Genomic DNA, 144,179 nt, shown 5'->3' with positions numbered 1-144,179 from the left:
GTGGCTCTAAGCATTTAGCTAACGTTAGCTAGCGATTTTTTTTGCGTAGTTGTTGCATAGTTGTTGCAGGTCATGTAGCTAGCTAAGCACTTATTAAAATATTTCTGTAAATGAATTAGTTTAATTAAGTTTAAAATGGATACTGTTTGAGTACAAATGGGCAGCGGCTGTAGTTAGCTGGACGAATGCTCAGTCTGGCTAACTCCCAGAGCGTGCAGTGTAGCACGCAGTTAACGTTACTAGCCTGACAGCCAAGGTTAGCGGGCTACTACTAGCAGGCGAGTAGCCTATTATATGATTACATTCATTTTATTTAGTATATGCCATTAAGCGTGTCCCCGCGCTTAAGCATATCAGCTCCTTCACGCATACGCTTCCGGTCTCACCATCCCACTTCTGACACCAATGTGGTGAATTCGGGGGGGCAACCACAGGAACTGCCGCGGCCGGGACGCGAACGCATATCGCCCGCACCGCGGGAGACATCGCTAACCGCTCGACTAAAGGGCCAGACCCTTCAGCCAGCGGCCAACGTGTCTACTTATCCATGCACGTTACAATACATTTCCAACCTAGTTAGGAGAATTCTTTCCAGCACTTTAGACAGAACACTGGCAAGGGCAATAGGTCTATAATTGTCCATGCTATTTAGTTTGCCAGCCTTGTCTTTAAGGACAGGGACTAACAGTACAGACATCATAGAATCAGGAAGAACCCCGTGAACCATAAGACCAGTGAAACACATGGCAAGCATTGGGCAGAGCCTAAGATTGGCATACTTTAGGTGTTCTGCAGTAATGCAGTCCATACCACAAGTCTTATTATTTTAGCGAATACGGGGGGGGGGGGGGGCAACCACAGGAACTGCCGCGGCCGGGACGCGAACCCGTATCGCCCGCACCGCAGGAGACATCGCTAACCGCTCGACTAAAGGGTCAGACTCATTAGCCAAGGGCTACCGAGCCTATTCATCCATGATCGTTACATTGCGCCCTTCTCTTCGGGATTCGCGTCCCCGCGAATTGCCACAGCCAAGACGCGAACGTGGGGCTCCCGCACCGCAAGCGACAACGTTAACCAGTCGACTAAAGGGTCCGACCCGTTAGCCAAGGGCTACCGAGCCTATTCATCCATAATCGTTACATTATTATATGGCATCATAATGGCATCTGATACATCAGCTGACCTGACTACTGTGTTACAGAGAGATAGGCATTACCCACTACAACTGCATTACTTTTAACACAGTTAAATAAATTGCAATAATGCTCTCGCCATACCTCAGCTATTTTGTCTGAGCCACAAACACCCTCAATATCAGACGGTAGAGGGGTTTTATGATTATTCATGACTTTGACCTCTTTCCAGAAGTCATTATGATTGTTACTTTGCAACTTCCTGGCAAGCGAGTCAGCTCTCATTGTGTTCTCATTTTGCTTAATAAAACGAAGAGCATATTTAAATCTTGTATTTGTAAGTTGTTTTTTTTATGCTCAAACAACGCCTCCTGTCTAGGCCTTCCCGACTCAGACCAGAGTGCAAAGGCTTCTGTAGCTGCAGCATGTTGTTCAGCCACAAACTCATTCCACCCAGGTTTGATATTATGCACCTTATTCCTGTGTTTACGGAAGGGCTCACTGGAGGCATTAAGAGCCGTCACAATATTATCGTACATGACATATGATGATGTAGGTCTTCGCAATTCATACTTAAGCACATTAAAGCATCCCTAGGCAGTGCAATATTATTAAGCAATCTGTCAGTTAGGGTAGAATATCTATCAATATCCTCCTCAGTCAGATTTGTGCAATCTAGCGTCCCTGTATTGGCAGCATTACCAGTAACAACCAGCAGGGGTATATTCTCAACATTTCGTAGCATAGCAACAGGTATGGGATCAGAGGTGGCCAACCCATAGCATATCTCTGTATTACCCAGAGAGGTATGGGCATCTGCTGTACACATACAATGGTCAAGCCAAGAAGTAGTATGCCACGCTTCACTTACTTAAGTAAAAATCTTCTCAGGCAAGAATACTTTGCTAGACAGTATTAAATTGCTATCTTTACAAAACTGCAGCAGATGTTTTGCAAATACAGAAGTGTTATCTGGGGGTCCGCGGTGGTGTAGCGGTCTAAGCATCGGCTTTGGGTCGACGCAGTTGCCCACTGGGGACCGGGGTTCGCGCCCGGGTCTCGTCAGATCCGACTATGGCCGGACTCGATGAAGCAGCAATAAGCAATAATTGGGAGGGGGGTGGAGTCGGCTTGTGTTCGTCACATGAATGCGTCTGTGTGTCGGAAAAAGGAGTGGTTCGGCTTGGATTCGCCTTGTCACGAAAGTGGGGAGGCGTCTCCTTCGAGACTGCCGGCCGGAGAGATGCAGTTGGCGAACGCATGCAGTACGAGGGTGGGTGTTTGAACTAAAATAGGGCTCGATTGGCCACTAAATTAGGAGGAAAACGGGAAAAGTCAGAAATAAATTACAGAAAAAAATATAATTGTTATCTGACAAGTCAGCATTAAAATCTCCAATTGCATAGACACAAGTTGAGTCACTGTCCTCAATAAAAGAATGAGCAAATTCATCCTCAGTCTCATATGATTTATATATATATATATATATATATAGTGCATCCGGAAAGTATTCACTTTCCCCAAATTTTCTTATGTTACAGCCTTATTCCAAAATGGATTAAATTCCTTTTTTTCTCATCAATCTACACACAATACCCCATAATGACAAAGTGAAAAAGATTTTGTAGAAATTTTTGCAAATTTATTAAAAATAAAAAACTGAAATATTGCATGTACATAAGTATTCACACCCTTTGCTATGACACTCAAAATTGAGCTCAGGTTCATCCTGTTTCTACTGATCATCCTTGAGATGTTTCTACATCTTGATTGGAGTCCACCCATAGTAAATTCAATTGATCGGACATGATTTGGAAAGGCACACACCTGTCTATATAAGGTCCCACTGTTGACAGTGCATGTCAGAGCAGAAACCAAGCCATGAAGTCAAAGGAATTGTCTGTGGACCTCCGAGACAGGATTGTATTGAGGCACAGATCTGGGGAAGGGTACAAAAAAGTTCTACAGCTTTGAAGGTCCCGAAGAGCACAGTGGTCTCCATCATTCGTAAATGGAAGAAGTTTGGATCCACCAGGACTCTTCCTAGAGCTGGCCGCCCAGCCAAACTGAGCAATCGGGGGAGAAGGGCCTTGGTCAGGGAGGTGACCAAGAACCCGATGGTCACTCTGAAAGAGCTCCAGCGTTCCTCTGTGGAGATGGGAGAACCTTCCAGAAGGACAACCATCTCTGCAGCACTCCACCAATCAGTCCTTTATGGTAGAGTGGCCAGATGGAAGCCTCTGCTCAATAAAGGAACATGACAGCCCGCTTGGAGTTTGCCAGAAATCACCTAAAGGACTCTCAGACCATGAGAAACAAGATTCTTTGATCTGGTGAAACCAAGATTGAACTCTTTGGCCTGAATGCCAAACATCACGTCTGGAGGAAACCAGGCACCGCTCATCACCTTGCTAATACCATCCCTACAGTGAAGCATGGTGGTGGCAGCATCATGCTGTGGGGATGTTTTTCAGCGGCAGGAACTGGGAGACTATTCAGGATCGAGGGAAAGATGAATGGAGCAAAGTACAGAGAGATCCTTGACGAAAACCTGCTCCAGAGCGCTCAGGACCTCAGACTGGGGCGAAGGTTTACCTTTCAACACGACAACGACCCTAAGCACACAGCCAAGACAACGAAGGAGTGGCTTCGGGACAAGTCTGTGAATGTCCTTGAATGGCCCAGCCAGAACCCAGACTTGAACCCCATTGAACATCTCTGGAAAGACCTGAAAATAGCTGTGCAGTGACACTCCCCATCTAACCTTACAGAGCTCGAGAGGATCTGCAGAGAAGAATGGGAGAAATGCCCCAAATATAGGTGTGCAAGCTTGTAGCTTCATACCCAAGAAGACTTGAGGCTGTAATCGCTGCCAAGGGTGCCTCAACCAAGTTCTGAGTAAAGGGTGTGAATACTTATGTACATGCAATATTTCATTTTTTTTGTAATAAATTTGCAAAAATTTCTACAAAACCTTTTTCGCTTTGTCATTATGGGATATTGTATGTAGATTGATGAGAGAAAAAAGGAATTTAATCCCTTTTGGAATAAGGCTGTAACATAACAAAATGTGGGGAAAGTGAAGGGGTGTGAATACTTTCCGGATGCACTGTATATCTACTCATATATTTTCGTAATGTGTGTGTGTGTGGTGTTAGTGTGTGTGTGTGTTAGTTAGTGTAGATAGCGGGACCGAAAACTAAAGCGTTTATGATCCTAATTCTTTTTGGAGGTGATAGGTATTGTCTCAGAGGGTAAGGGAAAAATCCCAGAAAATTAAAATTATGCATAATTATGCATAAATATGCAAAATATGCATTTTTCTAAAAATGGCTAAAAACCACTTTTCTCGGCATTTCAGATGATTCTGAGCATTTGGGGGGAGGGAGTTGGAGCGGGGGGGGTTTAGGGGCAGGGGGAAGGCGGTTAGCTGGCAGGATGAAGAAAGAGGAGGGAGATTTAGACGGGTGCATAACCAAACCGCTACATTGTAGCGGGGTTCTTCTAGTATACATATATATATATATATATATATATATATATATATATATATTTAAAATTATAAACTTTTTATCATTCTAATTAAACTCGAACCCAATGGCCCAATCAACATTTAAACGTACCACCTTGACCAGTGGATCGTGTTTGCAGTTCCAGAGTATAACCACACCACCAGGTATCCTACCTCGTGCTATTTTCGTGCTGAGATCAGTGGTGGATTCACCAGCACCGTGGAAATCCTCGTGTATAGTGTTCAGTCTGTCTAAGTCCTGTTTGGTAAGCCAAGTCTCTTGTGTGCACAGAATGTCACACTCGTCCAGCAGTGTGTAAACCACCAAATGTCTTGATTTATCCGCAGCACTTTGTCCTACACGCAGGGCGCGTGCGTTATATGATACAACCCGCATTTTGAGTTTAGGTGCCGTGTGCGGCTGCTGCCCTATCCGGTACAGTAGCACCAAAGCTAGACCCTGTAACCACAGCCTTGCGTGGCTCATAGCATCGCCACACAACAGAGCCTTCGGGCCAGATTTCCGGGTTGTGCATCTCCGCGACTTCATTGCATTCAGCACGCACTTTAAATGAGCTGAATCTGTCGCGCTCAGTGTCGGTGCGTTCACAAATCACATCACGGCCAAGCTTTTCTTTAAGATACGTAGACAGCGTCATTGCATCAAACTCTGGTGCGAATTTGGTAGCAAAAACTTTTACCAGCTTCGTACGCTCCACCTTAATATTGCCATGCGCCCCAGTGCCAACAATAGGCTTAGGCATAATCCTCCGTTTAGGTTTGTCAGGACACCATTTTGACAAGCCGGGCTGGCCCTCGGTATTCCTCCTCATACGTCGGCGCAAGCCCGGCTCTGCAACCTGACTCCATTTCGACGAGTCTTCGGCCACCATTGTAGTGTAGGCCCTCCAGGCAGGCTCACTGCACTCCCCACGCCAGCACCGACTCCACTGCCCGGGGTCAGGACCCGGGCCAACACTGGAATCAACAGCAGCAGAGGAACCAGAGTCACCTGCAGCCGTAGCCACCGTCTCGCCATTATCCACAGCCGATGCACGCGGTGCGCTCCCGTCGGCGTCTCCAGCGTCCCTCGGCAACACCAGGCCATGCCCTCCGCCACGGCTCGGCCCCAGGTGACGCTCCAGCACTGCAACTCTGCCATCAATGGTCGCAGTAACCGCACGCAGGTCTTCTCCAATATCAGCCTGAAGTTTCATTGCGTGCCGAAGCGCAAAAACCTCACTGTGGAGACGCTCAATCTTGGAGAACAGGTTGGAGGCGTTCAGGTTGTTAAATGACACCGATGGCAGCTCATCCAGATAGTGGGAGACGAAGAGGGGAACTTTCTCTCCACACTCGTTTAAAACTTTAAGGCAACTTTTAACGTTATTAGCGTCTGTCTGTGGGCCTTTGTGCGCCACAAACTTTTGTTTGGTGTCAGGGCAGAGTTCAATTAGCACTTTTTTGGAAGACTCTATCCACTCCGAGTCGAAGGTGTTTGAGGCCAAAAGTACTAGCTGGTCCTGACTCATTCCTCTAATTTTGACAGCTAGGAAGTTGAGAAACTCATCTTCAACTATCATTTCGCCATTGACCGTCTCATAAAATATGTGTCTTGTTTTTCCTGGAACATACACTGACTATACCACTTGTCTGCCTACATTTTGCAGACTTCCATCAGAAATAACAACAGTGTGAGCCAAACTGGAGTGTGAGTACATTGGTTTTATATAGGTGAAGTGATAGATTGTAATAGGAACTGAGGACATTTGAATGGAGTACACTCTTCTCTTTCAACTGATTATAATATATTAGCAAGCATAATATGCAAACCATTGAAAATAGTTTGATACAAATGATAGATATTTTAAAAAAAATGGACAGCAATTGACCTCATCACTGCATTTAGCATGAATGACAGACAGCAAACAACCTGATTTCAGAGCAGAATAAGAGTATGATAATGCACAAATAACTAAGCTGTAACAGGACATCAGGCTACCCAATGTCAGTCTATCGGTTTGCATTAGGCTGGACTTGGAGTGCTGATGCATTACATTCTAACACAAGCAACTTGGTTAATTGATCAAAGTCCAGTAGCAACAGACAAAACGATGCAGTTCCTCCGTGGGAACTCATATATCCTCCAATGTATGTCACATACAAATAAATATTCATATTACATATTCATAATGTAATACTTTGTGGTTTCGCTATAGTCCATCTTACAGTGGTCTTATAGGAAATTGACAGGAGATGATATCATGTCTGACTACCCTTTATTGCAGCGTCCATCTTGTGTGTTCCGGTCATGCAACAAGCATCTTCATATAACCCTGATGTATGCAAATGAGGCATCATGCCAGCCAATTATATCCTAGGCTATGTCTAGCTACAGGATATTACATCCCCCTTCTTTTGTAATGAAAGAACATTCATTAGAAAATAACTGGTTATTAATTCTGTGACAACATTTTATCATTTAAAGTACATGACAATGACTAATGCAAATCTAATCATAATAATACTTTTATAAGTTTCACTTGAACAATATGCTAAACAGTGCATTGCCCCTTTTCTCCTTGCAGAACAGTTAAGTAACAGGTAAGTAATAGGTATGTTGAACAAACACATTTGCAATTCAGTTAACATTGTAACAGAATTGTTTTTCTTTTATAGGGCAGCGATCCGCCTACAACCTTTACAATTACAAGTCCAGCACTTTCCTCAGCTTGACTCTGCGCCCTGACCTGGTAGTGACACAAGGTGTTTGCCCGTCAATGGCAGAGTCCTCAGTGCCAGTGGTGTCTGCAGGTAAGTTCTGCAGCGTTTGAATGTCCAGCCGGTCACACACTTCAGCTATGTGTTGTGGTTCGCATTCTTTAGTCTGCAGGAGGCAACGGCGGTTGTGGCAGTAAGTTTGGCCCTCAGCAGTGCGGATGTGGTAAGACATGTCCGTATCTGTAGGTTGAAGGATGGTTACAGGTTTCCACTGTCCATTTTCCAGTTGGTAGCGTACAGTGTCTCCAGCCTGCAATACTGACAGCGGCCTGGCATTTCGGTTGTAGTACCGGCGTTGCTGGAGTTGCCGCTGTTCTCGCCTCTCTCTCACCGACTTTTGGCAGACGACCTGGGGTTGCAGGTCTGTCGCTGTGGTGGGGAGAATGGGTCTCTAAGCAGCTGTGCTGGTGACTTGAAGCTGGAGTGTTCTGGTACTCCAGCAGACTGAGGTAGGGATCCGTCTTTTCAGCCTGTGCCTTGTCCAGCATCGCTTTGGCGGTCTGGACTTTTTTTTTCTGCAAGCCCGTTGCTTTGTGGGTAGTGCGGGCTTGTTGTTGTAAGTTTAAAGTCCCATGCACTCGCAAAATTCTTGAATTCCTGTGAGCTATATTGCGGGCCGTTATCCGAGATTACCTTTTCAGGAACGCCATTCCAGCTTTCGGATCACCACTGATGAGGTGGTAGAATACAGCCTCTCAAGCTCTAAGTACCTGCTGTAGTAATCAACACCTACTACATAGTTCTCTCCCTTCCAGGAAAAGAGACCAGTGGCAATGACTTGCTACAGCCTCTCTGGAATTTCGTGTGACATTGTTGGCTCTTTTGGGTTTGATTTTTGATGTTCAAGGCAAATGGCACACTTCTCCACCATAGCCTCAATTTCTTTTCCCATTCCTGGCCAGAACAGGATGTCTCTGGCTCTCTGCTTACTTTTCTCCATGCCCAGGTGTGGAGTGTGTATGCATGTAAGTATGTTTGCTCTGACAGAGTGTGGGACGATGATTTTCTCACCTTTGAATAGGATTCCATCCATTTCAGATTCTTCGTCCCTGTGGGTCCAGTATTCAGCTACGGTGGGCGGGCATCTTTTTCTCACCTCAGGCCATCCTGACAGTATCGTCTGCTTCAACACGGTGAGCTGAGCATCCTGTTCAGTCACTGCTCTGATGTCAGCAAGCTTTCTGTCTCTCACTGGCAGGTTGCTGATGACTCTGTGAACCTGAGTATCCATGCCCTCGCACAGAGTGTGGTCACTGTAGGCTATTGACTTCCTGGAGAGTACGTATGTGACAGGAATATCTTTACCTGGACGATGGATGATGGTGATGTCATATTTCTGCAGCTGTAGGATCATTTGTTGCAATCGTGGAGGAGCTACTGCAAGGGGCTTTCTCAGTATCGACTCCAACGGCTTGTGATCTGATTCTATGATGACCTTGCGCCCGTAGACGTATTGGTGAAAACGTTTACACCCAAACAGAACAGCAAATAGTTCTTTCTCTGTTTGAGCATAGTTTTCTTCTGTGGCTGTGAGTGATTTGGAAGCGTACGCGATGGGCTTATCTTCCTGTAGGAGCACTGCCCCTAAGTCACTCTTGGACGCGTCGACTTGGAGCATCAGTTCCTTGTTGGGGTCATAGTAGGTGAGCACGGGTCCTGGCTCCCGTGTGATGAGGTCCTTCATCTGTTGGAAAGAGGAGTGGTGCGTTTCATCCCATACAAACTCACAGCTTTGCTTCAGGAGCTGGAGGAGGGGTGCACTTACTTTGGACAGCCTGGTGGCGAATCGAGCCAGGTAGTTCACCATCCCCAGAATGGTCTCCAGCTCAGACTTGTTCCATGGTGGCTCCATCTCCTTCACGGCTTTTACCTTTTCAGGGTCTGGTTTAATTCCGTCATGTGTGAGCCTGTGTCCAAAGTAACTGACCTCTGTGACGCAGATCTTGCTCTTTTCCGGGTTGAGACGCACTCCCCTCTCTCTGGTCCTCTCCAGCATGGCTCGCAGGTTTGCATCATGCTCCTCCTTGGTCTGGCCATAGACCAGGATGTCATCGACGATTGCAGCGACGCCACTCAGCCCTTCATAGGTTTCGTCTATTTTTCTCTGGAACTCATCCTGTGCCGAAATGATGCCAAAAGGCAGGCGGAGGAACCTGTATCGGCCAACCACAGTATTGAATGTTGTTAACATGGAGGATACATGTGTTATCTTAATTGCCCAGTAGCTTGACCTTGCATCAATGACGGTGAAGAACTGCGCTCCTGCCAGTTTTGGAGTGATGGCATCCAGCGTGGGAAGTGGGTAGTGTGGTCTTTTGATGGCTTTATTCGAATCGCGGGGATCTACGCATATCCTCAGTTTGCCTGTGCGGGGCTTCTCTACCACCACCAACGCATTCACCCCGTCTGTAGGCTCGGTCACCTTGGAGATGAACGATGATTCCGGCCTTTTCCATGTCATCCAGCTCGTCCCTCAGACGGCTGCGGAGAGTGAATGGGATTCTCCGTGGTGGGCATATGACTGGTGTGGCTGTGGGGTCCAGTTGTGTGCTGTATTCACCTGGAAACTGTCCGATCCCCTGAAAAACATCTGCAAATTCCTCCATTACATCACAGCTTTCAGCTTGTGCAGCATTAACAGACAGGACCAGCTTGATTAGATCCACGTCAAGACAGGCTTTCAGTCCTAAGACAGGTGGAGCTTGGGTGCTGACTATATAAAATTCAAGTGTCATGGCAGTGCCCTTGTACTTACACAGCTCAGATTACAGGTCCCTTTAACATTAAGCGGTTCACCACCATAGCCTGTGAGACAGCGGGCTGTGGGCTTTAGTAACACACTTCCAAACAGTTTGTGAAAACGGTTAGCTGGAATAATGTTGACCTGAGCACCTGTATCTAACTTGAATTTAACTCTGTGCTTTTCTTGACCGATTTCAACCTCAGCAATGGTCTGCTCCCTGTCTGTGCCTTTCTGCTCTTTTGTATCTGTGTCAATGTACCGTTCATCCAGTTCCTCTATATCCCTGCCCTCTAGTGTATGCACTGGCCTGGGCCTGTGTAGCTGCTGGGACCTACAGACCTTGGCGAAGTGATTTAATTTTTTGCATTGCCGTCCTTTTGCTGGGCATTCCTGTTGTTCACTGTGCTCCCTTGCACAATTCCCACACGTTCTGTAACGTTTGGCACTGTCTCCGCTGCTTTGAAGTGTGCTTTTTTTTGTCCAACACTTTCGCTAAGTCTAGTGTAGCTCCATGGCTAAGCAGTTTCTCTCGGACTTTAGGCGAGTTTGCTGCGAAAACAATACGGTCCCTAACAATTTCGTCTGCGTTAGCAGAGCCGCAGTCTTTGACTAGCAGTTTCAAGTCTGTTACGAATTGTTCAAACGATTCGTTAGCACCTTGCATTCTCTCTTAAAATGTATATCTAAGATATCAAAGATTGGGTTAGCTTTCAGGATAACATACTCCTCGAATTTATCATAGTACTGTGGTGGACACGTATTGGGGACAGAATTCAACCCAGGAACTAAGGGTTAAGTCATGGTTGCCCTGGCAGGTTAACGCAGGGTTAAGTTATGGTTGTCCAGCCAGTTTTCTGGTTATTCTTGCCACCTCCGCTCAGTCGAGCTGTGGGTTTTGTTTGTCTCGCTGATTTACCGTGGATTAAAGAAAGTTGCCTACACGGCTAAAGTGTGAACCTACGGTCTTCTCCGTTCCTTCGGCTCTACACTGGTGACCCCGACGTCGGTTTTCGGATAAGTTTTCTGAAACCACACACATTATGGCTACGAACGCCGTTGCAATTAAACTGCCGGAGTTTTGGGAGACTTCCGCGGCTACATGGTTCGCGCAGGCTGAGGCACAGTTCGCGCTCAGAGACATAACAGCAGACCAGACCAGGTACTACGACGTAGTGGCAGCGCTGGGGTGCGCTACGGCTTCCAGGATAAGCGGTTTCATAACCAACCCACCGGCCGATGGTAAATACGCCGCACTTAAACATCTCCTCCTTGAAACTTTTGAACTGTCAGCAACGGAGAGAGCACGTCGCCTCTTCGCAATTCAGGGCTTGGGAGATGGCAAACCATCGGAGCTAATGAGCAGGATGTTAAACCTACTGGGTCAAGAAAAGCCATGTTTCCTGTTTATGGAGCTGTTTCTGCGCAACATGCCGCCCCACGTCCAGACTGCGCTCGCTAACTCCACCATCACTGATCCCCGTGAGCTGGCAAAGGAGGCTGACCGATTCTTCGTCGCCACACAACGTTCCTCCCATGCCGGGGTGCTGGCTCCTACCTTCACTGGCCCCCCGCCGACATCGCGGGCGTGGCCCGACGGTGGCGCCACAGCATCAGACCGCTACAAGCCCTCTGGACTCTGTATGTACCACGCTCGATTTGGTGCGAAAGCTAAACGGTGCCGTTCCCCCTGCAACTACAGGCCGACGGGAAACGAGAGGGCCAACACTCAGTAGTGGCCATGAGTGTTGGCGATACGAGCAGGCTACTCTTCATCCTCGACACCATCTCCGGTCGGCGATTTCTTTGTGACACGGGCGCACAGAGAAGCGTGCTCCCTGCTACTGACGTCGACATCATGGGCGGGGAGCGGGGCCCCCAGTTGGCGACGGCTGACGGCAGCCCTATCCACACCTACGGCGTGCGGTCTGTAGAACTGTGTTTTGGTGGACAACGTTTCACGTGGGAGTTCGTCATGGCCAATGTAACGCTTCCCCTCCTCGGAGCTGATTTTTTGTGCGCTTACGGTTTGCTAGTGGACATTCAGAACAGCCGTCTGGTCGATGCCTTAACCTTCTCCTCCTTCGCATGTACGCGGAGGGAAGCGGCCTATGCAGGTCTAGCCAACTCTCTCTCAGAGGCAGACAAGTTCACCCGCCTCCTCGCTGAGTTCCCTGACCTCACCCAGCCTACCTTCTCTGCACCCACCGCTAAGCATGGGGTGGAGCATCACATTGCTACGAAGGGGCCCCCGGTCTACGCCAGAGCCAGGCGTCTCGACCCCGCCAAACTCGCCATTGCCAAGTCTGAGTTCGAGCACCTGGAACGCATGGGGATCATTCGCCGCTCTGACAGCCCGTGGGCGTCCCCACTCCACATCGTCGCTAAGCCTGATGGAGGTTGGCGCCCATGCGGGGACTACCGCCGACTAAATGACGCCACCACGCCTGACCGCTATCCTGTCCCGCATATCCAGGACTTTTCTGCAAACCTGTCTGGCAAATGCGTCTTCTCAAAAGTCGACCTGGTCCGTGGTTATCATCAAGTTCCCGTGCACCCCTCAGACATCCACAAGACAGCGGTGACAACCCCATTCAGCCTATTTGAATTCCTACGAATGCCATTTGGACTCAAAAACGCGGCCCAGTCCTTTCAGCGGCTGATGGATTCAGTGCTCCGTGGCCTTCCTTTCATCTTCGTCTATTTGGACGACATACTCATCGCCAGCGCCTCCGAGGAAGAACACCTGTCCCATCTTCATGCCCTCTTCACACGCCTCAGCCAGCATGGGCTGATCGTCAACCCGGCGAAGTGCCGGTTCGGGCTCACAGCCATTGATTTCCTCGGGCACCGCATCACTGGGGACGGGGCAGTCCCCCTGCCCTCAAAGGTGGAAGCGGTGGCGGCCTTTCCGCGCCCCCAAACAGCTCGTGCGCTCAGGGAGTTCATCGGGATGGTGACATTCTACCACCGCTTCATTCCTCGAGCCGCCTTTATCATCCGGCCACTGTACGAGGCGCTGAAAGGCATGTCCCCCAACCAGGCGGTCGACTGGACAGCAGAGCGGGACCGTGCGTTCACCGAGACTAAAGCTGCGCTCTCCCAGGCTACCCTGCTAGCGCATCCTTTACCTACAGCGCCTATTTCCATAACCACGGATGCATCGGACTATGCTGTTGGTGCGGTTCACGAACAGTGGGTGGGGGGGGCTTGGCAGCCTTTGGCCTTTTTCAGTCGCCAGCTTACACCCCGAGAGCGCAAGTATAGTACTTTTGACAGGGAACTCCTCGGTCTCTGGCTCGCCGTCCGGCATTTCCGTTTCCTGCTAGAGGGCCGCGAGTTTACTGCGTACGTGGACCACAAGCCCCTCACGTTTGCCATGTCCAAGACGGCCGAGCCATGGTCCGCTCGCCAGCAGCGACAACTCTCCTACATTTCGGAATTCACTACCGACATCCAGCACGTCGCTGGTAAGTCTAACCAGGTAGCTGACTGCCTGTCTAGGGCAGTGATTGGAGCGGTCCACCTAGGCCTGGACTATGCACAGATGGCTGCTGACCAGGCCACGGACCCGAGCATCCTCCGTCTCCGGGCCTCCGACACAGGGCTCCGCCTGCAGGACGTTCCTTTCAGCGACACAGGTGTCACCCTCCTGTGTGACGTCTCCACAGGACAGCCCAGGCCCATCGTCCCGCACAGCTGGAGACGCCCCGTATTTGAAGCTGTGCACGGCCTCTCTCATCCAGGCGGTAAGCCATCCGTGCGCCTGACCTCTGCTAAGTTTGTGTGGGAGGGACTTAAGAGAGACGTGAAAGCGTGGGCCGACTCGTGTGTTGCCTGTCAGCGGGCTAAGATACACCGCCACATTAAGGCACCCCTGGAACGCTTCGCAGTGCCGGAGAGACGATTTGACCATGTCCACGTCGACCTGGTTGGTCCCCTACCCCCCTCCCATGGGTTCACCTACCTCTTCACTGTGGTGGACAGGACTACGCGCTGGCCTGAAGCTGTTCCCCTGGCATCCACGACGTCTGCTGATGTGGCCCGGGCTTTTATTGGGTCGTGGGTCTCACGTTTCGGTACGCCTTCCGACCTTTCATCTGACCGTGGGCCACAGTTTACTTCAGAGCTATGGAATGCTGTGGGTGAGGCTCTGGGCGTCAAGCTTCATCGCACTACCGCCTACCACCCTCAGGCGAACGGCCTATGTGAGCGCTTCCACCGGTCCATGAAGGCTGCGCTTCGGGCTACTCTCAAGGACTGCAACTGGGTTGACAAGCTCCCATGGGTCATGCTGGGCCTGCGGACCGCCCCGAAGGAAGACCTACAAGCCTCCTCTGCGGAGCTGGTGTACGGCACGCCGCTGCGAGTCCCAGGCGATTTCATGCCCAATGCAACGCGTCCCTGGTCAGCTGTGGACCAACGAGCCTCCTTGCTGGATGGGGTCAGAGCTTTCACACCCGTCCCTACCGCCCAACACGGCGCTCCGGTGTCCCAGGTGCCCCCAGGTCTGCAGTCAGCGGACTACGTGTTCATCCGTCACGACGCACACCGCCCCCCTCTGCAACCCCCTTATGACGGCCCCTTCCGCGTCCTGGAACGGGGAACTAAGCACCTGGTGGTGGATTTTGGGGGCACGGCCGAGCATGTTTCAGTGGACCGAGTTAAACCCGCACACCTGGACTTGACGCAGCCGTTGGAGTTAGCCCAACCTCCTCGTCGCGGTCGTCCCCCGGCTCCGCCTCCTCCCCCCGTGGAGGCCCGAGCTGCCTCTTCTGCTCCTCAGGCCGACCTCCACAGCCCCGCGTCAATGCCTCCCACAGACACTCCGGCCCCTGTTATCCGGAGCCGCCGCGGACGGCCTGTCGTCCACCCGCGCCTGCCTGACTTCGATTACTAGGGCGAATTCTGGGGGGGCTCATGTGGTGGACACGTATTGGGGACAGAATTCAACCCAGGAACTAAGGGTTAAGTCATGGTTGCCCTGGCAGGTTAACGCAGGGTTAAGTTATGGTTGTCCAGCCAGTTTTCTGGTTATTCTTGCCACCTCCGCTCAGTCGAGCTGTGGGTTTTGTTTGTCTCGCTGATTTACCGTGGATTAAAGAAAGTTGCCTACACGGCTAAAGTGTGAACCTACGGTCTTCTCCGTTCCTTCGGCTCTACAGTACGTTTGCGGTACCTTTGCCTGGTTCGCCGTCAGTGTCCACGTATTGAAAATATCCCGCCCTTTGTCTCCGACCCACAGAAGGAGGTAGTTGCACTTATCCTCCTCGCTCTTTGCCTTCAACGGTCCAGTGAACATTAGCTGCACATGTTGCTTGAACCTTCTCCACGTCTCCGGATGGTCGAGTCCCAATCCAATCTCGGTATTGGAACACCCGAGGAATCCATTTCGAATGGTAGACGATGGGTCCGCTATTTTGACACCATGTAATACTTTGTGGTTTCGCTATAGTCACTCTTACAGTGGTCTTACGGGAAACTGACAGGAGACAATATCACCTCTGACTACTCTTTATTGCAGCGTCCATCTTGTGTGTTCCAGTCATTCAGCAAGCATCCTCATATAACCCTGATGTATGCAAATGAGGCGTCGTGTGAGCCAATTATATCCTAGGCTATGTCTAGCTACAGGATATTACACATAATAAATATTCATATGTCTGCATTGCATGCACATTGGTCCAGCCATACCTCTTAAGGACTACTCCAATTTTTTTTTAACCTCTGCCCCATTCTTCTTTACTACTACGGCTGCTACCGTTAGGGGTCGCCACAGCGGATCTATACCCCATTCCTCTGTTGTTAGGAATCAGGGTGAGCAATGGGTAGCAGAATCTTCCAACGAATATTGAATGAGCTTGTGTCAGCCAAATGCTGCTTGTAATCCTTTGGGGCAATTGTGCTCCTGGAAATAAAGTCCACAAAAAGAGCTCTGTTTTGTTTTGGGTTTTTTTAGTTTTTTTTTTTTTTAGCAGCAACAAGCTCAGATGCTGTGAGGGGAATCTAAAGAGCCCTAGCCACAAAATCAATCATGGAATTATACAGACATCAATCCATTTCTAACCTGGAGCAGAAATCTCACTCTGTAATTCTGTGATGAGTGACTTGTTGCAGGAAGACAACAGTGGATGCATGAGAGAGTTGAAAAGAAGTGTTAAAAAAGAAAATGCAAAAAAAGTCTAACACTGTGCCGAATGTATTGGGATTATCTTGTCATAATGGAAGTTTTTTTTTTTTTTACAGATACTTCTCTCAATATTCAGAGGCTGTTAGGGCCAAGGAAGAGCTCTTTCAGTTATATGGTGAGCACTATTAGCCCAAAGGATTACATTACATCTTATACTCTATCAAAGCTCCATCAATACTGAATGAAAGTTTGCTCAGTATTTGCTCACTTATATATTCTGCTACCCATTGATCTGTTTGACTTCTGATGATAAGAAAATAGTGCTCAGATTGAAAAACACCAGAATTTGCATTTAAAGATGAATGTGTCCTTGCAGAATGTGTGCTCTACCTGCAAAGAGAAGGTAAAAAGGGAACACAAGTTACCAGAACAGAACAAAAAAGGCTTAGCTTATTATGAGCCACTTGTTTTAATGTCTTGTCTATGCTAATCTTGACCATTCTGGGCCTAAGTGAGAAAATGATGGTTGAGATCTGAAATGTGTAGACTAGCAAAGGCAGAAACATTTACTTTATGTAACCAAACTATTTTCACCATCCCCTACTGTGAGAGTTGTTTGAGGAATTTCCAGATTTTAAAGAAAAGAAGAAAATTATTCTCCTGTATCACGAGTCCTACCCTTCATACCTCCTCCATGTGTTTCATCTTCTTACTTTAACCCCATAAAGGAAGATGCCCCAACGCCTCAACGTGACCCTTTTTCTAAGAGATACTGAAACTGAGATTCGTTAGAGGATAAACATGAATTCAAGATATCTATATTGGTCCTCGTCTCAACTGTCAAATGTCTTCTTTAGCCTGTATCATCCAGACACCACCCTGTTATGTTGTACTCTATACCTGTAGTTTGTGCCAGCGCCTGTGTAATATGGGTTGATGGAGCAATACTGCTCTCTAGTGCACAACATGAAGAACTTCAGGAAAATTATTTCAAGTTCTGTCTTTCCGAAAATCGATAACTCACTATTATGATCCTGGGCTTACTCGTTACGAGAGGAAGAAGCTGTTGTATTTCGTGCCTTTGTAACCAATACTATTTAACTATTGTCTCATCACTAAATTCAAACGACGGACAACACTGAGCTCTTATTTGAGAAGTAATTGTTATCGAGACAATTCCACTACGACAGCCCCTCTGGTTTAAGTTTAAAGGTCTGGATTTAAATGTCGACACTTTGCAAACTGAGTTGAATATGTTATTTTGCCCCTCTTTCAGTTTTTTTATCTTTAATTATATTGAGTTCATAAGATTGGTTGATAGCTTTTAGCAATCGTGTGCTTTAACATGTTGATGTGAGTAGGAAGTGTTTTAAGTGATTAGTGCAGCGGTGACACTGTGTGAAGTGCAGCACTGAGGGCCAGTAGAGACAGTGTGGACATGTGTGATGATGTGCAACACGTATGAGCTCCGGCCGCTGCGAGCTGCTCTGAGAAACAGCCGTCAACTCCTTCCACGTCACAGGTGACCCTCCCGAGACACCACCCGATTGAATTTTACTGCTGTTATTACGAAATCGACATGTTACAAGTTTGTTCCCCCATGCAAATCTTTTAACAACCCTTTGTTGGCGGTAGGCCGTTTTGTGATTGTATGAGTCACATGGGGGACATTCTAAAACGCTTAACGTGAAAAATAGCTTAGCGTGGCTCAATGTACCAAAACATCGATCAAAGATCACCAAATTATTCTCACACATCTCTTGTTATGAGCTGTCTCCTAGCTTAAAAAGAAAATCTAACTGAACTGCATAAAGATTTACCATGCCCCCTAATGTTCTTCTAAAGTAATGATGTATGTTCTTCTAATAAAGGAGGAAGTGAGATGTGTGAAAGAAACGTGGTGATCATTGATCACCAAATTGATTGACTGTCCCCCATCTCAGCCTGCTTCAGCCCCCCCCCCACACCCCCCCACACACACACATATATATATATATATATGTAGTGTAACGTGCATGGATAAGTAGACACGTTGGCCCTTGGCTAACGGGTCGGACCCTTTAGTCGACTGGTTAACGTTGTAGCGATGTCACCCGCGACGCGGGAGATACGGGTTCGCGCCGCGGCAATTCCTGTGGTTGCCCCCTCCGAATTCGCTACATTGGTGTCAGAAGTGGGATGGTGAGACCGTAAGGCCTCGGGAAAGAACATAACATATTAACTGCCTCTATATTTTGACCGGCCAGCCAAAATGGTGTATAGTTGCAGCACCTATGCATCTGAAGGAAGACGTGGAGAAATAAGCTCATCCAATGAGGCCTCGCGATGCTTTGGAGGGAATGGGCTAAAGTCCTCAAATTAGTCACTGACGTAGTGAGTGTCACCTTACAGTGAACAGAGAATTTATCAATTGAAGTTCAAAGACACATTTATTGAACAGAGTAAAATGTAACCCCCTTTTACAAAAAAAAAACTCCAAAAAGCAAACAAAAACAAAAATAAACACTCAACAATCTTAGAAAATCAATGACCAAAGGATTAAAACAAACAGTTCATATGTAAGTTGAATGTGCCCTTAAAACAACACAAAACTTGCAAAAAATAAAAATAAAAATAATAATGCTTCGGGATGCAACCTGATTTGATGTGTGCCGACATCAAAACTACCAACATCATCACCAAAATCCACTTGCTCTGTCAGGTGAGCATAACTGCGTTGCAGCCATAACGTCACAGCATTTTCATCTGCTGACTACAGTCGGCTGCTGCACTGCAGAGAGGACAACCTGTCCACATACTGCCAGCCATCACCAAATCACCCATGCCTAGCCACCGAGGTGGCAAACGGCTGAATTGTCCGTGACAAAAAAAAATAAAAAATCAGGACGCACATGAAATGAAACGAAATATCGTTTCCCCCAGCCCACAACAGTGCAACACAAAGACAAAAACACATCCAAACTACAAAAGCACAATTCCATATATACAGTGCATCCGGAAAGTATTCACACCCCCTTCACTTTCCCCACATTTTGTTATGTTACAGCCTTATTCCAAAATGGATTAAATTCCTTTTTTTCATCAATCTACACACAATACTCCATAATGACAAAGTGAAAAACGTTTTGTAGAATTTATTTTTAAAATTTATTAAAAATAAAAAACTGAAATATTGCATGTACATAAGTATTCACGCCCTTTGCTATGACACTCAAAATTGAGCTCAGGTTCATCCTGTTTCCACTGATCATCCTTGACATGTTTCTACATCTTGATTGGAGTCCACCTGTAGTAAATTCAATTGATTGGACATGATTTGGAAAGGCACACACCTGTCTATATAAGGTCCCACTGTTGACAGTGCATGTCAGAGCAGAAACCAAGCCATGAAGTCAAAGGAATTGTCTGTGGACCTCCGAGACAGGGTTGTATCGAGGCACAACTCTGGGGAAGGGTACAACAAAATGTCTACAGCTTTGAAGGTCCCGAACAGCACAGTGGCCTCCATCATTCGTAAATGGAAGACGTTTGGATCCACCAGGACTCTTCCTAGAGCTGGCCGCCCAGCCAAACTGAGCAATCGGGGGAGAAGGGCCTTGGTCAGGGAGGTGACCAAGAACCCGATGGTCACTCTGAAAGAGCTCCAGCGTTCCTCTGTGGAGATGGGAGAACCTTCCAGAAGGACAACCATCTCTGCAGCACTCCACCAATCAGGCCTTTATGGTAGAGTGGCCAGACGGAAGCCTCTGCTCAGTAAAAGGCACATGAAAACCCGCTTGGAGTTTGCCAGAAAGCACCTAAAGGACTCTCAGACCATGAGAAACGAGATTCTCTGGTCTGATGAAACCAAGATTGAACTCTTTGGCCTGAATGCCAAACGTCACGTCTGGAGGAAACCAGGCACCTCTCATCACCTTGCTAATACCATCCCTACAGTGAAGCATGGTGGTGGCAGCATCATGCTGTGGGGATGTTTTTCAGCGGCAGGATTAGTCAGGATCGAGGGAACGATGAATGGAGCAAAGTACAGAGAGATCCTTGATGAAAACTTGTTCCAGAGTGCTCAGGACCTCAGACTGGGGTGAAGGTTTACCTTTCAACACTACAACGGCCCGTAAGCACACAGCCAAGACAACGAAGGAGTGGCTTCAGGACAAGTCTGTGAATGTCCTTGAGTGGCCCGGCCAGAGCCCAGACTTGAACCCCATTGAACATCTCTGGAAAGACCTGAAAATAGCTGTGCAGCGACACTCTCCACCGAACCTTGCAGAGCTCGAGAGGATCTGCAGAGAAGAATGGGAGAAATACCCCAAATATAGGTGTTCCAAGCTTGTAGCTTCATACCCAAGAAGACTTGAGGCTGTAATCGCTGCCAAGGGTGCCTCAACCAAGTACTGAGTAAAGGGTGTGAATACGTATGTACATGCAATATTTCAGTTTTTTATTTTTAATACATTTGCAAAACTTTCTACAAAACCTTTTTCGCTTTGTCATTATGGGGTATTGTGTGTAGATTGATGAGAAAAAAAGGAATTTAATCCCTTTTGGAATAAGGCTGTAACATAAAAAATGTGGGGAAAGTGAAGGGGGTGTGAATAGTGTAACGTGCACAGATAAGAAGACATGCTGGCCGCTGGCTCGCGGGCCTGACCCTTTAGTCTAGCGGTTAGCGATGCCTCCTGCGGTGCGGACGATACGGGTTCGCTTCCCGGCCGCGGCAGTTCCTGTGGTTGCGTGTCCCCCTGAATTCGCTACATTGGTGTCAAAAGTGGGATGGAGCGACCGTAAGGCCATCGGAAGCGTATGCGCCCTGAGGTGTGAAGGAGCTGATATGCTTAACCGCGGGGACGCGCTTCCCGAAGGAGGGGGATAGTGTAACGTGCATGGATTATTAGACACGCTGGCCGCTAGTTCGTAGGTCTGACCCTTTAGTCGAGCGGTTAGCGTTGTTCACATTTCACCAGCTTTTTTATATATATAAAGATATATATATATATGCTGAGTGCCAGACGCACGAAACAGGCCTGTACTATTAAAACGTTTTTTTCCTGTATCCGTGTTATATATATATATGCTACCTTGCCATCTTGCCGAAATGTCGGTGATGAGCGCCTGCCGGTGGCTGCAGATCACTTGAACATGGATGGAAGGGTAGACATGTTCCTCTGTCAGGGTGCCATCGATCATCCCAATGGGATTTCAGCTTTTGAGTTTTTTAATAATAATAATAAATTTGCCAAAATTTCTATAAATATGTTTTCACTTTGTAATTATGCGTTTTTGAGTGTAGATTAGTGGGCAAAAATGGCAGTTTTATCCATTTGAAGTTAAATTAACAAATGCGCAAAAGTGAAGGGGTCTGAATACTTTCTGAAGCCACTGTATATGTATTTATAAGGCTTATAGGCTAACCCTAACCCTATAAGGTCCACTTTATGATATAGGCAGGGAAGTCCTCCCTCCAAACATGTTTTAATTTGCAACACGTCCTCCATGTCTCCATTGCTAAGGCCAAATCAACGCTATATTCCATCATATATGCCTTTGCCCCTTGTTAATTTAAATGTAATTGTTCCAAATTTATCCAAATGTGTCGGCCCTGTGACGGCCTGGAAGCCTGTCCAGGTCGTCTCCCCGCCTGCCGCCCAATTACTGCTGGGATAGGTTCCAACATCCCGTGACCCTGATTGGGATAAGCGGCTTGCATAATGGATGGATGGGTGGATGTTCCAAATTTATCTACAGGAAACGGCTAACGGGACATTATTGTTATTATTATTATTATGTCAACATTATCCTCGAGACAGCAGCGGTTCAGAGGTGACTGTTAAAGTAATGAATAACAGAAGCAGCACTGATAGCTTCTTAAACACAGAACTTGCCTCCTCACAACATCTTCTATTGGTTTAGAAAGGTCAAGGGTTATTAAAAGACGTATGATCCAGTCAAACATCAAGTGATTTGCATGCATCTTATACCCCGGATGATCATTTCAATCCATAACAATAACAGTTTACCATGCTCCCTAATTATTATCATTATTATTATTACTGCTATAACAGCCTACTATTACTACGACCAGTACATTTCATTATGTGTTAAATTAATTTTATTTCATAACTAAATATTGCAATTAAAAGGGTTACACTTGAATCCTGACAACATAATGTAAAAGGATGTGTTAAGGTGATATAATGTGAAAAGAAGATCAACTATAACTGTGTGTATGTAGTCTATGGCAGCCTGGTCATGTATACTGAAAGCTTCAGATACGTTAGGAAGAACATCATTTTATTACATCCTTTTTTGAATTTATTTTATTAGTCATTTTGAGGGCTCAGCTGTATTTCTTGGCCATCTATTAATGTATTGCTTAAACACATACTAACTTGATTTAAGCCAAAAAGACTCAATATTTCCATTTTCATAATGTCTTAATTTTAATAATTCACATTATACAGGCAGTGACATTGCTTGAGATTTTGACCCATCTATTGTTTTTTTAACAAAGTTTATTTATATATATATATATATATATATATATATATATATATATATATATATATATATATATATACGTGTGTGTGTGTGTGTGTGTTACTGCACAAGAACATGTATTAATGTATTATGTTAGTTAGGATGAAGGCCGCAGGTGTCTCATCGGTATCTCTCAGACAGAGCCAGGGCTGTGGCAGCCAGGAACTTGTCCAAAGCCAGTTGAACCTCTGGGGTGAAGTCTTTGGGCAGTAGGATGGCCAGAACCACCATGAGGTTGTGGAAGAGGATCTGTGGGAGAAGAATAAATGCATTATCATTCATTACTCATTGCGAAACGTGCATACAGGTCAGAGTCATTACATGACCTGAGCTCCTTAGCCACTTATTAGCTACTACAGCCATAGTAGCTAATGAATGCAGCATGTCTGTTTTTCTGTTGCGTGTTGTGAGGTCATTTCTTTCCCTGAATGATACGTTGTTTCCCCCTCTTCTTTTCATCTTCTTCGTAAGAACAAACTCAACCTGCCCTATCCTGTCCACAGAGCTATCCTCAATTGAAGCAGACCCAGGAAATTGCAAATAGGCCTAACCTGTTGGCTATAGCAAGATGTTCCTGACAAATGTCGTCAGTGACTATACACAGCATTTGTTTTCATGGATCTTTTCTGCGAAATCAAACATCTCAAATGCTGTATCTGTCTCAGAGCCAAGTGTAGGAGATAGTTAATGGATCAGTATGCAATTACTGCAACTTTGACATTCATGTCATACAATATGTTGTCTTTTACTTTGGAATAGATTAATATTGATTCTTTCTACAGTGTCTGCTGTACAAAGTAAAAAATCAAATGCCACTTGGCCACATTTGCACAACAAAGTGCTTGGCCTTCTTACATGAATCGCAAATCACAGCCGATAGGCAGTTTACTTTGGCTGTATTGCAGTGCTATCTAATTATAATGACAAGATGTTCCCCGGGAAATGATTTGCCCTTATAGTTTACCCCTATTTAGCCCCTGCCCCTCTAAAGTCTCTGTGCACAGCATTAGTTGAACTGTTTATGCAATGAGCTATAATGCCAAAGATTCCACTTCAAATACACAATCTGGCCTACATGCATAGGCTACTTACCTTGAAGTTGGAAGGATCCACTTGCAGTTTGAAGGCATGCAGCTCACTGAGGCTCAGCAGACCTCCGGTAAGGTCGTCCATCTTGGACACGGCGTCGCTAATCCCCATTATGATGACCTTACCATGTGCCTTCAAGGGGGCTGAGTTGGCGCTCAGGTCCTTCCAGTGGGTGAAGTAAGTTTTGGTTTGAGGGTACACCCTCAGCATCCTGGAATGAATTTGTCATGAGGAGGGAAAAAAAATGTGTTTCAATTTCAATTGAAACATTATTATTGTCACAACACGCAGGTCATTCAGAAGTTGCCCCTGCACGTACAAAAATTTTACCTGTAAAGAGCGTTTGGTCCGACATCCTCAACCCTTTTGGATACCTTAACCCAGAAGGCCTTGACTGTGGCCTTGTCCTTGTCAGTGAGACTCATGTCAGCTGACTCAGCAGAGAAATGCTGGTCTCCAGCAGTGGGGGGCATTTATGCATGAGACATAGTGTAGACACACCCAAGTCTTTACGCAGTTTGGATGGACTCCAACTGTAACAGCATGGCCTTCCTGTTTGGTGCCGTTTTTTTTTAACAGTCTAATTCTTGGATTCAAAACCACTTATGCTGGTTTCAATTTCAACTCCTGTGTAGAATTTAAAGAGGCTCGACTCTGGAAAGTTCTCAAAATAAATGAATGAATGAAAATCAAAAACTGTGTAGACCTACACTGTATAAAATATAAGCCCCTTAATAGGCCTTTATTCATTAAAAACTTTCAGTTGCCAGCTCTGCAAATGTCATACAGTTAATAAACAGCATATTAAAGTGTTATTGTAAATGTTTGCAATGTTGCAAACTCCAGTCTAAAATCTTCAAGTCAAGCAGGGTACATTATTACTCTGAAATAAAAAGCTTATTATGATGACGTTAATAGCCTACATTGCCATGATGGAATTGTATCTAAAAAAGGGGGCCCTCGATAAAATAATTAATTTGAAACTAATCTGAACTTTATTAAAGTCATTACTGTTGCTTAAATCAATCAAAAACAAATTAAAGTGTTGGGATAAGAGAGTTTCGTATTGTGATTATTTTAAGTTGTGTTACGTGAATTTGTCAAGTCATGCAATGTAAAATGTGGATCAACAGTAAAAGAAGGTGTTTGACAACGTTATGTTGAAGTGTTGCCATCAAAAACTACGAAGGCTTTAAAACGGCAATAAGCATAACAGACAGAAGCAGAAGACAAGATAAGTTATAAGGGATTTAAATCTTGGCCCTGCAATTAATTAATATGAAAAGATTTGGCAATCAGTTGACAGGGCCAGGGTCGACTGAGGTCATCACTGTCTGGCATCTGTTGCTGAGAGTTGAACTGGCAAAAGACGGAATTAATGTGACTGTGGAGGGGCGGACCTACTCAGATGGTGAAGATAGTGTTTTTCTTGGTGTACTGGAACTGATAGTATGGTTTACGTCAATGTGCCAGTCCTAAGTTCCCTTAAGGTCAAGCTATACACGCGTCTTCTCACTGTCCCATTTAAGCGCAAACTCCATAGTCATCTATTTATTATTCCTCACACAAATGTGATCAATGTTAATAAAGAACTTTTTATCTTTGACATAGCTTATATTAATCGTAAAAACACATCTCTCTTGATTTGATACCGTACCCAGGGATTTTGGGCCCATTAGCAGATATGTTGTAATGATTTTTAAAGGCCCCTGTTAGTTAGGGACCCTCGGAATCATCCTACCTCCCTGCCGCCCTTGATACTGTCATTTATTTAATATATATCAGATGACGCTGATTAATGTATATAAAAGGGGTCTTTTTCTTTGGGCTTGGCTTGTGCGTACCAGTCAGTTGTGGTGATCCTTGATAAGGACAGATGGCTGTGGTAGATTGCCAACGCAGTTTTGGCACTGAGTGCACAAGTGGTCATCCTTCTAGAATCTGATTCGCTGGAATTGTTGCCAACTGGGCGGAGGATTAAAAATATCTATATATATATACACGCCTATGTATTTGGTGGTATGTGTCCCTTATCACTTGGATTCAGTCCGAAAACATCATGGTCGAGTGGACAGCTGCCGAGCGTAATGCCATCAAAGAGATCTGGGGGAAAATTAAGATTGATGAAATTGGACCGCTCGCCCTTGCAAGGTAAAATGAATACCAATGATGAATTAACTTGTAGACTGCAATTTTCACTGTGTTGTCATAGTAATTACTGGAAAAGAACTTGTACGGCCTTTAGAATAAATCTGTCCTTTCAATTGTAGATGCCTCATTGTGTATCCATGGACTCAGCGATACTTCAAGTCATTCGGAGACTTTAGCACCACCAAGGCTATTATGAGTAATCCCAATGTGTCCAAGCACGGCGTGACTGTGATGAAGGGCCTGGAGAGAGCTGTGCAAAACTTGGACGACATCAAGAAAATCTACGCTCCCCTCAGCTTAATTCATTCTGAGAAGCTCCATGTGGATCCCGACAACTTCAGGGTAAACCCACACCGTGATCAGACAAAATACTGCAATTCAAGATAAGAAAACTATTCTCACACTGGAATTAGATCACCTTCATTTATTCAGTAACCAGAGTTCTTATCTTTACTTCCCTCTTGTAGCCAGCACCTGTCTGTAGACATCGCTATTTTTGTGTGCAAATATAACTCTAACCATTAATACACTAAAAATGGTTTCGCATGGAGGAGCACAAGAAGATATGTGGCACTTGAAAAGCTGATAGGTTCATAGGTATAGCTTCATTATTTTGATTTGATCACATTTCACCAATATCAATCTTCAACTGCAGTTTGCTGCTGTTGATTCTGCTGCGGGCAGTGGTTCTCAATCTGGTCCTCAGTTTTGCTGACAGTAATTACATTTACCTGCTGTTCCGGGTCTAAAACCTCCGACTGGAGGCTGGGATAATAACTGGAACGACATGTGAATGTAATGAACAGCATCATAGAGGACCGGACTGAGAACCACTGCTGTTAAGGCAACAATGTGTGAGGAACGGGCACATCACTAATGATAGTGGCCTGCTAGGACACGGTGGATGAGGCTCAATTCTTTCTCCTTTTGCAGTTGTTTGGCGATTGTCTGACCATTGTTGTGGCCTCAAAGCTGGGAAGTGCCTTCACCACGAACATCCAGTCTGCCTGGCAGAAGTTTATCTCCGTGGTGGTTTCAGCCCTTGGAAAACAGTATCATTGAAAAGCTTTCATTGCTTTTGTCGAAACACAGCTGTGTGTACATTTAAGAAATGACAGCTAGATGGCTCCCATGTGATCAATAAACTCACTGAAGCCAACATGCTTTCGTTCTCTTCTATTTTCTGCCTCCGTTTTAAATCGATCTTGAGATTCCTATTTGAAAAGTGCCAAAATTAGAAAAGTGTAACATGTGCCATGTGTTGAAGCTGATGTACCCATAGGTGTTTGCATACTTGGATGTATAAGGCAGGGGCGAGTTTATGAAACCAAATTGCTCATTAATAGCCAAAAAGAAATCTTAAGTAAAATGAACAAAACAGAAAAGTCTCATATTGTTCTGTTCCGGATTTTCTTTGTCATGCATTTGTGGATATTTCAGGGCCGCTGCAACAGGGGGGGGGGTAAGGGCACACATTATAGAGGCAACTTAAAAAGATGACTGTGAGGCAAATGCAATAGATATTAAAAAGTTCAGAAAGCAACATTTCTAGCCAGCTTTCTTTACAAGATTTTTCAGTTCTAAACCTCACATTGAGATTTGAACCAAATTTTAAAAAAAAAAAATCTTGCTTTTAACTTTAATCTTTCACTTTTCTTCATTGATAAAACTTTAGATTTTGAGTTGACCTTCCCCTCCCTTTTTTTCCCCCAGTTGTATCCGGCTAATTATCCCACTCCTCTGAGTCAAGTCAAGTCAAGTCAATTTTATTTGTATAGCCCAATATCACAATTTACAAATTTGCCTTGGGCCGTCCCGTTCACTGCTCCACCCACTCAGGGAGGGGTGCAGACTACCACATGCCTCCTCCGGTACATGTGGAGTTGCCAGCCACTCCTTTTCACCTGACAGTGAGGAGTATCACCAGGGAGGCGCTAGTGCAACGACCAGGACACATACCCACATCCGGCTTCCCACCCGCAGACATGGCCAATTGTGTCTGTAGGGACGCCATACCAAGCCGGAGGTAATACAGGGATTCGAACCAGTGAGCCCCATGTTGATAGGCAACGGAATAGACCACTATGCTACCCAGACACCCTCTGAGTTTATTATTTCTATTCTATTTACAAAATTCTTGAATTAAATACAAATATAGTTAAGCCAATAAACTTAACTTAAACCACTTTACAGCTCATTTGAAATGTTAAAGTATAGTCTATTCAAAGCACTAACAAACCAAAAGGGAGAGTAGCACGCTTTCTAAATCTTGACCAAAGCAACTGCAAAATGTACATAATTTATGCAACAACATAGAATACATGCTTTTATGCCATAGTGATAGGGACACATAGCATTTTTAAGAGATTAAAAGGGTGAATGACAGAGGTCATGAAAAAGTATTTTCCCCCTACCTGATCTCCATTTTTACATATTTGTCACACTTAATTGTTTTAGATCATCATACAAAACCTGAACAAACACATAATTCAGTCTTTAAATTGTAATTTTTTAAGGCAAAAAGGTACCCAACACCAACTGACCCTGTGTGAAAAAGTAATTGCCTTCTTAGTTAATCAACCAATTAGCAAAATTTAATGGATCATTGGATTAAATTGGAGGCGGCACGGTGGCACAGTGGTTAGCGTGGTCGCCTCACAGCAAGAAGGTCCTGGGTTCGAGCCCTGGGGTAGTCCAACCTTGGGGGTCGTCCCGGGTCGTTCTCTGTGTGGAGTTTGCATGTTCTCCCCGTATCTGCGTGGGTTTCCTCCGGGTGCTCCGGTTTCCTCCCACAGTCCAAAGACATGTAGGTCAGGTGAATCGGCCGTACTAAATTGTCCCTAGTGTGTGTGTGTGTGTGTGTGTGTGTGTGTGTGTGTGTGTGTGTGTGTGTGTGTGTGTGTGTGTGTGTGTGTGTGTGTGTGTGTGTGAGTGAGATGGGCTGGCGGCCTGTCCAGGGTGTCTCCCCGCCTGCCGCCCAATGACTGCTGGGATAGGCTCCAGTATCCCCGCAACCCTGAGAGCAGGATAAGCGGTTTGGATAATGGATGGATGGATGGATTCAATTGGAGCAGACACACCCAGGCTTGTTTATTGCCAGCCCTGTTGAATCTAAACGTGACTTACATAGAACCTTAACATCAATGTGTAGTAAGCTACAAGTTCTCAACTAATAGCACACTATGTTGCCATCAAAACAAATTCCAGCAGAGATGCAGGGGAAAATAAGTTGTAGAGATATAATAGCCTGGAAAGGGTTACAACGCCATTTCTAAGGCTCTGGGACTCCAGTGAACCACATTGAGAGCCATTGTCTCCAAATAGAGGAAACTTGGTAGTGTGATAGTGTGGGGATGTTTTGCTGCCTTAGGCCCAGGGAGACTTGCCATTATTGAAGGAACCGTGAATTCTGCTCTCTACCAGAACATTCTGAATGAGAATGTTCAGTTATCAGTCTGTGATCTGAAGCTGAAGCATAATTGAGTTATGCAGCAGGACAATGATCCACAACACAAGTCCATCTCACAGAGGCGCAATAGAAACAAAATGAAGGTTTTGGAGTAGTCAAAGTCCTGACTTGAACCCCATTGAGATGCTGTGGACCTTAAATGAAGAGTTCACGCTTGAAAACCCTCCAATGTTGCTGAATTACAGTAATTCTTGGAAGAAGTGTGGGCTTAAATTCCTCCACAGCAATGTGAAATACTGATCTCCAATTATAGGAAGCGTTTGGTTGCAGTTGTTGCTGCTTAAGGTGGCACAGCCAGTTATTAAGTTCTGGGGGGCAATTACTTTTCCATATGGGTGTTTGATAACTTTTTTTTCCTTCATTAAATGAAATAATCATTTTAAAACTGTATTGCTTCCTTGCTATATCAAAGTAACATCTCTGTATGATGTGAAAAGTAAGTACATCAGCCAAGAGCCTGTAAGTTTTGTGGGGGTTTTTTCGGGAGTCTCCACTTAAGAGCTCCTTATGGGTAAAAAAAACCCATCAAATTCAAAAGCTCATGCATGCAGTTTTGTTGTCGTCGTTCTCCAATTTCATGGGAATAATAAAGCCACAAATTTTCTATAGCTATATCTCATCCGTTTGCTCTGTTTCAAATACAGTGACTGATTGCTATTTACATATGTAATATAGGCAAGGCTCAGCGTTTTCGGTTTTTACCGATTTTCACCGAAAAATACCCAGATTTTTCAAAAGGAGCAGATCGGTTTAAACTGATTTTCACCTGGATTTTATGTTTCCACGGATCCAAAAGTGGTTCCTGGTCGTGTGAGGTTACGTAACAGTGTCCTCTTGTGGCGAAATTCGGTACGCTGGATGGCTTTGAAAAATAAAAACCGAAAAAGCTGAGCCTTGAATATAGGCTGTGTTCATTTCTGAGATGGCATGGTTTAAAACCATGCATACGGACGTCCTGGATCTGGAAACATTTGTAACGGCTCATCCAACTTCAAACGACCGTCCACTTTCCCCTCTCCTTCCGTCTGACCATGAAACCCGTTTTGTCTCGTTTTATTCAAACGCCCAATTTTGCAAACAAGGCTTTGTGATTGTTAACACTTCATGCCAGTTTGTCTTTGGTCACGCCACACAGAATAACAGCAAGTCATTTTGTGTATAAGTTAACCCTCTACCAGTTAAAAGACCACATAGAGCCAGACCACCCCCGCATGTCAACGCTTACCTTCAGCTCTGTGTTCTTCACCACACTGAGAAGTTCCAATTTTGCACAGGCCCACCACAAGAACAAACTCCATCCATTTTTTTCAGGGGGGGGGGGGCAACAACTATGTATTTGGTCCTTTGTTGTAGCGAAAAATTTAAACTTTTGATGACCACATTAGGAACAACATTAGTAAAGTGACTGAAGTTCAACTGTAAGTCAGAAGACGTATAGATCATGAGGGCAACAGCTTGCTGAAGAACTGCTTCGTCATTTTACTCCCACTACCATGACTGGTAAACAAGCAATCTTGACACTACGCCTTACCAAAGTCTGGAAACGCCCAGGAAAATACCAATTAAAAAAAAAATCAATCCCTCAATCACACAACAACTTTGGGCCTTTTGACCTTAAAAGAATGTATAAACAAATTAATATGTCAGTTCGTAGCACATACAAACTATAGATAGGACAGCCCCTTAACTTTAACATAATAATGAATTTGGAGGGCATGAGGCATTTGATGTCTCAAATAAACTTAATAAGTTACATAAGAGTGCTCTGATTCTCTTTCCCCACCAATAATAAGTTTCTACTTATAGAGCACCTTTCCAGAGCTAAAGGTTGTCTAACAATGTTAAATATTAACACCAATTGCTTTATTAATGAAAAGGCTATACTATTTGATTAGTAAAACATATTGAAGTTAAAATAATGAACTAATAATAATAACAATAATAGCTTAACATATCTTGTAAGTAATGATGATGTTATAGAATCAACATCTGTTAATGTGTGAAAAATGTAAAAAATCTTCAGGAAAAAAGAGAAACCAAAATGTAGGCAACATTTTAAATTATTTTGTGTGGCCTAAATATCCAAAAGCATCCAGTACTTTACCTGTGCCCCCGTACAATCGGGTTAGTGGTTGTGTCAGGAAGGGCATCTGACGTAAAATTTTGCAAAATTAGTCTGCAGATTGACAAGACCATACCGGATCGGTCAAGGCCCGCATTAACAATGGCCAGCACTGGTGCTGTGACCTCACAGGGTTCTGATGGAAACTATAAAATCTGTTGTGGCAACCCCTGAAAAACAGGGAAAAATGTGAAAGAAGAAGAAGACTTTTTTTTTTTTTACTAAAGTCTTCAAATATCATCAAAGATCTTCAAATATCTTCAAACATCAGCAAAGGCAGTATATTCTACAACAACAAAGTAGGCTAAGAACAGTACATCAAACATATCAAAGACAATGAAAACAAAACAAGGAAACAGAAATAGTAAATTAAAAAGAGATAAATTACATAAAAAAATAAAATAAAATAGGACAATACAATATTCCAGGGGTTAAATTGCATTAAATTGTTCAAATAATTTTTGGATGTTTCTGCTTGTCATACATTTTAGAGATTGGGGAAAAGTTGCTAATTCATTTTTAAAGGCTGCTAAACAGGGTTGTGTTTTGCAATATTTGCATTTGTGTGTAAAATATTTTGCCAAAATAATTACATTATTCAATAAGAATTCTATATTTCCATCCTCTATAAACATTCCAACTGTGACACTTTTTAGTAGAGCACCAATGCTAGATTTTGACCATATATATTATATCAACAATTATAAGTAATATTACAGTGGAAAAATAAATGATCCGTTGTTTCTATTTCTGTCTTGCAAAATTGACAAGAATTACAGTCTACATTAAAATTTAATCTTATGAATTCACTGGAGGGGTAAATTTCATTAATTATCTTGACGTGAACCTCTTTGGCTTTTGGGGGGGATAGGGAATGAAATGTATCTTTTTCTAATTTCATGGGCATTCAAATTTGAGTACATGTCTAAAATATAATTCCTTCTTAAAGGGTTAGGATAACATATCTTCAACAGCGAGTTTTTGATGAAGTAATTCTTGCAGGTTCTATCAACAAATTTTAAGTTGTCAGTCATTAAGGGGTGAAGTGTGGGGCTGACAGAAGAGTAAATAAGACATTGTGAGACCATCATCTTAAGTTGTCTTCTTTTTTTTCCCCTTCTTTTTCTTTCTATGGCTGTTATGGTTGGGTTGATTTACTAATTGATTTGCTTGCTTCATAAATGTGTTCTTGTTTTTTTTTTTTTTTTTGATACTACAAAAATGTTTAATAAAAATATTAAATCTTGAGTTGCATAGGGATCACACCTATTACCATGCCATACACCTTTTCAGAGGAGGATAAGAGGATAAGCTATATTTCAAACACAACTCATTATAATTCAATAAATTGCCTCTGTCATCCATGATGTGTGTAATGGCCCAAATACCCTTCTTCCACCACTCTTCCAAAAACAAAGATTTTCTCTTGAACTGGATACATCTATTATTCAAAATTGGAACCTCATGGGGGGTAAAGTTGTGTTTAAACAACCGTTTCCAATATTGTAAAACTTGTTTATGAAAGGCAGATAAACATAACAGTAATTTGGACAGAACAAAATCACAGTTCAAAAGAAAAGCCATCCCTCCCATTTTTTTAAAGATTGCATTAGGAATGGCATGTCAAATCACAATCCCATCTATGACAAAGGCTTTTAGCCACTTCAGTTTAATTATACCATTCATAATGTCAAAATCAATGGCATTCAAACCCCCATTTTCATAACTTTTCAAGAGGTAACTTTTTCTGATATAGTGACACTTGCTTTTCCAAATAACATTGAAATTAGTTTGGTTTATGGATTTAATCATGATGAAATAGCCAATGAGTAAGCAGGATAAATAAATCTGGAAAGACTTTCCATCTTGGTGAGTAGAGTCCTCCCAAACAGTAATGTCCCTCTGTAACCAGCTGTTTAATATAGCGTTACATTTTGTACTATTATTCTTAATATTTGTCTCTTCTCTTGATTCATGGTTTTTATTTAAGTTAATGCCAAAATATTTAACCTCATTTTTAACAGGGACACCAAATAAAGCCCTGCTCATGTATAGCCAGAAGTTCACATTTGCTTATATTCAGAGTTAAACCTGATGCTTTAGTGAAGAGCTCAACTGATTTAAGGGCCAAGGGGATCTGGGAGGCATTTTCTTAAGAAAAGCATGGAGTCAACCGCAAGTTGACTTATCAATAATTTGTTGCCCAAGGCCTCTAGGCCATCAATGTTCTAATTTTTAATTAAAATTGAAAGTAATTCTGCTACAACAATGAATAATAAAGGGACGCTGCCGCAGCCTTGCCTAATGCCCCTCTTAATACCAAATCTCGAGCAGGTACCACCAGGTAAGGTCACACAACTGTTTATAGCCTTGTATAACATGATTATGACACAAACAAACTTTTCTCCAAAACCAAAATGATGTATGGCTTGTAAGATGAAAGGGTGCTCAACAGAATCAAATGCTTTGTGAAAGTCTAGAAACACTAAGAACCCATCATTTTCAACTAAACCACTGTAATCTAGTAGATCCAGAACCAGATGTATATTACTGTGAATAGATCTTCCCTTGATAAAACCAGACTGTGCTTCACTGATTATTTTTGTTCTACCTTCTTTCAGTCTGGCAGCTAACACTCCTGACAAATCTTGTAATCTGTATTTAGCAAAGTGATAGGCCTTAAATCCTCAAGTATTCTTTTATCTTTCCCCGGTTTAGGGATCAATATTGTAGCGATTTCAGGGGCAACCACAGGAACTGCCTCAGCCGGGACGCGAACCCGTATCTCCTGCACCACGGGAGACATCACTGACCGCTCGACTAAAGGGTCCGACCCGTTAGCCAAGGGACAACGTGTCTACTTATCCATGCACGTTACACAGTCTGGGGCCTTACCTGTCAGGAAATCAAATAGTCAAATACAGATAATTGCCCAGACCAAGACCTCTGAGTTTTAACACTAGTTTGGATGGTACAATGGTATTAAAAGCATAGCTGTAATCAATTAACAACATTCTGACATAGGTAATTTTCTTTTCAAGGAGTACTAAAGCAGTATGCAGAGCAAGTGAGATAGTGTCATCTACAGAACTGGTGGAACAGTAGGTCAACTGTAATGGGTCAAGGATAGTAGGAATGTTACATTTTTATATAACATAACCAATCTTTCCAGGCACTTCATAATAACAGAGGTCAAAGCAACAGGTCTTTAATCATTAAGGCAAGCGACGTGTTTTCTTAGGTACAGGCATAATGGTGGTTTTCTTAAAACAGTGGAACCACACACTGACAAGGACAGGTTAAAAATGTCAGTAAAAACCTGAGCTAGCTGAGTGTAACATACCATGAGGATATGGGAAGGGATGTCGTCTGGGCCAGCAGCTTTTTGAGCCTTAACCTTTTAAAAGTTTTACTCACATCAGCCTCAGTCACCTGTAGATCAACTTCATCAGGTGCGCACTGTGCTGCTGTCACTGGGTCCAAGTTGTGAGCTTCAAAGTGGGCATAAAAGTTGTTAAACTCATCCAGGAGAGTGGCAGGTGTGTTGATAGATTTATAGCCCGTAATCACCTGCAGCCCCCTCCACATGTGCCGCGAGTCACGGCCACTGTAGTAATTTTCCAGTTTGTCCCTATATAAAGCCAATATAGGGATTGGCTCTCCTTAAGTCATACCTGTTTTTCTTTTGTTTTTGTTTTTTTGTAGCATTCCTTGTCCCTCGATTTAAAAGCAGTGGTATGCTCCCTAAACCTCAAGGCTTCTGGTTGGGGAGGAGTGACTAGTCTGTGCTGGGAATCCACACAGAATCTAAGCTAGCCAGTGACCGATTCAGCATACTCCAACTCGAGGCTGAGTCCTTAAAGATCGATGAGTTTGTTGATTCAGAACATCCCTAAAGTTTGGATTCGTGTTCTGTAGTCCAGCACTGCACTGTCCTCACAGTGAGCTGTGTGCACTTCACTTCCTGCTTGTAAGCAGGAAGCAAGATTTCCCAAAGTGAGATTGTGGGATAGACCTGTAAGGTGCCTTAACCATGGAGTAACAGCGGTTGAGAGTCTTAATGCCTTTGCTTGGGCAGGTGACACGTTGGTAAAATTTTGGTAGCACAGATTTCAGGTTACAGTGGTGAAAGTATTTTAGTTGATGTATGCAACATTCATAATCAATATTTGGATACTTGAAATCTGCATTAACTGAATAGTTAGTATCAAAATAAATTAGATGGAAGAGTTCCATGTATTATTTGAATAAACAACTAGTTGCTCATTACCAGTATGGTATTGTTTAAATTGTACAGCTTTTAGCATCATTGTTGAGGAATTCCAACAATTCTGGACCTGAATGTATAATCATGTTAAAGGTACACTGAGTAACTTTTTATGGCCCTTCAAACACAAAACAAACTCTTTTTTACCTCTTAAAGCATCTTTTCGCTCTGACAGAGCTCTTGATACAAAGTAATATCAGTTTGTAAGAGCTAACATGAGTTTTAGATGCACTTTAAAGCTATAAAATGTTTGTTTATGTAAGGGATTGAGAAATTGCCTTAGTTAAAAGTTTAGAATTACCCCCCCCCTATTTTTTAGATTAAATACAACGTGGGTTTACACCACCAAGACCACCAAGTCAGTAGGTGGCGCTGCAGCACTTCTGGGGATCAGTACGAAAGAGAGCAAAGCTTCCTTAAGCCAGACCGGCAATAAACTGCCGCAAACTTGAGTGACAACGTATTTTCATCGTGCCTCTCTTTTTGATTCACAGGTACTGCAAAAAGATATTATAAACTCCCCAATTTAGTCTTAGACAAAAGATATAGTCAAGACAGTATTCCGTAGTGTTTTAGTGCAAACGTGATGAGAATGTTATCTTTTGGGTTGAAACTTGTCTCGACTTGCTGAGGATAACAAACACCATGCTAGCTAGTAGTCTAGGTTAGCCCAATAAAGTGGTATCCTGTCATAGTAGCTTGTAAACATTTCATAGTAATGTTTTGGTGATAAATGGAGATATGGGTTTACGTTGTAATAAAACTGTTGATGTTACTATTTTATGAGGAGCTGTTCTGTGGTATCTTGTTCAGATAGTTGTTCAGTTGTCGCCATTTCATGCCTGTTGCTGGTTCTGCGTTTTAGGAAGTGTGCGCATGCGTGAGACCACACATAGCGTATTAAAGCCTGTTTATGGGATAAAAGAGTTGTGCAGGTGGATATAGATAAATGGTTCAGATGCGTTAATAGGCTGATTATTTCTGTTGTTGTGAAATTGCTATTTTGACAGTAGCCTATGTTGATGTTTGAGTGATGAGAAAACCGAATTGATTTTACAAATTGTTACACTTTTTATTTTGTATTTATTTTACTGTTGATGAATATGGTACAACTTTTCAGAATCAATAAATGTCAATACTCTAACTTTCCGAGGCTATGTGTAATAAAATTCAGTCGTCGGTTCAAGAGCACGATTTCCAGGATGTTCGCAAAAAGAAAAGAAAAAAACGACTGCGTGTAGCAGTCTCTACCCTAGCGAGTTGCATAGTGCGCCCCTTAAGGGGCGGCATGTTACTACACCTCCACATCCATGACTATTAGTAGCCCTATATGTCATATGGGTTACACCTGTATCAACACTCGTTTGTTATTCATAAACCTAGCGTATTTGATTCTACCGAGCTCTTCCTCGATCGCTCTGATAGGTTTAATCGGGTGATAGTCACCAGTGGCAGCTGGTGCTAACACTTTTTTTTGGAGAGGGGGGCAGTTTAGCTTGGCGCAGCACACCTGACAGCTGCTTTAATGTCCACACAGTCACAGAGTTATTAAGAAGGACATAGGCTACATCGCGGGGAGGTGTGTCAAGGGGGTGCTGCTGGGAGAGCTGATGCTGGTTCAGCTGGGAGGACTTGATCCGCTTGGTCCGGTTGCCACAGGGACCACGGCCCCTGCCTGGAGCTGCGCTCAAGGAGGAAGCACGGAGGGTGGTCTGACAGGACACGTAATCAGGGTAGGCTAGGCTAATTGCTAGCCCATGCAGGCCGGTAGTTTCGACAGTCATCCTGGCTGGCGTTTGTTCCCTTGCACAGTAATTTTTTTTATATATATGTTAGTTTGAATATGTGTGTTCTTGTAGTTCGTGAATGTGTTTTTGTCTGTATGTTGCATTGCTGTGGGCTGGGGAAACGGCATTTCGTTTTGTGGCGTTCCCAACACAGAATATTAACCAGTGTGGTGTTGTTGGTTTTGAATGTGCATAGATCAATGTGATTGGTGCTGAATGAGGTGGAGGTCATCTATTGGTTGTTCCTGAATAGTATATAAGGCAGAATCGCCACCAGCGCTTTCTCTTGGTACTCCGCTCTACTCTGGATAGCCAGGTTGTTACAGTGTAATAATAAATATACTACGTTACTGTCATAAGTCTGCCGTGTGCTCTTTCCAGTTATCTGCTTAAACAGCATAGAACATTATTAGTGTTTCATACACGACAGTTTGGCGACGAGGATGGGATGTTTAAGTTGGAAGTCACAGAGTTAGCATGTCAAGCAGCTCCAGCGAGGCAGAAGTCAACGACGAACAACCAGAGAGACGTTCGATGAGTGAAAGGACCGTCGAACAGAAAATGGCATTCGGTAAGCCAGAAGATTTCCACTTCGAGGAAAGTGAGGAAAGTTTTGATAGTTATCGCCAGCGGTTAGAGCAGTACTTCGCAGCAAATGGATTGGACACTCGAGATGAGAAAACCAAAGCGGTGTTTCTTACAGTGGTAGGAAAAAGGGCGCATAGCTTGCTGATGGATTTGTGCGCACCAGATAAGCCATCGGGTAAAACATATGAAGTACTGGTGGGAATGTTAGAAAAGCACTACATCCCGAAAACCAACTTTATTGCCGAGAGATGCAAGCTTCACGGAAGAAACCAAAAGGAAAACGAAACAATAAGGGAGTACATTGCAAGTTTGAGAAAGTTAGCAGCCACATGCAAATTTTGAACATTTTTAGATATAGCACTGCGTGATAGGTTTGTCTGTGGAGTTAAGAGCAGTGAGCTACTCAATGCGGCTCACACAAAAGACTTAACATTACAGCTCGCAGTTGAAATGGCGCTTTCTTTTGAGGTAACAAAATGCAACAGTTTGCACAGAAAGGCTATAAAGCTAATGTGGTAGAAAAGAAGGCTAACCTAAAGCATAGAGAGGCTACGGTAAAGTCTAGAGCTAATGGAAAGCCCTGCTATCGCTGCAATGGAAAAGGCCACAGACCGGATGAATGCAGGTTCAAGCACGCAGAGTGTCACCAGTGCAAGAAAAAGGGACACATCGCAAAAGCATGCCGTTCACCTAAAGAAGGAAGCTATGGCAAGGCATCGAAAGGGACCATGCATTTGGAATGTTGCCACGCTCTCAAGCACGGGACATGTACAAATTCCAGCGCTATCAAGCAGCAGGGAAAACTTGTTTGCAACGCTCACCAGTACGTGGACCAGAGCAACGCTCACCGTCTTCGGGCAGATGGAGATCTTATCCAGCCTCAGCTCTGCAGTGCCAGAGACGACTGCTGTGTGCTGACAAGGTGCATGGTGGATGCTGTACAGAACATTGACACTGGTCAGACATTGGACAGTGGAGGGGCCGACTTTTTTGCAATGGACACGGGTAAAGGTGACATTGTGAAACCCTACTATGTGTATGTCAATGTAAATGGGACAAGGGTGAAAATGGATGTAGACACTGGCGCAGCTGTGTCAGTGATATCTAAAACTCTACTTAAACGCAGGTTTAAAGATGTGAAACTTAGTCCTGCAAATTGTGTGCTGAAAACCTACAGTGAGGAATCATTGCCATTGATAGGAAAATTCACAGCAAAGGTGAAATGCAAGGAACGCTCAGAAAAGCTAGAACTACTAGTCGTGAAAGGAAGAGGTCCTGCATTAATGGGCAAAGAATGGATAAGTCAATTAAAGCTAGACTGGTCAAGAGTCAACAGAGTGGCTCCTGATACAGTGGATGATGTGTGTGCCAGACATGCATCAGTGTTCAAACCTGAGCTAGGCAAGTTAAAAGGTATTGAAGCCAGTCTACATGTAGTTCCAGATGCTGTGCCCAAGTTCTGTAAGCCTAGAAACGTGCCTTATGCATTAATAGAAGCCGTAGAGAGAGAACTGGCTAAATTTGAAGCTGAAGGTGTCGTCTCACCCATTAATTACAGTGAGTGGGCAGCTCCAATAGTTTGTGTGCCTAAAAAGGATGATAGTGTGAGAATATGTGGAGACTACAAGGTCACCATCAATCCATGGTTGAATGTGGAACAGTATCCACTACCCAAAACCCAAGATTTATTTGCTAAACTAGCAGGAGGTCAGCAGTTTACCAAATTAGACTTGTCGCAGGCTTATCAGCAAGTTCTGTTAGAGGACAATTCAAGACATTACCTAACTATCAACACACACAGAGGGTTGTATCACTACAATAGGTTGCCCTACGGTGTTGCTAGCGCCCCTGCTATTTTTCAAAAGATTATGGATCAGGTTCTTCAGGGCATGGAAGGGGTCATCTGTTATTTAGATGACATCTTAATTACTGGAAAAGATACAGAAAGGCACCTGACTAACTTGGAAGAGGTGTTTAGCAGACTTGAAGCTTACAATCTCAGGGTTAAAAGAGAGAAGTGTGCATTCATGCAGAACAGCGTTTCATACTTAGGGCACGTCATTGATGCCATGGGCATACATCCAATGAAGGAAAAGACAGATGCTATTCAGAGGGCTCCAGTTCCGAAAAATGTAACTGAACTCAGGTCATTCTTAGCTCTATTAAAACTACTATGGGAAGTTTATCCCTAATTTATCTACTCTGATTCAGCCAATGACAGCATTGCTGCATAAAGATGCAACCTGGGAATGGTCAGAGAAATGTCAAAGTGCGTTTGATAGTGCAAAGAAGTCTCTTCAGTCAGATAAATCGTTAGTACATTTTGATGCAGAGTTACATATAATACTAGCATGTGATGCTTCTCCTTATGGAGTTGGTGCTGTAATCAGCCACAAAATGAAAAATGGAAGTGAGAGACCTATCACATTTGCATCCAGAATGTTAACTAAAACAGAACAGAATTACTCTCAACTGGAAAAAGAGGCACTGGGTCTTGTTTTTGAAGTTATGAAATTCCATGAGTATCTTTATGGAAGGAAATTCTTGTTATTGACAGACCACAAGCCACTGTTGAAAATTCTGGGGCCTAAAACAGGTGTGCCAACACTGGCCACCGCTAGATTACAAAGATGGGCTCTAATTTTGGCAGCGTATATATACGAAATCCAGTACAAGAAGTCAGAGCAATGCTGATGCTTTATCAAGATTACCTGTGAAGCCTGATGTAGATGTGGTGTCAAACCCAGTTTACAGAGTGTCTTACCTGGAAGACTTACCTCTTACTGCTAGAGAAATAGCCAAAGAAACAGACAGAGATCCTGTGTTGAGTGGTTAAACAGTTCGTGTTAACTGGATGGCCTAAACATGTACAGGATGAGTCACTGAAGCCTTATTTTCAGAGAAAATTAGAGCTTGGCATTGAGGATGATTGTTTATTATGGGGTTACCGTGTGGTAGTGCCTGATAAACTAAGAGACAGGCTATTGTCTGAATTACATGAGCACCACTGGGGAATAGTTAAAATGAAGTCCCTCGCCAGAAGTTTACTCTGGTGGCCTACATTAGATGACAGTATTGAACGTGAAGTGAATCAGTGTACTATTTGTTAGCAGCAGTGTAGTATGCCTGCTACCGCACCGATACATACATGGAAATGGTCTTCGAGTCCATGGGAAAGAGTACATCTTGATTTTGCTGAGGACCACAAGCAGATGTTTTTAGTAGTGATGGATGCCTATGCTAGATGGCCAGAGATAGTTTCCATGACCACTACTGCTTCATCTAAGACAATTGAAGCAATGAGAAATTTATTTGCAGCTTATGGGTTGCCTAAAGAGGTTGTAACTGATAACGGACCTCAGTTCGTATCGCAGGAGTTTGAGTCATTTTTGACTAAAAATGGAATAAAACACATCAAGTCACCTGCATACCGCCCTGCAAGTAATGGTTTAGCTGAAAGATTGGTCTAAAATCTTAAGAAATCCCTTGCAAAGAATAGAGCCATTGGTGGTATGACGCTTGAGCACTGTGTAGCAAATTTTCTGATTGGGTACAGAAACACACCCCATAATAAGACAGGAAAGACCCCAGCTGAGCTATTTCTGAGAAGACAGGTGCGAACCAGGTTGTGTCTTATCAAACCAGAGTTCTCTCAGAGAATGCAGACCGAGTCTGAACCAAATCTTCCCCGTGTTAGGTCTTTTAAGGTTGGTCAACACGTGTTGGGAAAAAATTACAGGGGAGGGGAGAAATGGTTGAATGGAGTTATAAGTGAAGTGTTGGGTCCTGTCACATACAGTGTTGAAGTAAATGGAAATTGTGTGAAAAGACATGTGAACCAGATGTTGGGTGTCAAGGGAAATCCAAATCAGACTCAAATGGACTCTTGTGATAGCGCTTCTTGGGAGATTGATGATTTCAATGCAGACACTGATGTGTCAGAACATCCTGAACCACAGGTTGTGGAAGAACGACCTGTAGAACCACCACCGCCAGTTGTGGAAAGGAACACTCCTCCTGTAAGAGACAGACGTCCTCCTGATAGACTGAACTTGTGACTGACATGCAGATTGGTTATTGAAAAAAAAATGTAATGTAATGTATGGTTACTGTTGAAGAAATACTGTACATGGCTATGAGCTTAAGAGCAAAAAGAATACGTTAGAATCCTAGAAAAAATGAAGTTTGAATTTACAGGGGAGGAGCTGTGGTGTTCCCAACACAGAGTATTAACCAGTGTGGTTTTGTTGGTTTTGAATGTGCACAGATCAATGTGATTGGTGCTGAATGAGGTGGAGGTCATCTATTGGTTGTTCCTGAATAGTATATAAGGCAGAATCGCCACCAGGGCGTTCTCTTGGTACTCCGCTCTACTCTGGATAGCTAGGTTGTTACAGTGTAATAATAAATATACTACGTTACTGTCATAAGTCTGCCGTGTGCACTTTCCAGTTATCTGCTTAAACAGCTTAGAACATTATTAGTGTTTCATACACGACACGTTTCACTTCATGTGTGCAAGTGCGAGGTGAAATGACAAATAAAGTGTTCCTGATTCCTGATCTCCACAAGAAAAGCCTTATGGGGGGGGGGGGGTATGGGAGAAACCTCACGAAGCACAACAGAGGAGAGATCCCTCTTCCAAGAGAGAGAGCAATGTAATTGTTGTCAAATGCACAAAATACAAAAAAATAACAGTATTATAACAACACGTTGCTATCTTTTTTCATTGCAATGAACATTCAGATGTACAAACAATTCAGACAAGTGCTCAGAGTAAGTTCATTACCTGCAATTTCAAGCGTACATATTTAACAGCCTTAACGCATTAGCATGTACCATAAAAAGTGAAACATAAAAAAACGAATACTATAAATGAAGATATAAATAAATAAACGAATAAAATAAATATAGAAAGTTACTTGTCTTTTAATATCACAGTTTTATTACTTTTTTGAGCGTTTATAAATTCCTTAAATTCACAAAAAAATACTAAATTGGAGGGCAACCTTTGAATGCGTACTGCATGCCAATATACGCACGTGGTAAGTCCCACTGAAAGGGTGATAGTTTCATCCTTTCACTTATGTGTGGTGCAGATTTGCCTCAAATGTGAATATATCAGTCAGACAGCTGTATGGCTAACTCGTGGTGAGTTAAGCTATCATTTGCTTATCAAACTCAAAACTGCACTAAACTCACATTTGCTCCGCTGTTTTGCAAGATTGAGTTTATGTCATTACATACATTCAGCACAGGGTGTCTAAGTACACAGAGGGCAATAATGATTCTCTTCTTCTTTCAGCTTGTTCCCTGTTTCCCAGGAGTCGTCACAGCGGATTTTATAGTTTCCATCGGTACGCTGTGAGGGCACAGCATCGATAGCAGTCGTTAACCCGGGCCTTGACCGATCCGGTATGGTCTTGTCAATCTGCATAATGATTTGGCAAGATTTTATGCCGGATGCCTTCCCTGACACAGCCACTTACGCTATGGACACGTCATGATTAAGGTCATATATCTGCATCGTAAAAGCAAATCAGAATAAGTTAACCAAAAGCAACATAACACAATATTGTTTTGTTGAACTAATGATTGAAACTGCTATTCACGTTTAGAGTCAAGCACACGTGATGGAGATTTGCCACAAATCATTAGTGGGTAGGCTCTTTCGAAATCATCAGAGGATTGTGGCTGTCTATTGCCACATGGTGCACACTGATCAAGGCTTCAGCTGAAACTTTTGTGATGTGTTTATCACTGCTGTACTGATGTAAAAAAAATTAGAAAGGAGATTAAACTTAAAAGTGTTGGAATTTTCTCCTTTCCAATTGGTGTGTGGATTAAAATATTTGGGCTTCATTATACTCAGGTATTCCTGAATAATATCACAGATTTATCGCAGGATAAGCGGTTCGGATAATGGATGGATGGATGACAGATTTTACATTGTAATGGACCATGTCATACAAAAAGCCATTTAACTTCTTTTTATCAAGTGCACTCTGCAAAGATTTTAATATTATTTTTTTGGACATCTTCAATAGAAAGGACAATAGATTTTTAAAAACTGACTTTTAAGAGTATTACTTAAAACGGTTGAGCATGTTATTATGTAAGAACTATAATCTCCACAGTATCTCCTCAGTCCAAAATGCCTGGCACAATGTAATTTCCTACCATGGTGAACTGAAGGCTACCCTGTGAGATCTTGCTTGATGTTGGGTATCTTATGGCTGCTCCAGTCTTCTGACAAAATGGGTCTTTATACCACTCACCCAGATCTGAGCTTTGTTGACCTTGGCGAGAGTCCTTGCACTGCACCACTGTTGTGGTTCAACAATGCAGGAAAATATTATCGTCCTGTTTCTGTGGTGAGAATGCAATCAGACAAGGTCATTCTTTATTCTTCTCGTGTGTTCCATGGTGTTCAGTTTTCCACGGGTCATTTCCTGCAGCACTGCCTTTCAAAGTGAAAGACAAACATAAACTGAAATGATAAATTTGCTATTCGGTTAGAATGTTAACATTATAATGTCATAAACATTAGTAGTAAGCTGATATGCTCTAGTTGTCATCCATATCTCAATGTAATTATGATACTGTTTGCATCTAACAAGGCATACAACAATAATTAATCTTACTATATCTAGCAAATCCACTAATGATAGTGGCTCTAATGCAACTTAGTCTCTGTAATTATCTAAGGATAAAAAAAAAGTTGCATTAATGTTTAAAAAAAATAGCCACTGAGGATGTACAAGCCAGTGCATTCTTAGTGCGAGATAAATGGGGAGGGTTGTGTCAGGAAGGGCATCCGGCGTAAAACCTTTGCCAAATCAAATATGCAGATCATAAATCAGATTTCCATACCAGATCAGTCGAGGCTCGGGTCACCGACAATCGCCACTGGTACTATTGGCCAGCACGGTGCTGGTGGAAACAATGCTACTATGTCCAGAGGCAGTGGGAGAGGAAGAAGGGTATGAGTGTGGAGGTGAGAGTCGGAACTTTGAATGTTGGCACTATGACTGGTAAAGGAAGAGAGCTGGCTGACATGATGAAGAGAAGGTAGGCAGATATACTGTGTGTGCAAGAGACCAGGTGGAAGGGGAGTAAGGCCAAGAGCATTGGAATTGGGTTCCAACTCTTTTACCATGGTGCGAATGGGGGGAGAAATGGGGTAGGGGTAATTCTGAAGGAAGACTATGTCAAGAGTGTGTTGGAGGTGAAGAGAGTGTCGGACAGAGTGATGAGTATGAAGGTGGAAATCAAAGGTGTGTTGATGAATGTGATCAGCGTATATGCCCCGCAAGCTGGGTGTGAGATGGAAGAGAAACAAGAATTCTGGAGTGATTTGGATAAAGTGGTGGAGAATGTACCCAAGTAGGAGAGAGTGGTGATTGGAGCAGACTTCAATGGGCATGTTGGGGGAGGGAACAGAGGTGATGAGGAGGTGATGGGCAGGTATGGTGTAAAGGAGAGGAATGTGGAATGACAGATGGTGGTAGATTTTGTGAAAAGGATGGAAATGGCTATGGTGAATACATATTTCAAGAAGAGGGAAGAACACAGGGCGACGTATAAGAGTGGAGGAAAGTGCATACAAGTGGACTATATCTTGTGTAAAAGGCACAATCTGAAAGGGATTGGAGACTGCGAGGTGGTGACAGGGGAAAACATAGACAGGCAGCATCTGATGGTGGTCTGTAGGGTGACTTTAGAGACCAAGAAGAGGAAGAGAGTGAAGGCAAAGCCAAATATCAAATGGTGGAAGTTGTAGAAAGAAGACTGTTGTGTGGAGTTCAGGGAGGAGTTAAGACAGGCACATCTTGGATTATGTGCCTGTCTTAGTCTGGTCTCTGCCAACGCCTCATTGTATGGGCTGGGGACCATTCTCTTTTAGAGGCAAGCAGACCAAGAATGGAAACTGGTGGTGTATGCTTCACAAGCCCTCAGCAGCACTGAGCAGAGGTACTCACAAATAGAGAAGGAGGCACTGGCCTCCACATGGGCCTGTGAAAGATTTGCAGAGTTCCTCACTGGAAAAACAAAACAAAAAAAACTCCCACACCGAGACAGACCACAAGCCTCTAGTCCCTCTTCTGGGCTTGAGGAGCTTAGATGAACTCCCACCGCACATACCGCATCTCAGGATGTGCCTGATGAGATTTTCTTATACCATATCACGTGGCTGGAAAAAATACTGAGATGGCGGATGTGCTGTCCAGAGCTCCCATACGCAACACAGCGAAGGGGTTGCAGGAATAAGAAATTAACTTATACATTGTCTCTGTTATGGCAAACATGCCAGCTATCGAATAGTGACCCAGAGAGAACACCAAGACAATGACACCACACTCTGCCAGCGGAAGAAATACAGCATGGAAGACTGGCCAGATAAGTTCGCCATCGAACAAATGTTTCAGCCCTACCTTCCATTCTCAGGAGAGTTTACTCTGCAAAATGGTCTACTGCTAAAGGGAAAAAGAATAGTAATGCCATCATCACTCTGAGCAAACATGTTGAACAAGTTGCACGATGGACATCTCAGAATAACAAAATGCAGGAAGAGGGTTAAGCAGTCGGTTTGTGAACTGTGACACATGCGCCCGTAAGAGGACAAACCTCAAAGAAGCAATGCTGCCTACAGAGTTCCCAATGACACCGTGATCCACTGTGGGAGCAGTTCTGTTTCAAAGACACAACAAACACCACTTAGTCATTGTCGAATATTTTTATAGATACTTTGAATTTGCCAAACTGACATCAACAACATTCAAAGCAGAGATCAAGCACTTAAAGTCAATATTTGCTCGTCACAGAATCCCAGAAGTAGTGCGTTGAGATAACAACCCACAATTTGCATCAGAGAGCTTCCGCAAGTTCGCACAGGACTGGTGCTTTAGCCATGTAATGTCCAGTCCTCATTTTCCGCAAAGCAATGCGCAGGTGGAAAAAGCAGTGAGAACAATCAAAACTCTGCTTAAAAAGTCAAGTGACCCCTATGTCGCTCTCATGGCCTACCACACTACTCTGCTGCCAAATGGATATTGCCCCACTGAGCTCCTCATGGGAAGAAAATTTAGAACACCCACTGCTGTCATTCCATCCCAGCTCAACCCAGGATGTGCAGAAATGAAGAAGTTAAGAAAGACAGAACATGCAAACAGACAAAAACAGAAACTGAACTACAATAAAAGACACAGAGCACATGACATGTCACACCTACAACCTGGTGAACATGCGTGGATCAGAGACACAACAGAGCGAGGCGCAGTGGTGTCTACAACAGGCACACCCAGGTCTTACTGCATGGAGAAACCCGAAGGCACCCTGCAGAGAAACAGATTTCATCACTCTCCAACTCTATAGTGGCTCCTGAGACTCCAACCAACCTACCTGAGACATCAACAGAGGTGGGCATCACTCCAGAGGCAGTGAGGACACCTGTCACATCAGAGGCCCAGGGACAATGTCAGCAGCAGTCGGGTCCAGGGTTGAGAGCAGATACTCATTCAGAGTGAGGAGGCCTCCAGTGTAGGAAAGCCCTTATTAAGAAGAGTTTAGTTTGGCTCCCGCTAGTATTACTAGTATTGTGCACTCACTTCAGTTTCTGGCCCTTTAAGAGATGCAGAGACTTTCCAGTTCTAACCAGGGGATTTCCAACTGGTTCTAACCAGCTTTCTCAGTCCATCTGTCTGCTACTGAGCGACAGTTTGCCTCTCTTCCATTTCGAGGAAATTGTGTGTCAATGACAGATACAACCAGATTTTTCGAATAAATATCCTCAAACTGAAGCTCCGCTTCCGTGATTCTCTAACTGGAGTCACACCGCCATAGTGGTTCTCATACAAGACCTTTGGAAAGAGGAGGTTGGTTGGGACGGCCGATCCAACCTCAAAGTCTGCTCAACAAATGGTGAACCTGGGAGCAAGAAATTCCTCACCTCATCCACCTGGAGTTCCCCCGAGCCTACGCTCCACCACATGTGGACACCACTACAGCAACAAGAAACCGCCACATCTTCTGCAATGCGTCTGAGCATGCATACGGCTCTGTTGCCTACATGCGGACCATGGATGACCAACAGCAAGTCCACATTTCCTTCGCACTCGCTAGGTCTCAGGTGGCTCCCAGGAAGCAGCTGTCAATGCTCCGACTTGAGTTGAGGGCTGCCTTCACAGGTGCTCAGCTCGTAGACGTACTCCAAGCTGAGCTCATCGTGCCCATCCAGCGGGTTGTCTTATAATCAGACTCCACCACAGTTGTCCACTGGATCAAGTCAGAGTCTTGTAGATGCAAAATCTTTGTGTATACACAAGTCACGGAAATCCAGAACCTGATTGAGCAAGACAGCTGGAGATATGTGAGCTCTGCCACAAACCCAACAGACGACATCACTCGAGGTCTATCCCTGGAGGAATTAGCCCAACCACATCAATGGCACCAAGGTCCAGAGTCCCTGTACTTACCTGAAGATCAGTGGCCTACTATGCCCTCTACTCATCCTGAGTTTGACGACAGCGAACTGAAGAAGTCCGCCATAATCTGTAATGTAACCATCTCTCCCAGTCCTCAGCTCCTCTCTTCATGGAAAGAGCTTGTCCAAGCAACAGTCGGGTTCATCCACGGGGCGGCTGACGCCCAGACCACAGATCAGCCTTGTGAAGCAGCCGACTATCTCAACGCTGAGAAGGTCCTCCTTGAACGAGCCCAGCTGGACTCAGTGGCGCCCCCAAGGAGTGGTCAGGGGTGGCCACGGCCACCCTGATACTATCCCTGCCCCCCCCCCAGCCACAAGTCACATATGCAGAATATGCCTCTGATTATGCATAATATGCTTCTATCTGATATTTTCATTTTTGGATATATTCAATATAACAATGAATCTTCTAACACATTACAATATATACAGATACATAACACATTAAAACAAAACTGTTGTGGAACTCAAAATGTTAACTGGTATTAGTCTATGCACATCAGATATTTAGTAACATTAACTGTAAAAAAAAATAAGAAACCAAAGTATTTCAGTATATGTGATTCATTAACTCTCAATTTGACAGTTTTCAACTAGCCTATACAGCATACTACAACAGCATAATAGAATTCCTGAAATTCAGTCATGTCTTTTGGTTTTGGTGTGCCAACCCAAGATTTTCTGTGGCCTCATTTGGCCACCCCTATGAAAGGCTTTCAAGTCCTACCAGTCGTTTCCCTTGGACAGTCGCTTGGGCTCTCTATCTCCGGAGTATGACAAGGCTACAGGTCTCCTCAGAGTAGGCGATAGGCTGCGCAGAGCCGAGAACTTGGAGATGGACGCCATTCACCCAATTGTCTTGGATCTGGGTGGTGTGTGATACACAATTGAGGGTAGGTTCACCAGGGGCTGCTGCTCCTTTAAGGCAGACATTCAGAGTGCTGACGTAGGCACTGCTTAGAGTTTCCAGGGTGAGCCATGTTTGCAGCAGCCTAGCGGTTAGCTGGTTGCCACGGGAGATTGTGCTGTATCGGTGTTGTTTTGTGTGGCGAGTAAACGGAATTGACTCGACTCGATCTCTCCGTCTCCTCATTCCTGCACTCCCACAATTTCATTATTATTTATTCCACTCATGGTAATGTACAGCTCCAGGCAGAAACAAGCAATTCATAATCAAACACAAATCAATTCACACATTCCATGATTGAAAAGGAGCAGGGAGAAGAAAAATCTTATTTTACCTGCCCCTTACTCAAACATAAATGAACAACAGAATAGATGGTGTTGACGTATATGAAATAAGTGTGCTCTCAATTCTAGAAGTAGATATATTTTTGTATTAACACATAGGCAAACTTGAGTACATACGGGTACAGTATGATGGACAATGACAACAGATGAAATGCGCTGAGATTGACGTGGTCTGTGCGTATATAACAGTGCATCTGTCAATAAAGTTTCTCTTTCTACGTTGATTCCGGTAAGAGAAGAACTGACGCCGCACTGTGTATTTATTCCTCCGTAAAGTTAGCATTTATTTCGGTCTAGCACTGGGTATGCACGCCAGAATCGCGAAACAATTCAACTCTGACAACAAGTTATGGGCCCAGAGTTACCCAGAGATAGTTATCAAGCGATTTGCCACAGAGAGAAATATCGCAACGTACCGCGTGTGTCGGTTAGCATGCTAGCACCATGAGTAGAAGGGTCTCCGAGTCAAATAGGAGGGGCGAAAGACCCAGCATGGAAAGATCGAGTAGCCGTTGGTCTCGACTAGTTTTTGACGGAGATGATAAGAACTATGAACTGTGGGAGACGAAATTTTTAGGCCATCTTCGGTTACAAGGGCTAAAGGACACTATTTTAAACGAGCCTACCGACGATGATGGACGGGCAGTAGATGGAGCGAAAAATGCCGAGGTATATGCGGAGCTAATCCAGTTTCTGGATGATGAAAGTTTGTCGCTGGTAATGCGGGAAGCAGCGGACGATGGGTGGAAAGCGTTAAAATTTCTGAGAGTGTGGCGGACACTAGGGGCTATGCCTCTCACCCAGCAGGGCTGTGAGCTGGGGGCGTGGTTTACGTTCCCGGGCTCGCTGGTGCAGGGTAGTTCCTGCTGTAGTTTGGTTTTTGGAGTTGAGGAATAAACATCAAACTCGCCTTCGTCTCCTGTGTTTTTCCTCATCCTGCCACAAGAGACTATTATGCAGATAAAGGGAAGCCGCAAGTAATTAGCCTGTATACAGAACTGACTTCACTTCAAAGATCGAGCAGTGGGAGTGTCACTGAATACGTTATGCGCAGAGACAGCCATCAACGCATTGAGAAACGCTGGTGAGACTTTGAGTGATGGGCTGTTAGTAGCAATGATTTTGAAGGGACTACCAGAATCATTCAAACCGTTCGCTATTCTTGTCACGCAAAGTGATGTGACAATGCCTTTTGCCGAACTCAAAACGAAACTGCGGAGCTACGAGGACACTGAGAAAATGCGCGCAACAGCATCCGACGACAACGTCACGAAGGCGCGAGTGCAGCCGAGTGCGAGACCCGCTCTGGCGAGTGCTGGTGATCGGGGAGCCAAGAGTGCGGACATAGTGTGCTTCGGATGTGGCCTGAAAGGTCACAAAGCCAGAGCATGTCAACGCAAGCAGTGGTGTAGTCGGTGCAAAAGCACCACACATCGGGACGCAACCTGCAGACGGGGACAGCGGCGGGACGACGCGCGACAAGTGGCCGAGGAGGCGAGCAACAGGGTGTATGCATTCCTGACGAGCGACGGGGACGCGGAGATCCAGCCAGGGCGTGGTGTCAAGATGAGAGGTTTGATGGTGGACACGGGAGCAACTTCACATATCATCACGGATATAGCAAAGTTCAAGAAATTCGACGACAGGTTCCAGGCTTTGGCTGATGGCACAAAGAGCAACGGAATCGCGGTGTGCTTGATCGACAGCAGAGGGCGACGCCACAACACGACATTGAGACAGGCGTCGTACATCGCCTCATACCCGCAGGACTGCTGCCAGCGGAGCGACCGTAATCTTCAGGAAAGGAAATGACGTTCTACGGGACAGAGACGGTTCACAATTCCACATTCATGAGCATAACAGACTATACTACTTGCTCACAGTAAATGATGAATGTGATGACCAATGTAAAACATGTTTTGATTTACAGACATGGCATGAGATTCTAGGACACTGTAATTTCGATGTTTGTGAATGTAATTACGATGATATTCAGAAATTACAAAATGTTGTTGATGGTATGACAATCAAGGGCAAAGTAGATAAACCTACCCTACATTGCGAAGTGTGCACTCCGGGAAAATATATCCAAACTAGGAATAGGGAGCCTGATGTGAGAGCCAAAGCAGCTCTCAAGTTGGTACACACAGATCTAGCAGGACCAATAGACCCAGAGTCCAGAGATGGGTATAGGTTTGCATTATCATTCACTGATGATTATTCCAGTGCAGTGTTTGTGTACTTTCTAAAAAATAAGAGTGACACAGTGCAAGCATTAGAGAAGTTTCTTGCTGACACAGTGCCATACGGGAAAATTAAATGTATCAGATCTGACAATGGTACAGAATTCATGGGAAAGAATTACCAGGCACTACTCAGCAGAAATGCAGTTAGGCATGAGGCCTCAGCACCATACTCACCACACCAGAATGGTACAGCTGAGTGAAACTGGCGAACCCCGTTTGACATGGCAAGGTGTATGCTAATAGAGAGCGAGTTGTCAAAAGTGTTATGGACCTATGCAGTGCAGACAGCAGCTGTAGTGAGGAACAGATGCATTTGCAATCACACAAAACAGACGCCTTACTTAATGACAGGAAAATGGCCTAACATTTCTAGGATGCAAAATTTGGGTCAGTGTGTTATGCTTGTAAGCATGACACGAGAAAAGTAGACTCGTGGTGTGAGAAAGGAATCTTTGTCGGGTACGACAAGAATGGCCCAGCCTACATGGTCTATTATCCTGACAATGGGAATGTGCAGAAGCACAGACTGGTTAAGTTTGTGACAAAAACGATTGCAGAGCAGCAGACACAAACTGACATGACGCCTGATGACGATGACTTCAAGGTGCAGAATAGGGCTAGCAAGACCAGGCAAAATACTGATGAGAGTCCAGGATGTACTCAGAGTCAGGTCCCAGTAACTAGGCCTGAGGTGAACAGCCAACACAGATGGGCGAGCCCAGCCATGAGCCTACACGATACCCTTCTAGAGTAAGGAAGAAACTAGGTTATTTAAGTGAATATGTATCTGATGAGGAGAGTTATGATCAGGTACTGACGAACATACGTAGATTACTGTTACAGACTGATGTGTAATGTACCCCTAACATCCAGGGAAGCAGTAACCTCAACTAACTCAAAGGAAATAATTAATGCAATAGATGACGAAATGCAATCGCTCAGAGAAAATGACACATTTACCCTGACCAACTTACCTGAGGGTAAAAATGCAGTGGGGGGTACATGGGTATATGCGATTAAGAACGACGTTGACGGATCTGACAAATACCAGAAAAGTTACCACAAAAGTTGTCTAAATTTAATCAACAGGCCCTTATGGCAGCAAAATTGTGTTTCAACCACAACGTCTCTCCTCACGAAACTATTATCTGGAACAATGAATACATTGTGGGAGTGCACACAAAACGACACCGATACAGCACAATCTCTCGTGGCAGCCAGCTAACCGCTAGGCTGCTGCAAACATGGCTCACCCCGGAAACCCTAAGCATTGCCTACGTCAGCACTCTGAATGTCCACCTTAAAGGAGCAGCAGCCCCTGGTGAATCTACCCTCATTTGTGTATCACCACACAGCCCCCCCAGAATTCACCATCACGAAAAAATGCAACATAACAGTACTCAGCGAAACACAAACAGCCAACAGGCAAACAGTCCTCAGTGAAACAGTCAACGTCTCGGGGGGTGGACCAAAACGGCTGCGCTGAATGGGTATGGGGGCGGGGGCAGGGGCAGGGGACAGAGCCGAAGCCCTGGGAGGGGCTGAGGCTGGGCCAGGGGCCTGAGAAGGGGGGCATCCACGCCGTGAGGGCAGGGCCAGTTCGACCGGCCCACCCAGGTCCAAATGGGCAGGCTTGAGACGGTCCACTGAGACCCGCTCCGGCTTGCCCCCCATGTCCACCACAAAGTTCTTAGGCCCTGCTTCCAGGACGCGGAAGGGCCCGTCATAGGGGGGCTGCAGGGGGGTAAGGTGGCTATCGTGGCGAATGAAGACGTACCTGGCTGACAGTAGATCCTTGGGGACGTAGGACCGAGGGAGGCAGTGGTGAGATGTAGGGATCGGAGCGAAAGCGTTGGCACTGTCCCGGGCCACAGCCCGATGAGAAGCTGCTGGCCAGGGGGCCACAGCGTCTGGGAGAAACTCACCCGGGACACGCAGCAGCTGGCTGTAAATCAGCTCGGCAGATGAAGACTGGAGGTCTTCTTTAGGGGCAGAGCGAAGGCCGAGCATGACCCACGGGAGGCGATCAACCCAGTTGCTGTCTGTGAGGCTGGCATGAAGAGCGGCCTTCATAGACCGATGAAACCGCTCACAAAGTCCGTTGCCCTGTGGGTTGTATGCTGTGGTGTGGTGGAGCTTCACCCCCAGCCCCCCCGCGACTGCAGTCCAGAGCTCTGACATGAACTGTGGGCCCCTGTCAGAGGTGAGGTCAGCCGGCATGCCAAAACGGGCCACCCAGGACCCGATGAATGCCCGGGCGACCTCAGTAGACGTGGTTGACGACAGGGGAACAGCTTCTGGCTATCTGGTGGTCCTGTCCACCATGGTGAGAAGGTGAGTGAACCTGTGGGAGGGGTCACCAATGTGGGAGTGCAGGAATGAGGAGACGGAGAGATCGAGTCGAGTCAATTCCGTTTACTCGCCACACAAAACGACACCAATACAGCACAATCTGTCATGGCAACCAGCTAACCGCTAGGCTGCTGCAAACATGGCCCACCTTGGAAACCCTAAGCAGTGCCTACGTCAGCACTCTGAATATCTGCCTTAAAGGAGCAGCAGCCCCTGGTGAATCTACCCTCATTTGTGTATCACCACAACATAATCAGAAAGAATAATCGCTATATCTGCAACATTGGGTTGATAGGTGTGGTATATGGGTTTGAACATATACACGGAGTAACACGGTGGTGAGCCTATACTATAGGAAGTACGACGAGAGGCCAGTAGGCGTGCTCTCAGGCGGATGTACGTAAGCAGAACTGAAGTCGGTTAGGATACGCGTGCACGGTTGTTGTTGTTTGTTCCTGAATAAAGTTCATAAAAAGGACTACCCGCCAGTCTCCTCATCAGTATAAACCACAATATGGTGTCAGAAGTGGCGGCGTTTGATGTTTATTGGACCTGTGTGTCTGAACAGTTGACTGGAAGAACCAGTCAACTGTTCAGACACACAGGTCCAACACACCAGAAGTGGCAGGCTGGTAAAGCAGCCTACCAAATTCAATGATTTTCAAATGGGCTAACAGTAAAAGTTATGCTCCTATGGAGGGTCATGTGCTAGAAACCTCTGACCCTGGTGACAGTGTACAAAGACCAGGTACAAAGAGTGTACAGAGTTCTTAAGGAAAAAAAGAAAATGTAATGCATGTCTAGCATGAACAATGAATGTATGAAGAATGTAACACTGTACTGATGTCAAGAGTAGATATAGCAAACATTCAAAGCCAGGCCTTCAAACAGTTCATAGTGGTCTTGTGGACAGTGTTATATCTCCATTTTGAAGTTTAAGAAAAGACGAACAAAGGCATTTGTTTCTTAATGCAGTAAGCTCAAACTGATAGATAGTGGGACAAACAAGTCTATGATGTGATTGTTTTGTTTTTGTTCTGTGGAGAAAGGGGGATGTAGTATATGGGTTTGAACATATACACGGAGTAATACGGTGGTGAGCCTATATCATAGGTAATACGACGAGAGGCCAGTAGGCGTGCTCTCAGGTAGATGTACGTAAGCAGAACGGAAGTCGGTTAGGATACACATGCGCTGTTGTTGTTCTTTGTTCCTGAATAAAGTTCATAAAAAGGACTACGCGCCAGTCTCCTCATCAGTATAAACCACAATAATAGGAATATAATTTTTCTTGCAGACTTACAAAATGACGACGCTCAACTCTCAGATATAAGGAATTTCTCAGATCTAAATCCTTCCCTGTCACTTATGTCAAATGGTCATAAATGCTATTCCTAGTGGAATCCTTCAGCTGATGAAATGCCATGCTGCGAGGCAAGAGCCACGGGGATTGGAACCTACTTTCTTTGTTGGTGGAGTAGATATCAAAAGCCACAAATGTACTAATAAACATATTAGGAACCATTTCTGCAGCAAAAAGAAAATTACTCCACGAGGGAAATTTGTGTGGAACTCCCATTTTTCTAATATTCATAGGGAAATGGTATGGCTTCTCCCATATAAATTTGTTATCCCCAACCAATTGAAAGAAGTGCATTACAAAATTGCACACAATACTCATCCCACTGTAGTGGTTATGGGGCTACATAATTGCCCTTATTGAGCTAATAGGAACGTTAGTTTACTGCTGCTGTTTCCTCGGTTCGGGTTTACAGTGACACACTTCCGCTGCGCGGGTTGTTTGGTTGTTGTTGTAATGGTGGAAGGAATAAATGGTACACGTTGTGTAGCCGAAAGAGAAAGTTGTAACGACTCCTGCTTGAGCTCCTCTACACTGGTCACCTCGACGTTTGTCTCTTGGTAGTTATCAGAGACGATCTTTCGAACGAACATGGTTGACGAAATCAACGCGGTTTCTCTCAAATTGCCAGAGTTCTGGGAGTCATCGGCAACGACATGGTTCGCCCAGGCGGAAGCGCAGTTTGCTATCCGCAAAATAACAGATGATGCTACCAAATACTACTACGTGGTATCGGCGCTCGGATGTTCGACTGCAACTAGAGTGGTGAGTCTCCTTACAAATCCTCCGGCGGCAGACAAATACAAGGGGCTCAAAGATCACCTCTTGAAGATTTTTGAACTTTCCGACGCCGAGAGGGCCCACCGTCTCTTTCCTCTGCAAGGCTTGGGTGACAGCAAGCCATCCGAGCTCATGGACACAATGCTGAATATGCTGGGACCGGCGCACACACCTGATTTCCTCTTTGTACAACTGTTTCTGCGACAACTGCCTGCTCAGGTGCGGACCGCTTTGGCTAACACCAACATTACCGATTGCTGCAAGCTAGCTGAAGAAGCTGACAAGTTCTTCCTGACCAGCCAACAGCAGCACTGCGCGCCCGCGCTCACCCCTGCCCACCCCCAAACGCCACCACCTGGTGACTCCATGGTGGTCGCCGCGGCAACCCCCGGTCGGCGACAGGAGCCCGGGCTGTGCTTTTACCATGCAAAGTTCGGGGCCAAGGCGAAAAAGTGTATCTCCCCGTGCAATTTCAGCTCGTCGGGAAACGCCAAGGCCGGCGCTCACTAGTGGCCATGGGCGTCGGCGTGGAGGACAACAGGCTACTTTTCCTGCGAGACTCCATATCGGGGCGGCGTTTCCTATGCGACACTGGGGCGCATAGGAGTGTCGTACCTGCATCGAGTGTGGACGCCCTGTCGGGCGCTCACGGCCCTCCCATGGAAGCTGCTAACGGCAGCTCTATCCGTACGGCACGAGGCACATTGACATGTGTTTTAATGGACAGCGGTTCAGCTGGGATTTTGTCACCGCCGACGTGGCATTTCCCCTCCTCGGTGCAGATTTCCTTTGTGCTCATGGGCTGCTGGTGGACGTCAGGAATCGACGCCTGATTGACGCCGTCACCTTCGCTTCACACGCGTGTGCACTCAGCGATACAGGCTCCGCCAGGCTGTCCAGCATGCTGTCCAATGAGGACGTGTTTCTCCATCTTCTCTCCGAGTTCTCTGACCTCACTCAGCCCACATTCTCGTCATCTACGACCAAACATGGGGTTGAGCACCACATCGTCACCACTGGCCCGCCGGTGGATGCCCGAGCTCGGCGCCTCGACCCGACCAAGCTCTCTGTCGCCAAGGCGGAGTTTGAGAACATGGAGCGCCTCGGCATCATCCGTCGCTCCAGCAGCCCGTGGGCTTCACCCCTCCACATAGTGCCTAAGCCTGGCGGTGGGTGGCGTCCATGTGGTGACTACCATCGGCTCAATGACGCAACAACACCGGACCGCTACCCGGTCCCTCACATCCAAGATTTCTCCGCCCACCTGGCTGGGAAAGTGATCTTTTCCAAGGTGGACCTCGTCCGTGGATACCACCAGGTGCCCGTCCATCCCGCTGATGTCCCCAAAACGGCTGTGACAACTCCGTTCGGACTGTTCGAGTTCCTGCGCATGCCGTTTGGGCTTAAGAACGCCGCGCAGTCCTTCCAACGCCTCATGGACTCAGTGTTGCGGGACCTGCCTTTCCTCTTTGTGTACATGGATGACATCCTGGTCGCTAGCACCTCCGTGTCCGAGCACTTGTCCCACCTCAGAGCCCTTTTCGAGAGACTCAGTCTGCACGGGTTGATAGTTAACCCGGCCAAATGCCAGTTTGGTCTGAGCACCATCGACTTCCTGGGCCACCGGGTCACCAAGGACGGGGCGGCCCCCCTTCCATCTAAGGTGGAGGCCGTTGCAGACTTTCCACGCCCACACATGGCCCAGTCCCTCCGGGAGTTCATTGGCATGGCGTCCTTCTACCACCGGTTTATCCCCCGGGCTGCCGATCTCCTCCGCCCCCTATATGAGGCTCTGAAGGGCACAGACCCCAAACACGCTGTGGACTGGTCTGCAGAGAGGGACACGGCTTTTAAGGATGTGAAGGCTGCCCTGGCTGACGCGGCGATGCTGGCATACCCTGTGTCTGGAGCGCCCATTGCCATCACGACGGATGCTTCGGACTACGCTGTCGGCGCGGTTTACGAGCAGTGGGTGAGCGGCGCGTGGCAGCCGCTTGCCTTCTTCAGCCGGCAGTTGAACCTGAGAGAGCGCAAATACAGCACCTTTGATCGTGAGCTGCTTGGCCTTTTCCTCGCTGTTAGGCACTTTCGTTTCCTACTGGAGGGCCGTCAGTTCACGGCTTTCGTCGATCACAAACCGCTGGTGTTCGCGATGGCCAAGGTGGCAGAGCCGTGGTCAGCCCGCCAGCAGCGACAGTTGGCCTACATCTCAGAGTTTACCACCAACGTGAGGCATGTCGCTGGAAGTCCAACCCGGTCGCTGACTGTCTCTCCCGGGCCATCGCTGGTGCCGCCCATTTGGGACTCGACTACAGCCACATGGCGGCTGACCAGGCCGCTGACCCAGGAGTGCAGGCATGCAGGACCGCCGTCACAGGGTTGCAGTTGGAGGATGTGGTTTTCGATGACGCCGGCGCCACGCTCCTGTGCGACGTCTCTACGGGTCAGCCCCGACCAGTCGTTCCGACTGCTTGGAGGCGACGGGTCTTCAACGCAGTCCATGGGCTGTCTCACCCTGGCAGAAAGCCTTCACAGAGGTTGGTGGCGGCAAAGTTTGTCTGGCATGGACTCAAAAAGGATGTGAGGGACTGGGCTGACACCTGTGTGGAGTGCCAACGCTCCAAAGTGCTCCGGCACGTCAAAGCGCCCCTGATACCTTTCACGGTACCTGAGAGGAGGTTCGACCACGTGAATGTGGACCTGGTAGGCCCCCTACCCCCCTCCCGTGGTTTCACATACCTGCTCACCATGGTCAACAGGACCACGCGATGGCCAGAGGCCGTCCCGCTTTCGTCCACGACAGCGCCTGAGGTTGCCCGAGCGTTCATCGGAACCTGGGTCGCCCGCTTTGGCACCCCATCTGACCTCTCCTCGGACAGAGGGCTGCAATTCACGTCAGCGCTCTGGGAGGAGATCGCCGCGGGTTTAGGGGTGAGGCTCTATCGCACCACAGCATATCACCCTCAGGCGAATGGATTGGTCGAGAGGTTCCATCGCTCGATGAAGGCCGCATTGCGGGCTACCCTCAAGGACGACCGCTGGGTCGACAAACTGCCTTGGGTCATGCTTGGGCTCAGGACGGCTCCCAAGGAGGACCTCCAGTCCTCATCCGCCGAACTGGTCTACGGACAGCCACTTCGGGTCCCGGGGGATTTCCTTCCCACCGCCACAGCTCCCTGGTCCGCCAGATGCCAACGGACTGCGCTGCAGGAGGAAGCCAGCGCTTTTGCACCGGTCCCCACTTCTCAGCATGGCGGCTCTCAGTCCTATGTCCCCACGGAGCTGCGGTCGGCGGAGTATGTTTTCATCCGTCACGACGCGCACCGCGGTCCCCTGCAGCCACCCTACGACGGCCCATCTCGGGTACGGGACACTGGAGATAAGCACTTTGTGGTGGAGGTTGGCAGCAGGCTGGAGCGGGTTTCTGTGGACCGCCTCAAGCCTGCTCACCTGGACTTAGACCGCCCTGTTGGTCTTGCCCTGCCCCCACGGCGGGGGCGCCCCCGGCTCTGTCCCCCTCCCCCGGCGAGCCGCCCCCTGCTTCCCCAGCCCCTCCCTTTCCCCCGATCCGGCTGTGAGGACTCTGCTGCTTTGCCTGCGGTTACCCAGCCCCCAGCTCCTGTTCAGCGGAGCCGTTGGGGCAGAGAGATCCGCCCCCCTCGCCACACTGACTTCGTATTAAGGCGAATTCTGGAGGGACGTGTGTAGCGGTTATGGGGCTACATTATTCCCCTTATTGAGCTAGTAGGAACGTTAGTTTACAGCTGCTTTTTCCTCGATTCGGGTTTACAGTGACACACTTCCGCTGCGCTGGTCGTTTGGTTGTTGTTGTAATGGTGGAAGGAATAAATAGTGCACGTTGTGTAGCCGAAAGAGAAAGTTGTCACGACTCCTGCTTGAGCTCCTCTACACCACCAACAAAACAATCTCAAGATTTGTGGATATCGATATCAGTTGTGTATTCTGTAAAAATGAAGAAGAAACTATTAAACATCTATTTTATGAATGTCAGTACACGCAGGATTCTGGGGGGGAAATGATGATTGTGTTGTTGCTCAAACCAGTTATTCAATTAAGCTGGAAGCCAATGATGTAGTACTATATTATGAAAACAAAAAACCAGAAAGTTCAGCAGACTGTCAACTTATTAATTCTACTGGAGAAATACTATATCCATAAAGCAAAATTCTCGGGGTCTCGCCCATCATTTGAGTCTTTCAGGAATGAATTCAGAAAGCATTTTGAGTCTATCCAACTTACAGAAATGTGCTCAAACGGTTAGTATGCTAAAATCATTTTTTGAAGAAACTTGAATTTTATTCCTACCTCTGTTTGATTATTTTTATTGTTTATTTTTTATGTTACATTTACCCCATGTCTTGATAATTTATTGATTGTAATGTCATACTGAGAATGGAGTCATACTCTTATGTGATCCTTTCGTTGTAATGATGTCTTAATATGCTCTGTTTTTGTCTTGTTGAATTCTTATTGTTGTAATATTTCGTCAATAAAGAGACAGTGGGGGAAAAGTCTGTTCATCTGCCTTCTTTTTTTTATTCAAACGATAAATTTGCAACAATAAGGCAAACGTTACAATTGTAAACTTTTCATCCTCTAGAAAGCAATGAGCAGACGCCACAAGAGATTTAAAACATGTACACAAACCATACAAAAGGCATAAAATAAGCAGAATAAAACATAACCATAAATAAATCAATGAAGCAGAATAAAATGTAAAATAACAATAAAATAACTAAATCGTAAATAAGGATTGACTAAACAATTGTTCGTTTTTAAGATATTACGTTGGTCAGATCATTTTCTAGTACTCATAGAGATCTTTGGCACATCTTGATTTCATTAATTTCAGGGACCTAATATAGAGTTGTGTTTCATTATGGTTGCACATGAAGATGGGTGGCGACTAATGGATCTGCATTCCATTAATCGTGACTGCCCCTCCTCAATCAGCCAGTAGTGGCTGTACAGGACATCCCACAATGCTTTGCGCGCCGCAATAGTTGCCAGTCATTCTGCTTCCTCAGACGACGGAGTTAGGACTTGGAGAACGTAATTCTCCAAAGTAATCATATAAGAAGTCGGTGTCGTGTATATTTCTTTAATACAGCCTAATAAGTTTTTTTTTTAAATTTACAGTGATTTTTAACGTTTCAGTTATAATGAAGGAGACCACGGCTAAGCGACGTGAGAAACCCAAAGAGTCCAAGGTAGAGCAGCAGAAAGATGCGGGCCCCGAGCCGCAGGACGTTGAGATGCCGGACGAGGATGCTGCTAATTCAGCGAAGCCGCCCAAGGAGGTCGACGCTCTCACCCTCGAAGGTAACGTGTACCTTCTGTCGTGAAACGTCCCGAACATTTTTTGAAATTTTTTTAAATCCTGGTTTGTTTACAGACGTGACTAATCTTAGTCAGCTGTTAGCCTAGCTTGACAGATAGCACTGCTAGCGTTTAATAGTCAATGGCTAGTTAGTTAGCTTAGTTTTCTTGTTTACAAAGCTGGAATGTCATGCTAGCTGGGATTATGATGACCAGCCCGCAAGTTGTAAAGGCTTTAAGTGTTTGAACATCATTTGTTCACCAAAGTTATATCAGTTTGTATTGGTATCCACATAACATTTTGAGTTACCACCAGTTGGAACCCTAACAGAAATGATGAACTCTTGTACTCAGTCTTTATTCACTTGTCACAAACTTTTGGCAAGATCTGTGCCACCCCAAAGATGAGACATGTTATGTTGCTATTGTTGATAGTGCATACTTCAGCGTTTTTTCATCCCTCTCTTGCTCCGTCCTCCCACTTTAACTTAGGATGTTGCCACATGTGGCTGATTGTGGTTAATGTTTTTTATTTTTTATTTTTATGATTTTGTGCATAAGGACCAGTGGGACTAAGTATTTTGTATGATTGTTAGTGTTAAGGTTTTAAAACACTATTCCCCTCCTTTTCTTTTTGTTGGCATCTCTTATTTTTGTATCCTTCTCTGTGTTTACTTCGGGTCCTTCTGATATCTGATCAAGTAAAATTCAATTTGGATGCTACATTTCTCATCAAAATCATCACAATGTGTTTTAAAAAGCAGAGATGGGGAAAAAAGTAGAAATAAAAAGGGGCATGGGCATAATTGCATAAAAGTTTAAATTGAGCCTCCTAAAACAGTGTAGTATTACCAAAAAGCACCCCGTCAAAAGCTGTTGCAAGAAGAAATCAGCAAGAATTGTCAGTGCATTTCTCATGTCATCGCACTGGCTGTTAAGTTTGTAGGGGGCATAGAAACTGAGATAGCTTTACCTCCTTAAGTGTGAATATGAGATGCATCCAGGAAGATGCTGCCTGATTATCTTAGGGTTCATTCTGACTGATATTTGAAGAGCATTTCTTTTATGTAATGTAAGGGAAGACTGATAGCTTTTGTAAATGAGTAGTTCAATTTTAAAGTCGACCTCACCTTTGCATTCTCTCCCCCCCTCATGCCTCTGCTCATCAGATATCAAGGAGCATGTGAAACAGATAGAGAAGGCAGTGTCTGGGAAAGAGCCACGTTTTGTGCTACGCGCTCTGCGGGCGCTGCCCTCCACCAGCCGCCGACTAAACTCCAATGTGCTGCACAAGGCTGTCAGTGGCTTTTATACCAACAACACTACTGCCAAGGACTATCTGTTGGGCTTCCTGGAAGAGGTACTGTCTTAAAATTAAGGACAAACAACCGGCTCATGACAGGCGGATAAAAGCTTAAGAATTCTTTGCCTTGCCCATTTTTATTTGTTTGTTTTCCATTTCGTTTGTCTCAATGAAAAGTGGGATTGTAAACCAAAAATATTTAACAAATCCCTTACCAATCTTTTATTTATTTTCCAATTTTCTCCCCAATTGTATCTGGCCAATTACCCCGCTTTTTTTTTTTTAAGCCATCCCAGTCGCTGCTCCACCACTTCTCTGCCGACCCGGGGGGCGCCTCAACTGACCAGAGGAGGCAGTGGTGCAGCGACCAGGACAAATACCCACATCCGACTTCCCACCCGCATACACAGCCAATTGTGTCTGTAGGGATGCCCAACCAAGCCGATCCATTACCAGTCTGATAAATGTTGCAAAATTAGACTCTTTTACATTATGGACAGCTAATTGTGTTTGTAGGGACGCCTGACAAGCCGATCCCTTACCAGTCTGATAAATGTTGCAGAATTAGACTCTTTTACATTATGGTACACAGATTTGATATAGTGTTTCAAAATTTAACAATCTATGGGAACTACCTGTTGGGGATACTGGAAGAATTGGGAGCCAATGTTTGTTGACAAACTACTAACACAGGACATTAAATGAGTTACAGGCTAAAAAAGTTAAGATTTCCTTCGACTGTGTTAAAACTACACTTCAAATTCTGACTTTTTCCTCAAATCTGTCACAGATAAGTTTTTTTTAGAGTAGTGCAAACACAAAACGCACATGTTAAAGCATCTTGGCAGTTCTGATTTGGGCCCCCTTACATATCTAGTTCTAGATCAAGGCCTTATCAAACATCTCAGAAATACTCGTAAAAATCATACTGAAAGAGTAGGTCAGTTATGAGACGTTTTCCAGTTGTAATAACTTGTTTCTGTGGCACTAACACAAGAGTCATTCATTCATTGATTCATCATCAGCCGCTTCTCCGGGGTAGGGTCGCGGTGGCAGCAAGCTAGTAGGGCACTCCTGACGTCCCTGTCCTCAGCAACGCCCTCCAGCTCCTCCTGGGGGATCCGAACGCGTTCCCAGGCCAGATTGGACATGTAGTCCCTCCAGCGAGTTCTGAGTCTACCCCGGAGTCTCCTTCCAGTTGGCTGTGCCCGGAAAACCTCCAAAGGAAGGCGCCCAGGAGGCATCCTAATCAGACGCCCGAACCACCTCAACTGACTCCTTTTGACGCGAAGGAGCAGCGGCTCTATTCCGAGCTCCCTCCGGATGTCTGCGCTCCTCACCCTATCTCTAAGGCTGAGCCCAGACACCCTACTGAGGAAACTCATTTCAGCCGCTTGTATCCGCGATCTCACCCTTTCGGTCACTACCCAAAGCTCATGACCATAGGTGAGGATTGGAACGAAGATTGACTGGTAAATTGACAGCTTTGCCTTCAGGCTCAGCTCCCTCTTCACCACAACAGTCCAGTACAACGTCCGCATTACTGCTGATACTTCACTAATCCACCTGTCAATCTCCCGCTCCATCCTGCCCTCACTCATGAACAAGACCCCAAGAGACTTGAACTCCTTCACTTGAGGCAACAACTCATCCCCAATCCAGAGGGAGCAATCCACCATTTTCCAATAGAGAACCATGGCCTCAGACTTGGATGTGCCAACTCTCATCGCGGCCATTTCAAACTGAGCTGTAAACCATCCCAGTGCACACCGGAGGTTGTGTTCTGATAAAGCCAACAAAACCACATCATCTGTGAAGACCAGAGATGCAATTCTAAGGTTCCCAAAATGGACACGCTCCTCACCTTGGCTGTGCCTTGAAATCCTGCCAATGAATATCACAAACAGAATCGGAGACAAGGGACAACCTTGGCGGAGTCCGACACCCACCGAAAATATGTTTGACTTTGTGCCGAGAATGCGGACACAGCTGTCAGTTTGGTTGTACAAGGACCAGATGGCTTATAGCAACTGCCCTGGTACCCTATACCCCCGTAGTATCCCCCACAGAGTGCCCCAGGGTACACGGTCATAAGCCTTCTCCAAGTCCACGAAACACATGTAGACTGGCTGGTCAAACTCCCATGTCCCCCTCAGCACTTCCGCAAGGGTTAAGACTTGGTTCGTTGTTCCACGGCCAGGACAGAATCCGCATTGTTCCTCCTGGATCTGAGGTTCGACAGCTGGTCGGCGCCTTCTTTCCAGCACCCTCGAGTAGACTTTCCCAGGGAGACTGAGCAATGTGATGCCCCGATAATTGGAGCACACCCTCCGGTCCCCTTTTTTAAATATGGCAACCACCACCCCAGTCTGTCACTCCACAGGTACTGTCCCCAACCTCCACATGACGCTTAAGAGGCGTATCAACCAAGACAGCCCAACAATGTCCAGAGCCTTCAGCATCTCGGGGCAAATCTCATCCACACCCAGCGTCTTGCCACCGAGGAGCTTTTTAACTACCTCAGAGACCTCTGCCAGGGATGTGGGTGGGGCTTCCCCTGAGTCTTCAGACTCTACCTCCTCCACTGAGGATGTGTTAGCCGGGTTCAGGAGCTCCTCAACACAAGATCTAGATGTTAATTGAGAGATTGCATCCAGAATAAGGTCATTTCCAGAAAGTATTCAGTTCAGATCAAGTTGATATCTTTACGTAAACTCCACTTCCCTCCTACCAGGGAATGCACATGTACATCTTTATATCAACACCATCTGCTGTGAACTCCTAATGGGTTAGGACAACTCTGGTGTTCCCCTAAACACTGTTGGACCTAAGAGCTCTTTCCGAAGGAAGGAATGTTAATAACATGTTCTCACTTCTCACTTCTGTTTGTAAAAGTATGACCAGTGTTCCTTTATTCTGAGAATTTTGGGGCCATTGGAACTGATTTCCAAATCAAAGATGCTTGATCACTATGGGCCCAGATAAATAGTTGATATGTGGCCGTGGATCAAAACTTTCAAAACTGAGTGAAAACAACGAGACAAAAATATATTCAAGCAAAAATTGACCATCAGTGTCTGTAGTCTTAATTCAGCCTGTGCATGTGTGTTTGTTCGTCTGCTGCTGCAAACGTTTGATAATCAGGGATCATTACAGGAATCACACAGGGACCATTTAAGTGTGGTAAATCTAATTGATGGGTATTTCATTTCATTCCCTTTCCTTTTACCCCTGACTCTCAGCCCATGGAGACAACAGAGGGTGAGGTCCAGTTCCGGCCTCGGACAGGGAAGGCAGCCTCCACTCCTCTCCTGCCTGAGGTGGAGGCCTACCTTCAACTCCTTCTGGTGGTCTACCTTACTAACAACAAGAGATACACTGAGGTGGGTGTTTGTGGTTCTGTTAAGTGTCTGTTTGTCTGCCTTTGTGAGGGTTGACTGGACAACTTCAACTTATCCATCTTTCTGTCTTTGCCAGTTGGCTGATATAACTGTTTGTCATGTCTTTTTGCCTTCAAATTTTTCTCTTACTCTCTCTCATTCTTTGAGATATTTGTATTTGATAGTCTTAAAAAGCCAACTGTCAAATTTTTACTGTAGCCGGTAATGTTGTCTTTTCTGCCTGCCATTCAAATAATATATATAAATGTACCAACTATTATTCAAAGGCTGTGTTCTGTTTGTGGCATAATTGCAGCTGCTGCATTTGTGAGTGTGGCGGTTCACATTCAGAATTACATTGGCCAGGTTGGCTTTGAGTGGAAAATTGTCTGTGTTTGCATCACGTGGCATTAAGTTTCTGTCCATAGGCCCAAAAAGTGTCGGACGACCTGCTTCAGAAGATCGGCTCCCAAAACCGTAGAGCTCTGGATTTGGTGGCTGCTAAGTGTTACTACTACCATGCACGGGTGTACGAGTTTCTCAACCAGCTAGACACCATCCGCAGGTACCCAAACACACTTACTTCTATGTAGTAACTGTGCTCGACTTACCACAACCAACAGATATCACAATTTTGGACACTCACTGATAAATGTACAGCATGGCCTGTATTGATATTGTTATTGTAGCATTTTTCTATTTGCCAACTGCAACTTTGTTTTCATTGCACTATTACTATATGCCTGGTTGTTTAATGTTGCATTTTAACTTGCTACTCTGTATGTATGGTATGCTGTATAGATTAAGGACAGAAGTGGCTACCTTTTGTATGTTTTGCAGTTTATATTTTACCATTATATTAATCTTTTACCTTTTGTCTTTATAGTTTTACATTTTATTCTTTTTCATTTTTTTTTTTTTTAGATTTTATTGTTGAGCAACTGCAAGTAAACATCACATTGCACTGGCCACACCATGTGTAACTTTAAAGAACACATGAGGAAACACACACACACACACACACACACACTTATTCTAAAGCCAATGGAAAAACACAGGAAAGTGCTAACCAATCTTTGATCTTTTTACTCTCTCGGACAAGTTTCCTCCACACCCGCCTGCGCACGGCCACGCTGCGTCATGATGCAGATGGCCAGGCTGTCCTGTTGAACCTCTTGCTGAGGAACTACCTGCAGTTCAACCTGTATGACCAGGCAGAAAAGTTGGTCTCCAAGTCAGTGTTCCCTGAGCTGGCCAACAATAACGAGTGGGCCAGATACCTCTACTACACAGGTGAGGAGAGAGAATTGCCTTTTGATACCCTTGGCTCCATAATGATATCACCATAAGGAAAGAGATTGTTTAGGGAAAGAGATTGTTGAGATTGTGTCTCAGGAAATACTCTCAGTGACTGTTAAAAGGCTGCTATGGTTAATAGAAAAAAAAAAAAAAATTTCCTGCTGGCGAAATGGAGAGAGAGTCAAGTCAATTTTGTTTGTATACCTCATTATCACAAATTACAAATTTGCCTCTGGGCTTTATAGCAATACAACATCCTGTCCTTAGACCCTCGCTTCGGATAAGGAACAAGTGCTGAAAAAAGACTTTAACAGGGAGAAAAAAATAGGAAGAAACCTCAGAGAGAACAACAGAAGAGGGATCTCTCTCCCAAGGTTGACAGATGTGCAATTGATGTTGTGTGTACACAATTTACAGAATCCAATATTGAAAGAGGATAGAAATATAATGGAATTATAAAATATATGAAGGATATGATGAGGGGGATGCCAGGCAGTAACCAGATGCCAGATCCATAACAGCCCAGGACCTGAGCCACATGACCACCATCACTATGTAGACCTGACAGGAGGACAGACTACACATGCACACAAGAGACTCGCATCGTACCGTTCACATAAGTGGGAGAAGAGAGAGAGAGAGCGAGAGAGAGAAAAACAAACAAGAGTCATAGCTGAATGGGAGAAGAATATAACATTGAAACAGGATGACAAATTATATGGATTTATAAGATATATAAAAAGAAAATATGATGACGGGGATGCCAATCAGTGTCCCGGTGGTGACGTCGGTCACCATGGAGACCTTGGAGGAGGACAGATGGCACATGCACACAAGGGAGACTCATTACATTACAGTCATTTAGCTGACGCTTTTATCCAAAGCGACTTACAATAAGTGTGTTTAACATAGGAAATCAGGAGAACTACTAGTCATCAGAGGTCATAAGTGCATCTAAACAAGCATCTAAGAGCAAAACTAGTGCTAAAGTAAAAGTGCAAGAAAGAGATTTAAAAAAAAATTTTTTTTTATGAGTGAATACAATAAGTGCTAAGAACAAGTAACGGGGTAGTAGTTCTTAAAGAGGTGAGTTTTCAACCTGTGCCAAAAGATGGGCAGCGACTCCGCTGTCCTGACATCAGTGGGGAGTTCATTCCACCACTGTGGGGCCAGGACAGAAAAGAGCCGTGACCGGGTCGATCGGCAGCAAGGGCATCTGAGCGACGGGGCAACCAGGCGTCCCGAGGCAGCAGAGCGAAGTGGTCGGGCGGGGATGTAGGGCTTGACCATGGCCTGGAGATAGGAAGGAGCTGTTCCTTTCACTGCCCTGTAGGCTAGCACCAGAGTCTTAAACTAAATGTGAGCAGCTACTGGGAGCCAGTGTAGGGACATGAGAAGGGTAGTTGTGTGGGTGAACTTAGGGCGGTTGAACACCAGACGAGCTGCAGCTTTCTGAACAAGCTCACGTTACACCATTCATATACACAGAAGAAGAGAAAAGAGAAGACATCATTCAGAGAGAGAGAAAAGATGTGAGAGAAGAGAACAGTTTGCAATAGTCAATTATGCTCAGTAATCGCATTGGTAGAACAGTGCTTGGTAAATTCATTGAGGCAGAAAATGACCTGCCATGCAGTACGGGTTGTGACGCACTCAACTTAAAGGCAGCTAATTGTAGGCAAAGGCAAAAGGATGTGTTTTAAGTTTGGATTTAAAGAAACTCAACAGACTGATTGTTTGACGGCCGCAGGCAGGTTATTCCACATGAATAGGGCCTGATAGGAAAAGGCCCTGCCACCAGCTGACTTCTTTTTAACTTTGGATACACACAGGAGCCCTGTATTTTGGAAGTGGAGAGCTTGAGATGGAATGTACGGCTTAGGGAGATCAGACGGTATGGTGGGGCAAGCCCATTAGGATTTTATTAGTCAGCAGAAGTACCTTGAAGTCTGATCTAACATGGATAGGAAAGCCAATGAATGGAAGCAAGACTAGGTGTAATATTGTCAAATTTTCTAGTGTTAGTTAGGATTCTAGCTGCAGCATTTTGAACCATCTGAAGACTTAGTACCAGCATGGCGCAGACCTGAAAACAGAATATTACAGTAATCAAGTCTGGATGAAATAAATGCCTGTATTAAGAGTCTCTGTGTCAGCCATAGACAAGAAAGACCGAATTTTAGCTATGTTACTTAAGTGAAAAAAGGCAGTCTTGGTGATTTCTTTAACGTGCTTAACAAAGGAAAGGCTGGGATCAAACGTAACATCAAGATTTTTGGCTGCCACACTTTGTGAAATCACAGAGTTGTCGATTGTTATTGTTACTTGATCAAATTGCTGTCCATGTCTAGCAGGGCCAATGACCAGCATCTCAGTTGTATCTGAATTTAAAAGCAGGAAATTTAGTGACATCCAATTTTTCACAGCAGCCAAGCAGGCCTCTAAATTAAGTCATTTGAGTATGATCATCGGCCCTTATAGGCACATACAGCTGAGTATCATCCGCATAGCAATGGAAATTCCATGATTGTGTATAATTTGTCCAAGAGGTGAAATATAAAGAGAGAAAAGTAGAAGGCAAAAAATTGAGGCCTGAGGTATGCTATATTTAACGTCAGAGAATTTTGATGTAATAATATTATAGCAGACAGAATGTGTTCTTCCAGATAAGTAGGACTTAAGCCAAGAAAGCGTTAAGCCAGAGACACCAAAATTACAATTTATTCTGTCTAATAGTATACAGTGATCAATGGTGTCAAAGGCTTCACTGAGGTCTAGTAGTAGAAGTACAGAAGTGGACATCAGAGTCCATAGTTAGTAGATCGTTCACCACTGTGGTCAGAGCAGTTAAAGTGGAGTAACAGGCCCTGAAAGCCGATTGAAAAGGATCATATATATATATATAGTTTTCTTCTATATTGGTCAAAAGTTGTTGATACACAACTCTCTCAAGTACTTTAGAAAAAAAATTAATATTAGAGACTGGTCAATAATTATTAAGAGAACCTTGATCTAGGGGCAGTTTTTTAAGTAGAGGTTTAACCACAGCTGTCTTAAAACTGATGGGAACAGTGCCAGTAGTAAGTGATAAATTAACAATGTCTAGCATTGTAGGTCCAAGGAGAGGCCAGAGGTCTTTAAAACGTTTTGCTGGTAAAGGGCCAAATAGGCAAGTAGTTGGTTTAAAAGCTGACATGAGCTTAGTCAAAGTATCAAGAGAGATAGTCTGAAAAGCTGTAAGAACAGGGCTATCAGTGACTAATTTTATAGATTTGAATTTGGTAAGGCAGGAGTAGCTGGAGCTGAACTAATTTTGTTGATGATCTCATCAAACTTATTGCAGAAAAAGTCTAGAAACTCATGGGCCGTGAATGGTGAGCAGCTAATAGATGGCTGCTTTTTAGGAAATTTAGATTGTGTCAAAGAGAAATCTGGGGTTATATTTTTAATATTGATTAAGCGAGAGAGGTCCACTGCTTTTGCAGCAGCTAAAGCACTCTTATTGCAATACTTGTAATTCAGCACTCTTGCCAAGATCGGTACAATTTTGATTTTCGCCATTTACGTTCCCGTCTCCTGCAGGCCTGCTTAAGAGTACGTGTCTCATCATTAAACCAGGGTGTATGCCTCTTTAGTCGCCTAGCTCTGGTAGTAAGTAAGAGGTGCAACTGAATCGAGGAGACTAGAGAGGGCCACATTTAAGTCACTAGTGAAATTTTTAAGAGTCAGACTCTACTGTGAAAGGAGCCAAGACTTCAGGCAACTGCTGGCCAAATGCAGCTACAGTGGATGGACCAATGTGGTGAGTGGCTATTACATCTGTGGCAAGATTAACAGGACAGTCCAATAATGCTTAAAATTTGATGAGAAAATGAGAGAGATTGAGAGATAGAAGGAAGGATGTAAGAATGTGAGTGGGCCTAATTCATTCAGTACACTGGCAAAAGGGAATATGGGGCCATTTGTGAAGTTACAAGTATATGTTAAAAATCATATATATATATATATACTATATATATATATACACTACCGTTCAAAAGTTTGGGATCACCCAAACAATTTTGTGTTTTCCATGAAAAGTCACACTTATTCACCACCATATGTTGTGAAATGAATAGAAAATAGAGTCAAGACATTGACAAGGTTAGAAATAATGATTTGTATTTGAAATAAGATTTTTTTTACATCAAACTTTGCTTTCGTCAAAGAATCCTCCATTTGCAGCAATTACAGCATTGCAGACCTTTGGCCTTCTAGCTGTTAATTTGTTGAGGTAATCTGGAGAAATTGCACCCCACGCTTCCAGAAGCAGCTCCCACAAGTTGGATTGGTTGGATGGGCACTTCTTGCGTACCATACGGTCAAGCTGCTCCCACAACAGCTCAATGGGGTTCAGATCTGGTGACTGCGCTGGCCACTCCATTACCGATAGAATACCAGCTGCCTGCTTCTGCTCTAAATAGTTCTTGCACAATTTGGAGGTGTGTTTAGGGTCATTGTCCTGTTGTAGGATGAAATTGGCTCCAATCAAGCGCTGTCCACTGGGTATGGCATGGCGTTGCAAAATGGAGTGATAGCCTTCCTTATTCAGAATCCCTTTTACCCTGTACAAATCTCCCACCTTACCAGCACCAAAGCAACCCCAGACCATCACATTACCTCCACCATGCTTAACAGATGGCGTCAGGCATTCTTCCAGCATCTTTTCATTTGTTCTGCGTCTCACAAACGTTCTTCTTTGTGATCCAAACACCTCAAACTTGGATTCATCCGTCCACAACACTTTTTACCAGTCTTCCTCTGTCCAATGTCTGTGTTCTTTTGCCCATCTTAATCTTTTTCTTTTATTGGTCAGTCTCAGATATGGCTTTTTCTTTGCCACTCTGCCCTGAAGCCCAGAATCCCGCAGCCGCCTCTTCACTGTAGATGTTGACACTGGTGTTTTGCGGGTACTATTTAATGAAGATGCCAGTTGGGGACCTGTGAGGCGTCTGTTTCTCAAACTAGAGACTCTAATGTACTTATCTTCTTGCTCAGTTGTGCAACGCGGCCTCCCACTTCTTTTTCTACTCTGGTTAGAGCCTGTTTGTGCTGTCCTCTGAAGGGAGTAGTACACACCGGTGTAGGAAATCTTCAATTTCTTAGCAATTTCTCGCATGGAATAGCCTTCATTTCTAAGAACAAGAATAGACTGTCGAGTTTCAGATGAAAGTTCTCTTTTTCTGGCCATTTTGAGCGTTTAATTGACCCCACAAATGTGATGCTCCAGAAACTCAATCTGCTCAAAGGAAGGTCAGTTTTGTAGCTTCTGTACCGAGCTAAACTGTTTTCAGATGTGTGAACATGATTGCACAAGGGTTTTCTAATCATCAATTAGCCTTCTGAGCCAATGAGCAAACACATTGTACCATTAGAACACTGGAGTGATAGTTGCTTGAAATGGGCCTCTATACACCTATGTAGATATTGCACCAAAAACCAGACATTTGCAGCTAGAATAGTCATTTACCACATTAGCAATGTATAGAGTGTATTTCTTTAAAGTTAAGACTAGTTTAAAGTTATCTTCATTGAAAAGTACAGTGCTTTTCCTTCAAAAATATGGACATTTCAATGTGATCCCAAACTTTTGAATGGTAGTGTATATATATATATATATATATGTGTGTGTGTGTGTGTGTGTGTATATATATGTATGTATATACATATATATACATATATATATCAACACAGATACAGGAAAAAAAAATGAATACATTGCAGTGCAGGCCTGTTTCGTGTGTCTAGCACTCATCAGCTGTTAAATGTGAGACGCACGAAACAGGCCTGTACTGCAATGTATTAAAAAAAAAAATCCTGTATCTGTTTTAAAATTCCGCTCCTCCGCAGCACTCGCAACACCATTGACGGTTTCGGAAAAAACTGCTATATATATATGTGTGTGTGTGTGTGTGTGTGTGTGTGTGTGTGTGCGCGCGTGTATATATGTGTGTGTGTATATATATATGTATATGTGTGTGTGTGTATGTTTAGATATGTGTGTGTGTGTGTGTGTGTATATATATATGTGTGTGTGTGTGTGTGTGTGTGTGTGTGTGTGTATAGTATTAAACATTAGAAATATTTGAGCTCAACAAAATTGGACAAAAAGTTAATGAGCAAAGAGAGCACAATATTTACCATCATCCATCCATCTATTATTCGAACCGTTTATCCTGCTCTCAGGGTCGCGGGGATGCTGGAACCTATCTCAACAGTCATTGGGCGGCAGGCGGGGAGACATCCTGGACAGGCCGCCAGACCATCACACGGATTTACCATCATAACTTAGTAAAATATTATTCAAAAATGAATTAGTTGATTAGGGCATAGAGGGAGAATGACAGGCTGCACTGGTTGGCGGTCCAATGAAGATGCATTTAGAGCAGCACTGCAGGCTTCCACAATGTGACGTATATTCAGATATAACAGAATTGGTTGGTTGGAGTTTGCCAGGGGAGGACGTTTGATTTGAGTAACCGCCCGTAATGACTGGGCAATTTTAGAAGAATTTTGACGTGGATAAGCGATCAGCTAATTTCCGTTTGGTGGTAGAAAATCATTCATATTTGCTCAATCTCGCTTTCATTTATTGAACGTTTTTGTAAGTGTATCCCTGCAGGTGCAGTGCTTTGGAGTAAAAAAAATAATAATGTATTTTTGTGGAAGAGAAACACATTATTATTATAAACAGAAATGAAACAAATATTTTTAGTGAATTTCTAGAACCCAGTGTTGAATAGATATAAATTAACTGCAAATAAGGAGTGAACAAAAATGAAAAAAAAACTTCACTTTATGAGACCTTTAAAGACAAATGGGCCAGGTAACACCTTTCAGAACAGGAGAAACTGAATTCAAATCAAATATAGAAATTTCACATTTCCTCTATTTTCTTTTGTGTTACAAATAATGTTACCATTACATACAATTGTCCAGGAAATAGGGTTGATGATATAAATATTAGGGGTATTCTTTTGCAGAAGTACCAAGTAGGTGAATATTGTAGGAGAGAGAACTGCTGTATGCAGATTTGACCTATTTGTGATTGTTAGTTCTTGCTTTTTCCACTTTGTACGGAAATATACCCATCATTCCCTTATTTTTTTACTTACTTTTCACTTAGATACCTTGATTTTCGTAAGTAGACTGATATTGACATCGACCCCCCGCCATTAATTTTGAATCTTGTGCTCATGTACTTATTGTCTTTATGTTGAGCATGCCATTAAGTCAAACTTCTTGTATGTCCAAACTTATTTGTCTGCTTACTTAACTTGATGTTAAAACCCCCCTTCTCCTTCTCTACTTTCTCTCTGTGCCTCCCTCCCCTAGGTCGTATTAAAGCCATCCAGTTGGAATACTCGGAGGCCAGGCGAACACTTACCAATGCCCTGAGAAAGGCCCCGCAGCACACTGCTGTCGGCTTTAAACAGACGGTCAGCACATGCATATGCACCAACATACAAGTACTATTGTACACATACTTCACATTTTCAGACAACGGCATGTGCCATTACATATATTCTTTTTAACGGTTGTATTTCCTTCCAAATGAAAATGTATGCATTATTATATTCATGCGCACATAATCACATATTCTGTTAAACATCAGTACTATGCATGCATTGTTGTACAAACACCACACTTTTTTCACATGCAGTCCTGCACAAACCCATACATTACATGGTTGCCAAGTGATAGCTGTTATGGCTTTATTTGTCCTACTATCTTATTTTTCTTTTTTCCTCCCTGTTCCTCATCAATCCCTCCATTATTTTCCTCCTTCCTTCCTTTTCCCCCTTTCGTAACTATATTCCTTCCCTTGTTCCTACTTTCTCTCCCTCCAGGTCCATAAGCTGCTGATTGTCGTGGAACTATTGCTGGGGGAGATTCCAGACAGGCTTCAGTTCAGACAGCCCTCACTAAAGAGATCCCTTATGCCTTACTTCCTCCTCACACAAGGTACACACATATACCAACAGTCACTCACTGTCACATAAACACATGCGTGTATGTAGATACGGATAGGTACAGTCACACTCCCTCTCAATTCTGTGTCCCCAATATCCAAAACAACCTTGCTATTGAGCAGTGGTTTTCAAACTATGGGCTGTGACCCACAAGGTCACAGCAGGGGGCCAACAGGGTCACTGGGTGTCCATAATAAACATTTTATTTGGAGACAGAATTTAAGTAAAAATGAAACGGGGAGTGTATTTTTTTAATACTTTTGTAATCAATGGGAAAATGCAGTTAATTAATTGTTCCCCAAAATATCACTTAAATAATGCTTAATGCTGACATATTGTCTGTCTCATTATGTCATCATGAAAGACTGAAAATGGGAGTACTGTATCAATGAACAATAGAGTTTTGTTAATTACCTCGCTTTTTGACAGGTGATTAGAATTTATTACTTATTTTACTGCACAAAATATTTGGTGGGTCCCAGGACAAAAAGTATCTCCATAGATGGGTCATGGCATAAAAAAGTTTGGGAACCCATGCTGTGAGAGACAGTGCTCGCTGATTGCAGTTTTAAGGAGCAGCCTTGTTGGCTCCAGATACATTCTGTGGCTGTTACCTGGTAACCTCAGCCCATGCATTTCTTATTAATGCTTTGTCAGCCTTTGCATCTATCCAGTCAGTGTACTTAGATTATGTTTTCATGGCGTTATCACTGTGGTACCGTTACTCCTTTCACACCAAACTAGTCCTGGGTTTTTACTGAAATTGCTTTTTGTGTGTTGATAGTTCTACATGCTTGTCTGACCACATCAGGGAGCAAAGTCATTCATGGTTAGTCGAAGGTGGGGATGGAGAGGGATGGGATGATAATGAGGAAGTCTTTGTTTGACTCTTTTGCCCCTTTCCCACTGGACAAAAAACCCACTAACATCTGGCTTTTATCTTTGGTGGGAAAGGTTAAATTCGACAGTCAGTTCTGGGGAAAAATGACCCTGCATGCTAACTTCGGTGGGAAAAGGGCATTTGTGTCGTGATTACAAACATTCAACGCACTAGGGACGAGCAGTGAGCAGCTGGTGGTAGAAATAGTTGTGTAGAGAATGAACAGGTAGAATTTGCACACCACTTAAGACCCTGCCCATTTTCACACCTGGCTATTGCTGCAGAAAATGGTTGTAGACTTCAGAATGTCAGTTTTCTGAATTTTTCAAATAATTTTAGATTCAGATTCTCAAAATCCAAATGTCGGAAAGGAGCTTTTCGGTGTTGGTTGTAACATTGGAAACCTTGTTGCAAGTGAATGGGGGGGCTTTCCAAGAAAAAGCTGGAATCTACTTGGTGGTGTGTAAGGGGGTCTTCTCAACAATCCCAGGCTGTGAAACCTAGAAAAATAACAGGAATATCTGAAAGAGTCTTTTTTTGTACATCAGTATTGGAAGTCAATAACTAGTATTGTCACTAGAGGGGGTTGTTTTTCTTTCTTACTGAGCATCACATTCTCTAGTTGAGCCAAGTTTATGATGGAATTTGATACAATCAAATTACTGTCATTCCATGTTGTGATTGATAACATCACATGGCTGTACTGGGACACCAGCTGTATTGTACTGTTGTTGATAAGGCTTGATAATGTTATTCATATAACTTTGTCCCCAAATGACAGCCCCGAAGCAATTACATTGTTTTTTTTAAATTTTGTAATAACAAGACAGAGGTACTAACAGCATTTGTAACACAGGTGTTGTCTTATCCTGGGTGCAACCACATTATTAGCGTAGTGACGCTTTCATTTTTTTAATCTCCCCATAGCTGTGAGAACAGGTAACCTGGCCAAGTTTAACCAGGCTCTGGAGCAGTTTGGAGAGAAGTTCCAGACAGATGGCACTTACACACTCATCATCCGTCTCCGACACAATGTCATCAAGACTGGTAAGAAGTATGACTGCATCTCAGACTGTCTTTGTGTGTTTCTCATTGAGTAGCTCTGTTTGATTCCTCTTCTGTTGCTCTTTGTGCCTTGTGTGTCTTGTTTGTGTGTGTTGAATACACACTTACCAAATCTGATGCTTGTTTACACCCAACGGTTTAATTTTCCTGATCAGACTAAGCATCATGGGCACTTGTTTCCTGTGAGATTGCCCATTTTACTGCACATTATTCAAACCCTAAATGTTCTTCCATTGGATGACTTCTCTAATACAAGTGTGCCCGTCTGTCTGCTCTTGTGTGTGTGTGTGTGTGCGCCTGCGCGCGCACAGTAATTACATACTTTGCACAGCACCATGCATGTGCACACAAGTTTTTGTGACAGAGAACATAACAACCCACTTGCTTCTTTTTAACATAAAGCAGAATTTATACTAAGTGGCCACTTTATTAGGTACACCTATCTACACTGCTCAAAAAAATAAAGGGAACACATAAGCAATGCAATGTAGCTCCAAGTCAATCACACTTTTGAGATATCAACCTGTCCAGTTAGGAAGCAACACTGATTTGTGAATCAATTTCACCTGTTGGTAAATTGTCTAATTTCCACCAGGTGGAAATTAGACAATTTGCAAGACAACCCCTATAAAAGGAATGGATTTGCAGGTGGTGGCCACAGACCATTTGCCTGTCCTCATCTTTTCTGGCCGATCTTTGGTTAGTTTTTCGTTTTGCTAGTGCCCTCACCACTAGAGGTGGCATGAGGTGGTATCTGCAACCTACAGAAGTTGCTCAGGTCGTGCAACTCATCCAGGATGGCACATCAATGCGTGCTGTGGCAAGAAGATTTGATGTGTCTCCCAGCACAGTGTCCAGAGCATGGAGGAGGTACCAGGAGACAGGCCAGTACACCAGGAGATGTGGAGGGGGCCGCAGGAGGACAACAACCCCGCAGCAGGACCGCTATCTGGTCCTTTGTGCAAGGAGGAACAGGAGGAGCACTGCCGGAGCCCTACAAAACGACCTTCAACAGGCCACTAATGTGCAGGTTTCTGCTCAAACAGTGAGAAACAGAATGCATGAGGATGGTATGAGGGCCCGACGTCCACAATTGGGGCCTGTGCTCACAGCCCGACACCGTGCAGCCCGATTGACCTTTGCCAGAGAACATCTTGGTTGGCAGATTCGCCATTGGCGCCCTGTGCTCTTCACAGATGAGAGCAGGTTCACACTGAACACATGTGACAGACGTGAGAGAGTCTGGAGACGCTGTGGAGAACGTTCTGCTGCTTGCAACATCCTCCAGCATGACCGGTTTGGCGGTGGGTCAGTGATGGTCTGGGGAGGCATATCCTTGGAGGACCGCACAGACCTCTACGTGCTAGCCAGAGGTACCATGACTGCCATTAGGTACCGGGATGAGATCCTCAGACCCATTGTCAGACCATATGCTGGTGCAGTGGGCCCTGGGTTCCTGCTCATGCATGACAATGCTCGTCCTCAAGTGGCCGGAGTGTGTCAGCAGTTCCTGTATGTCGAGGGCATTGATGCTATGGACTGGCCTGCACGTTCCCCAGACCTGAATCCAATCGAGCACCTCTGGGACATCATGTCTCGTACCATCCGCCAACGCGATGTCGCACCACAGACTGTCCAGGAGTTGACCGATGCCCTGATCCAGGTCTGGGAGGAGATCCCTCAGGAGACCATCCGTCGTCTCATCAGGAGCATGCCCAGACGTTGTAGGGAGTGCATACAGGCACGTGGAGGCCACACACACTACTGAGCCTCATTTTGAATCGTCTTGAAGAATTTCCACAGAAGTTGGATCAGCCTATTTTCTCATTTTCCACTTTGATTTTGAGTATGATTCTGAATCCAGACCTTAATGGGCTAATGATTTTGATTTCCATTGATCATTCTTAGGTTATTTTGCTCTAAACACATTCCTCTGTCTAATAAATAAAGATTTTCAGCTGAAATATTTCATTCATCGAGGTCTATATTGTGTTTTTAGGTGTTCCCTTTATTTTTTTGAGCAGTATAGTATGGGGTAGGACATTGTTGTCTCAGGAACAGGCTGAATTCTTCATTGCATGGATTAAACAATTTGCTGGAAATGTTCCTCAGGGATTTAGGTCCTTGCTGACTCGATAGCATCATGGAGTTCCTGCAGATTTTTTGGCCCCACATTCATGCTGTAAACTTCCAGTTCCACCTCATCCCAAAGGTGCTCTGTTAGGTTTAGATCTGGAGACTGTACAGACCATTGGAGTACACCGAAGTCACTGTTCATGTTCATGTAACCAGTTTGAAATGATGCGTATTATTCTGCTGGAAATAGTCATTGGAAAACGGGTAGACCATCGCTAAAATGGAGTTTATGTGGTCAGCAATGATGCTCATGTATGCTGTGGCATTCAAGTGATGCTAAAGTGATGCTACATTCCCCACACCATTAAACCACCACCAGCTTCTACATTTACCAAAAGGCAGGATTGATTTGTGCTGTTTAAGCCAAATTCTGACCCTACCATCCTCATACCTAAGAAAAAAATCAAGATTTGTCAGACTAGGCGATATTTTTCGAATCGTCAATTGTTCAGTTGAAGATCCCGTGTTCACTGTAGCCTCTAAGGTTGTGCATCTCTGCTCTGAGCCCGATACGATACGTTATCTCGATACATTAAAGATACATATGCAACAACTACCGATGTGATATGATACGAGTCACCCCCAATTCTAATGCAGTGCAATTCAACCAGATTTGATGTAGCACAATGCGATATGATGCGATTTGACTCGATGCAGAGGAATGATGTTATGCAATTCAATGAGTTTGATTATTCATTAACCAAATAATATTAAGACCTTTCACAAACAGGCCTTTTTTAACAAGTCCTGTATGAGTGTTCTCTGTCTGTCTCAAGTTTATAGTACAGTTACAGTACACTTTCATAACACCTGGCTCACATAATAGGATGCTCAAGATAAATAACAACAGTGAAGCATAGTGCAATATGAAATATCTACTGCCAGGCAGCAGACAGATGTGTTTAACATTCTTTCAGCAGCAGGTAGGCTAACTGAGCAGTGAGCAGCAGAAAACAGTTTCTATATTATGAACAATAAAATAACCTTTCACAGAAGTCTTTCATAACTGCTGCTTCAAATGGAAAATTTTTAAACTACTATTGGCAGTCAGATGCTGCTGTAAAAAAAAACACCAGTCTCACTGTCATAATCAAAACAGTCATGACACTAAAATAGCTTAGCTGTGATGACAATTTGAAAACAAAAGACCCACCCACTCATCATCAATGAAGTGTACTGTGAACGTAAAATAAGAGTCAGTGGTGCAAGACGTCCAGCATTGCAACCCTTTGTGCATTGCTCAATGACTCAGCCATCTGTCTTCTCACTTTGTTGTACAGCGCAGGAATTTGTTTTTCGGTGAATAGCTTCCTATTTGGTATTTTGTACCTAGGCTCCAAGATGTGGAGGAGATATTTGAAACCCTCGTTCTCTGTAACGCACTGTAAGGCTGGATATCTTTACGACTAAAGAAGGCTATGGCGTCAGTTATTTTCTTTGAATGAGTGGAGCTGTTAGCCAGTGGGGCCTGAAAGAAACTTGCAATACTTTGCTCACCACTCTTGGGGCTAGTAGCATGAGATGAATCCGAGCCCGAGGCGGGGGGAGGCTGGGGCACTGGCAGGCATCTCATTCACACCATGCCTCCACTTCAAGTGAGTAATAAGGTTAATTGTACTGCCTGTGTACTTTACAGCAGCACAGCACATGTTGCAAATTGCATTTGCCTTGTCAATTGCCCATCGTTTTCCTAAAATCTGTAGTGTTGCCAAACTTTTGATTTGTTATTGGTAGCTGGTGTGTGTATTTGCTCCTCCTCCACTGTGTTTGTTGTGACACGCCTATGGCATCCGCACGCTAATGTAACATAACGTAAAGTAATGTAGGAGGAAGCCATATAACCTCTAATAATTAAATGGATTGGTTTTTACCGATGCAAAGACGTATGAACCAATGCATCTAGATTTCATCCTAAATTGTATCCAGTTCACAGCTGGTCTACCAGTGCCCGCGCATGTCCATGTATCAATACGAATCAGTTAATCTTCCCATCCCTAGTAGCCTCACCTTCCTGTTCTTAGCTGACAGGAGGGGAACCCAGCATCTTCTGCTATTGTAGCCCATCCGCTCCTCAGTTCAAGGTTTGTTATCCATTCGAAGATGCCTCTCTGCTCACCACTGTTGTTATTTGAGTAATTGTGGCCTTTCTGTCAGCTCATTAGTAAGGTGTTTTAACACTCTGAACCGACGCTCTCTTGATGTTTTTTGTGCCATTCTCTTAAGTGCATGAAAACCCTAGGAGGCAAGGTGGAAGGTCAACCCCACCACATTTTGCACCAACCATCATTCCATGGTCATAGTCACTTAGATCACACATCTTCCCCGTTCTGATTGGTCAGACATCTACCTTTTGAGCATGTCTGTATGATTCATATAATTAGTTGACATCCACATGGTTTGCTGTTTGCATTAACAAGCAGGGTGTACCTTATAAAGTGGCCACTGAGTGTAGTTTGAACAAACTACAACTTCTTAAAACTCTCTCACAGAATTTTGTGTCACTCCCCAGGGGTACGCATGATCAGTCTGTCCTACTCTCGGATCTCTCTGGCCGACATCGCTCTTAAACTGCAGCTAGACAGTCCAGAGGATGCCGAGTTTATTGTAGCCAAGGTAACACACACACACACACACACACACACACACACACACACACACACACACAGCTTGTCTACATTCCTTGGTGATCCTATCCTTTCATTTGATTTGATTTCATTATTATTTATTCCACTCATGGTAATACACAGCTCCAGAAAGAAACAAGCAGTTCATGATCACACACAACTCGATTTACACATTCCATGATTGAAAATGAGCAGGGGTAAGAAACTCTTATTTTGCCTGCCCCTTACTCAAACATAAATAAAAAACAGAATAGATGGTCTGTCAGTCAGTTACTCAACAACTAATACTTACAGCACCATGAGAAATGAAAAAGAATCAAAAAGCCATACAAAATAATTCACCATCAACTGAAAACCCATTACCTGACAACTCCATATTGTCTAATTATTGTTTCCTTATACATTTTCTTGAACATGAAGATATTTATACAACCCTTAAGCTCGTTGTCTAAAGAATTCCACAGTTTAACGCCACATACTGAAATACACATCTGCTTTAAAGTAGGACATGCATACTGATGTTTAAAATTAAATTTCCTTCTATAGTCCTCGTCCTCTGAACTAAAAACAAAATTTTTTTGTAAATCTGCTGGTAATACTCTGCTTTTTGTCCTGTACATAGCTAACAATGTCTGTAACTCAATTAAATCTTTAAGTTTCATTAATCCTGACTTAATAAACAGTCCGTTGGTGTGTTCTCTTGGATCCACTTTATGAATAATTCTTACTGCTCTTTTCTGTAATATAACCAATGGCTTTATGTTGCTCATGTACGTGTTGCCCTACACTTACACAGTAACTAAAATATGGCAAAATAAGTGAACAGTACAGAATTTGCATTATCTTGTAATCTAACATTGCTTTGTTCAAAACAGTAATATTCTTAGACACCTTTGTTTTTACATATGCTATATGAGATTTCCATGTCCGTTTGTCATCCATTATTACACCCAAAAATCTAAACTCAGATACTCTTTCAATATCAACTCCATCTATAGACAGTAAAACATATTCATCCTTTTTCTGTTTAGCAAAAACCATAAACTTAGTTTTGTTCAAATTTAATGATAAATTATTTTCATCAAACCATCTTTTTCAGTTTGAGCATTTCATTTACAATGCTTTCTGCTAAACTTTTTAAATCATCTCCTGAACTAAAAAAAATTTGTGTCATCTGCAAACAAAACAAACTGCAATATCTTTGACACTTCACATATGTCATTGATATATAAAATGAAAAGTTTCGGCCCTAACACCGAGCCTTGTGGGACTCCACATTCAGTCTTCATGCACTCAGATATATTGCCAGCAAACTGTACAAATTGTTTTATGTAATTTAAATAACTGCTTAACCAATTTAAAAGTACTCCTCTCACACCATATGTATGTTATTTAGAAATTAATATGTTATCTATTGTGCCGAATGCTTTTTTTTAATCAATAAATACACCTATTATGTATTTCTTACATTCTATTGCTGTTGTAATCTCTTCCATTATTTTCATTAATGCTAAAGATGTAGATCGATTTGTCCGATAGCCATACTGACTCTCACTCAGCAATTTGTTCTTTTCAAGAAAAGCATCTAATTTTTGTACAAACAGTTTTTCAAGCACCTCAGAGAATTGTGAAAGCAAAGACATTGGTCTATAGTTAGTAAAGCTGTGTTTATCTCCCGTTTTAAAAAGTGGAATAACATTTGCTGTTTTCATTCTGTCCGGAAAAATACCTGTACGAAAAGAAAGACTGAAAATATAGCTTAGAGGTTTGATTATACAGTCAATAGTCTTTTTCACTATAATCACGTCGATCCGATCACTGTCAGTTGATGTCTTGTTTTTGGATTTTGCTACAGTGGATCTAATTTCATTTTCACTCACCTCTCCTAGAAACATAGACTGTACCACTTTATTTCCCCCATTCCAGCCACATTCTACTTGCCCACCATTATGTTTTTTTAATGGACTTTGCAAGATTAGGCCCAACATTAACAAAAAAAATAATTAAATTCATTTACCATTTCATTCATAACCTTATTATTGTCATTGTTGAAATATTTGGGCAGATCTATAGACACAGAGTTATTTCCAATTACATTGTTTAATATTTTCCAAGTACTGTGGACGGTTATAGTGGAGAGTTAAGTGACTTTTGACTTCAACTTATGATGCAAAGGTCCCCTTTGGTGGAAGTACCTTAGGGTCATAGAAGAGTTTTTATCCAAAGACACAAGTTAGATCTCATTTTGTATGTGAAATATAGGTGTTTTTTTCAAAATGGCCACCAAAAATACACCAGAACTTACAAACCCCAATTCCAGTGAAGTTGGGACGTTGTGTAAAACGTAAATAAAAACAGAATACAATGACTTGCAAATCCTTTTCGACCTATATTCAATTGTATACACTACAAAGACAAGATATTTAATGTTCAAACTGATAAACTTTATTGTTTTTTGCAAATATTCACTCATTTTGAATTTGACGCCTGCAACACGTTCCAAAGAAGCTGGGACAGGGGCAACAAAAGTCTGGGAAAGTTGAGGAATGCTCAAAAAACACCTGTTTGGAACATTCCACAGGTGAACAGGTTAATTGGAAACAGGTGAGTGTCAAGATTGGGTATAAAAGGAGCATTCCCGAAAGGCTCAGTCGTTCACAAGCAAGGATGGGGTGAGGTTCACCACTTGGTGAACAACTGCGTGAGTAAATAGTCCAACAGTTTAAGAACAACGTTTCTCAACGTACAATAGCAAGGAATTTAGGGATTTCATCATCTACAGTCCATAATATCATCAAAAGATTCAGAGAATCCGGAGAAATCTCTGCAGGTAAGCGGCAAGGCCGAAAACCAACATTGAATGCCCTTGACCTTCGATCCCTCAGGCGACACTGCATTAAAAACCGACATCATTCCATAAAGGATATTACCATGTGGGCTCAGGAACACTAAAGGAAAACCATCGTCAGTTAACACAGTTCGTCGCTACATCTACAAGTGCAAGTCAAAACTCTACCATGCAAAGCAAAAGCCATATATCAACAACACCCAGAAACGCCGCCGGCTTCTCTGGGCCCGGGCTCATCTAAGATGGACTGACGCAAAGTGGAAAAGTGTGCTGTGGTCTGACGAGTCCACATTTCAAAGTGTTTTTGGAAATCATGGACTTCGTGTCCTCCGGGCTAAAGAGGAAAAAGACCATCCAGATTGTTATCAGAGCAAAGTTCAAAAGCCAGCATCTGTGATGGTATGGGGGTGTGTTAGTGCCCATGGCATGGGTAACTTGCACATCTGTGAAGGCACCATTAATGCTGAAAGGTACATACAGGTTTTGGAGCAACATACGTATGCTGCCATCCAAGCGACGTCTTTTTCAGGGACGTCCCTGCTTATTTCAGCAAGACAATGCCAAGCCACATTCTGCATTTGTTACAACAGCGTGGCTTCATAGTAAAGAGTGCGGGTACTAGACTGCCCTGCCTGCAGTCCAGACCTGTCTCCCATTGAAAATGTGTGGCGCATTATGAAGCGCAACATACTACAACGGAGACCCCGGACTGTAGAGCAACTGAAGTCATACATCAAGCAAGAATGAGAAAGAATTCCTCCTACAAAGCTTCAACAATTAGTGTCCTCAGTTCGCAAACACTTATTGAGTGTTGTTAAAAGGAAAGGTGATGTAACACAATGGTAAACATGCCCTTGTCCCAGCTTTTTTGGAATGTGTTGCAGGCATCAAATTCAAAATGCGTGAATATTTGCAAAAAACAATAAAGTTTATCAGTTTGAACATTAAATATCTTGTCTTTGTAGTGTATTCAATTGAATATAGGTCGAAAAGGATTTGCAAGTCATTGTATTCTGTTTTTATTTACATTTTACACAATGTCCCAACTTCATTGGAATTGGGGTTTGTACATCTTTGCTTCTACTATCGCTATAATGAGAAACATTTGTGTCAAAGTGTACATTTTTGTGGTCAAGGAATCAAATTAAATAGGTTTCAAGGCTGAAAACACAATAATTTTCAACTTACCATGACAACTGGGGGGTAAAATATGAAAATTTCATTAAAAAAATAAGGGAAATCAGGGTGACTTTGTATATAGTTCCTTTAATAACTTTAATTTTGTTTTGAAAATGCATTCTTTTAAATTTCCACTCACTGAAATAACTTAAGATTTCAAATATGTGTATTCATTGGATGCAAGTGCTAGGTACTGAGTAGTGCGACATGTTTGTAACTATGTTCACGGTTTTATTGAGACACAATAATGCTTGAGAGATAAACTTGAGGCAAAAATTTCCCATCAATCAGAAGTCAGAAGTAGGCAATGCCATACCTACAATGTTGTAGTGGTGAAAACTAGTTTGTAGTGTTCACACATTGCTAAGCAGATTTTGCATGTGGATGTCTGCCCCACCGCGGGAGCATGACCCATTACATCCACAGAGAGACATGCAGGGCAGCCTCTGCATGCAGCTTTTACAAGGTGCCTTTTACAGGCTTGTCTTACACTTGCAAATAACGAATTCTGACAAGTCCCTTGAAATAGGGGGAGTTGTAGTGCAAACAGGAGTTGGTGCAGTGTCGGGGAGTCCTGCTGCCATCCCCATTGAGAGGGTGAGACTGTAGCATGGTCTTTGACAAGCGTATTGCCTCTCACATGTCCACTCTGAAGAAAGCACATGATTTGGTGATATACAAAGTGAAATACACCGCCTACATTATTCTCAGAAATGTTTACATTATGCCCCTATGCAAAGCTTTCTTACCTGATAAACTAATCGAAGAAGATGCTGATGGAGTGCAACACTGCTTGGTGGCATGTGGTCAAAGTTTGTGAAAGAAGAGGGAGAGTCAAGCAGCATCCACAGTTGTGATGTTGTCCTCGGATATACCGTAGAGCTCCATGACAAGTCTCTGGAGCATGTGTGTGTGGGTTCTGATCATCTCAATGGTGGGGTTTGGGCCAGAAAGCAGTTGAAGAGGTGAGGTGAGCTTGGGCAGGAACTACCACATGGACCAGGCTGTCTTCTTGCCTTTGCCAAAGAATGCTGAGGTAGTGTCGCACCCCGTAAGTGCATGAAATGCTGGCAGTACCATTGCCTTGTGTGATCCAAGACTGTGAGCAATGGTATGTGCTGGAATGTAGCTGATGAGGGAAAAATAAATCAGTTACTAATTGGCTTTATGAAATAAGAGCTAATAGCATAAACAGACCTTAATGAAATGACTGTACCTGACGTGATGGCGTGCTCCTAAGGCAATCCAGAGTTTGTCGATCCTCAGTCCAAGAGCCACAAAAGTGGCAATGGCCAGTACTACAACGTCACTATCACTGCTGCAGACAATCACTCGACGATGTCCAGGAACGGTAGCTGCAGCCACATGCAGGAATACCCGAGCATCGGCTTCCTCATGCGTGCATGGGGCCAGTGCATCAATGTCAGTATCAGCTGGTGAACTTACACAATCCTCAAGCATAGTGATGAAGCGCTCCTTGCCCTGGATCGAGAAAGACGGCGTAATTTAGGGTATGCCGATAATACCTCAGTGATACATTCCAATGATACCTCAATGATACACTAATTTCTAAGTCAATATCTGTGGAAGGGTCATGAGCTTCAAGCTTTTCGCCAGCTCCACGAACAACTCCTGCTTGTTCAGATCCACATGTAGAAAGGCAGCCCAGTTGCCAGGAACTTTGGTCAAGATGGTAACCCTCCTTCTTGCACCGGTACCACTTTGCTCCCGAGTCCCTGACTTCAGACTTGTTTTGGAGTATGCATCCCAGACAATGTTAATGTGACCATTTGTTTCAAACCAGAAGAGGATGTATGATGCGAACACATCTGTGAAATACTGTCCAATGGTCACAGCACTCCCAGGACAAAGCATTTGAACAAGCACAGCACCATCCAGCACAGCTGCAGTTGTCACTGCTCTGTGTTTGTTGAGATCTCTGGGAACGATGCAATCTAGAATCTCACTCTTGTTTCCATGATGCATTTTTCCCCTCCGAGTGAGTGAAGGTGGATGGGGAGAACTTTCATGTGAGAACACTCCCTCATGATTTCGCGACCAGAATGAACAGCCACATGCCGAGAAGGCTTTTGATCAGTGAGTTGGCCGGTCTTATACAACGTTATTGAAAAATTTGGCCCGCACAAAAACTTCTTAAAGGGCATCCTGTGGCGGACACTAGGGGCTATGCCTCTCACCCAGCAGGACTGTGAGCTGGGGGCATGGTTTACGTTCCCGGGCTCACTGGTGCAGGGTTGTTCCTGCTGCAGTTTTGGGTTTTTGGAGTTGAGGAATTAACATCAAACTTGCCTCCGTCTCCTGTGTTTTTCCTTATCCTGCCACATTCGTGACCCCAAATTGAACATGTTTGGAGCAGAAGAGGAGTGTGAATCCACTTCGGCCACGCTGCCCCAACTCTCACAGCTGGCCGTTCTCGCCGCGGCTGTGAAGCTCCCAGAGTTCTGGCAGAGCAACCCGGCTTTGTGGTTCCAGCATGTCGAGGCGCTGTTCCACCTGCGTGGAATCTCCGCGGACGACTCCAGATGCTATTTGGTCATCGCTGCTTTGGACCAGCAGTCCACACGCCGGGCAATGCAGCTGTTGCGCGCCCCTCCGCAACACGATAAATACGTCGCCCTCAAACATCTTCTGCTCCGGAGGTACAGCCTATCTGCCGCAGAGAGGGCAGATAGAATCCTTTCCCTATCCGGTTTGGGCGACGGGACGGCTGTGGATCTCATGGACAATATGCTGTCGCTGCTAGGCTTGGATGAAGGCGGATTCCTTTTCCCGCACGTTTTCCTGCGCCAGCTTCCGTCTCCTGTGCACGTGGCTTTGGCTAACTCCCCGTGTCTGGCCGCTGGTGACTGCCAAGGTTTGGCTGAGGAGGCCAATCGGGTCCTGCTGGCTACCAGATGGTTCTCTGTGCCGAGTGTGGCATCGGAGCCTCTGCAGCCGGCGTCGAAGGATGCAGATCTGGCAGTGGTGGCTGGAGTGACTGCCCGGAGACGGCGCGGGAGAGGCCTCTGTTTCTTCCACCAGCGGTTCGGTGGCAGGGCGAGGCGCTGCGTCCCTCCATGCACGTTTGAGGCGCTGGGAAACTCCAGGGCCAGCGCTCAGGAGCAGCTGTGGGCGCTGGCGGACGTAGTGAGCTGCTCTTCATTAAGGACACGATGTCAGGAAGACGGTTTCTGGTGGACTCAGGCTCTCAAAAGAGCCTACTCCCTCCTGCTAAGACAGACAGGTCAGCCGAAGGCGGCGGCCCACAGTTGAGTGCAGCTAACGGTTCGTCCATTGCGACGTTTGGCACAAGGTTGGTGACTGTTTGCTTCCACAGGCGCCATTTTGAGTGGGACTTTGTAGTCGCCGCCGTTATTGTTCCTATTATCGGCGCGGATGTTCTGTGTGCTAATGGTCTGCTGGTTGATGTTGCAAACCGCCGTTTTATTGATGCTGTGTCTTTCGCCACTTTTGCGTGTGAGACAGGGGGAGCCGGGCCATTAACACACACTAACTTTTTAGCATTAGGGGATGTTTTTCAGCGTTTGCTGGCGGATTTTCCATCGGTGACTACACCTGCCTTTTCCACCGCGGTTACTAAACACAGGGTAGAACATTTCATTCCCACTGTGGGACCGCCAGTTTTTGCGCGCGCGCGCGGCGCCTCGACACAGTAAAATTGGCTACAGCTACGGAGGAGTTCGCCATCATGGAGCGTCTGGGCGTAGCGAGGCGTTCCAACAGCCCATGGGCCTCGCCGCTTCACATGGTGCCCAAGGCGGATGGATTGTGGCGGCCTTGCAGCGACTTTCGCCGCCTGAACAACGTTACCGCCAATGACCGCTATCCCATCCCACATATACACGACTTTTCCATATGCCTGGCAGGTACCACTATTTTCTCTAAGGTGGACCTGGTGCGCGGCTATCATCAGGTTCCCGTGCGCGCAGAGGACGTGCCCAAGACCGCAGTGATCACCCCATTTGGACTTTTTGAGTTCATGTGCATGCCTTTTGGCTTGAAGGGGGCAGCGCAAACCTTTCAGAGGCTGATGGACTCAGTGTTGCGTGACCTTGCTTTCGTGTTCGTTTATCTCGACGACATATTAGTGGCCAGTCCGTCAGCTGAAGAGCACCTGGCGCACCTGAAACAGGTTTTCCGTCGTCTGGACGAACACGGCCTGATAGTCAACCCGGTCAAGTGTCAGTTTGGACTGCCGGTGATTGACTTCTTGGGTCACCGCATTTCGCCGCAAGGCGCAGTGCCGTTGCCTTCTAAGGTGCAAGCGGTGGCGGAATTTCCCCGCCCAGTCTCTGTTAAGGCATTGCAGGAATTCTTAGGCATGGTAAATTTCTATAACCGTTTCCTCCCTCACGCTGCCCACCTCCTTCAGCCATTTTACGAAGCCCTGCGGCTTAAGAAGGCTAACGACCCTGTCAACTGGACTCCCAAACAGGTCCAGGCCTTTGACGGAGCTAAGTGCGCCCTGGCTAACGCTGCCCTCCTCGCCCATCCCACACCCACGGCGTCCATAGCTTTAACAACCGATGCGTCTGACATAGCCGTGGGGGCTGAGGTTGAACAGCGTTTGGCGAATGCTTGGCAGCCACTCGCATTTTTTAGCCGCAAACTGCGAGGTAGCGAGCGCAAGTACAGCGTTTTTTACCGGGATTGCTGGCATTGTACCTTGCTTGCAACCCGGCATTTCCGCTTCCTGCTGGAGGGTCGGCCATTCACGGCTTATGTGGATCATAAACCGCTGACTTTCGCCATGTCCAAGGTGACTGAGCTGTGGTCTGCTCGTCACCTAGCGGCAATCTCTGAGTTCACAACGGACATTCAGCATGTGGCTGGGAAGTCCAACGCTGTTGCTGATTGTCTGTCACGTGTGCTTGTGTGTCCTGTGCACCTCGGTGTGGATTTCTCCGCTATGGCTGCCGACCAGCCCAGCGACCCGGACGTCCTTGCCCTTAGGTCAACGCGTACCGGCCTCAAGCTAGAGGATGCTGTGATGCAGGAAGGCAGTCCTGCCCTCCTCTGCGATGTCTCCACCAGCCGTCCCCGCCCCATTGTTCCAGTGGCCTGGCGCCGTCGAGTTTTCGATTCGATTCACTCCCTCTCGCACCCTGGAGTTCGGGCGTCGGTGAAGTTGGTCGGTTCCAAGTTCGTCTGGCCTGGCCTCCGCAAGGACGTCAAGGGGTGGGCAGCTGCATGTATAGCGTGCCAGCGCGCTAAGGTCCACCAGCACACTAAGTCGCCCCTCGAACCGTTTCCGATCCCTGCCAGACGTTTCGACCACGTGCATGTGGACCTGGTGGGCCCTCTACCTTCTTCACAGGGTTTTACGCACCTGCTCACAATGGTAGATCGGACCACCAGGCGGCCAGAGGCTGTCCCTCTGTCCTCCACAACATCCTCGAATGTTGCACGCGCTTTTCTTTCCTCCTGGGTCGCCCGTTTCGGCACTCCGTCAGATATCACCTCGGACAGGGGCCCCCAGTTCATGTCAGAGCTCTGGTCGGCACTTGCGCGATCCTTGGGTGTGCAGGTACACCGCACTACCGCGTACCACCCGCAGGCTAATGGCTTGTGTGAACGTTTTCAGCGGTCGCTCAAGGCAGCGCTGCGCTCTCGGATAGTAACTGGGTGGATCATTTACCTTGGGTTATGCTCGGGTTGCGTTCGGCTCCTAAGGAGGACCTCGACGCTTCGCCCGCTGAGCTGGTGCTCGGTCAGCCGCTCCGCGTCCCTGGGGAATTTTTGCCTGGGAGTTCCGCTCCTCGACCCCGTCCGGCCGTTTATCCTTTTTTGTCCGACAGCACTCGGGTTCCAGGCCCCGTTCACCACTGTTTTCCGCTGTCGTTCGAGCCTGCGGAGCTCATGTCGGCTCGTTTTGTCTTTGTACGGCATGATACTCACCGCTCGCCCCTCCAACCCCCATACGAAGGCCCATTTCGGGTTCTTGAGACGGGTCCTAAGGGTTTTGTGCTGGATATGGGTGGGCGTAGGGAGCGTGTCACGCTTGATAGGCTTAAACCGGCGCACAGGGTGGCAGGCGATGTTGTGTTTCCGGCCCAGGTTCCCCGTCGGGGTCGTCCTCCTTCCAGGACCGCGGCAGTGTCTTCACGGGTTCAGCATTCTGCTTCTCAGCCGGCATTGGACTGTGTTTCACCTACTGTTTCGGCTGAGGGACAGCAGGCTGCTTAAGCCTCCAGTGAGACACTAATTTTCTTTCCAGGAGTCCCTTCTGGGTGTTCGGGGGGGGCTGTGTGGCGGACACTAGGGGCTGTGCCTCTCACCCAGCAGGACTGTGAGCTGGGGGCGTGGTTTATGTTCCCGGGCTCGCTGGTGCAGGGTTGTTCCTGCTGCAGTTTTGATTTTTGGAGTTGAGGAATAAACATCAAACTCGCCTTCATCTCCTGTGTTTTTCCTCATCCTGCCACAATCCGTACATTATATAATAAACCATTAGCCCAAATTAAAATAAATGGGTACCTTTCAGACACTATTATATTAGAGCATGGTTCGAGACAAGGGTGTCCAATCTCACCGTTACTCTTTGCACTTTATATTGAGCCTCTTGCACAGTGGATAAGGCAGACTGAAAGCATCAAAGGCATCTGCATAAATGGAGAAGACCACAAACTGGCATTGTACGCTGATGATATTTTGATTTATTTAAGTAAAACCCAGAACTCATTTTCTGAATTAATGAAACTCCTAGAAACGTTTGGTAGATATGCAGGATACAAACTAAATGTAAAGAAAACGCAAATTTAGGCTTTTAATTATACCCCTTCAGAACACCTTAGGGAAAAATTCCCCCTCAATTGGAATCAGAACTCATTTAAATATTTAGGAATATACTTACCGAAAAAAATCTCAACACTGGCAGAGATAAATTATGGTCCCCTCTTAACAAAAATTAAAGATGACATACACAGATGGAATGCTGTCTCTTTCCTTGGTCTCAGTCATCGAATTGATTCCTTAAAGGTGAACATCCTTCCACAATATCCCTCTATTTCAAGCACTCCCTGTAGAAATTTCTTCAAAACAATTCTCTGAATTGAATAAGATAATTTCCAGATTTATTTGGCAGGGAATAAACCCAGGGTTAAACTCAAAACTCTACAACTACCAAGGGAGAAAGGAGGAATGTCATTACCCTGTTTCAAGGATTATTTTTATGCAGCTCAGACTAAACCCTTAATCAACATATGTAACCCAACATTTCATGCCAGGTGGAAAGATATTGAACTCTCCATTATGAATGATCCTCCAATTCATGCAGTATTGGCTCACAAAAATTTGGGAAGGTTTATAGATGAGGTGCAAAATCCATGGTTTAACGCCCAACTAAAAATCAGGAATATGATAAGAGAAGAATATAAATTGGGCCATACAATAAAAATAATTCAGTGGTGTACCTATGATCCTGAGTTCAAACCTTATAAAATGGATTATAGATTTAATTCCTGTATTTCAAAAGGAATAACAACATTCTATTCCCTAACAGAAAAGGGACACTTAAAAGACTTTGAAAACTTGAGGAAGGAATATGATCTTGAAAAATCTGATTTTTATAGGTATCTCCAGTACGTAATCATTTTGAACATAACATTAAAGATAAAACAGACTTTAATGATCCTATACTGAGGATATTTATTGGTGCCTGTCAAAAAGACTCAAATAGGGGTGTTGTCTTCAGATTTTATAAAGGCCTTATGACAAAAAATCCCACTCTACAGAATACATCAAAGAAAAATGGGAAAAAGAAGGTAACTTTACAATATCAGATGAGGATTGGCTTGATGTATGTAAATTCCATTGGAAATGCACCAACTCCCACATGTGGTGGGAGTTTTATTCGATTTTTTGTTACACCAAAACAGAAAGCACATTGATGGGAAGGACACCAAATGTTGGAGACAGTGTGGACTTCAGGAAGCCAACCACTGGCACATATTCTGGGAGTGCCCAATGATAAGACCTTTCTGGGCAGAGCTTCACAAAGCATTGAAAATCATACTTAATAATGATCTGCCCTTGCAATTTTCCACAATATTCTTAGGAAATGCCGATTTCCAGGCAGGACGGCTGGATGAATATTTATTTGGTATTTTGACATGTGCTGGTAAAAAAGCACTCACAAGGCATTGGTTACTTCCTGAACCCCCCACGATACAGGAGCGGATAGATATAGTAAATGACATTTATGTCATGGAAATATTACTTTTTCCCTCCGTCTTCAGAAAAAGAAGTTTGTTAAATTCTGGACCAAGTGGGTCAAATATGTGAGGCCCTTAAGGCCAGATTTTGTGGAGATATTGAATTAATTAGATTTTAATACACCCTCTCTCTCTACCCCTACACTCCTTTTCCCTACCACGTATTGGGAACCTTCACACTCTCCCTACCACAAACTGGGAATCCTCATATCACCTCTGTCCTGTATAGTCTTATGTACACACTTTACCTCTCCCAAATTGAATAAAGTTCTTAAAAGTTTGCCTTTTTATATATTTATTTTTTTGTTGTTGTTTTTTTTTTACTTGTAAGTTAAAAAAAACATGAATGGCAGAAGAAAATGAAACTGTTACTGTTTTGATATACATTTTGTAATATATACTGCTGTGAAAAATAAAGAATTTAAAAACAAAAATACTGACTGCCAGAAAACCAACAAACATCTCAGAAAACAAAACATCCCCTGGTACAACCCACCCTACAGTGATACCGTCAGTGTTGGGAGGGTTACTTTTAAAATATATTCCACTACAGATGACAGAATACATGTCATGAAATGTAATTTGTAGCGTATTCCATTACAAATTATATATATATATATATATATATATATATATATATATATATATACATACATACATACATACATACATACATACAGTCACTGGCCACTTTATTAGGTACACCTTGCTAGTACTGGGTTGGACCCCCTTTTGCCTTCAGAACTGCCTTAATCCTTCGTGGCATAGATTCAACAAGGTACTGGAAACATTCCTCAGAGAGTTTGGTCCATATTGACATGATAGCATCACGCAGTTGTTGCAGATTTGTCGGCTGCACATCCATGATGCGAATCTCCCGGTCCACCACATCCCAAAGGTGCTCTATTGGATTGAGATCTGGTGACTGTGGAGGCCATTTGAGTACAGTGAACTCATTGTCATGTTCAAGAAACCAGTCTGAGATGATTCGAGCTTTATGACATGGCGCATTATCCTGCTGGAAGTAGCCATCAGAAGATGGGAACACTGTGGTCATAAAGGGATGGACATGGTCAGCAGCAATACTCAGGTACGCTGTGGCATTGACACGATGCTCAATTGGTACTAAGGGGCCCAAAGTGTGCCAAGAAAATATCCCCCACACCATTACACCACCACCACCAGCCTGAACCGTTGATACAAGGCAGGATGGATCCATGCTTTCATGTTGTTGACGCCAAATTCTGACCCTACCATCCGAATGTCGCAGCAGAAATCGAGACTCATCAGACCAGGCAACGTTTTTCCAATCTTCTATTGTCCAATTTTGGTGAGCCTGTGCGAATTGTAGCCTCAGTTTCCTGTTCTTAGCTGACAGGAGTGGCACCCGGTGTGGTCTTCTGCTGCTGTAGCCCATCTGCCTCAAGGTTCGACGTGTTGTGCGTTCAGAGATGCTCTTCTGCATACCTCGGTTGTAATGAGTGGTTATTTGAGTTACTGTTGCCTTTCTATCAGCTCGAACCAGTCTGGCCATTCTCCTCTGACCTCTGGCATCAACAAGGCATTTTCGCCCACAGAACTGCCGCTCACTGGATATTTTCTATTTTTCGGACCATTCTCTGTAAACCCTAGAGATGGTTGTGCGTGAAAATCCCAGTAGATCAGCAGTTTCTGAAATACTCAGACCAGCCCGTCTGGCACCAACAACCATGCCACGTTCAAAGTCACTTAAATCACCTTTCTTCCCCATTCTGATGCTCGGTTTGAACTGCATCAGATCGTCTTGACCATGTCTACATGCCTAAATGCGTTGAGTTGCTGCCATGTGATTGGCTGATTAGAAATTTGCGTTAACGAGCAGTTGGACAGGTGTGCCTAATAAAGTGGCCGGTGAGTGTACATCTACTCATATATTTTCGTAATGTGTGTGTGTGTGTGTGTGTGTGTGTGTGGTGTTAGTGTGTGTGTGTGTGTGTGTTAGTTAGTGTAGATAGCGGGACCGAAAACTAAAGCACTTATGATCCTAATTCTTTTTGGAGGTGGTAGGTATTGTCTCAGAGAGTAAGGGAAAAATCCCAGAAAATTAAAATTGTGCATAATTATGCATAAATATGCAAAATATGCATTTTTCTAAAAATGGCTAAAAACCACTTTTCTCGGCATTTCAGATGATTCCGAGCATCTTTGATTTTTTCACCTATATCAAAAAAAAATTCTGGGACTTAGAAATGTTTTGGCATTATGCAAAATATATGCATTTTTGCAAAAATGCACTTATGATCTTAAATTTTTTTGGAGGTGGTAGGTATTGTTCCAGAGAGGACCAGAAAAATAGCAGAACATTAAAATAATTATAATAATTGTGCATAATTATGCAAAATATGCATTTTCTACAAATGGCTGAAAACCACTTTTCTCGGCATTTCAGATGATTCTGAGCATTTGGGGGGAGGGAGTTGGAGTGGGGGGGGGACCACTTTTCTCGACATTTCAAATGATTCTGAGCATTTGGGTGGAGGGAGTTGGAGTGGGGGGGGTTTAGGGGCAGGGGGAAGGCGGTTAGCTGGCAGGATGAAGAAAGAGGAGGGAGATTTAGACGGGTGGATAACCAAACCGCTACATTGTAGCAGGGTTCTTTCTTCTAGTCTACTCATATATTTTCGGAATGTGTGTGTGTGTGTGTGTGTGTGTGTGTGTGTGTGTGTGTTAGTGTAGATAGCGGGACCGAAAACTAAAGCACTTATGATCCTAATTCTTTTTGGAGGTGGTAGGTATTGTCTCAGAGAGTAAGGGAAAAATCCCAGAAAATAAAAATTATACATAATTATGCATAAATATGCAGAATATGCATTTTTCTAAAAATGGCTAAAAAAACACTTTTCTCGGTATTTCAGATGATTCTGAGCATCTTTGATTTTTTCACCCATATAATTTTTTTTTCTGGGTCACATTTTCATAATGTGTGTGTGTATGGCATTAGTGTGTGTGTGTTAGTTAGTGTAGATAGCAGGACCGAAAACTAAAGCATTTATGATCCTAATTCTTTTTGGAGGTGGTAGGTATTGTCTCAGAGAGAAAGGGAAAAATCCCAGACAATTAAAATTATGCATAATTATGTAAAATATGCATTTTTCTAAAAATGGCTTAAAAACCACTTTTCTCGGCATTTCAGATGATTCTGAGCATTTGGGGGGAGGGAGTTGGAGCGGGGGGGTTTAGGGGCGGGGGGGGTTAGCTGGCAGGATGAAGAGGAGGGAGATTTACTAGAAGAACCCCGCTACAATGTAGCGGTTTGGTTATCCACCCGTCTAAAATTCCCTCCTCTTCATCCTGCCAGCTAACCACCTTCCCCCTGCCCCTAACCCCCCCCCGCTCCAACTCCCTCCCTCCAAATGCTCAGAATCATCTGAAATGCCGAGAAAAGTGGTTTTTAGCCATTTTTAGAAAATGCATATTTTGCATAATTATGCATAATTATTTTTATTTTCTGCTATTTTTCTGGTCCTCTGTGGAACAATACCTACCACCTCCAAAAAAAATTAGTATCATAAGTGCATTTTTACAAAATGCATATTTTGCATAATGCCAAAACATGTCCCAGAAAATTTTTTTTATATAGGTGAAAAAATCAAAGATGTTCAGAATCATCTGAAATGCCGAGAAAAGTGGTTTTTAGCCATTTTTAGAAAAATGCATATTTTGCATATTTATGCATAATTATGCATAATTTTAATTTTCTGGGATTTTTCCCTTACTCTCTGAGACAATACTTACCACCTCCAAAAAGAATTAGGATCATAAGTGCTTTAGTTTTCGGTCCCGCTATCTACACTAACTAACACACACACACACTAACACCACACACACAGACATTACGAATATATATGAGTAAATATATATATTTGTTGCAATATAAAGCTTTGCCGTTTTATTGGTGCCCCTCTTTGTGACTTTTCCATTCTTTATTGGTGACAAAGTTTGCTTGTTTATTGTTAGAATCACAGATGGTGACATGGCATATTTTGAATTGATTACAGTGCCGATTCTGAGTTTACAATGGTTTGCTGTCTGTCACTGCTTATAGAGACCTGGTTATGAATTAACTGACAAAAAGGATGGCACACAAAGATACTGTGGTTCTGCAATAACATTAACATTAAGACAGGTGGAGACAATGATTGGACATGTTTGTGTTAGTTCTGTTACTGCCATGATTGGGCAGTGAGGACAAGATGGGAAAAGCAGCCTTGCCATAGGCAAAGTAAGGCTTCATGGAATTAATTGTTTGCCTGGGTTTACAGAAATTGAATTATTCAATATCATCTAAACTTTTTAATCAAAATATTCCCTTAAACTGATTATTCCCAGTATTTGGGTTGCTGACTTCCATGTAAACTTAACCATTGATCGTGTTACTAAGGCCAGTACTGGCCATGTAAAATGTTTTCTTCAGTCCAAATATCACTCTCCCTACTTTCCAACTATGAAATCTGTCACCATTTTCCTTTCCATCCCCAAGTCAGCTTCAACCAGAAAGGTTGTGTTCTGTATAAATGTCACTGTCACTATTTGTGACAGTGTAAGTCAAGCAATGAATTAACTTAAACTCACTATCCCCATTTTTTTTATTTCCTCTCTTAGCTCTCTCCATTTTTACTGCAAATTATTTATGACAGCAAGGCCAGTTTTAACCAGAGATACTCCCTCTTTCTGTCTCTGTGTTTCTCTATGCCTTGCTTTTTTCTTTCTCAGGCTATTCGCGATGGAGTCATTGAGGCCAGTATCAACCATGAGAAAGGTTTTGTCCAGTCTAAGGAAACCATGGATATCTATGGAACCAGAGAACCCCAGCTAGCCTTTCATCAGAGGATCTCCTTCTGCCTGGACATTCACAACATGTCTGTCAAGGTCGGGTCAGCACACACACACGCGCACGCATTTCAGATAATTCAGCAGATTCTGTTTTCTGTAAAAGCCCACCAAAGATCCCCCCCCCACTGGCTGACAGTGGAAATGACAGCTGACTTTAAGAAAGCATGGCGGTTTAGCTAAAGAAGGAAGAACTGAGCCCATCCCCTACCTAAACATTTCTCCTCCACATGTTGTCATGCCAAGTTTATGCATCTTGTCATTACCCGCATCTTATCAACATTATTATTTTGTCCAAGCTGGGTTGATGGGTTCAGAATACAGTCAAATTATCCATGTACAATTGCTTTCTTTTCATAGTCTAAATGTTGATAGATGTGTGTTGGCCCAAAGAGATCGTGAAACCCAAACAAACATTACATTTCAGAAACGGACCTCAAAAAAAGCTGTTTTTCCCTTCATATTCTGGTGTTTAGTTGGCCAGCTAACAACCACATAATAATGATAATAATAATATACTACTACTACTACTACTTTTGGCTGCTCCTGTTAGGGGTGATTTAATAATAATTATATATACATATGAATTATATAGAATGATATATAATATATAATGATAATAATAATATCTTAATTTTTATAGCACTTTTCAAAAGCAAGGTGACAAAGTGTTTCACAGTTACAAAATTAAAACAGAAGGAGTCTGACATAACAATAGACTGTTCAGTACAAACAAACTATAAGAATAATAATGGGAAAGCAAACAATAAAAGCAATTTACAGTTTAAATAGGTGATTTAAAAGATGATACGGATTTTACAGCCACATGTGGATGTTATTCTTCTCCTCTGGTCATTTGTTTTTTATTACAAAGATAGAAATATTACAAAAATTAGATAATTTAGCCAAGTTCGTCAGGAAAATGTGCTTATTATTTCAGCATCAGTAAAGGGAAAGTGCCCTTTTGATAAGCTCAGTGACCTGCCCACATTTACAGTCAACCCTATGATGGCTGCTTTCAGTAGCTGTAGTAAATGTTTCCTGTAAATTGGGCCACTAGTGACAGGTTTGCTGGGTATCCTTTATGGTTTCAAGTTCTGACATTTAGTCAGAACATGGATAACGCACTAGCTTTATGTCCGAATTTGTCTTCAGTATGAATGCTCATCTTGGAGTGTGGCAACAGCATTGTTAATCTTATATTGTGCATCAGTAAATGTGCTTTAAAAAGCTTTGTTTCAGTGTTGCTAAATTGTGTATCGATTTTTGTCAGAGTAGGATTACATTAATGACTTGATGTGTATCCTCACACTTGGGTTCATAAGCGTTTAAGTTCAGTCCAAATAAAACCCCAGTTTGCAAGGAAATGCACGTCTGTAGAATATGTAGGAGTTTAAGTAGTTTCACATTGGCATTTGTCAGGCGACTTATAAAACCAGAGGACCCTCGTTCAAGCCTGAGTACTAGTCACCATCCACCTCACAGAGGAGTCCATACACACTGTATAAGGGTATTAACACCTGTGTAAGGTTGGTTGTTCTACAGTTGGCCCTGATCTCTGACCTTGCTTAAAAGGAAAATTTCTGATGATAACATGCCTAATGTCATTAATGTTTCATTAAATGAGTTTTTTTTTTTACGATAAAGATAGGGGATCTTCAGCTTTGTCTCCCCCTGTGTATCTTTTCTAATGAGGTGTTTTGTCTTACCCTGTAGGCCATGCGGTTCCCCCCGAAAGCCTACAACAAAGACCTGGAGTCCGCAGAGGTACCAATGTCACTCTTTTTATTTAGGTGTCTTTTTCTTTTTTTCCAATTGTAGAAACATGTGTGTCAGCCCTGTGATGGGCCTGTCCAGGGTGTCTCCCCGCCTGCCACCCAGTGACTGCTGGGGTAGGCTCCAGCATTCCTGCAGGAAGGTACTTGGTGTGTCATCAGGACAGAGGAAGGAAGACAAGGAGACTTGGTGGTGGAATGAGGAAGTACAGCAAAGTATACAGAGGAAGAGGTTGGCAAAGAAGAAGTGGGATAGTCAGAGAGATGAAGAAAGTAGACAGGAATACAAGAAGATGCAGCGTAAAGCGAAGAAAGAGGTGACAAAGGCAAAGCAAAAGGCGTATGGTGAGTTGTATGACAGGTTAGACACTAAGGAAGGAGAAAAGGACTTGTACCGATTGGCTAGACAGAGGGACCGAGCTGCGAAGGATGTATAGCAAGTTAGGGCGATCAAGGATAGAGATGGAAATGTGCTGACAAGCGAGGAGAGTGTGCTGAGAAGGTGGAAGGAGTACTTTGAGGGGCTGATGAATGAAGAAAATGAGAGAGAGAGAGAGAAGGTTGGATGATGTAGGGATAGTGAATCAGGAAGTTCAGTGGATTAGCAAGGAGGAAGTGAGGGTAGCTATGAAGAGGATGAAGAGTGGAAAGGCAGTTGGTCCTGATGACATACCTTTGGAGGCACGGAGATGTTTAGGAGAGATAGCAGTGGGGTTTTTAACTAGATTGTTTAACACAATCTTGGAAAGGGAGAAGAAGCATACTGGTACCGATTTTCAAGAACAAGGGTGATGTGCAGAACTGTAGCAACTACAGAGGTATAAAGTTGATCAGCCACAGCATGAAGATTTGGGAAAGCGTAATAGAAGCTAGGTTAAGAGGAGAGGTGACGAATAGCGAGCAGCAGTATGGTTTCATGCCACGAAAGAGCACCACTGATGCGATGTTTGCTTTGAGAATGTTGATTGAGAAGTATAGAGAACGCCAGAAAGAGTTGCATTGTGTCTTTGTAGATTTAGAGAAAGCATGCGACAGGGTGCCGAGAGAGGAGGTGCGGTATTGTATGAGGAAGTCGGGAGTTGCAGAGAAGTATGTAGGAGTGGTGCAGGATATGTATGAGGGAAGTGTGACAATGGTGAGGTGTGCGTTTGGAATGACAGATGGGTTCAAGGTGGAGGTGGGATTACATTAAAGATCGGCTCTGAGCCCTTTCTTGTTTGCAATGGTGATGGACAGGTTGACGGACAAGATCAGGCAGGCGTCTCCATGGACGATGATGTTCGCGGATGACATTGTGATCTGTAGCAAGAGTAGGGTGCAGGTTGAGGAGAGGTGGAGGTATGCACTGGAGAGAAGAGGAATGAAAGTCAGTAGGAGCAAGACGGAATACCTATGTGTGAATGAGAGGGAGGACAGTGGAATGGTCAGGATGCAAGGAGTGGAGGTGACGAAGGCATATGAGTTTAAATACTTGGGGTCAACTGTCCAAAGTAACGGGGAGTGCAGTAGAGAGGTGAAGAAGAGACTGCAGGCAGGGTGGAGTGGGTGGAGAAGAGTGTCAGGAGTGATTTGCGACAGAAGGGTACTAGCAAGAGTTAAAGGGAAGGTTTACAAGATGGTTGTGAGACCAGCTATGTTATATGGTTTGGAGACAGTGGCACTGACGAAAAGACAGGAGGCAGAGCTGGAGGTGGCAGAGTTGAAGATGCTAAGATTTTCACTGGGAGTGACGAAGAAGGACAGAATTAGGAATGATTATATTAGAGGGACCGCTCAAGTTGGACGGTTTGGAGGCAAAGCAAGAGAGGCAAGATTGAGATGGCTTGGACATGTGTGGAGGAGAGATGCTGAGTATATTGGGAGAAGGATGCTGAATATGGAGCTGCCAGGAAAGAGGAAAAGAGGAAGGCCAAAGAGGAGGTTTATGGATGTGGTGAGGGAGGATATGCAGGTGGCTGGTGTGACAGAGGAAGACGCAGAAGACAGGAAGAAATGGAAATGGATGATCCGCTGTGGCGACCCCTAACGTGGAGCAGCCAAAAGTGGTAGTAGATCCCTGCGGCCCTGAGAGCAGGATAAGTGGTTTGGATAATGGATGGATGTAGAAACATGCTTGAGTTTTTTTAACAACTTAGTTTTTTTTTTTGAAGCAACACCTTCTTCCTAAATTGAAAAAGCATTGAAACTTACCATCAAAGACCGTGGCCCTTTATGGCCACGAGGGGTGCAGTGTCTCCACAGAGAGGTTGAGCAAAATAGGAGTGGAGAGTTTTCAATTTGGCAATGGTTATAGGAAAAATGGAGGAAGAGTAAACTTTGACCACAGTAGATAATTTTCTCAATGTTTACTCATAGCAACACCTAAATCAAAAGGACACATCTTTAACCTTATTATCTGCGTCTGTGTTTATTCTGCTACACTTACATCATTTGGTACCAAGATCAGCCCAGCACTAACAGAGGATTTTTCACATTTAAGATGATAGCAAATTCACAAAAATGGTATAGGGTTAGTTGCTTTTTAAACCACATGATTTTAAACCACTTAGGTCAATATCCTGTCAGCATGTGTTAATGTTAGTTTTCCTATCCATCCTGTATGTTTATGACAAATTCTGCAATACTTGGCACGCTTGCCACTTTGGTGGCGCAGTGGTTAGCGCTGTTGCCTTACAGTAAGAAGGTCCTGGATTCGAACACCGAGGCTGTCCAACCTTGGGGGTTATCCCAGGTCGTCCTCTGTGTGGAGTTTGCATGTTCTGCCCATGTCTGCGGTGGGTTTTCTTTGGGTGCTCCGGTTTCCCCCACCATCAAAAAGACATGCATGTTAGGGTTAATACCCCTGTCTGTGCTCCTGACCAAAGCAATGGCAAGACGAACTGGAGTTGGTCCCCGGATGCTGCACGGCGGCTGGCCACTGCTCCTAGCTACACAGCTAGGATGGGTTAAATGTAGAGCGTAATTTCCCTATGGGGATTAATATAAGATATCAAAATAAAAAAGAAATACTCCAGAGAACTAATATATGCTGATTTTACTCATTTGTGATGGTTCATTAATTTTGCACTCATTCTATTAAGATATTTTTAAGTTCCTCTTCCATAAAGCATGTGAGATACTCTTGTTTTTTTCCACTTTAAAGAGCTGTGTTCATGTCCTGGTGTTTTTATGTTGAACCTCTCCACCAAGAGGAAGTTCCCTAAACGTGCACGCTTACTCGAACTTTCTCTTTCCAAATTTGTTAAGTCCCCAAAACTGGGTTGTTCACGGATTAATGAACCGGGGCCATCCGGGGCTCAGCACTGCCACATAGCATCTCAAACATCTTCAGGTGGAGTTGACCACCAGCAAATAAAAACAAAAAACCTCTTCCTTCAAAAACTTGTTTATTCATACATTTTTACTCCGCCTTTATTGTTAAAAGAATACACATTACATGCTGGCCATTCAAATAAATAAGGATTCCGGTTTTTTTTGTTTAAAAGTTGCATCATTACTTTCGTGGTCATTGGCCAGCTAACGGTCGTATCCACTGACTGCCACGCCCAACTTATGCAGGATCCGGCGAAGGTGCATCACTGGAGAAAATGTCTGGTCAGTGTGTCCAGTAACACTGGAGTTGTCATCATGAGTTTATTAACCGGAGGGAAAATTTCCTCACCGTGGCATCCCTAGTGGGAATATCAGACAAATTGCATGGTATACACACTGACAGCTCAGTCTGTCACGCGCATGTGTGTAACACAGGATGGTATCGCCTGGCGGAGTTAATAACTACAGGCCTATGCATGCAAAAGATAGTCTTCCTGACTGAACTTTCACTGAAGCTCCATTTGGGCTGGAGGCCAGTATGTGGCATAGATGGATGGCAAGGTAGGGAGTAAAATAGCTGAGAAACTGACAGGTTTAATAACAGAATGCAATTAAATTAAATTAATGTAATTGCTCTGACATTCAGGTGGCACAGTGGTTAGCATCGTCGCCTCACAACAAGAAGGTGCTGGGTTTGAGCCCTGGGGTAGTCGAACCTAGGGGGTCGTCCTCTGTGTGGAGTTTGCATGTTCTCCCCGTGTCTGCGTGAGTTTCCTCCAGGTGCTCCGGCTTCCTCCCACAGTCGAAAGACATGTAGGTCAGGTGAATCGGCTGTACTAAATTGTCCCTAGGTGTGAATGTGTGTGTTTTGGCCCTGTGATGGCCTAGCGGCCTGTCCAGGGTGTCTCCCCGCCTGCTGCCCAGTGACTGCTGGGATAGGCTTCAGCATCCCCGTGACCCTGAGAGCAGGATAAGTGGTTTGGATAATATATGGATGGATGCTCTGATATTCAGCTTAAACAGTGTTTTGATTTTACTAAACAGTGCTTTTGCAAGATAGTGTGCAATCTTGTAGTAACCAACAGTCATGGAAAGGTTTGCAGATTTGAAAGGGTGTTGGCAGCCTGTTTATATTTGTAAGGTATAAATTAATTCCAGATTAATGTAACTATTACAGAGACTGTTCTAGTCATATTACTTAGTGTTATTATTCTCTGTCTCTAGTGGTAACAACACCATTAATACAGACACAGGATAGTGCACTTACAGCAAGATTTTACTGTCATCGGCTGTAGTTTTGCACACTGTCAACAGTATCTAGAATGACTTTGATTAGTGTTTTATTTAGTGTTCAGAGCAAAGGATTGTCTCGTTTTGCTATGTTTTATTTACAGTTTGTCAAATGATATCCATCAGATTTTGTAGTCTGTGCACACACACGTGCACCCATGGAACCCTGAAACCACAGAGCCCCCCCCACGTAACAGATCCCAGTTTAATCCCTGGGGGATGTGGACTCCTCAAACAAAGCACCTTTATATCATGTTGTATTCATTGAAATAAATTTAAAAAAATTTCTATTTGTGTGCATGCAGGAGCGCCGGGAGCGTGAGCAGCAGGATCTGGAGTTTGCCAAAGAAATGGCTGAGGACGACGATGACAGTTTCCCATGATCTCACCCATTACTTCCTGCTTCGTGTATGGGCAGGATAGTGTTTTCTGTGTCTGTACTGTACTGTTAGCAGATCATCAAACAACTCACAATACCTTTCTCTACCCCCAATTTTTTTTTTTATGTTTTTTTTTTGGCTTGTATACTTGCCTTACCACCGCACTGTAAACTGCCCACCGAACACTCTTAACTTCTTATCCTTGAAACAGTCTATATACTCTTCTATAGCATGTGTTGGGTGTATCTGTGCTGAGTATGACATGGGGTTGAAAAAAATAAAATGAGTTCCATTTTGTCTGTCTTGTCTTTATCTTAAAGTGGAGTGGGTGGGGCTCAGGTGTTTTGCTAACAACAAAATAAAAATTAATAGTCATTTATGAATGGGTGATTATTTTTTCAGCCACGGAAGGGAATTGTCAAACCTGCAAGAACAACTTGAGCACTGTTTATAGATCAAGTCTACAACCCAGTTTTTTTTCCCAAAAAGTTTGAGATGGAAGTTGGCCAAATTGATTTATTTAGCAATGGCTAGTGTGCAACACAACACATGTGCGCAAAACATGCGCAACACATAAACTATGTTACTTTTCGTTTCCATAGAAAGACGTGACAAATCTTTTTCTCTTTTTTTTTTCATTCATCTTCTGCCGCTTCTCCCGGCTCAGGTCGCGATGACAGCAAGCTAAGTAGGGCACTCCAGATGTCCCTCTCCCCAACAATGCCCTTTAGCTCCTCCTGCAGGATGCCAAGGCGTTCCCAGGCCAGATTGGACATGTAACCCCTCCACTGAGTTCTGGGTCTATGCCGGGGTCTCCTCCCAGTTGGTCGTACCCAGAAAACATCCAAAGGAAGGTGCCTAGGAGGCATCCTAATCAGATGCTCGAACCACCTCAACTGACTCCTTTTGAGGCGATGGAGCAGCGGCTCTACTCCGAGCTCCCTCCAGATGTCTGAGCTTCTCAACCTGTCTTTAAGGCTGAGCCCAGACACCCTATGGAGGAAACTCATTTCAGCTACTTGTGTCTGCAATTTCACCCTTTCGGTCACTACCCAAAGCTCATGACCATAGGTGAGGGTTGGAACAAATATTGAATAGTAAATTGAGAGCTTTCCCTTCCGGCTCAGCCCCCTCTTCACCACAACAGTCTGGTACAATGTCCGCATTACCGCTGGTGCTGCACCAATCCACCTGTCAGTGTCCCCCTCCATCCTACCGAGATACTGGAACTCCTTCACTTGAGGTAACAACTAATCCCCAACCCAGAAGGAGCAATCCACCATTTTCCGGTAGAGAACCATGGCCCCAGACTTGGGGGTGCTGACTGTCATCCCGGCCATTTCACACTCAGCTGCAAACCGCCCTAGTGCACGCTGGAGGTCGCGTTCTGATGAAGCCAACAAAACCACATCATCTGCAGAGTTCAGAGATGCAATTCTGAGGTTCCCAAAACGGACACACTCCTCACCTTGGCTGCACATTGAGATCCTGTCCATGAATATAACAAAATCAGAGACAAGGGGCAACCTTGGCGGAGTCCGCAAGGGTAAAGAGTTGGTCCGTTGTTCCATGGCCAGGACGGAATGCACATTGTTCCTCCTGGATCCAAGGTTTGACAATTGGTCAGAGCCTTCTTTCCAGCACCCTTGAGTAGATTTTTCCAGGGAGATTGAGCAATGTGATGCCCCGATAACTGGAGCACACCCTCCAGACCCCCTTTTTAAATATGGAAACCACCACCCAGTCTGCCACTCCACAGGTACTGTCCCTGATCTCCATGTGACATTGAAGAGGCATGTCAGGCAAGACAGCCCAACAATTTCCAGAGCCTTCAGCATCTGAGGGCAAATCTCATCCACACCTGGTGCCTTGCCACCGATGAGCCTCTTAACTACCCCAGAGACCTCTGCCAGGGATATGGGAGGGGCTTCCCCTGAGTCTTCAGACTCTGCCTCGTCCACTGAGGATATGTTAGCCGGGTTCAGGAGCTCCTCAAAGTGTTCTTTCCATCGCTCGACAACATCCCCAGTCCGGGTCAACAGTTCCCTTCCCCAGCTGAACACAGCCAGAGTCAAGCCCTGCTTCCCTTTCTTGAGTCGCCGGATGGTTTGCCAGAACATCCTTGAGGCCAACCAAAAGTCCTCCTCCATAGTCGTACCGAACTCCTCCCACACCCAAGTTTTTGCTTCCGCGACCGCCGAAGCTGCAGCCCTTCTGGCCTCCCAGTACCTGTCTGCTGCTTCAGGAGACCCCTGGGCCAACCAAGCTCGAAAGACCTCCTCCTTCAACCTGACGGTTTCCCTCACTGCCGGCATCCACCAGCAGATTGCCACCTCGACAGGCACCGATGACCTTATGACCACAGCTTCTGCCTGCCGCATCTGCAATAGAGGCTTTGAACGTGGCCCACTCAGACTCCATGTCCCCAGCCTCCCTCAGGATACACGAGAACTTCTCCCGGAGGTGAGAGTTCAAGATCTCATGGACAAGGGCCTCTGCCAGACATTCCCAGTTCATCCTCACTACACGTTTGGGTTTGCCAGGTCTGTCCGGCAGCCTTACCTGCCATCTGATCCAACTCACCACCAGGTGGTGATCAGTTGACAGCTCTGCTCCTCTCTTGGCCTGAGTGTCCAAAACATACGGCCGCAGATCTGATGATACGACCACAAAGTCTATCATCGATCTTTGGCCTAAGATGTTCTGGTACCAAGTACACCTATGAACTACCTTATGTTAAAACATGGTGTTTGTTATGGCTAACCCATGACTCGCACAGAAGTCCAATAACAAGGCACCGCTCGGTTTCAGATCGGGGAGGCCGTTCCTCCCAATCACGCCCCTCCAGGTTTCTCCATCGTTGCCCACATGAGCGTTGAAGTCCCCCAGCAGAACTATAGAGTCGCGAGGCAAAGCCCTATCCAGGACACCACCCAGAGACTCCAAGAAGGCCAGATACTCCAAACTGCTATTTGGTGCATAAGCACACACAACAGTCAGAGCCCCCCCCCCCCCCCAGCGACTCGCAGTCGTATAGAGGCAACCCTCTCATTCCCCGGGGAGAACTCCAACAAGGCGGCGCTCAACCAGGGACTTGTGAGTATCCCCACACCCGCCCGGCGCCTGTCACCTTGGCCAACTGCGGAAAAGTAATGAGTCCAGCCCCTCTCCAGGAATTTGGTACCAGACCCCATGCTATGTGTGGAAGTGAGCCCAACTATATCTAGTTGGTACCGCGCCACCTCCCGCACCACCTCAGGCTCCTTCCCTGCCCGAGAGGTGACATTCCACGTCCCGAGGACCAGTCTGCGTTGCCGAATGTCGGCATGCCCCGGTCTCCGCCTTTGCCTGCCGCCCGGCCTGCATTGCACCCTACCCCAAAGCTCATCCCCGCGTGTGGTGGGTCCACGGGGTGGTGGCTCCATGTTGTTTTTTCGGGCTGAGCCCGACCGGGCCCGGTCGTGACAAATCAATGAAGGATTTGTTTGCCTTGCCGTATTGTCCTCCTGTCAGTGCTGCCAGTTATTTATATGAAGGCTCTCAGCTCCTGCTGCTCTCTCAAATCTGTCAGTAAACTGAGGTGCACGTCAGTAATAGCCTACAGCCTTCCTATAAAACTCCGTGTGGGTATGTCGGTTAACGCTCGAAACACTGTAATCTCGTGTTTCACAATAGCAGAAACCAATTAAGTGTGCGTCAGCGCGCGTGCGCGGCCAAGCAGCTAAGTAAACGTCCGCCGCGCTTCGTGTCTTACAACGACTCCGCCGTTTCGCAAGAGAGGAACGGCAGTTTTGTGTCTCGGTGCCATGACATAAAATTCCCAGATTATTCATCTTGGGTGAAACGAGGGAAGATATGACATGGCAGAAAGGGCAAAAGCAATGATTAGTAATGATGGGGAAACAAAGACGGTCTTAATCAGCCATTCTCATTTCCCAACACCCGTCGGGTGTTAAAACGCTGGTGGGAGGTATATAAAAAAGCCCCCCCCCCCATATAGCAATTAAATGGAAGAATTAGTTTCTGGGGAAAACTCCGTAGGTTTCCTAAACGGACCAAACGTTGATTTTCCATCCATCCCTTATCCGAACCGCTTTATCCTGCTCCCAGGGTCGCGGGGATGCTGGAGCCTATTCCGTGAAAAACAAACGTGGTTTCCTCGGAATTATGATTGACGTTTGTTCTCGCCATTTGTTTGAATGAATACAGTTATGATGCACCATCTTCCACCATGGTTACATGGAGTTGTCTGATTGGTTTCCGCGGATAGTTTGACTTCATTCTGAGTTTTATCATAACTGTCCTCTTTTGGGACGGTCCCAGTCTCGATGTAGTTACGACTGTAGGTCTTAGCAGTATAATCTCGTGGTTCTGTCCTGCAGATGAGAATGTGCCTAAACTTTATGAATGCATAGCACCGTCCTGTTTGTATCTGTGAGCACGTGTGTCCATTTTGTGTACCTGTCCCGATTTCTCGCTCTCTCTCTGTCTATCTCCCTCTCTCTATAGCTCTCCATCTGTCTATGTCTCTCTCTATCTGTCTCTCTCTCTCTCTCCCGCTTTCCAGGACGGCTTTTCTTCCTTTATGGACTGTCTGATGACCATGGATCATCTCTCTCGCTCGACCGCCCGATGACTTCGGAGCCTGTTTGTGATGCATCCTGTCTTCCCTTGGACACAATCGAACCCTGCTGGAGATTTATGCTGTCGTTTGCGTTGTTCTCGTTTAAAATGGCCTTTATACAGTTTATTTTAGCTATGACAACTGCTGTATCACTCTCATCACTTCTCTCCGTGTGAATGCTGTGTGGAAACCTGCCTCTCCTCTTGTGTGCATGTGAAAGTCTATTCTCTTCAGGACCCCACTGAGCAGAGCTGGTTTGTGGTGCGGGGTCCCACCAGCTCTTCACTGCATCTGTGGGGTTCCTGGTGTTGTCTTGGATGGACACAGACTCACTAAATATGCCTTACACTCCCTTTGCAAGTTTATTACCCAGCACATTTAAATTTCCTAAATTTTATGCATTAACTGTATGTATTCTACATTACCCCGTTGTGTGTGTAATCTATGATGTTTTATTATAATTCTGTTATCTTTGTGTAAATTTGTGCATTTGACACCTATTGCATGTCTCTCCGCCCTGGAAGAGGGACCCCTCCTCTATTGCTCTTCCTGAAATTTCTCCCACATTTTTTTTTTCCTGATGAGGTTTTTCTTGTGAAGTTGTTACTCATTCACGTCTATGAGCCAAGGAAAGAGGGTGTCATATATGTCTGGATTTTATTATTTATTTTCCCCCAGTATAGTTTTGAGGAGAGAAGTGTTTAATATTTTGCCTCCATCCTGGCGATTTTCACTCCAACCTCAATCTAACACACCTGATCCTACTAATTACCTGCTGACCAGCAGCTTGATGAATTGAGCCGGACTTGTTAAATTATGGCTGGAAGTGAAAACCAGCAGGAGCAGGGTTAAAGTATTTGTTAATGTTTCACTGGTTTTTATTTTTGTGTTGAGCATGCCAGAACAATCTCATTAGCCACCGCCATATGATGTTTTCAAGGCTGAAATATATCTATTATTTGGTGATCCCTCCACTAAATTACAAGTTTTGGTAGCTATGTAGGAGGTAAGACTGCTTTGCATACAGGTTCCTGTGCTTGGAAGTAAAAGGTCCGCTTCTCTGGAACAAAAAAAAAGTTATTCTAGTTAAGCCAACTACAGCTCCGGACAAGGAGGATCTCCTTCCTGGTTACTGGGGCAAGCTGCCAAAAATGATAATGCAGAAATTATGAGAAATGTGACGTCACACCCAAACAGGATGCCGAAAGACACAGGCTATTCAGGCTACTGTTACTTTCTGGTAGTTATGATGTTCTGTGGCAAATCCTACCAGTCTCACACCAAATTAGAACTGTTTAATAACAGAAAATAGCAAACGATTAGGCCTATGTGTATTTGACACATTTAATGCCAGTCTGCTTCATTTATGCCCCTAACGGCCATCCCTCTATTAAAAAGAGAGCAAACGAACTTAAAAAAAAATAATTCCTCCTCAGGTGTCAGACTTAAAAGACCCAACCTGTGATTTATTTGGTCGTACAAAATTGAAGTATTTTTACAGAAACCATTTGAAGAGTTTTGAGTTTTAAACGAAAAACAAACATTTTGTGTCTTTCTCGGTCAATATGGACCTGTTTTACCCCCGTCTTTGCAAAACATTACAGATGTCAATAAAGGTTTTTACAGTGTGAGAAAACGTTAGAAACTCAGATCTGGTTATTTAGCATGTGCCTTTGTATCAAGAGACCTGAAAGTCATGAGAGTGAGGAGACCTTACAAGAAAATCAGTCTGGTATACTAGTTTCAGACAGAGAGTTCACTAATAGAGAATCCAAAGAGCTCACAGTGGTTGAACACCATGGAGTAGCTCCCCATGGATGCTACCATATATATATATATATATATATATATATATATATATATATATATACACACACACATATATATATATGTATGTATATATATATATATATATATACATACACATATATACACACATACACACACACACACACACACACACATATATACATACATACATACATACATACATACATACATACATACATACATACATACATACATACATACATACATACATACATACATACATATCTATATGCGCTCTTCCTCTTGATGAATTGAACTGTTTCTTTTAAATAGTCTTTCTCTTCTAAGTGTGTTTGTACTGCAGCATGCCTAGGCTGTTATGACCCGGCATGCTGTACATTTTTTTCTTGTGTAATTTGTCCTGTGATGTCCCATCGTATCATTGTGGTATGTTGTAGCTACTCATTGTAAAGCCCTTCGGGACTACCTGGTGAATTTGGGCTATACAATTGAACTTGACTTGACTTGACTGGACTTGATTTCATCAGCTCGGGCTGCACACATCCACTGTACAGACGTGCCTTTGAAATCCGGAGTCCCAGTGCGCGCAAACCTGACGCACACGCATGCCGCTCAGTCACCTTCGGGAATTGTCGGGAGAGTCATTCACCACTGCTCAGCTGATCGTCTCCGACCTACACAGCCGGATGTAGCTCATATGGAAAATCCCACATGAGGTGCATATGGACATAAATACTTCAATCCGAGTGCAAATGGGAGAGAAAACTCCACTTTCCATCTTTGGCGAAGATACCGCTGCAATCCAGAAACCGCCCTGACAAGGAATGAACCCTCTCCATAGTAAGTGAATCGCATATCTCTTTATCTATTTGCGAAAGGCTGCTTAAAAGTTTAATCAGTGTTACGGTTAATCTCGACGCAGATGACATTCCGTCCGGTGCGACTTTTTATGTTTAGAGCACAGTGTAAGCGCAAGAACCCGAAATAGCCTATCGGTATACAGAGATTTGGGCGGCGATCCCAGCAGCAGCTGTGGCCTACTAACAGGGGGTGTGTGAAGGACTAGAGCGAAAAGCCTCCAAAAACGTATTTAATTCTTTCTCTTTCTTTCCCCTCATCATCTTCAACGCTCTCTATCTCGGTCCGGCTGACAGACACGCCATCTACGCGACGTCTCCAGCGCGTTTTTACGCGTGACCGATGTGCGCGAATGCACGTGTGCGTCGCTGACCCGTCAGATCGATTATAAATTGATTTGTTTTATTAGAAACAGCTATGTGATTGTTTTTTTTTGTTTTTTTTTTGTATTTTGCTTAAATCCCCGGTATAATTTGACAGTACTGTGCGCTAAATCCTGATTATCGAGGAACCGGTGGCGAATAAATCAGGAACACACTGTTAGTTAACAACTAGTTAACAACTTGTTCAAGTAACCCTGATCCCAGTGAAGAACAGACTGATGGCTGCCAAGTTAGTGAACCGGTATCTGGATATCTGTGAATCTGCATAGTGAAATGGCATGTAACAAATATCAAATCAGAACTTCCTTATTACATCCACATTAATAACTACGTTTGGGTCCCCTCAAGTAAAGCAGTGCATTATACTCAGTGCTTTCGAGGAATGATGCGCTACTTTACTAGAAGGGGCACACGTGGTAACTAATATAGAGGTAATAATGAAGGCACTGGTTACATGCCATTGTCAGAGCGAATCAGGGGTGATTCCCAAGTGAGTGTTTACTATGCAGATTCACAGATATCCCAGAACTAATCAATAACACGGCATCTAACAGTATGTTCTTGAGTAACATCATGAACTAATCAATAACATGGCATCTAACAGTATGTTATTGAGTAACATCATTATCTGCCATACAGTACTTGATCGAGAGTTATTCAGGAACTACTTGTTATTAACTAACAGTTCCTGATTTATTCACGACTCATTCCCTGGTAACTACTCAGGATATTGTGTATAGTATTGTAAAGTGTTACCAAATCCCTTGTTCCCTCTTTCCAGCTGTCCTTCTGCAGTGCTTCCTTGCCGTGTTGGTCCGGACCAGACCTGTCCTGGACCGGAGCTCTGAGGCAGAGTTGAGCCAGATGGTACAGCAGAGCAAAACTTTGGTGGAGAAGATTCTGCGGGACTTACCTGTTGTACATGGAGCCACAATCCACACCGTGGTAATATAATACTATTACATACATATATTTACCGTCACCCATCACATCTGCCTTCAAGTCAACTCTGGTCTTAACCAATTTTACTTGGCTTTCATACTGGTATAATTGTATTCAATTGTCTAGAGTTCAGGTTTTATTTTCTCCCTATTATAGTTTTCACCAGGGAAGTGTTTAATATTTTGCCCCAGTCAGGTGTAGGCCTATACCAGTGGTCACCAACCCTGCACAATCCTGCCAGTTTTCACTCCAACCTCAATCTAACACATCTGATCTTACTAATTACCTGCTTACCAAGAGCTTGATGAATTGATCCAGACTGGTTAAATTACAGCTGGAGTGAAAACCAGCAGGAACAGGGTCAAAGTGTATCGGTTAATGATTCACAGGTTCTTATCCATGTGTGGATCATGCCCGATGTGTTATATAACCATTTGTAATGACTTAGGCAAATGGCAGCATGGGCCATAGAGCTCTTGCCAAAACGTTTAATCAAGTATATCCAAAGGAACCAGGGAGCAGCTACCTTCAGAACAAAATAATCTCATTAGTCACTGCCATATGATGTTTTTAAGACTGAAATATATCTATTATTTGGTGATCCCTCCACTAAATTACAAGTTTTGGTAGCTATATGGGACAGTGTATTTGCAGCCAAAGGCTTGCTTTGCATACAGGGTCCTGTGCTTGGAAGTAAAAGGTCCACTTCTCTGGAAAAAAGTCCTTCTAGTTAAGCCAACTACAGCTCCGCTCAAGGAGGATCTACTTCCTGGTTACTGGGGCAAGCTGCCAAAAATAGTGCAGGAATTATATGAGAAATCAGATTTCATACCCAACAGGATGCCGAAAGACACAGACTATTGAGGCTACTATTACTTTCTGGTAGTTATGATGTTCTGTGGCAAATCCCACCAGTCTGACGCAAAATTAGATTTGTTTAATAGAAAATAGCAAACAATTAGGCCTATGTTTACTTGACACATGCCAGTCTGCTTCATTTATGCCCCTAACGGCCATCCCTCTGTTAAAAAGAGAGCAAACCAAATTAAAAACACCCTCCTCTGGTGTCAGACATAAAGACCCAACCTGTGATTTATTTGGTCATAAAATTTAAGTATTTCTTTACAGAAATAATTGAAGAATTTGAGTTTTAAATGGAAAACAAAAATTTTGTGTCTTTCTCGGTCAATATGGGCCTGTTTTACCTCCGTCTTTGCAAAACATTACAGATGTCAATAAACTTTTTTACAGTGGGAGAAAACGTTAGAAACTCAGATCTGGTTATTTAGCATTAGCCTTTGTATCAAGAGACCTGAAAGTCATGAGAGTGAGAAGACCTTACAAGAAAATCAGTCCAGTATACTTGTTTCAGACAGAGAGTTCACTAATAGAGAGTCCCAAAGAGCTCACAGTGGTTGAACACCATGGAATAGCTCCCCATGGATGCTATCATATATATATATACACATACATACATATATATACACACACATATATATATATATATATATATATATATATATATATATATATATATATATATATATATATATATATATGCTCTCTCCCTCTTGATGAGTTGAACTGTTTTCTTTTAAATAGTCTATCCAAAGGATTTGAATCAAGTGCAACTGGACTTGGTATATATCCGTGAAGACGTTTCACCTCTCATCCAAGAGGCTTCCTCAGTTCATGCCTTTCTGACTAGACAAAGCTAGTCTGACTGGCTGGTGATGAGTCAGACTAGCTTCGTCTAGTCAGAAAGGCATGAACTGAGGAAGCCTCTTGGATGAGAGGTGAAACGTCTTCACGGATATATACCAAGTCCAGTTGCACTTGATTCAACTCCTTTGGATAACCATGACCTGGATGAATGAGAACATTCACAGACAAGTTTTAAATAGTCTATCTTTCTCTTCTGAGTGTGCTTGTACTGCAGCATGCCTGGGCTGTAAAAACTCGGAGGGCCGTATAATTTGTCCTGTGTAATTTGTCCTGTGATGTCCCATCGAATCATAAGTACCTTAAGTCCAAGAGGGCTATTGAGTTCCACTGGACTGAAAGTAAAAGTGTGTTTTGTAAGACTACAAGTCCAGACACATGCATGCACATTCTGTTGGAGTGCAGGAATTTTGAATGTCTACCCTGTTTCAGCGTTAGAGAGAGACAGAGAGCTACTACTACTACTACTTTCGGCTGCTCCCGTTAGGGGTCGCCACAGCGGATCATCCGTTTCCATTTCTTCCTGTCTTCTGCGTCTTCCTCTGTCACACCAGCCACCTGCATGTCTTCCCTCACCACATCCATAAACCTCCTCTTTGGCCTTCCTCTTCTCCTCTTCCCTGGCAGCTCCATATTCAGCATCCTTCTCCCAATATACCCAGCATCTCTCCTCCACACATGTCCAAGCCATCTCAATCTTGCCTCTCTTGCTTTGTCTCCAAACCGTCCAACCTGAGCGGTCCCTCTAATATAATCGTTCCTAATCCTGTCCTTCTTCGTTACTCCCAGTGAAAATCTTAGCCTCTTCAACTCTGCCACCTCCAGCTCCACCTCCTGTCTTTTCGTCAGTGCCACTGTCTCCAAACCATATAACATAGCTGGTCTCACAACCATCTTGTAAACTTTCCCTTTAACTCTTGCTGATACCCTTCTGTCGCAAACCACTCCTGACACACTTCTCCACCCACTCCAACCTGCCTACACTCTCTTTTTCACCTCTCTACTGCACTCCCCGTTACTTTGGACAGTTGACCCCAAGTATTTAAACTCAAATGCCTTTGTCACCTCCACTCCTTGCATCCTGACCATTCCACTGTCCTCTCTCTCATTCACGCATAGGTATTCCGTCTTGCTCCTACTGACTTTCATTCCTCTTCTCTCCAGTGCATACCTCCACCTCTCCAGGCTCTCCTCAACCTGCACCCTACTCTCGCTACAGATCACAATGTCATCCGCAAACATCATCGTCCATGGAGACTCCTGCCTGATCTTGTCCGTCAACCTGTCCATCACCATTGCAAACAAGAAAGGGCTCAGAGCCGATCCTTGATGTAATCCCACCTCCACCTTGAACCCATCTGTCATTCCAACCGCACACCTCACCATTGTCACACTTCCCTCATACGTATCCTGCACCACTCCTACATACTTCTCTGCAACTCCTGACTTCCTCATACAATACCACACCTCCTCTCTCGGCACTCTGTCATAAGCTTTCTCTAAATCTACAAAGACACAATGCAACTCTTTCTGGCCTTCTCTATACTTCTCAATCAACATTCTCAAAGCAAACATCGCATCTGTGGTGCTCTTTTGTGGCATGAAACCATACTGCTGCTCGCTGATCGTCACCTCTCCTCTTAACCTAGCTTCTATTACTCTTTCCCAAATCTTCATGCTGTGGCTGATCAACTTTATACCTCTGTAATTTATGATCCGCATATTTGATTTGGCAAAGATTTTACGCCGGATGCCCTTCCTGACGCAACCCTCCCCATTTGTCCGGGCTTGGGACCGGCACTAAGGATGCACTGGCTTGTGCATCCTCAGTGGCTGGGTTAGAGAGACAGAGAGCTGAAATCTTATTTATTTGTGACCAGTTTCCAACCGACATCCCCCTGTTGTCCCTATAGGGTCTGACCTTCAACTCCACCAGCCAGCCGACCAATCTGCAGATCATGGCCACATCTCTGGGCATCCCTCCTGCACCCGTTCTCAAACAGCTGTCTGAACGCTTCACACTGGTCAGTGTCTGAATGTGGAAACAGGACTGCATGTCTAGTATGGGCTCTTGCATAGCTTGCTATCTCAACTATCCCCTAACTATGCCCTAGCACATCTTGACTTAGCTTATCATATTACATTATTTTATCTTGTTTGTCTTCGCTTCTTTTCTTTTTTTAATTTTAGTTTAGTTTTATTTAGTTGCAGAGGGATAAAACATTGAAGAGAAAAGCTAAAAACAATCCCTGTTATAGGATATGTATAGAGATAGATGTAAACCACCAGTCTGTGCTTTTTCCATCAAAAATGCAAAGGGGCAAAGAAAAAATCTCACCACAAGATCCATAACCTCAAAAGAAACCCTAGCTGACTAGTCTCATATGAGGTCAGTCAAACCAAAGTCAAGTCACACTTAATGGATACAGCACATTTAATGCTGAATGCATTCTAGTGAGCTTTACAAATCTGTAATGTAAATGTCTCAATCTTTTTCCATTTTCACATTTTCTTACCCCCCCGCCCCCATTTTATCAGCTCATGGTTTTTTCTGTGGAACACTATTCTCATACTTTCTCCTAAAATAGATATCTTTCTCACTTTGTAACTTTCCCTTTTTCTTACTCAAGTTTATTACTCTTCATTGAAGTCACTGACAACAGTGCTGGCTTTAACGTCCACCTCCTCCTCTGCTATGGTCTCTGAGCTGGCTCTTGGTGGTTTCTGGTTCTGTAACCACAGAATTCATTTGGAAGAGTGGTTTTTCTTATCACTATAATGAATCAGTCATATCTCAAACTGTATAATCAAAACGGATGCTTTGCACTGTTTCTCACTTGTTTCGGTGAATATTGCAGGAATTGTGAAGTAACAAAAGAATCCATTCACATGCTTTCATTTTTATTTTTTTTAACAAAATAATACAACTGTCAATTAATGCTAATCGCATTTGTGTTGCAGTGGCAGCTTGTGTGGACTGTTTAACTCGTGTATTCTCTTTCTTTCCTTTGTTGCCTTTGATTTCTGACATCTTACTTTGATTTCATCATATCTGAATGAAGTGTGATGCCTCTAAACTGCCTCCATGTTGTTTTGTTGATCGTGTTTTGTTTTTTTGGGGTGGGGGGGAATTCCCCCCCCTTTTTATCCCAATTGTACTTGGCCAAATACCCTATTTTTCCGAGCTGTCCCAATCTCTGCTCCACCCCCTCTGCCGATCCGGGAAGGGCTGCAGTCTACCACATGCCTCCTCCGATACATGTGGAGTCGCGAGCCACTTGTTTTCACCTGACAGTGAGGCGGTTCGCCAGGGGCACGTAGCGCGTGTGAGGATCACGCTATTCCCTTGAGCCCCCCCCCCCCCCCCGAACAGAGGAGGCGCTAGTGCAGCGACCAGGACACATACCCACCTCTGGCTTCCCACCTGCAGATACGGCCAATTGTGTCTGTAGGGACACCCAACCAAGCCGGAGGTAACACGGGGATTCGAACCGCCGATCCCCGTGTTGGTTAGCAACAGAATAGACCACTGCTATGCTACCCAGACACCCTGATCGCTCATTTTTTATGATAAACCAGCGGCGTTGTAGGAATAAACATGTTCTAGAATTATGTGATTCCAGGTTTTATGGTGTTGGCAGTTGAAGATTTTATCCTACAGTCTTGTTATTTGTAGCAAAATCTGGAACAAATTGTTTTGTAAAAATTAAGAGATTCAAGACAAAGACTACTAAGATATAAAAGCTATAAAAGTTTGCATCTTTAAAGGACAATTCCGTTTCTTTACTGTTAAGTTATTTAGGGGACTTTAGCTCTTGCCCAAACTTGAAAAAGGCCTTAGCCAACCACAAGGAATTTATGGCACAACTCAAACAGCAATCTTCTTTAGTCTTGTTTTAATTGAATTATTTCAACTTTCAAGCTTTTTGATGATTGCGTTGTTAGGTTGAAAACCAGACTGACAGAGCTTTAGATGCTTCCATGATCAATTTTTCCAGTACAGTTAGATGAACTTCATAGCCTTCACAGTTAACGCGTTCTACAACTATTTTGTAAGCATGTTCACAGACCTTTTCAGCTTCTCCAAATGCCGCTGCCAGCTCATCTAGCCCATACCTAGTCCAGAGGTTAGCTTGAACAATCTCCTTTACCTCATCAAACCTTTTCTTACAGTCACAGGTGACCTTCTCAAGGTTTGTCTCCTGCTCCCTCTCTAGCAATGCCTCTTCACCATATTCAGCATTGGCTTCAACCTCTAACAATAGCCCAGTTCTGAAATCATCATTAGCTTCAATGACCCTCCGCACATTGGCAGAGAACTTCACAAATTCTTTTCTGAGCTCTGATTCAGTTAAAGTGCTTGCTTTCTTACTGAGGTAGTTGGCCTGCCACGTGAAGCAGCTCTTTGCAGCCATTCTCTCCTTTCTTAGCTGATCCAATGTTTTGCCAAGAACTTCATCTACCATCTTGATCTGTGAGATGTTTCTTCTCTTTTCTTCTCTTTTCTGAAGCCTTTGATCTTCTTGTCCTGTTGCTGCACTGATGAGTATCAACAGCTACCTTTTGATCATCAACTGAAATGCCGAAGGTTTTTCAAGTGTAACGCTGATGGTTTTCAACTGTCATGTTATTTAGAGGAATTTGCTTCAGCTCCTGCCCAAACTTGAACAAGGCCTTAGCCAACCACAGGGAATTGATGGCACAACTCAAACAGCAATCTTCTTTAGTCTTGTTTTAATTGAATTATTTCAACTTTAAAGCTTTTTGATGATTGCGTTGTTAGGTTGAAAACCTTTACAATACAAAAAGAGGGAAAAATGCTGCCATTACTGCTAATTCCTTTCCACAAGTACAGAAAAATAAACCTATTTTTTTACTTAATCATTCTTTTTAAGAGTATGAACAAAATGAATTTCACTCATATTCTACATCCTTTACCAAATTAAATCGACCAATAACCGTACACATTGAACTTAATTACACAGAACATGGCTAACTTCAAGCTAACTGAACTACACATGCGATAAACTACACAGCAAGGCAACCTGAGTGATTAGCTAGCCATTTTAATATTAGCCTAATACCAGAATGTTAACTAGCAATGAATTATAACAATAACGTTAACCAGCAATTAATTCTAATGACAAAAAAAAGGATATATTAGCCCACCAGTGGCATCCCTGTAGACGGCCAGCAAGATGAAGCTCTCCCCACTCCAATTTTGGTTTAATTGTGACTAGTTGGCTTTAAGATAGCACGCATCTGCAGCTCACACCACGCGCTCCGTCTCTCCCGTTGTGAGCGCCTTTTAATCTTTTTTCTTCTTCGTGATGATTTTTTCTTCTTCTTCATGGCCTATTCACAACAACCGCCAAACTTAACTTCCTTCTGTGTCAAAATAAAAGCTGCCATTCATTTAGGATCCGGTAGCACACCTCCCACTTGAGCTCCTGGTTACTGAACCCAAGGAGCTCACATCACTATTTCCCTGAAACTGCTTAGTCTAGTTTTGTTGCTCCTCGACTGCAGGCAGGACAACCAGATGCCTGACGTCTCTGTGAAGAATTGTGGCAGGAATCTTGTTGATGGGCTTCTTCCCACTTCTGGCACTCCCACTCATGGTTCCCTCATGAGCTGGTTTCTTAATCATAACTGGGTAGCAGGGAAATTTTCGGACATTGACGTCTCTCACAATGCCTTTCTTGTCAGTATTTACACTGATCACCTTGGCCATCTGGAACTGACCTCTCAAGGAATTCTGATCTGCTAGCCACACAACATCCACTACAGCAAGATTCCTCTCTCTCTCGTGTGCCACTTGCTTCTGATAAACAGGTTCGGACCTGTCAACTGACACCACTTCCTCCAAAACTTGTTTACCTCTGATTGGATGGCTCTCAACCTCTTGTAGGGGTAACCCTCGAATTGGAAGTCTCCTAGGTCCCCTCTCAATGATGTAAACCTTTGGTAGGTAAGCAGAAATCCCTCTGCTGAAAGGTCACCAACAATATAATAATAATAATAATAATAATGCCTTTTATTTGTGGGCACCTTTCAAAACACTCAACAACACCTTACAGAATACATTAAAAAAAACAAGCAGTACTGTATCAGACAGCATAAAATCAAAACAAAGCAGGGTAGACAATAAAAAGTTAACACAACAGATAAGTATAAAATCAACACCTGCACAAAACTCAGTGAAGCATGGATCAGACTGAATATGCCAGTTTGAAAAGGTATGTTTTGAGATGGGACTTGAAGGTTTAAAGAGAGTCAATGTTGCAAATTTCTTGTGGGAAAGAGTTCCATAGGCGGGGGGCAGAATGACTGAAGGCTCTAGTCCCCATGGTAGTCAAGCGGGCTGATGGTGTAGTGAGTTGGAGAGCAGAAGAGGATCTGAGAGTGCGGGAGGACGTGCAGATATGAAAGAGTTCGGAAAGATATGAAGGAGCTAAGTTACCATGGGCCTTAAAGGTGAGGAGCAGGATCTTGAAGTCAATATGGTATATAACAGGAATCCAATGGAGTTGCTGAAGAATAGGAGTGATATGATCTATGGAAGGAGGTCTGGTAATAATACGGGCAGCTGAATTCTGGACCAATTGAAGCTTGTGAAGACACTTGACGGGAAGGCCAAAGAGGATAAAATTACTGTAGTCAATACAGGATGCAACCAGGGTGTGAGTGAGTATGGCTGTGCTTTTAGGTGTAAGTGATGGCCGAAGATGATTAATATTGCGTAGGTGGAAGCATGCAGACTGAGTAACATTGTTGATGTGGGCTTCAAAATATATAATGTGCTGTCCAGGATGACACCCCGACTCTTAACCTGAGGTGATGGGGGAACTATAGAATTGTCAATAGTAAGAGAAAAACTATCAGTTTCGGCCAAAGTAGATTTAGTGCCAACTAAAAGGACCTCAGTTTTATCACTATTAAGTTTGAGGAAGAGGTATGAAAACCACGATTTAATTTCTAGTAAGCAGTCAGAAAGGGAAGTGGGTGAAAGAGTGGAGGTAGGTTTGGTGGATAGATAAAGCTGGGTGTCATCCGCGTAGCAATGAAATTGAATGCCAAATTTCCTGAAAATGTGGCCAAGAGGTAGTAAGTAAATAATAAATAGGCGGGGTCCCCATACAGAGCCCTGGGGAACACCGGTAGTAAAAGGAAAGGACTGAGATCTCAAATTTTTAAGTTGGACAAACTGAGTGCGACCAGAGAAATATGATCTAAACCAGTCATGGGGGTGCCAGTCATTCCAATGGAAGCTAATCTTTCTAGGAGGATGTTGTGTGAGATGGCATCAAAGGCTGCACTCAGATCAAGGAGGACAAGTATGGTTAAGAGCCCAGAGTCGGCTACCATCAAAAGATCATTAGTGATTTTCACCAATGCTGTCTCCGTACTGTCCATGGAGCGAAAACCAGACTGGAATTGTTCAAACAGATTGTTGTTAGTCAAGTGAGCGTGTACCTGAGATGTGACTGTTCTTTCAATATCAGCGTTCATGGCCCTGGATGCCATGCAGCTGAATATAACTCCCCAGACTTTTAGCCTTACTCGCTTCCTCACCTCATCTTCTACTTCATAGGGCCCAAACAGGTCCATGGTGGTGAACTCAAATGGAGCTGCTGGTCCTGCCTGCTCTGGTGGGAGGTCACTCATTATCTGTTGACAACAATTTGCTCTTCCTTTCCTACATGTCACACAGCCATCTACTACATTTTTGGCTATTCTTCGACCTTTAACTACCCAGGCTTTTCTTCTCATCCTCAAGAGTGTTCCTGCCACTACCTCATGATTCGCACTGTGAGCCTCTCTAGCTAGAAGTTTAGATATCCACGCTTCATGTGGGAGAATGGGCATTGCAGTTTTTTCTTCGCTGAAGAACTGGATCCTGCATCCACAGATAAGAAGTCCAGAATCTTTGTCTCTAAACACCACTAACCTGTTGAGTGTCATGTCAGAGAATATCACATCTTCCTGATCTGACAAACAGAGGTCTTTAAAGGCATACTCATGGTCTTTGACATTAAGCACAAGCACTCTGGGTTTTTCATTTGAGGGTAGTGCCTCCCACTTTGCCTGCTTTGTGGCCTGGCTCTTCAGGCCCAACCACTTGTTAGCAGCTCACCACACCCAAGCAATGACTCCATTTTTTTTCTTCGTGGCCTATGTACGACAACCGCCAAACTAAACGTCCTTCCGTGTCAAAATAAAAGACGCCATTCATCTAGGATCCAGTAGCACAATTACAGTGTGGGTCTTATTTTCATAGTTTTTGCCATCGTTCATATTGGCGATAATGTTATTGTACTCAACAGCTTCATTGTGTAGATTTTGGACACAGGACCAGCAGTAGACACAGTTTTACAATGAAGTCTTATGGGGCATGAGACCCAGACTGTAAAAAGAACGATTTATCCCTTAAGGCCACCTTTGAGTCAGGCCCTTTGAATTGTCCTAGCCTCCTCCACCATAAGGTATCTCTGTATTAATAAGCTCTTCTTTCTATAACTGATGCCCCCTGCAGGAGCAATGTGTGAGCCGTCTGTCTGTGGGTGTCCAGCTTCACCACGACCTACTGGGAGACTTGGAGGGCAAAGTGACAGGTCTGACCGACCTCAAGGCGGATCTACGAGACCTGCTGTCACAGATCAACAAGGTAGGACAAGCGCATCACAAGTCGCTGTTACGCATCATGTTGATGGTTTCATGACAAAAGCCAACAACATTTTTTTTTTATTTCCTCGAAGGCATTTGTACGTGAAAAACTAAATACAGAAGTAGAACACCAAGACAATCCACTACTTGATTTTCTTGGAAGAGTGCCAGCTCTACCTAATAAAAACAAGTATCTCGACCATCCTGTTTGAACGTGAGCAAGGTGGTGGTATTACGGTGGAGTGGAAAGGGGATTAACCACATTCTGTTAATACTGTGGGAATGACTGACTACTCATATATTAACTTCAGAAAGTCTTGGTCAAAGATGAGAAAGGCCTTTATGTGTTCTTGAGTCCACTAAATGTATTGAACACTATCTGAGCTCTGTTATAATCAGCACCTATCCGGTTTAGTCAAAAGATGGATACCCAATACTGCTATGTCAGAATGTTCACGTACTGTTCTGTTTTCCATTTTCTCCTTTTTTTGCTATCTTGTTGTTAATATTTTACATTTTAATGTTGTTATGTAATCTACATTTGAAACTATAACTACGTTGTATGGTGTATTGGGCAATGTGTGTGTGTGTGTGTGTGTGTGTGTGTGTGTGTGTGTGTATGTGTGTGTGTGTGTGTGTGTGTGTGTGTGTGTGTGTGTGTGTGTGTGTGTGTGTGTGTGTGTGTGTGTGTGTATGTGTGTGTGTGTGTGTGTGTGTGTGTGTGTGTGTATATACCCCTTAGATGCAGGAACAGGGCCGGTTGGGAAGCGTGGAGCGGTACGAGACTACAGACTTGGCTTCTCGTATTAATGGAGACTACCAGCTGCAAGTGGCCACTCACCTGACTCTGATCCAGTTGCGTTCCTTCTGCCACGATATGGTCCGCAGCTTGAGAAACCTTGCTACTACCTACAGGCCAGGCGCATGAAGGAGGCTATGAAATACTTCGTGCCAAACCAGAGGCCAAGGAAAGGACAAGGAGTAAATTAGTTAACCCCTGTGGAAACACCAAACCTCATCTTGAGAACAAGAGGAGCTTGATCTTCTCTTTTCTGCCCCAAAAATAACCACACCAAGGCCTCCTCGGACTGCCTGCTTGCCTGCTCACAAGCACACACATGTTTACACACACTGATAAATATATATAGCGTTATAGCGGGGGTTTTTTTCAGAAACCGTCAATGGTGTTGATAAAAATGCTCAACAAATGAGGAGTGGAATTTTTTATATATATTTATACTCATATATATTTATACTTTATACTCATACACACCATCTCAAAAGTCTAGGCCATTCAAGTCAACTTTTTAACTTGTCCACCCTGGCTGGACTGCATAAAGGACCACTGACCCTTGGAAGTGAAGGACCATGGGGACCGTGGGTGTGGTTTAGACAAACCAGTCCCTCCAGGCCTGGAGGACAAAAAGGTTTGAACAAATCTTTGTGAGTTGGGGGATCTTTTTTTTTTTTTTTTTTTGGAGATGTATGCTGGAGTTTATTCCATCATTCCAAAGAAATTTAAACAGAAGCCAACCAATTACTGCAGCTCAGTGAAAAAGTCCCTGAACTCTGTGTGACAGAAAAAAAAAAGGAACAAGAACTTTCATCGGTGGTCTCCGATACAATACAACTCGCCTCCACGGGCGGTTGGCCATCACCACTCCATATGGGACACAAACAAGTTAATGTCAGTTGTTTGGTGAGTTTAATTTCTTTCTTTTTTTTTCTTTTTTTTTTAGCATTGTCGTGGCAGTTATCTAATTCTACTCTGACATTAAATGAGGAACGAGACAAAAATCTCTTACAGTATTGTCACACGATTTTAATATATATGTTCAATAAACAGACGCACAAGCTCAGACGCTTGTGTGTGCCCCGATCACAAGGCACACCATCTTTATACCATAGAACAACGCCCATTGCTTTGATCACAATGATTTGTACTCAGTCTCTTTTGACATGGATAGAGGGTAGTTACAATGGTGCACACTTAAGAGCCTCTTCATCATCCTGTCTTGGAGGAGACAACTTGCCCTGGTGAACTCCTGCTGGGTAAACTTCTCGCTGGATAACAGAGCTTGTTTACTGTCCCCAAGAGGTTACCTCACCTTCTGCCAGGACCCTCTCGGGATCGCTTCCCATGACTCTCAAATGGCTTTCACATCTCCCTCTGTTATCAGGCCCTTACCATTTGAAATAAGAAGAGGCACTTTTAAACCCCCTCCTTGTGTATGAGTCCCCAGACATCTGTTCAAACAATGTAAGCTTAGCTGATCTGTGGTCAAAGATTAAAACTAAGCAACTTACATATATGAATTGCGCTCACAAGCATAGTCAACAATATTTTGCACACTCCATGGACGAGTTGTAAGGACACCTTTTTTCAAATTGTACCCTCATTGCTTTCATCGAGCCTGGTGGGAACACAGGATGTTAAGTCCTCTGTCTGGTGCACAGGCGCAGAAAATGTTTTGGAAGGATTACTTAAGCATCGATGCAAGTGTGAGGGACACCTTTAGCAGTCACTGTTCTACTGTATGTCTGGTTCAGTGAGTCCAACAGAGGAGTCTCCTGTAAGTCTACTGTCTTGTCTCGAGAGCCTGGATGAGCCCCGTTGTGAATTTATTCACATGACTGGAGCAGAACAATCGCATTGACACACAAGTCGATGTTTGTTATATGTCGGTTAAAAGCAGTGATCTTGTAACTGACAGATCGGCAGTTTAAAGAAAGCAGGATAATCTGTGAAAATTGTGTTTTGACGCATAACAGTGAAGACGTGGTTTTTGCCAGGCAGTTCTGCTTTAATGTGTGAAGCTTACATAAAATAAAAAAAAAAAAAACGAAAACGTGCAGGCATAATAGCTTTCTCAGATTAAGTGCTGCAAGTCACTACCTGCCCTGTAAAAGACTGTGACGGCTTTGGGTAAAGCACATTTGTTCACTGCAGTTCTCCAACGCTCCCTCTGTCATGGCAGCCTTGCAAGTACATTATTATTGTTAACTATTTATTATGCTATTTATTATGTTTCTTGAATGTCCCCTATTTTCTTATATATATTTATTAAGTTGTGATGATCTTTTGTATTTATATCTTATTGTGTGTACCAGTATGGGTGTCTAAAGGCAAGATTTTAGAAGCTGCTGAAGACATTGTAGTTAACTTCTGCATTGTTGCAGAGGTTAACTACATATCCAAGATGTGCAGCGTGTACGGATGGAGCAATGTTACGGATGACGTCTGTTGTCGATGTTTCCCTTATCAAGCAAAGAGTGAGACGAGTCTTAAAATCAACCTATAACACAGTGGCTACTAAATCAATTGACATTTATTCTGCAGAATAGGGGAGCTGCTCCAAGTCATGCATTCAAGTAGCAATGCCTTGCAACTCTCACCGATCAGGATGGGAGAGACGCATTTATGCCAGTGAGAGAGAGAGTGTATGCGTGTTTGTGTGTTTGTGTGTGTGTGTGTGTGTGTGTGTGTGTGTGTGTGCGTGTGTGTGTGTGTGTGTGTGTGTGTGTGTGTGCGTATGCGTGTGCGTGTTCATGTGTGTCTGTTGAGGTAGCGAATGACAGGTTTGCTTGATCACCTTTGACCTCATGACCTCGATTTGGTCATGAGGAGGTCAACGGGAAGAATATGTTTACATGGGGAAATGTATACCGTGCTGGAGACATAGACATGTTTACAAAAAACATGAGGAGATCGACAGGAGCACATGTTTAACAACACAGTGAAAACATTCAGAGTTATTAACTAAGGAATGAACAACAATCTATACTGTGTTCAGTCAGTAAATCACAAAGAATGAATAACATAGTAAAACACTCAGGGCTATAACATGTGAACTGCAAAACGAATGATATAAGAAACATTAAAAGGCATTTTTCCATTACATTCCCCCCTTTTGTGTATAGCAATGCTCACAAAATAAGGAAAAATACACTAGTTAAAATGTGTGCCTTTAGTGAGGTCAAAAAAACAAAAACAAAACTACATTAGTGTAGAAAAAATTCACCTCATGAACCCCTGGTAGAGCGATTGCACAAAACAGCTATTACAATCACACAGAAAATAACTTCTCGAGTAGGAATGTAATTACTCAATGTAAATATCAGTACACATATTCCTCATTAAAATAAGGCGGTCTCCAATCGGGTAATATAGTATTCATTGACAAGGAGACATACTGTCCGGATACCATATTGGTAATCATCTTATGACGAATAGGCATTACACATGTCAGACAGCAACAGAGTATCAAACTCACAGTTACCACAAGTGTCAATATTTTCATTAGCTCAAAACCCCAAAAGCCCAGTTTACCTTCTAACCAAGCAAATGGGTTTGTAGGGTCGGTTTGTTCTGCTGTCAAATCATTACGCAGGTCTTTCATAGCTTGTATGGCTAAAGACAAATTTCCTGAATCTTCATTGTTAGCAGGAATAAAAGTACAACATGAATCCCCTACCATAGCACATACACCTCCCTGAGCAGCATTCATTGCATCTAGTACCATGTGATTTTGAAGGACCATTAGGGGTACTGAAGTTAATTCTTGTTTGATTGCTTCTTCTGTTAGAATAGTTGAATTAATTAACAGTATTATCTTATAATGTATGGAATTTAGCCAGCGAAAAGCTGTGGACACACCTACAGATGCTATTACAAATGCAAAGAAATGTTCTGCTCCTCCTATAATTTTGTGCACTTCTGGAACCGATGTGTCGGCTGTATATGCAGCCGATCATTTCACTCGCACCGCCTGATGGATCTTGGTCAGACTGTACATGTAAATTGGCATAGTTAACATAATTGGTGCGCAGATGCCTGCCCAGTTCTTAGGTAAACTTGTACACTGTGTGCCCGCACAGCCAATAACTATCTGGAATTGTAACGACTCCCATAGTATAAGCGCACAGGGTGTGATTACATGCATCTGTTGTTCCTACTGGAAATCTGGGGTAACAGTTATTTCTTTTGTCAAAACAAGTAGATTGGTAACATACTGGATAAACGATTCCGGCATGTGAATGAACCATATATGAAGAGGATAAGGCACAATGGTCACAGTAGTTACTGGTCTTCTCCATGTGCTAGTACAATTAAGTTGCCCTTTAGAAAGGTTGTAGTGAAATATTGCTATTGTTACAGGTACCGGCTGTTACCCGTGGAGACAGAATATAATCTCCGTTTTAAACAGATAAAAGTAGAGAGACAGGAGACAGTGTTTGCATCAATCAGGCTGTTCCGTCTTTCTTAAACATTTTTGTTTACAATCTGATCATTTGGTTTCTTTCTTTCTTTTTCTTTTTTTATCAAAATAATCTAACAAAAATACAAGTCTCATAGCATCTCATGAATTCCATATTCACATACAAAATCATGACTTCTCCAGTTTCAGACATCTGAATTAAAAATCCTTTGTAATCTATGAAAATTAATCACTAATAAAAGTGTAACCAATCCATCAAGTGTTGATGTAAATTTGTTGTATTAAAAAAACCACCTTCAGTCACTACTTGCGTAGTCTTTGAAATTATCAACATTAAATAAATATAAACAAACGTTTACAATTATTATTCTGTCCTACGTGTTTGTGTCCATGTATAAACAGGCCGACAGATAGCCAACACGAAGAATCCCAAAGAAATACAGAGTCCCGGTCCAAGTTGATGAACTTTACTGAAGAACTTTGAGAATTCAAACCTTTTTTGTAAAACTGCATAGGGGGGCAATACAGAGAAAGAATGTTTCAATAAACATTGCATAAATTATAAAATGTTAACACATGTCTATGACATAACTATATAACACATGTAAATAACTGTACGTAACCTAGGAATTACGAAATCACACATGACTTATGAACTAATTGTAAATAATGTACATATAACATAGATCAGTATGCTATAATATAGGCGGAATATGGACAGACAGAATAACGTGACATTTCTACCATGGAGCTGACACATCTAACTAGCAACCGAAAGCCTGGCTGGCTAACTAGCTAATAGAAAATGGAAGAAGCTAACGTTACACATAGCTATTTTCATATTAACATGAATACAACGAAGTTCTTATAACGGACATCGTCAATCACTTAAATAATGTCGCAACTGAACTTACAGACGATGCTCTCCAAGGCACAAACGTAGATAGAAGCAATAAACACAGAAGCTGGGCAAACATATGAAACTCCGCATGGAAAGCTGGACTGTACTGCTACCATGACTACCAGGCAGCAAACTATTTCCTGAATTAAAGTCACGTGAGGAAGGCTAGAGGGAGCAAATAAACTTCAAAATAAAAGTACTCTTCTCACATTCTAATAAAGTAATGTCACACTCCCCGCCTGGTATACTTACTATACCACTATCTTAAACTAACATGAGGAGCATGTCCGGAGAACACAAACTAACTCAGGCCATATCCTCAGCAGGCATGAGTAGGACTGTCTCGGAGACAGGCCTCAGGAAGGTCTTTGTAGATCCATATTTTGTGACCTTGAGCTCAATCTTCCTGACCTTTCCATCCTGGCGAGGGAATGTCTTTGTAACAAGAGCCACGGGCCACTCGTTCCTCGTCACTTGATTGTCCTTCAGCAACACTAGGTCGCCCTCCTTGGCGTTAGGACGCATGTCCTGCCACTTGCTGCGACTTTGGAGTGTGGGGAGGTACTCACGCCTCCATCAGTGCCAAAAGGTGTTGGCGAGATGTTGCACCTGCCTCCACTGCTGGCGGTGAAGATCCTTGCTGTCGAAGGTCCCCGGAGGGGGAGGGAGAGTACACACCTTTTGCGTCAGTAGTGAAGCGGGAGTCAGGAGGAAGGGAGATTCTGGGTCCGAGGAGATTGGTGCGAGGGGCCTGGCGTTGATGATTGCCGTAACTTCTGCCATTAAGGTAGACAACACCTCATGAGTAAGGTGTGATTGGCTGGTTTCCCTGAGCATGGAGTCAAGAATACGTCTGGAGACTCCAATCATACGCTCCCAGGCTCCTCCCATATGGGAGGAATGAGGAGGGTTAAAGATCCTTGAACACCCTTCCTCACCCAAGTACTTCCTGACGTTGGGCTCTTCGGGATCTGTGAGGAGCATATGCAACTCCTTGCAGGCGCCTGTAAAGTTTGTACCACAGTCAGAACGAATCTGCTTCGCAGGGCCTCTCAGTGCAAAGAATCGTCGTAAGGCATTGATGAAACTTGATGTATCCATCGATTCGATGAGTTCGATGTGCATGGCACGTGTGCTCATGCACGTGAAGAGGACTGCCCACCTCTTGCTGTTAGCTTGACTGCCACGGGCTCGTCTTGTGGTGACAGCCCAAGGACCGAACACGTCGAGTCCTACGTAGGTGAAGGGTGGCTCTGTGCTAAGATGGTCGGAGGGTAGGTCTGCCATTTTCTGTTCGGCCGTCCTCCCTCGAAGTTTGTTGCAAGCCACGCATTTGCGGAGGATGCTGTTGATGCACCGCTTGGCTCCGACGATCCAGAATCCTGCTGTGCAGATGGACCCTTCCGTGAAGATATGACCCTGATGTTTGACTCTCTTATGGTAATGCGTCACAAGGAGCGTCGCGATGTGGCTGCAAGCTGGGATGACGACTGGGAACTGTTCTCTTGTGTCGATTGCTGCATGCTTGAGCCTTCCCCCTATCCTCAGAAGACCGTCTTCATCCACGTAGGGGTCCAGCTTCCTTAGAGGACTGTGTTTGGGAATACTTTTCCCAGCAGCCAAGCAGGTGAACTCTTCTCTGTAGGTCTCTCTTTGCACACAGCTGATGATGAGAGTCTCTGACATCGATAATTGTTCCGCCGTGCAAGGCTTTGTGGGAGCTGTACAGGTTTTGAGGTTGCCTTCCACAGCAGCTTTTTTGAGCTCCAAGATGCGGGTTAGGGATGCGATAGCTCGCACAAGAGACTTCCATGAGGAGAACCGCTCAAAGCGATGAGATCCCAGGTTAGCTGGAGGGACAGAGAGTCGTGGCATGAGAACGCACCTCACTGTCAGAATCCGGGTCGACGAGTTCGTGAGGCTCCTCTTCAGGAGTGTGAACTCCGTCAGGCAGGGACAGGAAAGGGGGTCCTGTGAGCCATGTAGTGTTTGTTAGCTCGGTGGCAGGTACCGATCGGGTAGCATGATCCGCTGGGTTTTGCGCTGTGTGGACGTAGCTCCACTGTTCTGGTTTGGTGAACTTCCTGATTCACTGCACTCTGTTGCAGACGTACACATAGAACCGCCTGGTCTGGTTGTATATGTACCCTAAGACAACTTTGCTGTCTGTGCAGACCCGCGTCATGTCTACACTGATGTCCAACTCCCTCTCCACCAGCTCTGCCATTTCCACTGCCAGCACAGCGGCGCCGAGCTCCAGTCTTGGGATAGTATGAGCGGACGGAGGCGCCAGTTTCGCCTTTCCCAGGACAAAACCGACATGACACTCTCCATCACCTTGACGTAAGCTACCGTGGCGATAGCCTTCACTGAAGCATCAGAGAAGACGTGGAGCTCATTCCTTTGCGCGGTAGATAGGGTGGTGGGAGTTTAGGCTCTTGGTATCCTGATGTCTTTCAGGTCTTGTAATGAATCTTTCCACATCCTCCATTCTGCTTCCTTTTCATCTGGTAGAGGGGTGTCCCAGTCGAGAGCTTCATTGCAGGTGAGTTCTCGTAGCAGAAACTTTCCCTGAATGGCGACTGGAGCGACGAGACCGAGGGGGTCAAACAAGCTGTTCACCGTGGCTAGAGCACCTCTGCGGGTGAAGGGCTTCTCTGTGGCCGTTGCTCTGAAGGTGAAGATGTCGTGCTTGAGTTCCCAGCTGAGTCCCAGGCTGCATTGGATGAGGGTGGAGTTGTCGTCGAAGTCCAAGTTTTGAAATCCCTTTGCATGGTCTTCTGGAGGGAAGGCCTCCAGGACATCAGAACTGTTTGGCGCTATCTTATGGAGTCTCAGGTTTGAGGCAGCAAGCATTTCCTGTGTCCTTTTAAACAGGTCGATGGCTTCTGTGGCTGACAGGAGCGACTTGAGGCCATCGTCGACATAGAAGTCGCGTTCCACAAAGTGCTTGGCATCCATTCCGTGTTCCCTGGAGCCGTGTTCTGCTGCTCGGTGAAGTCCATAGATGGCGACAGCTGGGGATGGTGAGTTGCCGAATACGTGGACTTTCATGCGATACTCAACAACCCCTTGGTTGGGGTCATTGTTGTTGAACCACAGGAAATGCAGGAAATCTCTGTTGTCTTCTCGAACGACGAAGCTGTGAAACATCTGCTCGATGTCTGCTATGACAGCCACTGTTTCTCTTCGGAAGCGCAGCAAGACTCCCAGCAAGCTGTTGTTCAGATCCGGGCCGTTAAGTAGCACATCGTTCAGGGAGATGCCGTGATGTTGAGCGCTGGAGTTGAAGACAACCCTGATCTTGTCTGGCTTTTGAGGGTGGTAGACGCCGAAGATAGGCAAGTACCAGCACTCACTTCCCTCCGGTAGTGGTGGGGCCAACTCAGCCTGGTCGTAATCAAAGATGTTTTGCATGAAGGTGACAAAGTCGGCTTTCATCTTAGGCTTTCTTTCCAGGGTGCGGCGGAGAGAGGTAGGTCTGCTGAGAGCTTGGTCTCGATTGTTCGGGAGCCGTCGACGAGGGGATCGGAATGGGAGAGGCGCAACCCAGCTGTTGGTGTCGTCCATCACCATCTCTCTGTCCATGAACTCCAGGAACAGACGATCTTCGATGGAAAGCCCCACTTTGTCGTCATCTTTAGTACTCTGGAAGATAGTGCTGCTGCCTAGGCTGCAGTCATCAGGGACTGGGGTGTCATGTTTGACGCTGTAAGGAGGAGAGGTGCTGTTCTGTGCTTTGGAGCTGAACCTTTCCTTGACCTGGAGACGGTTGGGGCACGGAGTGAGGAGAGATGGCCTTCCGTTTTCGAGCACGCTGGTGCGATAGGAAGTCACAGCTGCTGGCTTGTGGGCTGAACCCAGGCACACGTCCCCTATAACCACCCAACCCAGGTCTAGACGTTGGGCATAGGGGGCGCTAGGAGGACCATTGCGTTGCTCCCTGACTTTATGGACCTGAAGGATGTCGCGTCCCAGAAGTATCAGGATCTGGGCTTCAGGGTCCAGGCGAGGGATTCTGCGAGCGATGGACTTCAGGTGGCTGTGGTGCTGTGCAGCTTCTGGGGTCGGGATTTCTGACCGATCGTAAGGCATATGGTTGCACTCGATGAGTGTTGGAAGCACCACACTTATTTTTTCATCCAACGACTCCGCCAAGAACCCTGTGGCTCTTCTTCCAGATGTCTCAGTGACTCCTGCACATGTACGCAGGGTGCACGGTGAGTCTGAACCTCTGATTTGGAAGAGGTCGAAGAATTCAGACCTTGCCAGAGATCTATTGCTCTGAACGTCCAGGACGATGTAGACGTTAGTAGCTCTGTCTGGGTGTGCTTTGGGGTATACCTTCACCAGGCAGATTTTGGCACATGATCTGAGGCTTTGGCCTCTGCCAAAGACTTCTGTGCATTTAGAGGTGACTGCTGGTGGAGGCGCCTCCTCTTCACTCTCCCCGCCATGCTCTGAGGTGGGGCCCTTGTCTTTTTTGTCCCATGGAGGAGGTCCAGGGTGGAGCGCCGCTATGTGGTCATCGCTCTCACATTCGCTGCACTTCAGAGTTGCCTTACAGTTCTTCGCCAGGTGAGTTGTGGAGGAGCAACACCTGTAGCAGGCACCATTCTCTTTCAGAAAGGCTTTGTGCTCCTCAAGAGGCTTGCTTCGAAAACCCCGACATTTCTTTAGAGGATGGGGCTTCTGATGGATGGCACATTGTTTCCCAATATCATCAGGCTTGCTGCTCGAACTGCGTGACTGAGAAGCTGAGCGGTTTGTTGAGGCCTCTGTCTTGTGGGTGGAGACATGCCTTTTGGCGTGTCTTGATTCCTTTTCTGATCGCTCATGTTTTGAGGACCCTGTGGAGGACTTGTTGGACGTTTTCAAGGGAGCTGAAGGGAGAGTAAAGCTGGGGTCGTTTTTTCTGCGTGCCTCGCTGCAGATAAAGTCTGCGAAGAAGGTGAATGGGGGGAAAGAGACATGGTGCCGCTCTTTGTACTGGGAACCCTTAATTATCCACCTCTCTTGTAGACTGTGTGGCAGCTTCTCAACGATCGGGTTGACACCCCTGGCGGGGTCCAGGTACGAGAGCCCCGGCAGGTAGCCCTCATACTTAGCAGAGTCTAACTCCATCAGCAGGTCTCCCAGTTCCCTCAACTTTACGGGGTCTTTCAGAGAGATTTTTGGAAAGTTCTCTAGCCTCTCGAAGAGCGCTCTCTCGATCACTTCAGGGGAGCCATAGCACTCTTCTAGGCGTTCCCAGACAAGTTGTAGGCCCACTACAGGGTTGGCGACGTGCACAGAGTGAATCCTTGTAACATGCTCTGATGACATTTTTCCTAACCATTTTATCAAGAGGTCGAGCTCCTCGCTGGCAGTTAAGTTCAGTCCTTCAATGGCGTTGAAGAAAGAGAACTTCCACACCCAATAATTTTCTGGGTGCTCGTTGAACAGGGTGAGAATAGAATTCACAAGCTCTCGGCACCAAGTACCTAGCAATGTCATTCATACCAGTCGTGTCATCACAACGTGGCTGCGGTGAGGCTCTGAGAGGAGAGTGGTGCAGCTGAGTAGGAGGAGGCTGAGGAGGGGAGAGCTGAGCAGGATGTTGGTGATGTACTGCAGGTGTTGACCTTGCAGGTTGCTGTGCCGGAGCTGCCGGCGCTGACCTCACAGGTTGCTGTGCCGGAGCTGCAGATGCTGACCTCGCAGGTTGCTGTGCCAGAGCTGCAGGCGCTGACCTCGCAGGTTGCTGTGCCGGAGCTGCGGGCGCTGACCTCGCAGGTTGCTGTGCTGCAGCTGGCATCGACCTCGCAGGTTGCTGTGCTGCAGCTGGCATTGACATTGCAGGTTGCTGTACTGCATGAACATCGTTCGTGGCTGAGAGGTGAGGGGCTCTGAGCGGCGTATATCGTTCAAGTTCCGAGGGCTCCTCGTAACTAGTCTGCAGCTGAGAGTGGTGTTCGACGTAGTCACGTGTGCGTTGAAGGCTGTTGCTAACCAATTTGTATCGACTCTTCTCGCTTCCCTCACGATCTTCAAGTTCAGTCGCTTCTTCGAGAACTTGAGCTTCTGCTATAGCTGCCGCTACCTCCTTCTCATGCTCCAATGTTGATAACTCGGCGGCTATTTGAGCTTCTTTAACTTTAATGTCAGCTGCTACACGAGCCTCTTCTAATTTCAGGTGAGCTGCTATACGGGCCTCCTCTACCTTTAATTCAGCTTCCCATTGACCGTAGGATGCACGTGCGCGGGCAGCTTCGACTTTGGCGCGAGCCCTGATTGCAGCTTTGCCAGTTGAGGAGGTTTTAGATCCAGATGATGAGGCGGAATGTAGAGATGCAGCGTCAGGTGAGCGGTCCTGTTTCGTCTCATCACCTTCAGTGTTAACCATTGGTTACGCCGTTGTCCGTCACTGTTTATTGATCCTGTTGCTGTAGTGCCCGCCATGAAGTCGTCTTTTTACTATTCTATCCTACGTGTTTGTGTCCATGTATAAACAGGCCGACAGATAGCCAACACGAAGAATCCCAAAGAAATACAGAGTCCCGGTCCAAGTTGAGGAACTTTACTGAAGAACTTTGAGAATTCAAACCTTTTTTGTAAAACTGCATAGGGGGGCAATACAGAGAAAGAATGTTTCAATAAACATTGCATAAATTATAAAATGTTAGCACATGTCTATGACATAACACAGGTAAATAGCTGTACGTAACCTAGGAATTACGAAATCACACATGACTTATGAACTAACTGTAAATAATGTACATATAACATAGATCAGTATGCTATAATATAGGCGGAATATGGGCAGACAGAATAACGTGACATTTCTACCACGGAGCTGACACATCTAACTAGCAACCGAAAGCCTGGCTGGCTAACTAGCTAACAGAAAATGGAAGAAGCTAACGTTACACATAGCTATTTTCATATTAACATGAATACAACGAAGTTCTTATAGCGGACATCGTCAATCACTTAAATAATGTTGCAACTGAACTTACAGACGATGCTCTCCAAGGCACAAACGTAGATAGAAGCAATAAACACAGAAGCTGGGCAAACATATGAAACTCCGTATGGAAAGCTGGACTGTACTGCTACTATGACTACAAGGCAGCAAACTATTTCCTGAATTAAAGTCACGTGAGGAAGGCTAGAGGGAGCAAATAAACTTCAAAATAAAAGTACTCTTCTCACATTCTAATAAAGTAACGTCACAATTATAATGGAACCAACCTACTGATTTAAAACTAAATCAAAACACAATAATAGAAGAATTGCAGGTATGTAACCACAGGCAAGTACTTTAAATTCACATTCTCAATTCAGACATAGTACCACCCATCAGAACGTGGCTATTGTGAATCAATCAAGTGTAACTAAAGGTTATAGAACTGAATCTTATGACATGTAAGCTAATAAACATTCAAATAACTTCATTTTTAACATTTATACATTACGTTTTCCGGGTGAGCATTGGTTTTCCAGGTGCTCACACAGTACAACATGGAGCAACATCATTGGGAAGCATAGAGCCGGTAAATGCAACTCAAACGGAAGCCTTCTCCTTGGCCTCTGTGTGGAACATGGCCTCATCATCACAAATACAATCTTCCAACTCAAAATGAGCCAGAAAACTACCTGGATGCATCCGCGATCCCATCACTGGCATCTCATTGACTTTGTGATTGTACACATGAAGGACCGATCCAACTTCCATATCACCAAGGCACTCCCGCATGCTGACGATTGTTGGACCGATCATAGGCTGGTCATCTCTAAGCTCCATCTGCGACTCAAACCCAAGCCTACACGTCCTGCCATGACCATCCCACTAAAGAAAATCGACGTCCGAAAGCTTGAAGATCTCCGCGTAAGAAGAAGCTTCCGGAATAAGGTTACGGAAGTCCTGAAGGATGTTGCCCTCATCGAAAACAACCCCATATCAAACTGGACAAACCTAAAAACGACCTTCCTCGCTGTAGCTGAAACCGAAATTGGTATTCTGAAAAGACGTCACCAGGATTGGTTTAATAAGAACAACCAGTACATTTTCAACCTGATCAGCACAAAGAATCAAGCTCGTCTCTCCTGGGAGAAAGATAGAACCTCCAAGACAAATGAAGAGCATTACAAGAAACTGAAGTCAAACACCCAAGCTCAACTCCGCTCCATGAAGGATGCTTGGTGGCAAAGTAAAGCCCTTGAAATCCAGGGCTACGCAGACCAGAACCAACTCCACGACTTCTTCTCTGCTACCAGTGCCATCTACGGGCCCATCAAGAATGCACCAACACCAATGAAAGCAGAGAGGGACGATGTAGCCATCAGTCAACGACGGAAACAGCACTCCCACCAGCTCCTCTGCAAACCATCACGAGTGTCTCCAGACTGTCTTGATGGCTTACCTACTCTGCCGCAAAAACTGTGGATGTATGCACCTCCTTCCACCAAGGAGCTTCAAACAGTGATCGCTCAGATGCGCAACAAAGCGGCTGGCCCCGACAGAATCCCTGCAGAACTGTACAAGTATGGAGGACTACCTCTTCAGAAGCGACTGTACGAATCATCCTGCAGATCTGGGAAACCTGGACTGCCCCAGCTGATTTCAGAGATGCAAACATCATTACCATTTTTAAAAAAAAGGGGACAGAGGAGTGTGTGGCAATTACAGAGGAATTTCCCTCCTCTCAACAGCTGGGAAAATTCTGTCGCAGATCCTTCTGAATCATCTCACCACCCTGGCTGAAGAAGTTCTCCCTGAATCCCAAAGCGGTTTTCGACCCCACAGAGGGACCACCGATATGATCTTTGCGGCACGACAGCTCATGGAGAAAGCAAGAGAACAATAGAAGACAATGTTTTCATCTTTTTCAACCTTGAGAAAGCATTTGATTCTCTTCCGACAGCCCCTTTAGTGGATGTGCTATCCAAATCTGGGTGCCCTGACCACTTCATCCAGATGATTCACGTCCTCCATGATGACATGAAAGGCTGTGTCTGTTTCCGTGGAACCCTTTCCGAGCCTTTCCCCATGGATTGTGGAGTAAAGCAAGGCTGTGTTCTAGCGCCTACGTTATTTTCCTCATACCTGGCTGCTCTCTAGCAGAAGACAGATCAGTAACTCGACGGTAAAGTCAACATCCGTTACCTCTTCGATGGCAGACTGTTCAATCTCCAGCACTTGAAGTCTAACAACAAGACATCCACCAATGTCATCACTGAGCTTCAATATGCCAGTGACAATGCTGCTCCTGCCATGACTCAAGAAGGTCTTCAGTCGATCACCAACTCCTTTGTTCAGGCTTACGAAACTTTTGGCTTTTCTGTGAACATCAAGAAAACCAAAACGCTTAGTGTTGTGCCTCAGGATACTCCAGGAGTTCCGCTTCAAATCACCATCCATGGCCAACCTATAGAAAAAGTTCAATTCTTTCAGTACCTTGGAAGTATCCTCGAAGAAACATGCAGTCTAGAACCAGATATCACCAACAGAGTGAAAGTTGCCCACAGTGCCTTTGGCCGACTTTCTCACCGTGTTTTCTATGATTGTGATCTCAAGACATTAACCAAAATCATGGTTTACAGTGCAGTGATTCTTTCAACCCTCTTGTACGGTTTTGAAGCCTGGACCCTCTACAAATCCATAAACTAGAATGCTTCCACCAGCAAAAACTGAGAAGTATTCTGGGAACTTCATGGCAAGATCGGGTCACCAACAATCAAGTTCTCGAAAGAGCCGATCTCCTTTCCATTGAGACGACAACTGAACATCACCAGCTGCGGTGGCTTGGCCACATCCAGAGGATGCCAAACGACAGACTCCCAAAACAATTTTTATACTCTGAACTGACTGAAGGTCAAAGAAAAAGAGGAGCTCCCAAAAAAAACGCTACAAGGACTGTATGCGGGGAACGCTGATCACCTTCAACATCGACCCTAAGAACTGGGAAAAAGTAGTGGAAAATCGAAAGCACTGGAGAGCTGTATGCCTGGCTGGTTCCATTAAGGCTGAAACAGACAAACGAACGCATGCGGAAGAAAAGCGCTACCGCCGAAAATTCCACCAAGAACAGAGAGCCGCAGAAATGGGTCCACCCCCTGCTATCCCCTGTCCACACTGTTCCAGCCTCTTCTATTCTCACCTTGGACTGTCAAGCCATCTTCGTTTTAAGCACACACCTTAATCTCTTGGAATGGATCCTCGGACACAAAAGATGCCAACGACGACGACGACGACTTTCTTTCAGGCTAGCTTACATCCATATTGGACGGGGGGAAACATCGGTATGTTTGATTCATCTGCCTCTGATTGGCTAGTACTCGTTACCTCCGTTGATTAGGTTGGTTAAGGTTAGGGTTAGGGTGGGGTTAGGGATAAGGTTAGCCAATCAGAGATAGAGTAGGGGCGGGTCTTCCCGGAATCCAGGTGAACGCTCTCTAAACGAGTACTAGCCAATCAGAGGCAGAGTTTCCGGAAAACGGGTGCGAAAAAAAATCACGCGGTTCGGCCTGGATTCGCCTTGACACGAGAGTGGCGGGGCGTCTCCTTCGAGACTGCCGGCCGGAAAGATGCAGCTGGCGAATGCACGCAGTACGAGGGTGGGTGTTTGAACTAAAATAGGGATCGATTGGCCACTAAATTGGGAGAAATCAGAAATAAATTATATTAAAAAAAAGAACAGCAGACATAAAACCATTTTTCTCATCAACAGCTAAAGTGAATGAACGAGACATCAGGCAGTCCCAAAGAGGGTGCTGATGCATGTTCCAATTTAACAAACCTCTCTTCTGCTTCAGATTTCCAAGTTACCTCATCAGATGGAGACAAGTTATGACCATGGGCCATGTCAGACAGGGGTTGGGCCAGTGCAGCATAGTCATTGATCCAATTCCTGCAATAACCACAACGCCCTAAAAAAGACATTACTTGTTTTTTAGTCTTACGTTTTGGAATTTTCAGGATAACTTCAATTCGTTCTTGTCCAATTGATCGGCCGGTAGATGATGTATCATGACCTAAATAGTGCACTTGTTGTTTAACCAGCTGGAGTCAGGTCACGTGTGTGTTTTGTGCATGCTTCTTCTGTTGGTGAACAGATCAACAAATCATCAACATATTGTATCAATCTGCTGCCATGTTCGAATTGAAATGAGCTCAGATTTTCTAACAGTGCTGCAGAGAATATTGCTGGTGATTCTGAATACCCTTGTGGCATGTGGGTCCGCGTATACCTTTTGTTTTTGAACGTGAACGCAAACCATGGATTTGATCAGGTTTGACAGGTATACTGAAAAATGCGTTTGCTAGATCAATCACTGTGAACCATTTCGAATTGGATTTGGAACCACTGGAGCTCTTTTGTGCACAGCATTATTTATTTCGCGAAGATCTTGGACAAAACGCCACGATTTTAAGTAAGCTTTCCTTACTGGAAATATTGGAGTATTGCGTGGAGAGGATGCACATGGTACGATGATGCCTTTTTCTAATTGGGATTCAAACACTGGCAAAATTCCCTGTTCTGCGTCGGGTATCAGGGGATACTGGGCTTAGCACGGGCGAAATGATGAATTAGGTGTGACTCGTACGGGAGTTGTGCCTTTAATTTCTCTTACATCATATTTGCCTTGTGCCCACAGACAATCTGGCACACCCTGGAGTGAGGGATGATCTTCCACTTCAGTTGGATCACTATTTAAAAGAAACAGAAATGTATCTTGTTCAGGAATTAAATGCGCATTACGGACACCTGTGAAAACAGTGTTAACTGGATACCAATGCACACCTGTATTTGGGCTAAATTTAACTCCATCCTCAAGCTGTTGCCAATAATCCAGCCTCTGACATTTGGCAACCCAAGGGCCTATAGATTGCCAGGATAAATTTGGGAGCTTGGCCACTGATATGTGAGGGGCAGCTTAAGAGACTGAATAAAAGGTAACTTGATCTGGTGTCAGATTAACTGTCAGAGCACAGTATTCCATGGAGCAGAATAGTCCTTCACCATGCAATTCATCATTTTCCAATTCTTTTCTTAACCAACGTTCCTGAAATCTCTCATCTCTCCCTGTCACATTTGTTCGAACAGATCCTCTTTTGACATAAGGTCTCCTTCACCTTCCCACACTTGCCTGGCTTTCTTCAATAGGGCCTCATTAACAGATGTAGCATCTAATGTTGATAAATCCCAAGCATAGCAATGCATAGGGGTTCCTGAGTCATATTGCATCATAATAGGGCTAAACCCTTCCTGTTCATCTGATATTGTTCTGGTTATTTGTAAGCCTTCTTCATTGCAGGTTACAGTGATTCCCACTTTGTACATCAGATCTCGACCACACAAAGGCACAGGAAATACTTTGGAC

The 144,179-nt window shown here is 44.4% G+C and overlaps 4 protein-coding genes and 1 pseudogene across 5 annotated transcripts; 4 read left to right on the top strand and 1 right to left on the bottom strand.

Annotated features, from left to right (window-relative positions):
- Positions 1-22,955: 22,955 nt before the first annotated feature.
- On the bottom strand, positions 22,956-24,349 carry LOC130118887 (hemoglobin embryonic subunit alpha-like). Its single transcript, XM_056287169.1, has 3 exons — positions 24,255-24,349; positions 23,928-24,135; positions 22,956-23,084 (listed from the first exon to the last, which is right to left on the bottom strand). Exons 1-3 carry the CDS (start codon positions 24,347-24,349, stop codon positions 22,956-22,958), a joined length of 432 nt encoding a protein of 143 aa, XP_056143144.1.
- Positions 24,350-25,966: 1,617 nt separating this feature from the next.
- On the top strand, positions 25,967-27,178 carry LOC130119729 (hemoglobin subunit beta-like). Its single transcript, XM_056288334.1, has 3 exons — positions 25,967-26,075; positions 26,195-26,417; positions 27,009-27,178. The coding sequence occupies exons 1-3, from the start codon at positions 25,984-25,986 to the stop codon at positions 27,135-27,137; spliced, it is 444 nt and encodes a 147-aa protein (XP_056144309.1). The 5' UTR covers positions 25,967-25,983; the 3' UTR covers positions 27,138-27,178.
- A 12,611-nt stretch (positions 27,179-39,789) lies between these two features.
- Positions 39,790-40,561, top strand: LOC130118941 (uncharacterized protein K02A2.6-like; annotated as a pseudogene).
- Positions 40,562-61,800: 21,239 nt separating this feature from the next.
- On the top strand, positions 61,801-107,003 carry psmd3 (proteasome 26S subunit, non-ATPase 3). Of its 2 annotated transcripts, XM_056287914.1 has the most exons (13): positions 61,801-61,869; positions 61,962-62,126; positions 63,293-63,483; positions 66,669-66,809; positions 67,235-67,371; positions 67,909-68,099; positions 75,480-75,583; positions 75,995-76,109; positions 77,925-78,044; positions 82,708-82,811; positions 99,833-99,988; positions 101,666-101,716; positions 106,632-107,003. In XM_056287914.1, exons 2-13 carry the CDS (start codon positions 61,967-61,969, stop codon positions 106,707-106,709), a joined length of 1,548 nt encoding a protein of 515 aa, XP_056143889.1. In that variant the 5' UTR covers positions 61,801-61,869; positions 61,962-61,966; the 3' UTR covers positions 106,710-107,003. The 2 variants fall into 2 exon arrangements, with proteins under 2 accessions (XP_056143889.1, XP_056143888.1); XM_056287913.1 differs by having other exon boundaries at positions 61,826-62,126.
- Positions 107,004-113,914: 6,911 nt separating this feature from the next.
- Positions 113,915-126,811, top strand: LOC130120092 (uncharacterized). The gene is made up of 5 exons (XM_056288710.1): positions 113,915-113,961; positions 115,144-115,307; positions 118,940-119,050; positions 125,563-125,694; positions 126,436-126,811. Exons 1-5 carry the CDS (start codon positions 113,946-113,948, stop codon positions 126,619-126,621), a joined length of 609 nt encoding a protein of 202 aa, XP_056144685.1. The 5' UTR covers positions 113,915-113,945; the 3' UTR covers positions 126,622-126,811.
- Positions 126,812-144,179: the final 17,368 nt, after the last annotated feature.

Source organism: Lampris incognitus, chromosome 10, assembly GCF_029633865.1.
Source record: "Lampris incognitus isolate fLamInc1 chromosome 10, fLamInc1.hap2, whole genome shotgun sequence".
NCBI lineage: Eukaryota > Metazoa > Chordata > Actinopteri > Lampriformes > Lampridae > Lampris > Lampris incognitus.
The sequence above is the reverse complement of the archived record's forward strand: the minus strand, read 5'-3'. Positions and strand labels throughout refer to the sequence as shown.

Coding starts and splice junctions, on each gene's coding strand:
- psmd3 (XM_056287914.1), top strand. CDS start 61,967: ATGAAGGAGACCACGGCTAAGCGACGTGAGAAACCCAAAGAGTCCAAG. Junction 66,810..67,234: donor ACAACAAGAGATACACTGAG/GTGGGTGTTTGT, acceptor TTCTGTCCATAG/GCCCAAAAAGTGTCGGACGA. Junction 101,717..106,631: donor AAGACCTGGAGTCCGCAGAG/GTACCAATGTCA, acceptor GTGTGCATGCAG/GAGCGCCGGGAGCGTGAGCA.
- LOC130120092 (XM_056288710.1), top strand. Junction 119,051..125,562: donor TGTCTGAACGCTTCACACTG/GTCAGTGTCTGA, acceptor TGCCCCCTGCAG/GAGCAATGTGTGAGCCGTCT. Junction 125,695..126,435: donor TGCTGTCACAGATCAACAAG/GTAGGACAAGCG, acceptor TATACCCCTTAG/ATGCAGGAACAGGGCCGGTT.
- LOC130119729 (XM_056288334.1), top strand. CDS start 25,984: ATGGTCGAGTGGACAGCTGCCGAGCGTAATGCCATCAAAGAGATCTGG. Junction 26,076..26,194: donor GGACCGCTCGCCCTTGCAAG/GTAAAATGAATA, acceptor TTTCAATTGTAG/ATGCCTCATTGTGTATCCAT. Junction 26,418..27,008: donor TGGATCCCGACAACTTCAGG/GTAAACCCACAC, acceptor CTCCTTTTGCAG/TTGTTTGGCGATTGTCTGAC.
- LOC130118887 (XM_056287169.1), bottom strand. CDS start 24,349: ATGAGTCTCACTGACAAGGACAAGGCCACAGTCAAGGCCTTCTGGGTT. Junction 24,136..24,254: donor GGACCAAACGCTCTTTACAG/GTAAAATTTTTG, acceptor AATTCATTCCAG/GATGCTGAGGGTGTACCCTC. Junction 23,085..23,927: donor TGGATCCTTCCAACTTCAAG/GTAAGTAGCCTA, acceptor CTTCTCCCACAG/ATCCTCTTCCACAACCTCAT.